We start from the raw sequence: 130,203 nt of genomic DNA, 5'->3' as shown, positions 1-130,203 counted from the left end.
CGCTAACCTTTGGTACCTTGCAATTACACCCCGTGAATAACTGGCCAAGGCCTTGAAAATTAATCCTAAAGCAGAACCTGAATGGATCAGTTTGAAAGCCAAAGATCATATTTCAATTTAATACACACCCAACCTCATAATTCCTATATATGCTTCCCTTCAAAAGAGGTTTGTGTTCATATTAGTCTTGGAAAGTAAGGACATGTTTCGTAGGCAAATAAAACCAGAGATGTCGGCATGCTAAGTTAACAATGGGATAAACTAAGCTACCACTCATCGCTTCTCATATTTCATATTCAACCTAATATCAACTAACATAACCAAGAGATGTTATTCAATCCTTTTTATGTCCATTTCATCTGAGATATGTTAATTCTAAATTAATATATTCTAGGTATTATAAATTATTATTTTCATTTATATTTTTCTTTCTTTCTTTTGCATATTACTTATTTTGTAAAAACAAAAAAATTAAAATTAATTTTGTTGTTAAAAAATAAGAATAGAAAAAATGTATATAATATGTTGTAAAATAATATTAATATATGTATTATTATTTAATACAATATTTAATGTATACAAATTATTTTTATATATTGAATGCTACAATATAAAATTTTTTATTTATAAATTAAAAATTTTAATCGTGAATATTATTAACAAATAAAAAAATTATCTACCTAAATTTTAAAAATTGTAGAATAATTTTCAAATAATATTAATCACACCAAAGATTTCATTTTTTTTTTAATAAAAAGTATTGGAATGTAATAAAAGTTTTATTTTAAATAAATAAAAAACATTGAAATATAAAGTTTTATTTTATTTCATTTTATATCTATATATATATATATATATATATATATATATAATAAACTAGGTAGGATGGAAGAAAAATGAATGGGGAAGGCTAGGATGGGTATAAGAAATTTTCTTACCTGCCCCATTTTCCATTTTCATCTCTACTTCTAAAACAAATAAATGTTATTAATTATTTTAATATATTTTTTTGTTTATATTTTTTGGATGTTTAATTTATTTGAGTATTGTCGACTCTATAGACATTATATCTAATTAAGTACCTTAAATTTAAATTGGTCAATATATAAGGATATGTAAAAGATACAAACCATGAGATCATTGTGACTTGATAATAAGATTTTTTTATGACTTCTTATGAATTTGGGTAGTTTAATAGAGATCATTGTGTATCAGCCTTATCTTGATAATTAGAATTGGTTTTATAACTCCCCCACAAAGGTGATCAAATACCCAAATGAGATATTCCCCCCATCAATGTCATCAATGATCATATCTACATTTGTAAATCATTTTAAGACCATTTGAGCTCTCGTAAAACATAAGCATATGCTTGAGCTAATTCTCAAGTACCTTAAGATTCACTTTAATGTCTCTTAATGTTGCTTTCCTAGACTTGTTCACAATTCTAACTACATGAGCTATATTTAGCCTTATGCATACTTTGACATACATTAAACTCCTTTTAGTTAAGGAGTAAATAATACTTTCCATCTTCTTTTTCTCTTCATCTAAAGTGGGACAATATTTTTTACTATGATTGAAGTGACCATGAAAAAGAGAGCTAACTTGCAAGGCTTCCTAAAAGCTCTATAGTTCCGCCTTATTAGTAATTAACATATACTAAGATGAGTGATATCTAATTAAAGGATGATGCTCTCTTGTAGATCTCTTGATCTAAGGTATTGAACTCTAGTTAGCTGATATATCTCATTTGTAGTTGACTCATCAACTTTCTTTCTCTTAACTCTAGATTGTTATGATGAGGGGAAGTAGGTACTAGCTTAATAGATCACCATTTGTACCTCTAAGCTATTGAACTCTATCAAAATCTTCCAAAGTTTGATTCTCTTGAAAAATCACATTCTTGCTTTTTATGAATCTATTTTTAGTTAGATTCCAAGCTTAAACTTTTCATCACCATGCCCAATGAAAATGTGTGGAATTGCTTATCATCAATCATGGATCTTTGTTCTTTAGAAACATGCACAAAAGCTTTGAGTTTGTTTGATTGTGTAATTTAGAAACAGATTTTTATTTTTAAAAACAAAAAACCTATTTAAAAAAATTTCTAACATTTTTTTGCTATTGTTCTCTAGTAACAATTTTTGAAAACAAAATCAAATAAAGAACAATTTTTAGAGAACAAGTAGGAGTTGCTTTCACCAGTGTTTAAAAACAAAAGAAAAATATAGAATTAAAAAAAACAAATAAAATTAAACATGATATCATTATCTTTCACTCTCTACTTTCTAATACCCATATTGAAAATCTTAAAATATGATATTATTTTAAATTACAAGTAATTTTTTGAATTTCTTTTAACTTCTCTAAAATTTTTCATTAAACAAATAAATTTAAAATCAAATTGTACTTGATACATAAAATTTATTAATTTTTAAAAATAATTTGAAACTCAAAAACTAATTTAATTAATATTAAAAAGTCATGGAACTCAATAACATTGGTAAGTCATAAACCAACATTTATTTAAGTGTCTGAGGTTATTTTTATAAATTTTTTGTATTAGACAAATAAATTTCAAACTAAGCAATACTTAATGCGTTGGATTCATTAACAAGTCTAATAATTTTTAAAAATAATTTAAAACTCAAATAGTGAACCAATTGATCCCATAATTTTTTGGGCAAAAAAAGGTCTAGAATAGCATTATTGTTTTTTTTTTTTTTTTTACATGAAATCATCATTTTTCGATATTTTTCACTAGGCAAATGAATTCTAAATTAAATAAGACTTAATGTGTTGAATTCATTAATGAGTCTAGTAATTTTTTAAAATAACCTAAAACTTAAATAATGATCCAATTAATATAAGAAATTTATGAACAAAAATTAGTTTAAAATGACTCTATTGTTTTTCTTTTACATAGAATCATTATTTTCGATTTTTTTTTAACCTATCAAATGAACTCCAAATAAAACAATACTTAATGTGTTGGGTTCATTAACAAGTTTAGTAATTTTTAAAAATAATTTGAAACTCAAAAAACTAAACTCATAATTAACACAAAAAATTAATTTATAGATAAAAATTGGTTTATAATGACTTCATTTTTTTTTTTTTTTTTACATGTAATTATATTTTTATAAATTTTCTTACTATAAAAATAAACTTCAAATCAAGTGACATTTTTTTATTAAATTTATTAATGAGTTAAATTTTTTTTTAAATAATTTAAAATTTCTAATCATTTAAAATATAATAGATTAAAACTGATATATTATGAGTCATAACTTTACTAGTTCTATATACATACAAATATATATTTTGAATTTAGTTAAATAAATTATAAATAAAAAATAAGTAAGATATAATTAATAATTTAAATTCTTTAATGATTTTTAAAATTTTTAAGAATAATTTTTAATTAAAAAAAATGATCTAATTAATTATAGATTAAATAAAAATATTTTTAAACATTATGTTTGTAATTGAATACTAAACGTGTATATGAAATGAAAACTTGATTTATTTATATATTAAAAAAGTTAAACATTATTCATTATTCATTATTCATTTTAAATAAAATATTGTTAAAATTTATTACTTTAAAGTATTATTATTCATTTTTAACTTAAAAAATTAGGAAGATGTTTATATTCTTATATTTCTAACATATACTAAAATAATATATTTTTTATAAAAAAAAGTATATAATTTATGATTTTAGTTTAAAATTATTATTCATGTTTTACTAAAAAAATTATTTTTATTTTATTTGTAATTACAATTTTTATTTTTAATAAGACTAGCTTGAATTAAATTTAATTGATAATATATAAATTGAATTTGCAATGTTTTTACAAAGCCAAAACAATTATTTTAAAAAACAACTTATCCAAACAAGTATTTTGTTTTTTTTTTTTAAAAAAAAAACTGTTTTTAGAAGCAATTTGCCAAATACTCTTATTTTTATAAAATACCAAAAAACTATATTTTTTTAACTTAAAATAATTTTAAAAAACAAGTTTTAGCAAACAGCCTTTATACTTAAAAACCCTCAAATGAGAATCTTTCTACTCTCCATGATTTCTTTGAAACCTCAAAGTTGAATCAAACCGATGGAGATCTATTTATCAAGTAGTACGTAGTTTGAGCAACTTCACTCCAAGACACTTTGGCAACTTCGCAGTCTTGACCAACATAAATAATGGCAACGACCTGATCATCAGTTTCAACTGGGAAAATTATGCATGACTGTTGGTATGCCACAATAACTTCTTCTCCATTATTTTGACATGGAACTGGTGCGCTATCCAGCCTGCTGCAAAACCTCCCTGCTCGTAGGTGGTCCAAATGAGAACTTAATCAAGCTGTAAGAAAGGTTCGATGACATATATATATGCATGCATGCCATGAAAAGTGATGAGGGAAACAGTTTCAAATACTCATGTTGTTTTCCTTGCAAAACATAAATGTGTGCATGAAAGTGGTGGAGCATGATTTAATTCTCCACCAACTTTCAGAAATGGTTGAAACTTGAAAATACGTTCTCTATGAATAATTTTAAGGAACTCTTTAGGTTTATCAGAACAAGTTAAAACTGCATTCTGATATTTCCCATTGAGCCAATTAACAAAATTAAAGGATTCAGAAGTCGTAGTCCTGTTTGGCCAGATGGAATGCCGAAGCCTGAATCACAACTGATTCATTGACAGATACGAAAGCACGTGCTTTAGCGCTTCAACAGCCTGGTATCATATTTTCTGATATTTTCAATGTTCGTGGCTAACCTTTGGTACCTGGCAATTACACCCCATGGGGGACCCCGTCAGTAACTGGCCAAGGCCTTGAAAATTAATCCTAAAGCAGAACCTGAATGGATCAGTTTGAAATACTCACCTTAAAAGAAGATTTGAGAAGATTGAGATCAAGTTCATTCAAAGAGAGGCAAAAAGAAATAAAATATAAAATGATTCGAGGCAAAGTTGGAAAAGTCCTTTTAATTTAGTTAATTTCATTCACATCTTCTAAGGTTTTGATTAAATGCACCGAAATTTCATCAAATACCTTCATTATTCTTTTTATCTAAATCTTGAAAGGAGGTGGTTGAGATTAACCTTTTTGAATTTTTGAATAGATTAATCCTTGTATGGAAGGATTTGGATTCCCTTCCGATTTGAACTCCTATATATAATATATGGTCATGAGATACTTTCATATTTATTTTTATCTTGTTATTTAATTCCTTACAAGATTTCATAGTCGTTATATTTTTGAAATTTTAGTATGTGAGTTAGGAAACAAAAATGACTTGATATAGAAAATTTTATTTGACTTGGATTTGAAGTTGTGGAATATATTTTTTGGTAAGTCTAATTTACAGTTGAAAAGATTTTCAATAGTTTTAGAAATTGGTGATGGTTAAGAAACAATGGAGAGTTACCAGTTGATGGGATTTTGAATTTTGACAGATGAAATTTCATATGGATAAGAATTTCTTAAAATTCAAGCTTTTTGAAAATAATTATGTTATTATTTTCCTTGTGAGACTAGATTATTGTTAGACTAATTAGTTTCTAATTTCAATTAAAATTTTAAAAGGTTAAAGACCCCAATTTTAATTTTGGAAAATTATTATGCAATTAATTTGCTTATGGAATTAGGATGTACAAGTTAAAAAATCTTTCCACAAATAGTTAAGGCCGGGTTTGAAATCTCTTTGAATTTTGAATTTCCTAAAATTGCTTGAATTCTTAAAAAGGTAAGTGAATAACATATTTTCATAAATGTACTATAGTCTAAGACCATATGAATAAGGTTTCCATAATGGGGTAAATGTATGGATTAAAATTAATTAAAGAAAGACTCTCAATTTGTAAAAATCAAGTCAGAGATGATTTTAACAAATCTACAACCTCCATTAGCATATTTAATTTGAGAATGAGTTGGGTCAAGTCATGGTATCATCGTCATTGATATAATAATGTGATTTAGTGAGAGTGAGTAATCTTACAAACAAAATATTTTAGTTCACTTGGTAATATTAATATTGATGATATTACCTGTTTGTTTAGTAAAGTACTTCCAGAATTTCAATGAAAAAATTAACATTGCAACTTGAACCTCTTTGGAGTAAAACTCACTAGAAAATAATCATCCACTCATCCCAAGCCAATATGAATGATTTAGACCACTAGGAGTTCATTTATAAATTATATATATGTAAAACCTAGAGCATTCTCCTTAAATAAGCAAAATCAATGACTAGAATCAACGGAACCTGAATGATAAATGAGACTCAAGGATATAGTCATAATGACCAACATCAATGGAGCTTGAAACCAATAGATAGAAACTTAAGGTTATGGTCATAATAAGCAAAATCAATGGAATCGTGAAGATAGAAATGGAACTCACAAATACAACCACAATAACTAGAATCAACATTGGAGTCACAGAGATAGAAATAGAACTCAAGAATATGTAGTCGCAATAATTGGAATCAATGGAACCATAAGCATAGAAATGGAACTCAAGGATGTACATTATCATAATAATTGAAATCAATGGAATCAAGGAAATAGAAATAGAACTCAAGAAAGTGGTTGTAATGATCCAAACAAATGGAATTGTGAATAATTGATAAACAAAACTCAATGATGTTGTTGCAATCACCAAAGCCAATAGAATCGTGAACTAATCAATGAAACTTCAAGATGCACATAATAACAGGAATCTACAGAACCATGAATTGATCAACAAAACGCAAGGATGGGGTTACAATGATCAAAATTGATGGGATTGTAATAGAAATGGAACCAAAAAGTTTAGGGTACACTCCACTTACCATTTGGGCAAACTTGCCCTTGTTATATATTGTGTACTAAACTTATATATACTTAAACTCATTATATAAAGAAAATATTAAAATAATATTTTAAAGAGCAAATTAATTATAATTATTTTATAATTAAATGTAAAATTTTCTTTTAATTGATTACCAAAAATATAAAAATTATATAATTTTCTTCATAATGTTTTTAATATCATTAATAATTAATTAAATATTAAAAAATTATATATATATATATATATATATATATATATATATATATAGATATATATAGATATATATCATAATTTATTTTATATTATTTAATATAATTGAATTAAATGAATCATAATTTTAATATTAATATATATTTTAAAATTAGACATATTATAATCAAATATCATAATATTAGATGTAATTTAATAATAAATGTACACTTATAAAATTCATATTTTTATCAATGCATATGATATTATTATCAAATATGATAAATCATGTTATACATATGTCAAAATTTTCAATAAAATAACTTTAAAATATCTATTATACTTCTAATTATATTATTATGAGATTTTCCTTACATTTTCATGAGTTTTTAACAATTTTAAGCCTACCGATATTTTTTTCCAAAATATTCACCGATATATCTGATATATCCATAAAATCGAAGTACCGATATATCCATGATTACCGATATTTTCATCCTTGTTTGTAACTTAGAATTTCATGATATAACTCTCCTTGTAAAGGTGATCAAATACCTCAATGAGATCTAGCCCTATCAATGTCATCAGTCATATCTGCATCTATAAACCATTTTAAGACCATTTAAGCTCTCCTAAAACATAAGCATATGCTTGAGCTAGTTCTCAAGCACCTTAAGATTCACTTTATTGCCTCTTAATGTTGCTTTCCTAGACTAGTCAAGAACTTATTCACAATTCTAACTACATGAGTTATATTTGACCTTGTGCATACTGTTGGGACGTCATTTGTTTGTTTGGCCCTGGGCAGCCGCATGGGCCAGATACCAGAGTGGCCTCCCCAGGATTCGAACCCAAGTCCAAGACTTAAGGACGATAAGGTTGCCCTCCTGGTACCATCTGCGCTAGTAAACCTTATCGTCCTTAAGTCTTGGACTTGGGTTCGAATCCTGGGGAGGCCACTCTGGTATCTGGCCCATGCGGCTGCCCAGGGCCAAACAAACAAATGACGTCCCAACAAAAACGTCGGCCTTTTTTGCTCTGGTGGTGCCGGATCAACAGCGCCCAGCGCAGAGTCTTATGGGGCCATTTGTTAATTTGGCCCTTGGGGGTGACGTCCCCAGGATTCGAACCCAAGTCCAAGACTTAAGGACGATAAGGTTGCCCTCCTGGTACCATCTGCGCTACCAACGCCGTCTGTGGGAAGGTTTTACTTTTTATTTTGATTCAGTCACTAGCAAAGATGGCCACACCTTCCCAAAGTCGATCATCTGGTAGAGAGGAAGAAGATAATCACGAATGGCGTCAAGCCATCGAAAAAAGACAGTTGGCGAGCGAAAAACAGCTAAGAGCTCTCCTCCAGGAGACGGAGAGGTTAAGGGAAGAAAACGCTGTGTTACGCATTCAAGCCTCAACATCAGGACCTCCTCGTCGTCAGCGCTCAAAAGGTCAAGTGGCAAACTCAAGGCCAGAGCCAGAATCAATATATCCTGGGTCAACAGGAGCTGTCCCAGGAACATACAACGCAAGGCCCCATGAGCCACGCACACCCATGCCTCGAGCTCCCCGTGAGGAAAGCTCAGATTCCACTCATTTCTCAGCAAAAAGACAACGTGATAGAAAATCACAGTTGTCAAGTTCTATGCGCGCAAGACTGGGCCCACAGGAGCCTGGGAGATTAAGGCCACCAATAGCCACAACTCGGGCGCCACGCCCCGATCCTATGATTGCTCCCATGGTGCAGAACGTATCTCCGCATCGTGACCCCATGGTCACCCCAGCGATGCGGAACGTTCACTCACACCTAGCGGAACGACCGGCTGGGAGAAACATCCCAAACGGGCCACCCATTGGCTCCATCAGCAAGAGGCTGGATGACATGCTCTCCACGCCTTTCTGCTCTCATATCACCCATTACGAGCCCCCAAGGGGATTCCTCGTACCAAAGTTTTCCACATACGATGGGACCAACGATCCCTTCGATCACATCATGCACTATCGACAGCTTATGACGCTCGATATTGGCAACGATGCATTACTATGCAAAGTATTCCCCGCCAGCCTTCAAGGGCAAGCCCTCTCATGGTTTCATCGCCTACCTCCTAACTCTATTGACAATTTCAGGGACCTCTCTAAAGCTTTCGTAGGACAGTACTTATGCTCTACCCGACACAGGCAGAATATCAGCACTCTCCAGAACATAAAAATGAGAGACAACGAATCCTTGAGGGAATTTGTGAAACGATTTGGCCAAGCCGTACTCCAAATAGAGGCTTGCAGCATGGATGCTGTCCTACAGATCTTCAAGAGAAGCATCTGTCCAGGCACTCCATTCTTCGAATCGCTGGCCAAAAAGCCTCCTACAACGATGGACGATTTATTCAGACGAGCTAACAAATATTCAATGCTCGAAGATGATGTGCGTGCGGCCACTCAGCAAGTTTTGGTTGCCGGACGGCCAGCTAGAAATATTACGGAGGGAAGTAATAGACCTCCGGATCGACCAAAGCCGTCTGACCGAAAGCAGGAAGGGCCAAGTCGCCCGGAAATGCCGCCTCTCACACCTCTATCCATATCGTATGAGAAACTTCTCCCAATGATCCAGGGATTGCCCGACTTCAAATGGCCTAGACCCATTGGAACGGACCCATCCATGAGAGACCGCAGCAAGAAATGCGCCTTCCACAGTGACCATGGTCATACAACAGAGACATGTCGGTCCCTCTAGTATCTGGTTGAAAGGCTCATCAGAGCAGGACATTTAAAACAGTACCTCCGCTCAGATGCTGGAGGAAGGGACGCGTCTCAACATCATAACTCTGGGGCCCCGAGGGCCCCAGTCGCCCCCAAGGCTGTCATAAACTATATCAATGGGGGCCCATCCGACGAAGAATACGATTCCAGGCGGAAAAGGCAGAAATTGCTGCGAGCCGCGTCAATACGCGAGCGCATTAATTCCATCCGGCCGGGTCTTACCGGAGAGAGCCCTCGCCCCATAGATGGGACGATCATTTTCCCACCAGTAGATCCCACCCGGACGCTACAGCCACATCGCGACGCCCTCATCCTCTCCCTAGGAATAGGAGATTTCGATGTAAGACGCGTCTTGGTTGACCCAGGTAGTTCAGCCGATCTGGTGCAAGCATCAGTCATTGGCCATATGGGACATAGTCTCACGGGTCTCGAAAACCCCGGACGAATCTTATCCGGATTCAACGGATCTTCAACCACATCCTTAGGAGACATTATACTACCGGTCCAAGCTGGCCCAGTCACTCTCAACGTGCAATTCTCAGTGGTACAAGAGTTATCACCCTTCAATGTCATCTTGGGACGCACATGGCTTCACTACATGAAAGCCATCCCTTCCACATATCATCAAATGGTGAGTTTCCTCACCAACGAAGGACAAACTGACTTGTATGGCAGCCAGTTAGCCGCTCGCCAGTGCTATCAAATAGCACGTGAAGCAGTCGCTAACCAGGAGGATGCATCTCCCCCTGAACCTAGCGTTGCGCACGACCAATAGCAATTATTGGGTCCGGCGGACAAAGATCCCCCGGTAGCAGATCCCTTACAGACAATCCAAATTTCGGAGGAAAGTGATCACCTCACAAACATCAGTTCCCTCATGACACAAGAAGAAACCCAAGGCATGCAAAAAATTCTCAGACAGAACCATGACATCTTCGCATGGGCACATTCTGACATAAAGGGAATTCATCCCTCCATTGCATCTCACAGGCTTAACGTCTTTTCAACCACCAGACCCGTCCGGCAGAGGATCAGGCGCTTCCACCCGGATAGACAAAGAATCATCCGAAACGAGATTGATAAATTGCTCGAAGCCGGGTTCATCAGAGAAGTTTCTTATCCGGATTGGCTGGCAAACGTAGTCGTAGTACCCAAAAAAGAAGGAAAGTGGCGAGTGTGTGTAGATTACACCAATCTCAACAATGCGTGTCCAAAAGACAGTTTTCCCTTGCCACGAATAGATCAGATTGTGGATTCCACTTCCGGGCAAGGAATGCTCTCTTTCTTGGATGCCTTCTCCGGATATCATCAAATCCCCATGTCCCCGGATGACGAAGAAAAAACAGCATTCATAACACCGCACGGCCTCTATTGCTACAAAGTCATGCCATTCGGACTCAAAAACGCTGGCGCCACATATCAAAGATTAATGACTAAAATCTTCAAACCTCTGATAGGCCACTCGGTCGAGGTATACATTGACGATATCGTGGTTAAAAGCAAAACTCGAGAGCAGCATACCCTCCATTTACAACAAGTTTTTCGTCTCTTGCGAAAGTATGGAATGAAGCTAAATCCTTCCAAATGTGCCTTTGGCGTAAGTGCTGGCAAATTTCTGGGATTTATGGTCAGCCAAAGAGGCATAGAAGTCAGCCTGGATCAAGTCAAAGCAGTCATGGAGACACCTCCCCCCAGGAACAAAAAGGAGTTACAACGCCTCACAGGCAAGCTCGTTGCGTTAGGACGTTTTATAGCCCGCTTCACTGATGAGTTGCGACCCTTCTTCTTAGCGATACGAAAAGCTGGAACCCAGGGATGGACGGACAATTGCCAAAACGCGTTGGAAAGAATTAAACATTGTCTTATGCATCCACCCATCTTGAGCAGCCCCATCCCAAAGGAGAAGCTATATATGTATTTAGCTGTCTCCGAATGGGCAATCAGCGCCGCTCTATTCCGCTGCCCTTCACCAAAGGAGCAGAAACCTGTCTACTATGTCAGCAGGGCATTGGCAGATGTAGAAACCAGGTATTCAAAAATGGAGCTAACAGCCTTAGCTCTTCGAAGTGCTGCCCAAAAGCTCCGCCCCTATTTTCAAGCCCACCCAGTGATTGTACTGACCGATCAACCCCTTCGCAGCATTCTACACAAACCAGATTTAACTGGGCGAATGCTACAATGGGCCATCGAATTGAGCGAATTTGGAATCGAATTCCAACCCAGATTATCCAAAAAAGGCCAAGTAATGGCCGACTTTGTGCTCGAATATTCGCGAAGACCCAACCAGCACCACGAATCAAGTGAACAGGAGTGGTGGACACTACGAGTTGACGGAGCCTCACGCTCATCAGGCTCTGGAGTTGGGCTCGTATTACAGTCCCCAACTGGGGAACATCTGGAGCAAGCCATCCGGCTGGGATTCTCCGCGTCTAACAATGAGGCAGAATACGAGGCCATCCTGTCCGGATTGGACCTCGCCCTTGCGCTATCCGTCTCCAAACTCCGGATCTACAGCGACTCGCAACTAGTGGTAAGGCACGTCCAGAAAGAATATGAGGCTAAGGACTCACGCATGGCGCGTTACTTGGCCAAAGTAAGAAGCACCTTACAGCAATTCACTGAGTGGACAATCGAAAAAATTAAGCGAGCTGACAATAGGCACGCTGATGCTTTGGCCGGCATAGCTGCCTCCCTCCCTATCAAAGAAGCCATTCATTTGCCCATACATGTACAAGCCAATCCCTCTGTCGCAGAAAATTCCATTTGCAACATCGTTGAGACAAACCAAACGGATGGTCAAAAGTGGACGCATGATATTGCAGAATATCTCCGGACAGGAACTTTACCCGAAGATTCTAAACAAGCGCACAAAATCCGGGTGCAGGCTGCCCGTTTCACCCTTATTGGGGGGCACCTGTACAAGCGATCCTTCACAGGGCCTTATCTTCGTTGTCTTGGGCATTCAGAAGCCAGGTATGTGCTAGCTGAATTACATGAAGGAATATGCGGAAATCATGCGGGAGGACGATCCCTAGCACATAGAGCTCATTCACAAGGGTATTATTGGCCAACAATGAAGAAAGACGCAGCAGCATATGTCCAAAAGTGTGATAAATGTCAGAGATACGCTCCCATTCCACATATGCCTTCAGCAGCGTTAAAATCGGTATCAGGCCCATGGCCTTTCGCGCAGTGGGGCATGGATATAGTGGGACCCCTCCCAGCAGCACCTGCCCAGAAGAAATTCCTCCTTATCGCCACTGATTACTTCAGTAAATGGGTAGAAGCTGAAGCATACGCAAGCATCAAAGACAAAGATGTCACCAAATTCGTATGGAAGAACATTGTTTGCCGCTTTGGAATTCCCCAAGTCATCATAGCTGACAATGGTCCACAATTTGACAGCATTGCATTCAGGAATTTCTGTTCGGAATTGAATATCCGGAATTCATACTCCACGCCACGTTATCCTCAAAGCAATGGCCAGGCGGAAGCCACAAACAAAACTGTAATCAATGCCTTAAAGAAAAGGCTGGAGCAAGCCAAAGGAAAGTGGGTGGAGGAACTACCCGGCGTCCTATGGGCCTATCGAACCACACCCGGACGACCAACAGGAAATACTCCTTTTGCCCTCACATATGGAATGGATGCAGTCATTCCCACTGAAATAGGTCTTCCTACTATCCGGACTGATGCAGCAAAGCATAAAGACGCCAACACGGAACTAGGAAGAAATTTGGACTGGGCAGACGAAGTCAGAGAAAGCGCATCCATCCGGATGGCAGATTATCAACAAAGAGCATCAGCGCATTACAATCGAAAAGTCAGGCCCAGAAACTTCAAAAATGGTACGCTAGTACTTAGAAAAGTTTTTGAAAATACTGCTGAAGTAGGCGCAGGAAAATTCCAAGCCAATTGGGAAGGACCCTACATAGTGTCTAAGGCAAATGAAAATGGAGCCTATCATTTACAAAAGCTAGATGGCACTCCGTTACTTAGACCATGGAACGTGTCCAATTTAAAGCAGTACTATCAATAAAAAGTATACACAAATGCAAATGAGAAAGAAGTATATTTTTATTGATGAGAATAAGTGTAATTACAAAAAATCTCCGGACCACAAAAATACAGAAGGAAAAATTACAGCATAAAAATTGCAAAAAGAGATAAAACTATCAGGGAGCGAGCTTCTCGTGGAGCTTCTTTTCATCACCCGGAGGAATTGAAGGAGTATCTCGCTTAATGCCATTCTTCTTCATACAGCAGCGGTACCCAAAGATGAATGTATCATCCACTTGTTTTTGGTATTCTGCTTCAATTTCCTCCCTTTCTACAGCAAACTCCCGTTCTAGCTCCTCCTTTTGTGCAATCAAGCGCAGCTGCAAATCTTCCCTTTGTTTCTTTTCAATAGAAACTTCTGTCCGGAGTTGCCTCACCTCCCCCCTTAGATCGGCCATCTCATTCGCTGCCTCAAGCAGACGGGCATCCATTGATTCCTCCCGGACCTTTGCATCAGCCAAGTCTGCCCGGAGAGCCTCATTCTCCCCCCGAGCGGTGGATAAGCTGGCTTCAGCCTCCGCCAGTCTCAGGCGCAACTGATCTTCAGCATCTTTGCGCCGAGTGGCGAAGGCCTTCATATAATCAGCAGTCCGCAGCAGGTCAGTGAAAAGATCGTATTGAGTGGCCATGCCACGGAGACCACTCACCAGCTGCAAACAAATAGCCAAGTAAGCAAAGCAAAGTTAAATATCACACATCAGAATGACAACCAAAAAGCACAAAAACAGTTTTACCGTTTCCACCATCTCAAACATTTGGGCTGAGGGCTTGGCAAGAGGCAATCCGGGTGGAATCTGTTTTAGCTTCTCTTCCAACTCCGCATAGCTAAAAGGGCTAGCAGAGGTACAAGATGCATCATTAACAGGATCCCCCCCTGATGAGGCAAGAGAAGAGCACTCCTGTTCCGGATTCGGGACCTCAACATCTACGGCCGGATGAACATCCCCGGGTGCAGCATCAGCATCTACGGCCGGATGGGACACCCCGCGTGCAAACTCATCCGAGACTACCACAGGGACGGCTGATATCTTAGTTACCATCTCCACTTCACCCCCCTCCGGATGAGTATCGTGGGCAGATGAGCAACTAACTTCAATCTCTTGCTGCCGCTCTTGAAGTCGCCCATGGAGTCCGGACCTCAGATTGCGCACCGAGCGAGCCTTCTTTGAGGGTGGTCCCGTCACCAGAACAAGAGCCAGCCGGTCCGGATCGTCGGAGGGCTGACTCTGGTTTTCTACTCCCACTTCCTCTGTGGGGGTCGCACAAACAGCCTCAGCTGCATCAGCATCCAAGTTGCGGGAGTCCGGATGGTTGACAGACGCAGCTTCCTCAGCCATATTCGCTAGGCGCGCAACCGCTGTCAAGGAAGTGCTTGAGTGGTTCAGCCCCGCAAGATGTCCGGACCCGCTTGAGATGGAATGAGGAGCAGCATTCACTGGCTCCTCTATCATTACCTCCGCCTCGTGGATAATGGGCGGAGGAGCAAATTCCAAGGGAGGAGTGGGCTCCTTCGTGTCCTTCCCATGTTTTTTCACCAGCTTCCTCCTCTTCACTGGATCTTTCTTTGGGGAAGAGTCGGCGTCACCTTTCTGCCCGGGAGCCTTCCGAAGGGTCCCTTCGTTCTTCTTCTTCTCCCGGCCCTCCAGGAGAAGCCGGCGTTTTTTAGAGTCAGCTTCTTTTAACGCCTCATAGATTGGGAAATCCTTCACAGTATAATGCTCCCCAGGAACAACCTCCTTTGGCATCTTCCTGGGGAGAATGTTGATAACATATTCTCGGGACTCCCGGACGACCGCCGCCAGGTTCCGCGCGGTCAGCAGCGTATTGCATTGCCTCTCCTTGACGTCTATCTCAAACAATTTACTGAGACAGCCAAAAGACGCCTTTTCTACCCAGTCCACAAGGTGGCCCCTCAATTCCGGCCCTGCATTAACAGCAACAAAAGATGAGAATACCATCCGGAAAAGTCTACAAAAAGTCAACGAAGTAACGGCCGGGCAATAGTCACAAAGCAAACCTACCCGGAACTACCAAGGAGTAGTTTGGAGAGAAAGGCCTCGCCGGATGCTCCAAAAGCCCCGCCCATGCACCCCGGACCACCACGTGTCCCGTCGCCCCTCCCTTTGTCGAATCTGGCAGCTCCGTCACCAGTTGGAGGGAGGGCAAGTGTGCAGACATGCTGAAAATGTCATTTTTTACCTTTCTCAAGGAATACACAAAAAACACCTCCAGCAGCGTGATATCGAGGTTGAACAGCATGTTTATGATACTGCACCCCATCAGCACACGGACAATGTTGGGATGAATGAAGACGGGTGGAATCTGGGTGAAGTGGAGAAACTCCTTGAACAACGGCGGCAGAGGGAACCGGAGCCCCGCGTTGAATTGTTCCTTCGAGAAGATCATGGTTCTTTCTTCTGCTTTCTCAAAAGGCACAAGAACCCTCCCATTCAGCAGTTCCACAGCCACGTTATCCGGGATACAGAACCGTTCCCGGAATTCCTTCGCATCCAACTTATCTATCGCTTTTCCACGAACTTCGCTAGCCCGGGAGGATGAAGTAGTCTTTTTTGTAGCCATTTTTTACCACAAACACAAACCCAAACCTACACACAAGGAGCGCAATGGGTAAAACACAAGTAACCCAGAAAATACACAAACCCTAGCCCAAACAAATCAGAAACCAAAACCAAAGAACCAACAAAACGCAACAAAAGGAACAACAATACCAAAGGTACACATACCAAAGAAAGCTCTGAAGCAGGAAAACCACTGTTTCGATACAAGAATACCAGCAGCAAACGAATGTCGCGACACAAGATCACCGGTACAAAAGCGTTTTCAAGTTTCTTTACTCAGAGACGCAAAGAACGCAACAAAAGCAAGAAGAAGAGAAGCTCTCAGGAAAATGCAGTAGAAAAAAAATGGAAAAAGGGGTACAGTACGCTATTTATAAGAAGACAGGCCCTCGGAAAACCAAACGTCCAAAAAAGCTATCATTGAACCAACATGCTGCCTGGGGATACACAGGGTCGGCGGCTCGCCATAAATGCCTTTTTTGGCTTCCGCACCCCCACTCGACACGTGGCCAAATTGGACGAATGGACTTTTTCAATTTTCAAAAACCCAGTTATTTTTAACCCGCCCATTTTTTGGGCAAAATAGGCAGGTTAAAAAGGGGGGCAATGTAGGGACCCCTCCCCTTAGGAAACACGTGGCACGCAGCTCATGGTGACGCGTGGCACGTATTATCAGCCGTCCGGATTCCCCTAAAGATATGCATAATGCGGCTATCCTATCCGGACCGCCTCAAGGAAAGGCAAAGGACGTTTCAACTTCTCCTAACCAAGGAAGAGCGAACGTCGCTGGCAAAGCGCATACATCCGGACAACATTCATAATGCATCCGCTCCACAATGCATCCGGGCAATCAGCATGTGCCACCCAGATATAATCGTCCGGATCATCAATCAAAGTAAAGCAAGTCTTACACGCTATCACGACAGCCAGCTATGGTCCACATCCCATCACCTGCAGGATGAGAAGACAAGAGGAAGTGACAGCAAGTCACTTCCCACGGTCATTCTACATAAACACTCCCCACGATCTCTGACAGCCGCATTACCTACCATGGTTTCTGACAGCCGTTCGTAGGGTGATAATGCTCCTACTAACACCTATTGTCATCATCACAACAGAAAATATCTCCCCACCATTAATGAGAGGAACAGTACCCCTGAAGCTGTATATATATGACTTCACACGAAGAAGAAAGGGATGATCTCCTGGTAACCTCTTGACACCTAGTAAAAGGCCAACTGCCTCATATATCTTATTCTCTTACCATGGCTAACAACATCATCGGAGGGTGCATCCGGACACCCTGTCCGGATGCCTTTTTGCAGGTACAAACACTGAATCAAGAACCCCTTGTGTGTTGAGAATCGCGTGTCCATTCATCTAGCAGCAACGTGGCCCACCTAATACGCGAGGTGACAACACATACTATGACATACATCAAAATCCCTCTAGCTAAGAAGTAAATAATACTTCTATCTTCTTCTTTTTTTCCATCTAAAATGAGACAATATTTCTTACTACGATTGAAGTGACCATGAAAATGAGAGCTAACTTGCTTGGCTTCCTAGAAACTTTATAGCTCATTCTCATCAGTAACTAACATATATGAAAACGAGAGATATCTAGTTGAAGGATGATGCTCTCCCATAGATCTTTTAACCTTAGGTATTAAACTCTCTTGATAAGGTGATTGCCCTTTAGTTCAATAGGCTACTATATAGGCATACCAACTACACTATCAACTCTAGTCAATCTATGTATCCCATTTGTGGTTGACGAGGAAGTAGGTACTAACTCAATACTCACCATTTGTACCTCTAGGCTATTAAACTCTATCAAAATTTTCTAAGGTTTAATCATCTTGAAAAACCGTATCCCTACTTCTCATGAATTAATCTTTTTTTAGCTAGATTCCATGGCCTAAACACCTAAACTTTTCATCATGATGCCCAGTGAAAATGTGTGGGATTGCTTATCATCAAGCATGGATATTTGTTCTTTGGGAACATGCACAAAAGCTTTATACCTAAAGACCCTCAAGTGAGAATAGAAAACATTTTTTCTCTCCATGGTTTCTTTGAAACCTCAAAGTTCAATTAAATTGATGGAGATTTATTTATCAAGTAGTATGTAGTTGAAGCAACTTCACTCCAAAACACTTAGGCAACTTTGTAGTCTTCAACACACACTTAACCCTCCTAACGACGGTACTCAACTCTATTGTCAAATTTTAGACATTTTAACTTCTTCCTAGTCTCTCTTTCAACCATAGCATGGAGCTATTAAAATAATTGAAAAACTTGATTCCTAAACCTCAATAAGTAAACCAATACTTTTCAAGTAGTATCATCAATGAAAGTTATGAAGTACCTATTTCCTCCAAGAGTTTCCACATTTGTGGGACCATAAACATCTTAATATAATCAATATAGCTTTATCTTTTTCAATTTCTTTTAGGTAATATTGAAAGAAACTTTCTGTTATTTCTCAAACAAACAATGATCACTTAGACATTAGGATCCATTTTTAGTCAAAGTCATTGAGGACTTCCTTTCAAAAATTTGCAATCCTTTTTCACTCATATGCATTGGTCTCTTATGTCATAATTCCAATGAAACATCTATTGCAACATACAATTAATCCTTGCACGCTTTCTCCTTAGTCTTGTACAAATGCAATATACAATTCCTTTAACAATGACTAGTGATCATTTATTAAGCTTTGATTTTCCACCACCAAAGTGGCTCTCATATCCCTATATATCTAGTGCAAAACTAGATGTCAAATTAAAGCACAAATATGGTATATACCTTATATCCAATATTAGTATCAAGACACACATATCTCTTATACCTAAAATCTTAGAGTAACTAAAATTTCTCATCTTAACCATGCCAAAAATATTCAGCTCTATAATTAGGAAAGAACTCCGAGTGAGAGGTAGCATAGTAGCAAGTAGCAAGTAGTCATGTTAACAATCCACTCAACTCCTTGATCACCTAAATGTAAATGCTCGTGATACCAAAACTTCATCACTCTTGGATGTTAAGTTTTTTTTTTTTCTCCTAATTTTGACTCTTTTGTTCCATCTTCTAAACATAAAAATTCTTTTTCATATAACCCTCTTTGTCATATTGAAAATATTTAATTTTATCTCTAGATTGAGATCTTCCCTTAATCTTGTCCTGACATTTCTATCTTCTATTTTTATTTTTTCCTCAACATTCTTTAATGAAGGCCTATGCATTTTTTGTGAAAATTTTCCTTTTTATATTTTTTTTGTAAAATTATTTTTCATTGATTTTATAGATAATTCATTATTCAAAATAGAGTTGCTGATAGTTACAATAAAAGTTTCTCAATTGTCTAACAATGAACATAGTGACATCAAAGCTTGAATCTAATCATTCATCACCATTTTCATTATAGCAATTGATTTATTATTATTTAAAGAGCATTCAAGTGATCTGTCACTAGACTCCCTTTTGACTTCATGTTTAGTAATCATTTTGTTCCCAACAATTTTTTATTTAAACGTTGACTCCAACTTCTTCTAGAGAACATGAACGCATGTTTCATTTTCCACATGATAATGTAAGGCTATAGTAACTCATTGCCTAATTTAGGCAATTGTCTTTTTCTTCATCTTCTTCCATTTCACATTGAAGATATTTTTAGGCCTAACTTCTTAACCCTTAAGAACATCTGATAAATGTTTTATGGTAAGAAAGTTTTCCATCATGGATTTCCATGTAGTTCAATTTAAGTGGTTGAGTTTTACCATAGAGGTTAGACATCTTTTTTATTTCCATACCTTCAAAAATAGGTATTCCCACTACAATGGAACTTTGATACCACCTATTGGGAATGGAAGGTGTAATAACAATAGTTGGATATAACACTGTTCTATGGGGGATGGTTAACTCTAGTGGGGGATAGAGAACTCAATAAAGATAACAATTGTAATTCACCTGCATAGCTCAATATTATTTCACAACAATACAATAGGAAAGATAATGAATCCACAAATATATCAACATGATGGCACCATATATAATGTGAAAAAACCCTCCTCAAGGAAGTAAAAAACTCACAATTTTTTTTTTTCCATTTCAATAAAAAAAAATGGGAATACAACTAGTCTTTTCACAATGAAGACTAGTGGAAATACATCAATACTTGATAAGGAAATCCCTTGTCTCAAAAATACAAAGAAAAGAAAGAGAGAGAGTGGAGAGATTATACCATAAAAGCTTTCACAACAGTTGAAGGAAGAACCTCCACATGTAGAGTTGAAGGAATTACCCACAAGAGCTTCACCTTCACACTTTGATGGACACTCTTGAACCGTTGAATAATACCCAAGAATCAGCCCCTGATTTACCCCTTTTTTTTCTCCCTCCACTACTACCCCAATCTGGTTCTTATACACACAAAACCAGCCCAAGTACTGTCTATATTGGGCTTTAAAACATCCGGAAGAACATGTGGCCCAAAATGTGGGCTTAAAAAAAAAAGGATCTTTCATGGGCTGGAACCTATATGGGCCTAGCCCAACAGTTATTGGCATCACTAAGATTCCTGCTTTCCATGATCCATCTATGGCATTTATTTTAGCATGTATGAAAGCATATGGCTTAAAGATGGCAGAGGTGCCAATGGCTTTCTTTCTATTTGAAGCTCGTGGTCACTGAAATAAGCCACCTGACTTCCTTCTTCAAAAGAATGGGGCATATCATGAAATCAGATGGATGCTTATTCCCACCAATTCATATATATATATATTCCATCCATATGAATCTAGGTTGCTACACTAGGAAAATTAAAGGTCCCACATGATTGGGATTGAAAAGCTTCATAATTAGGCTTATATATGAACATATTGTTTAGTGTTTAATCACAGTGCCCATATAGCTGTCACCTTTGCAAACTCTAGAACTGAATGCTTAAAAGAGAAACTGTGATGACTGAAGCATTTGACAATAATTTGAGAGAAAACTATCTAATACGGTCAGCAAAATAAATGGGCTAAATTAAAATATCTAACAAGTAAGCTAGCTTTATATCTGTTACAACTTTGCGTATGCATGGATCTGAAAAGCTAAAACACCATAAACTCCATGCAGTACAGGGGCCTTATCCACTAGTTATAAGACACTCTTGCATGGCTGCTATCAACTGTTACAACTGTTTAAAGGCCAATCATCATCATGGTTCCCTCTTTTTCATCCTCTACAAGCTGAAATGTTGTAGTCTCTCCAATACTTGAGGAAATCGAGAACTGTGTTTTGTTAGTGAAGGTCATCATGAATATCCTTGGAATGCAATGAATTGGTTGACTAGAGCCTGAAGAATGACAAGGTGACAGAAATGTAGTTTTCTAGGAGGGAGGACTCTAGCTTTTGATATCAAACTGAATTGTCACCTAAGGTAAATATTGAATAGCAGTAGCCATGGGAAAAAAAAAAAAAAACTGGTTGTCAGTGCAAATGATTTGTCATCAGCATAGAAGTCACAAGTGTGAGGAGAATTACAGGCACAAGATTTACACGATATCTGTTTCCATCGCCTATGGGAAATTCTGTAGGAAGTGAACACTCTTCCCCATTGAAATACAGCTTTGAAGGAAAGCCATCTCCTTGTACTATCTTGATACCAGGTGTAAGCTTCTTCTTAAAGGAAATCACGGATTGCTGCTTACCAGGTACCTTGGGATCACTTTTCGGATCTGATCCATTCACCTCGCCCATCAAGTAGTTTAAACCCGGTAATCCTTGGAAGAAGAGAGTATTATTGATATCCTTGAGTACTGTTCCATTGAAGGAGTAAATATTTTCATAACCCAGGAAGGCCTTTTTCATTTCGACTGCAACAAACCAATCCTCAAAAATGATTTCTTCCCAATTGAACAGCGTGATCCGGGCTGTCCATCCAGTCTTGTAGTCTGAATTTATGTGCCAATTTATGCTAACCCCACAATTGTCACCGCAAGGCAATGGGCTGGGGACGTTAAGATGCTTTAATTTGGCCCAAGCCTTGGCCTTTGCAGTTCTGTTTTCAAAAGGAACCAAAAGAGCTTCAGAAGGGAGAAGCATTGATGGGATGTTTGGATTGCAAGTTTCTGTGTCATCACAACCACAAGCACATGTATTACAAGGTATCACTGAATCATTATAGTAGGCCGAGTAGGAGACACAGCATCTTGAATTCCTCTTCTTAGGCCTGGTGATGTTGCAGGTCACCTGCCAGCTTGCAATGGCGCTGCTAGTGACCTGCAGCAGCCCGCTCGCGTCTGGAAACTCGGTCGGGTCCACTCTTATTGGCGGCCCACACTTGTAGTCTGGATTGAGCACCCCAACGATTTTCCACTTCTGGGGAGGAAACAGAACTGTTCTATTCATATCTGGTGGAATCTTGTACACCTGCAGTTGAAAGGCTGCCTTTGATTTAGTTTGATCCATTATGGTTGGGAGGAGACTGCCATTTCTACAACAGTGTGGTATAAATCCCACTTTATCATCTTTGGCCTTTTCAGAAGGCAGGTCTCCAATGATGGGGTTCTTTTCGCAGTTCATGACTTGGGAAAAATCAAGGCCTTTGTAGTATTGCCCAGCAGCTCCATAAATGCAGTCAGTGGAGTCTATCTTATGAGTGTAAGCTCCTCTCATTGTGTTTATGAACTCCCCTCTCATCCACTCCCAAGTCAAATTCCAATGATCTAGACGCCCCAAAGGGTGATTGTTTTCTATGGTTACTTGAGCCAGATAATTCCCATCATATGCTTGGATAATATCATAGACAAAGGACAGATCCCCATATTGTCGTGGCAAGAACTTTGTCGATTCGGTTTTGACCTTAAACTTCGGCTTTCTAGTGCAGCATACATGCATTGCGGTCTCTGTGGAACAAAACCCGGAAAATTTAGATCATGAATCAAAAAAAGATTGAAGGCAACGCAGAAATGAATGATCAATGAAGCAGCACTCACTCTTTACAGTCGGTTTCGGGCACTTGTATCCGTCATTTGCAAGACTAATGGTTCTAGGCATTGGAACCCCTGGTGGCTTCACCCCAAACTGAGTCCCGGTGATCGGAATTTGGACCTCTATTTGGGTAAGATCCCCAGCAGTTTCAATGGACGTTTTCAAATCAGTCTGAGGGAAGCCTGAGAGGTAAGTCCCATTCCCAACCGCTGCAGGCATATCATCCCCATTCATTACAACCGCTCCACCTGCTGAAACTAGAATCTCATCGTGCTGAAACCCAATGAATATCTTCCATGCCTTGAGCTCAAAGGTGCCTGCATTGAGCACGGTCGCCATGGCCTTAAAGGCCCAGGCCTGCGCCGATGCATTCTTGACATGGGGGAACTCCTTCTGCCTGGATATGAAGGTGTACGACACGAAAATCCCATCACAGTTTTCTTCTTCCGGGGGCGGAGCGGGCGGAACATAATCTGTGTAATCCTGGGCTCTAATAAATTGATCAGAAGTGAAAGAAATAAAGAACATGTAGACCAGCAGTCTCCACACCATTTTCATGCCTTGCTTATCAGATGAACGCAGAGAATGAGGTGAAATTCAAGGACAAGGCATGGCGAATTTGGCAAAAAAAGCTCGAAAACGTTGAAGAATGTGGGGATTAATGGAAGCGAAATATGGTGGGTGATTGAGAAATGGGTGTAGAGGAAGACCAAGATTGAGATTAGGGATGATAATGTTAAGATTGTTGGAAGACCCAGTCAGCTGAAACCTCCACCGCTAAGTTAGCTACGGAATTGGCGGGGCCAATTATTAACAGTCTTTCAAATATTTGCAATTCCGGTACAAATACTCTAATGAGAATGTTGCATGCACTGACAACCCAAGGAAAATGCTGGTCAAATCAGTTCTATGCCGAGATTTTTTTGTTTTTTGTTTTTTCCATTTACTACCCTAGATTTCATGTAAAATTTTTGAGGTAATAATATTATTTATTATCATTAGATAATATTTTTAGGGTATAATGTAGGAAGTTCAATAAATAAAAAATTGGGTTTATTTATCTTATTAATGAGACTTGCACCATTCTCATTTTTATATATAATTTAATTGATATTGGAGGATCATATTAAGATGGAAAGTAGCTAGCAAATAATCTTTTCTTTTTTGCTTTTCTTTTTTAAAAAAATAATAATAATTTAGGGAGTTTTATGACTTTTAAAAAACTTAAGATAAGTTATAATAATATTGCTTTTTATAAAATTCATCTTTTTAACTTAACCAAAAATCACATCATGTTTTATTAAATTTTTATTATTCTATTTAGAATTATAAAAAGATTGCTAGTGAGTGACACATTCAAGTCAGAAACACTTTGCAGAAAATTTTCTTGAATTAAGACCAGAAACAACTTAAAAACCGAAATTGTGTGTGGGTATGCTTGAGCCCCATCATGTCAATACCCACCAAATTGCATTGCATTTGAATTATCATTGTAATTTGCACCTGTTCAACCTACCCAATCTGTGGTTTTCGGATTGGCATGGATAAGGTTTCAATGGGTTAGGACTTAGGAGGGAACTTGAATTAAAAATATATCAACTTTAATATATTAGATTGGTATTGCTTTAAGGTATGATAGCATGTTGAAACATCAACTCACACATTATTATTTATTTTTAATTAAATTATATATTATTTTATTTAATGTTTTTTTAAATAGAAAGAAAAAAAAAACATAAAAATGATAACAAAGAACTCCTTACCTTTCTTACCTTTTATTTCTGCAGGCATATGAAATTATCATTTTTATATAATTGTTAAAAGTATATTAAGATGTAAATTCATAAATAGTTATTTATATTAAATTAATAACTTATAATTTATTTTATGATTTTAAAATATTTAATTGTTAGCCTCTTATTTAATAATATGACTTATTTTACAAATTCTAAAATAATTATTTTATTTGATAATTTATAAAAACTCACAACAACTTAAATTGCTGAAAGACTTGATATGAGTTAAGAAATTAAGAGTGAATTTCTGACCGATCTCAAGTTAGATTTGACATAAATCAATATATTAACACACAAATTTGACATGGGCAGATTGACGAGGTTAGTTTCAAACCCATCCAACCTAACCCTCTATAAGTTAAAGTCATAGTCTGAGTCATGGCATCATACCATTAGGCGATTTTGACAAAATAATTATTTTTCTAAAAGGGCATTATAAAAATATAACAATTTTGAAATTATTTTTAAATTTATAATATTAATTAAAAATTATCTTTTGATTAGACAACTCAATCAAAAAATAATTTCAAAATTCAATTAATTTTTTTTTAAAATAATAATAACCATCAATTAAATTCTTTTCCTAGATTTGGAAATATGCTTTGAATTTTCATATTTCAAACATTTTTTTTTTAAAATTATTGTATTTTTGTCAAAATCTCCGAGATTGTCCAAGACACCCTAGATTTTTTGGACAACTGGTCAGATAATTATAACTCCTCACGGATCAAGATGACTGACACCCAACAACCCAACGGATAAACATAGATTTTCTATGTGGATTCGTTTATTTACCATCACCTTATCCAATGATTTTATGAGCCCTCTTTGTACTTGCCTTGATGCTTGCAGCAATGATAAAAGCTTTTGGCTGTGATGCATTTGACTTGGACTGCACATTGGCCCCATGGCAGGGCTAGCTAGAAGCCCAGCAGCAAAGGGAGAAAAACATCAGCTTGCTGTGCAGTGAAGCTGCTACACAAACCCAAAACTGCAATATTGAAAATCTTTTCAAGAACCAATATGACTAAACCAGTCTATTTGTTGTTAAGGAGAAAACCAAATAATCCAGCTCTCAGCATGTTTATTCCTTGTAATTAAGTCCAAAAATTCGCATCTTCCTAGTTTTTGTTCTTGGAACACTGTCTTAACATTTTTTGCATGCCTCCACATCTCTATTCCCCAATCTTCTTGTTTTCCCTTTTGTGACTATGTGAATCTCAGAAATACAATAGGCTTTTACTGCTAAATTTACACATCTCCTATGTTTTTTCCTTGATGCCCCTGTGGATTGGACACCCCAACTGCAGAAAGGGGGTCTTTGACGACCTTTGATATGCACAATGGGAGTTTCTTTTGTTCTTTGCAGCAAGTTGTTAAGTGTACACTGGTTCTAGAGTTGCAGGTTTGATGTTGTCTCCAATTCCATGTATGTAGCCTTGGACTTTAACGCCCGGGAGGATCTGGACACAGAGGAAGAGGAAGACTTGGGGGAGGAAGTTGACTTGGTCTTTTTCCGCTTATGCTTCTTGGGAATATTTGGAACATCAGTAGGTGGGCAGTCTTTGAACATCTCGGATACTGGATGTTGTCCCATGGATTGCTCAAAATCTGTCACAACCACAAGAATTGGGTGTGAGAGCTTCGCTCATTAATCCAATGCAGCATATGATACACAACTCGGAATTAAAACATTCAAAATAATGGGTGGCATTTGGAAATATGCATGATCTAGTGGTGGTTGACAACAGAAAACAAGAAGATCAATCAAAGGATGGTTGTCGATTTTCTCTGAAGCTTTTTCCCTTCAGAACTGGATGTTCATTATATAAAAACTCTGAAAGAAGAAGGCAATAAGGCAGTAACCATAAGGCAAAGGGTGTACTACCATGCAAGAAAATAAGGGTAAACCCTTCTTTCCCAGAAAGCTTGAGGATTCCCTTTCTTGCATGAGAATCATACTATGAAAACAGCGTGGAACAAGAGAGTAACTCCAAACACATCGCCTAGGTAAAACTTAATTTCAAAATAGCATATGGATGCAGCTCATGAAGTTGGACCAACCAATCCCACACAGAACAATTTCTTGAAGTCTGAACAATTTTTATAGTACGTTCAGGTTCTGAGGAGTAAAATAGCCAATCTTATTGAAAAAAGGCAGCAAAAAACAACCAAAAAGAAAGGGAGCAAAACTTGAGGGTGAGTCACCTGTGATATATTTTTATGCAATCAAGGATTAGCGCGTGTATTTCAAGGAATTAGTTCTCTGATTTCCTCCATTATCAATCAAATTATAGCATGAGCTCAGCTCAGAATGCCTAAATCACTATGGTAAGGGGGTGGGTACTGTTCAGATCTGAAACCTGACTAGTTTCTGTTGACCAACCACCAGGTGGTGGCGGATCAGTACAGAAACCTGGCATAGTCAAGCCCAAGCCCCTTCAATCAATAGATTTCCCAGGCTGGGCCACAAAAACTGTTCCCTTTTGGGGCCATTAGCCAATAGATTCGCCTTGAAGAGAAGGATTGGCTCGTGACAGAAAAGCCAAGTCTCTCCTGTTAGGGGGCAAAGAATCCAACTTTTTCCTATACAAAATCAGCTCTAAAAAAATTTGTGAAAATGGGCATTCATCCACAGCTGTTGAACCCGTGAAAAGGCTTCATTTGCTCTATTGTTTGATTAGGAATACTGCACATGGCATCACCCAATATAATAAGGAAAAACAAAATTAACGCCGGTCATCTAATGATGATCTCTCTCATTCTATGTAAAGTTGAATTCATTATGATTACTAATATATTCTCTGTTTTTGGTGACCATGTAATAGCATTGCGGTAAAACCACAAGAACAAGAATATGAAAGAAACTAGAGACAGAAAAGAAAGCAGAAACATACCTTGAGAAGACCATGTGGAACGAGCAACAATATTGTTGGTATCTCTTGGCTCAATGAAGCTGCCAAGCGATGAGGATGAGAAATCATGGGTTGATTTGTATTCATTCATCTGCATTTCTCATCCAATAAAGCAGCCATCAATGATAAGATAATCTAAAAGAAATAGCAGAGAGAAACATGTAATATTGCAGAAGCATCATCATCAACTAGGTAGAAGGGAAAATAGGATGTGGACAACATACCCAACTGGGTGCACTTCCGGATGGACCATCCCATCCAATGTGCGCCACATGCTTAACATCTGTTGGATACCCGATTTCCATCTCACGCTCCTTCACAACTGCAATACACCCATTTCCCACCTTAGCCTCAAGGCACCAAAGCCCATCAAAATGACAGAATAAATCTAGGGCCACAGAAAAAAATAAAATAAAATAAATAAGGGCAGTTCAACTTCAGGCATTACCGAAGATTTGGGAGATGTATTTGAAGCCTTTGTAGATCCCTTTCATCTTGGTGGCCATGGTGGAAAACAGAAGCCCAATCCAACAACTCCTTGAGTTAACGGTTAACACAGAGGGGAGGAGAGGGGAGGAAGAACCGAGCAAATGTGGAGAGATGACTCTTTTTCCTGTCAGAAAGTTGATATATTTAGATGGGGTTTGTAATTTTGGAACTTTTTGAAATACGCAAAAACAAAAAGTTATTGAGTATGAGAGAAGGGTGGGTAGATCATTAGATGTACTTTGGGAACTATTACCCTGTCAAAGGAGAATGGTATCTATCCATAGATTATAAAGAAAGATACAAAGCACTGAGACAGACATGTGGGATCTCTAACAAATTCATGAAAAAGAGAAGAGAGGAATACAAAGCATAGAGACAACGATACCTTTAGGGAGTGGTCAAGATGACACATAGAAGTGGGAGGTTCGTCAAAAGAGAGGCACCTTTGCCTCCTCCAATCACCACTTCCGCAAGGTTCTATTCTCCATTTTGGCTCAACATTTGTTGATAAAATGGAAAGACCTACAAAACCCCTCTATAGATGGGGAGGGCTTGGTGGCCTCACAAAAAGAAAAGTAATCCAACTAAGCCAAACCAAGAAATAATGGGAAGAAAGAAAAAGGAAAGGTAACAATGGTCTGAATGAGAAGGAAAATGTGTGGAGTTTCTCTCAGGGTAGGTTAAGAAAGAGAAAGAGAGAGAAAGGGGGAAGAAGAATGAGAGCCAAAGAGGAAGGGAAAACAAGGTGGACAAGCGTGGAAACCTCAGAAATGAAGGGTCAGGGAAGGCTTTGAAGGACAGGACAAGAAGACAGTAGAGTCAAGACACAAAATTTAGAGATTTCTTTGGTTAGAGAGGCAGTATCATATGTTGTGGTGTTGTGTTGTTGAACGAGTAAATCGCGGCCTCGGGTCTTTTTCTGTTCAAAACCCTCTAAAAATAAACCCAAAACCTCTCTTAAAATGCGGGCAAAATTCTGAGACCCAGAGACAGAGCTTCTTTGAGGTGCCTTGACTCTAGTAGCAGCGGTCTCTGAAAATATACCTTGGAACTTGTAATATTAGACTTGTTGTGTTGAATCTGGGTTTGTAATCCCTTATTTTAGTGCAATAACTATCATTAGTTAATGGAAAAATGGTGTGCTAAAGGAGTGAAAAACACCCTTCATAAAGTAGGACAAAGTTTCCCATCAGCCAAGGCCTCAGGTGCACGGTTTACCTACTCTGTGAAAAGCTTGACATGGGTACTCCATTCCTGCAAACCCATTAACATTATCCAGAGGGAATGGATATGGGCAATGGACGAAGAAAATATCTACACCAACAATTGGTTGGTTCTTACAATATGGAAGTGGTTAGTTTTTGGATATACGCATGATCAAATCAAGAACATTATTAAGGTAAGCTACTAAAAATATGATCAAAATACAAAACTTTGATATATATTATCTCTTTGGTATTGTGTAATTTTCCATGAAAATGTTGAAGAAAAAGAAAAGTCAAGATTGATTTTTATGGTTCAATGGATTGATGATAACTCAATAGAGGTCAAAATATGGATGATTATCGATTTTTCACATGACCCAATCAATAAATTTTGCTGTTATACTTATTTACTTGTTTGGCAGGTCTGGGCATTTCAATTTATCTGTTGTTTACTCCCAACATTCTCCATATCAGCCCTGATTCTTGAAAATTCTTTATGTGCCCATTCATTATGAATCGTTGGAATGAAAAGTATACAAAGGAAGTCAAATCCTATAATATCATTGCCAGCAACAAAAATAATTTCTGGGCATTTTTCTTTGATCTTTCGTGCGAGGCACAAGGATAATAAAATCCTTTGGTATATCTGATTTGATGCAACTGGGATTTTTGTATTGTTTCAACTGATCTGATTTTTTTTTTTTATTTTCATATGACATATGCTTCCCTGCTCTCCAAACCCCACCAAATGCTGAGGTGTTTCTGCTGCAACATGTGTTGAAGATTTATTGATGGTTGTAGCCACGTCTGGTGTAGTTGCTGCTTGGAATGAAGCAGAAACTAAGGCTTGAAGACACCATAAATGGAAATATGCCATACAACTTTGAGACAATCTCAGGGCTTAATTGACAAATGGGCCTTTTAATAATTCTGCTAATTAACAAGTCTGATTTTAAGCAGATTTGGATTGTGTAGTTCAATTAATATGACCATTTGAAGGAGGTCAATGCGGGTAAGATGAAATTATGATTAGTTAATGGAGTTCATATGAAGATGCAATCAGAAGAGAGTTGATACCAAATGTCAACCATAACATAGATGACCATTTCCAATGGGAGATCATGTGGCATACTGGCACATGAACAACACAGGATTCAGGTGAATTACCATAACATTAGCTTATTGTAGCATAGAAGGGAAAGGCATATTAACTAAAATGATCACAACCCTTCTGTGTAAGCCACACCAGTGGACTCCAACCAGGTCCCTCCTTGAATCAGCTCAGCTACTGTGAAATTTCTGGCCTCCGCGGGACTGGTAATGACGCGATAGCCTGGCCATTTAACGCGTTTGCTGGTGCCAGCCCCTGGTCCCCTATTCACATACTCACCATAGTACAAAGTCTTCAATGCAAATTCCCCGTCCCACACTGACCACCCTGCTGGATCAATATGATCTCCAATGTATGACTGCAGGACCACAGCCCTAGAGTATTCCTTCCAGGGTCGACCCAGGTATGATTTTATGGTGCCCTTTACAGGCTCAAGATCAGAGCTGGCTATTATGTTGCAGTTTTGGATTGAAGTTCCAGTGTTCTGATATGGGTTGGTTCGGCCTTGGGCTGTGACCATGTTGGCTTGTTTATCCATGGGCTTTCGGGCTACTAGCTTGCAGTTTTGAAACACAACTGCTGCATTACCAAATATGAAATCCACGGTACCAGTGATGTAGCAATCTCTGTAGAATTGTCTGTTGGTGTGTGCATAGAGTGTGTCCTGGTAGGCGTCGATGCGGCATCGGTTTATGACGGCTTGATCAGCCCCAACTCGAAGCGCCACTGCTTGATGCTTCTGAGGTCCTGCTGTGTTTTGGAACCAGATATCTTGTGCTATGAACCCATCACCAACGGCAGCTGCATTGGGAAAATGTTAGTAGCCTCAACTCTCTAGGCTTCCAAGTACTCTGCCCAAGAGTACTAATTGCTTAGGATGGACCTCAGTATCAGATCAAGCCCTTTGGGTACAGAGTAATTTGAAGCAAGGACTAAAAAGTATGCTGCTCTACTCAAATCAACCACATAAACTACTTCCTTGATGGCATACAGATACAACAAATTAATTGTAAAAAAATCACAAAAACATGTTAGATGTAACATCAAATAAAGTATCTGCAAAAGAATAGATGTAGCATCTCATCAGCTCATCAGAACGTGTTGTTTTTTAGTCAAATATTGCTGTGTACTTTGACAATAGTATTGAGTTCTAGGCTAAAGGGTGAGAGCTTTACCAAGAGTTGCTGACTTGAAGGTTGTGGAACCATCGATAACATTTAGGCTTCCTGTGATAACCGTTGAATCCATGCCATCTCCAACGATCATCACATTTTTCTGTTTCGTGACAATTTCAACATTCTCTTTATATGTTCCCTTCTTCACATGGATGACATATCGGGTCTTGCTATTATTTGGGACTGATGCTATGGCTTCTTTCACTGTTTTGTAGTTCCCACTTCCATCCTTTGCCACCACAACATTGGCCTTAATGTCCTTAGACGAACTCTCCAAGATTTTCCTGTCTCTGCTGTCCACCCATGGTGGAAATTCACTGTGAAGTGGCTGGAGAACATCCTCTTTGGCAGGTGAAACTGCAACAAGCATGGCCAGTGAGGTTTCTGCTCTTGAGATCAAGTGTTTGAGGCCACGTTCCATTGAAATTCTGGATGGCCCATTTATCCCATCCGTGCAGGTGATATAATTGGTGAGGACACCACTAAGCCAGGCATGAGCATCTGCGTGGGAATCGACCGTCCCCCTTCCAAGGGCCTCCACAGAGTCCCTTATCCTGCCCATGGACAAGTCCATGAGCTCCACACAGTCAGACAGAGCAGCTTGATCCCTAGGGTCATTCATCCGACGGTTGACATCGACCGTCATCTCCATCACACCTTGCAAGTGTGACATGGATTCCTTTAGGAACCTCTGAAGTTGATCCACATCTTCCATTTCCATCACATGGTTGTGGAGCACACGGGGAGGGCCAGTGGAGATGGTTTTGATAAGAGGGATAGAAAAGAGAGCAATGGGGGTTATGATAGCAGCTAAGAAGATGACCAAATAGAGAGACTTGCAGTGAGAGGCTTTGATTTGGGAAGAGCGTAGCAGAGGTTCAAGGGATGTTGCCATGGCTATTCTGAAAGGAGCTTTGCTTGCCAAGCTTCACTTCTGCTATGGTTATTTATAGATGTTGGAAAGTTAAACTTACATTTAGAAACCTCGTAAATATTAGAATTAGAAAGTTAAATACTGAAAAGTTAGAGTTGGTTTAATTTCTAAATATTTTATTCCAAGTAGCAATTTTAATTTCTATATTTGAATAATCAAGGTTTAGAAAATTTCTATATTTTATTACTAAGAGTTTCTATTTAGTTAAATGTGAGAATCTATACACAAAAGATTATGTGATATATATTTGTAAAAGAGAGAGTGAAAGAAGACAATAAAATTTTAATCCTCCTTAATTTCTATCTTCTTTTGTAATTATTTGTGTTTCTCTTTCAACCTTATTACTCCCGAAACTAACACAACAGGACATCAAGCATCTCTTTTCCAGATTCTCTTGTCAGTGTAGAAAAACAATGTCATGATGCTATCCGGACCCATGATAATAGCTTTTTCTTTTTGAGCTCTCTCCATCAAACGGCTCAATAATTTGGCTGGGTTACTAAACAAACATGGGGTATAACGGTGTTACTGAACCCATGTGTATGTACTGTGTACACTCATCTTCCATTATTTCATTTATGCTTAGTTGCTCCTGTTCATTAGACCTTTGAGTTAAGAAACCTCTGGAGACATGAAAAGTTGAGGAGAGCATCATGATGCTCCCCAGAAAAATGGTATTTACTTTGACATTAGTTTAAAATTGGGTAATCTTTGATCTTTCTCTCATGTGGAGCCACCCTTACAATGGAAAGTTAAAAAATACCACCTACTCTCTTTTCAAGGGTGCGCATGCCTCTGAAGACTTTAGATAATTATGAACACAGAGATAAGGCGCATTAATGTAGACTGATTCAGTGGTAATAATGTGGTAAGGTTAATAAAGGCCGACATATTTATGAAGATAGGGCCGAAAGTATGCTTCTTTTCCCACTCGGTATTATATCATGAATAGAATTTCTCCACGCATAACACATTCGGTATGTATTAGATCTGGTCACAGTGAGACTACTGGTCTAGGAAAAATGATTAATCATTCTCTGGATTTTTATTTTATTTTTGAATGTTCTCTAAAATGTATATAGAGAAGTGAGGACATTCAGGCAATGATACCTGATTGTGTTGTGAGCTTATGCAAAGCAAGGAAAGGGTAAGGCCAATCAGTTTTATTTCCTCAGATGGACTAAAACACAGATGGAACAACGTCACAGCATGAAATGATCTCCAGTTAATGGGCACAAATCAACCATAATTGAGGCGAAAGATGTCGTTCTGCACGAAGAAGCTTCCTTCGGATGATGGAACCAAGTGAAACATCTGCAACATCACAAAGTTCAAGTCAAAATATATACATGTGAAGCCTACCTCCATCATAAGTTGCTGCAAAAAATTGAATTCATAACTAAAAGCATAATAATTTGAGTGCCTTCTATCAATAACTAGGTTCTTGTCCCATACCAGTAAATTTGTTGTAATCTAAGGAATGGGCTAATGAGTTTTTGGTGTATTTTTCTCTCGGCTGTGCCAAGGATAATTAATACCTGGCTAAATCTTAGTTGGTGCTCCTCCCCGGGTAGTTTAAGGCTGCCACTGACAAAGACCATGATGCCACCAGTGAAGGAGGAGGGCTGTGAGTCAATGGTGCTGATCACATGTTGGCATTGATCGAATGGCAACAGATTGAGTTTCTGAGAGATTTCATCAACCCCTTGTACCTTGTGGCCCTCAAATGTCAACATGGAAGTTGAGTGGTAGAGGGAAGGCAAAGAAGATCGATCATTGTCAAAGAGATAGTAGTAATGATCCACAAATGCCCTCCCCAACCCTTCAACCTGCTCCTCCATTTCCTCTCTTCCTCTCCCCCTCTTCCCCCACTCTCCCAGGCCCATGAAAATATAGAGGGAGATCAATTCTCTGTAAAGTACATAGTGCATGGCATAAGGCCCCCGAAAAAGGAAAAGATGAGATTGGCCGGTTTCTTTAGCTATCTCCAAATGACTACCCTATCCTCTGCATTATTAGAACAAACTTTTATCAGACTAGAACGAGCAGAAGTCAGTGTGCTAGAGCTAGAGAGAAGCTTCAAGGGCAGTATTGTAAGTGGTTGATAATAAGGAAAGGAATCGGCTCTGCTGCGTTTGCACGCAAAGGTATAAAGGGTTTCAACCCAAATAGAAAAGAAGATTTGGTGGCTGTTTCAACAAGTTTTACCTTATTTGCAGAAGGGTGTTGAGGCCAACAAACTCTAGATTTCGATGCCCAAATGCAACTTTTGTTCTAGGCCATTGGCTTCTGAGAATGAGCCATGAATCACACCATTATTTTAGTATTATAAGAGGATTGTCATTGTAGAATAAACTACATATGATTTCCTTTGTTGGGACTAAAAAAACCATGGTGAAAATTAATGAAAGAACAACTGGGGATTTGGTGATTCTGTGGATGCCTTTTGGGTGATGCATGGTTAGTGCGTCTTTGCTATTCTGAGCCGAAAGTGTGGATGGAATATATACTTTTCGGACAGTTGTTCTTTCCCAAGAGGAAAGCTGATCTCAGTCACAAGAGAAGCAATTCAGAATTCAGAATTCAGAATTCAGAATCTTTTGCAAAGAGTAGAAGTGTTGTGATCTTTTCCCCTTGATGCTTGCTATTGAGTTTGTTTTCTTTTTCCTATATGTTATGTTTTCTTGACGGGTTGAACTATGCTATTGAATGATGAGTTTTTCTTGATCATATCGAGAAGGTACTGTCAAATAACTAATAAGGTTCTTCACATGTGCACTTCGTTCCGACATTTGTCCTATTGCTTTATAGATAATAAGATTTTACTGTTTTGTATAGTATATGATCTTATTGTTTTATAACACGATACTATTTCTTTTACCTTGATTCTATCTGTTTGCACCATTAATCATCGATCTAGAACAGCTAGCTCCCATTGAAAGTTCAATATGATATTGAATGAGAACCTACATTTTTACTTACTTTAATCCTCTTGGGAACCTATCTCACAATACCCCAAAATCTCAATTATTTTGGTATCCTTCTCTTCACTTTTTGTGGCATACTCATTTCAAATTTCTTCAAAATTGAACTTTGTTCGGTCCATCACATAGTTTCCCAAAATGGGTATATGGTAGATTTGCCATTGATTGGGTCCTCTTGATGTTTTAGAGCACATTGGAGGAGTGAATCATTGAAGTTTCCTCGAAAGGCCTGAAGATCCCAAAGGACATCACCAACCATTCTGCAAATGGTTTCATCAGTTGCTAGTTGCTACAAAACACATACATGGTAATGATTTGGTTAACAATAGAGAGGAGTCGTGAAGGTAAACTTGAAGCATAAATCATCAAGATGAGTCCACCGTACCATATAAAAATATACAAAATATATATTTGGGTTAATGTGGTTGACACCCTGAGCTTTAGTGTACATACACCCCATTGTTATTGATCTCAAATTTCGTTGGTTAACGCCCTGATATATTTATTTCATTTATAAAATTTTTTTTAGAGGATTTTAGATAAGATTATTTAAGAATTCTCTAAAAATTAAATTTTATCTTTTAAAAAATAAAATTAATACATTTTAAAGGTACTAATTAGCCAAATTTAAAACCAAAAGTGGCTTAGTATACTTATATTAAACATTACGGAGTCTTAATGAAATCAACCCTATACATTTTCAATCACTTAAAATTTTTAGATCAAAATGTTAGATTGTGCATTTTATTGCTTACTCATTAGCAATCACAATGATATGATATAACAATTTCAATGGACAATTATTCACACCCACAAAAGTTTATTAGCTTGATTACACTCTCCAAATATATTTTTATGCTTTTAAATTTTTAAGAAGTAGTATTTGAAGGAAAAACATAGTTTTTAAAACAAAATAAGAGTTAAAAAGACTTTGCATTTGCCTTTCCTTAAATGCAACATGGAAAGTAGACTTTTATTTAGTTAAATTTTCAAATTATCTTTCTTTTTGCTAAAAACATTTTTTTTTGTCAAGTTATCTTTAAAAAAAGAAAAACATTTTAAGGGTTCAAATTTAACTACACACTTAAATGACTTAGGTGATGTTTGTTTTTTTACTTAATTCTAAATAAAACCTTAATACTTAATAGTATTAAATATTAGGTTGTTTGTTTTTGTAGTATTTTATTTCTATTAAGTATTAAAAAGTAAAAAAAAACCATTGTGTTATTTTTTCTATTTAGAAAAAGTCACATATTTTGGCTTTTTCTATTTAGTAAAAAGTTTATAATAAGTCATGAAAAAGTAAAAAAACAAACAACCTAAATTCTAAAACTAAATGATTTTCAGCAAAAAGCCAAAAAAATAAATACCACCTTAGATTTTAAATTAGATATTCAAAACCATTACATTTTTTTATTTCTAAAATGGAGGATTCTTTTTGCTCAAATATATTTTAAAAAATAAATATTGAATTAAAATGGATGAAATAATCCTTAAATTGTGAATCTAATATTTCCTATATTTTTATTTGAAAAGTAACTTATATATATAAATGTCATTTCTCATTTCAAATATTTACATGCAAGTTTTAAAAAAAAAATGTTATTTTTATAAGAAAATGATGAGGATATTTTTAACAAAATAAAGAGGGTTAAATTTTAAAAATTGAGTTTTCATAAACTCTTTTAATCAAATAATCCTTAAATTGTGAATATAATATTTCCTATATTTTTATTTGAAAAGTAACTTATATATATAAATGTCATTTTTCATTTCAAATATTTACATGCAAGTTTTAAAAAAAATGTTATTTTTATAAGAAAATGATGAAGATATTTTTTACAAAATGAAGAGGGTTAAATTTCAAAAATTGAGTTTTCATAAACTCTTTTAATCAAATAATCCTTAAATTGTGAATATAATAGTTCCTATATTTTTATTTGAAAAGTAACTTATATATATAAATGTCATTTTTCATTTCAAATATTTACACGCAAGTTTTCAAAAAAAAATGTTATTTTTATAAGAAAATGATGAGGATATTTTTTACAAAATGAAGAGGGTTAAATTTCAAAAATTGAGTTTTCATAAACTCTTTTAATCGAATAATCCTTGAAAAAATTAATTAATTGAATAAAAAAATTAATTTTGAGTAAAAATGGCCCGTTGACCAAACAAATGGTAAGTTATAAAAATATTGTAAAACTATAGTTCAAAGTAAACATTTTTTAATCCCCTTTAAAATGTTTCAAACCTCTTTTCAAAAAAATACAATTTTTATAAAAAGTAAAAGTCATAGGTTTGAAATATGGTTTTTAAATATGTATTAAAACTATAATTTAAAAAATTAAAAGATAAGACGCTTGATAAAAAGAATGGAGCTCATTGTATATCATAATGGCCACTATGAACCCTAGCTAAAAATTTAAAAAATCTCACTTAACTTCTTACATTCAAGCAGATCGTAATTTTGAAGGGATAATAATGCAATTTTGTAATAGCCCCCCTGGGCCCACAATTCATTTCGGGCTCAATACCTTGGGCCATGGTGGGCTTTGGGCTAGCTAACTGGGCCTTGACTCCCTGGTCGAATATCTATAACCGAGTCTTCTCCGTCTTCGCGCAGACCCCAAACCACAGCGATGGCGATCTCTGAGAAACCAATCCTCCTCCTCATCCTCATCTCCCTCGCCGTCGTCTTCTCCGGCGCCGAATCCGATCGGGTCGCTGAGCTTCTCTCTCTCCAATCTCGATCCAAATCGGGCGTGATCCACCTCGACGATCACTCCCTCAGCCGCTTCCTCACCTCCACCACAACCCCCAGGCCCTACTCGATCCTCATCTTCTTCGACGCCACTCAGCTCCATGACAAGCCCGAACTTAACCTCCAAGGCCTTCGCTCCGAGTTCGGCCTCCTCGCCTCCTCCTTCATCTCCAATAACAAGGACTCTCCCTCCGCCTCCAAGCTCTTCTTCTGCGACATCGAGTTCAAAGAGTCCCAATCCAGTTTCGCCCAATTCGGGATCACCTCTCTCCCCCACATCCGACTTGTTGGCCCCGATGTGAAGAGCCTCAAGGATTCGGAGCAGATGGAGCAGGGGGACATTTCTCGCATGGCCGACTCCATGTCCGACTTCGTCGAGTCCAGGACCAAGCTCTCCGTCGGCCCAATCAAGCGGCCTCCGATGTTCTCCAAGAAGCAGTTGGGATTCTTTGTGGCGGCCTTCCTGGTGTGGGCGCCGTTTGTTGTGAAGAAGGTTTTGGCCGGCCAGACATTGCTTCATGATTCGAAGATTTGGCTGGGAAGTGCTGTGTTTGTCTATTTCTTCAGTGTGTCGGGCACTATGCATAATATAATTCGGAAAATGCCCATGTTTTTGGCCGATCGGAACGATCCCAGCAAACTTATATTCTTTTATCAGGGGTCTGGTATGCAGCTTGGGGCTGAGGGTTTTGCGATTGGGTTTTTGTACACGATTGTGGGCTTGTTGCTGGCTTTTGTGACGCATGTGCTTGTTAGGGTGAAGAACGTGACTGTGCAGCGGGTGATTATGCTTTTCGCATTGTTCATTTCCTTCTTGGCAGTGAAAAAGGTTGTGTCTTTGGATAATTGGAAGACTGGTTATGGGATTCATGCATTCTGGCCTTCGAGTTGGAATTGAGATTAGAAGTAATGCATTAGTAGATTTTTGTTACTCAAAGGTGAGAATTTCGGGTCAGTTCGACTTCTTATGAATTATTATCAAACTTTGTTGATTCGATGCATGACGTTGTGGGAATTATCAATTATTTATACAAGAACTTGAGCTTCTTGCTAGGTCAACGATGCCCTGGATTTTTCTTGAATACTTATGTGCTGCGATAGTTTTTAACATTAATCCAAGCAGTTATGATGATCTTTTCTCTGTTTTGTTTGAAGTTTTCACAAATATGAACACTGTTTTGTTTAGGTTCCTAGGTAATCTTTGGTCTTTTGATAGTGGCAGAGAGGATATGTGAGCCATGAGGTTGTGTTGTTTTTCATCTGATTCTTAACTTAGTCCCTAGAAAGAAAACTAGGGAACATAATAGACCATATATGCCTTAATAGCAAAAAGAGAAATTCCATGGTCATGCAGGATGAATGATAGAAGGTCACAACACATGTGTCAAAGTCATGCCCAAAGTGCTTTAACAAGATCTTAGTTGCATTTTAGGCATAATTGATACATGTTTTTACTTGAGTTAAAAAATTATTTCCCAATTAGATCACATAAATCCTTGTAAAGCAGCCTTTCCAGAGACCAGTTTTCCACCATATTCCGGGTCTATTATCCACAAACACCATCATATTTCAGCTCTCTACCACAAACAACTTCTCCTATTTTGAGTATGGTGGGTTATGGTTACTTGAGTATTTTCCTGAGATAAATCAACCAATTTATACAGAAGAAAATACCATAAAGGATCCTTGAGGAATTCTGGTTAAAGTTTATTTGCCTTGCTGAATCCTAACAAGCAAACAAATGTGTAGTGTTTTTTTTTTTTGCCCTTCATAAATTTCTTTTTTATATTCTTTTTGATAGGTAAATGAGTAAATATGTTAAATGTGCCTTAAAAGAAGATGCACCAACATACACACAATATATGCAAAGGAAACCTAAAATAGGCGAGAAGAAGAAAAACAAAAAAACTTTCTCCCTACTAAATGCTCAACCGATCTACAAAATCTATCAAATTCATTGAGTGGTCCTCTATGCACACCCTAGCCCCAATTCACAAAAGAATATAGAAAATTGGATTTGTTTGTTTGGTCCAACTGCTCAACATCGTTAAAAGCCCTTTTGTTCCTTTTTTTCAAATAGGAAATTCATTGAGTGTTCCTTTTTTCAAGGGTGCAGCCCACCATGCTCTTTTAGTATTCTGTGAGACTGTTTTATTCTTTGGCTAAGACTTTATTACATATGGTGACTAATATTGGCTCTAAAAGCCCAAACAGAGAGGGGTTGCTTGTTGTGCTACATGTGGATATTTGTTATTGCAATGGAACCCAGGAAGTCCTTGGGACAGTAGAAATGATAGTATTATTCAACGGCATCTATTATTGCCCATAAAAACCTAAGTTGTTTGATTCTCTTAATAGTATTGTAAGCCAACTCAGATGAAACACAGGCAGTGAACTTATGAAACTGAGCATGTGGATTTGCAGCGGTGAGTGTACCTGGGACGTAGGTTCAAAGACTATGCAATCCTCGGTGACAATATCATCATTGGGGATTGTTTGGTTGCAAGTGAGTACCAAACACTGATGGGGCGTGGTTGGTGTGTCATTGGGTTGGTGGGGGAACCCGTAAGGTGTGATTATCTGAGATGAGGTTGACCTTCTTTCTGCCTTAGAAGAGGTCTAATATTTACTCAGCTGTTCCTCTAGGCTATCAAGCAGGGGTATGTGTAGTACACGAGGCCTTTCATGAGCAAAACCAAACCATAGCCAGCAGAAGTAGTTTAAGCCATGGCTGAGGGAGTAAATAAGGCCCTCAGAGCAAAAACCAAATTAAAGCCAGCAATGGTAGTGTGAACCACGGTTGACTTTGAGTTGGTGGGTGGACTACCTTTTACTGCTTCCTTTCCCACATCCTACCTTTTCTCTGGCTACCTAGGTAGCTTTTAGGGAAAACATGGGGTAAGCAGGTAGTGATTTTATAAGTTATTGCTATTGACAGCCAAGGGAATAGGTTTGTAGCAGCTGCTACTTCCTTCTAATTCCCCCACATCTAGTCAAGGATGATGCCCTTTTTTGTTTTTTGTTTTTGGTTGCGGGGAGCTAGGAAATGAAGGTATATATTTGTCTTTGCAGTGTACGCAAACTTGGATCTCAGTTTTTTGACCAAGTACTTGAGATTCAGGCAAGGAAATTGGAGATCCCCAATTCCTTTCAAGATGTTGTAATCAAATTTTGATTTCTGCAAATTTTATAGAACCCAAAATGTGGATAACAGGAAAGGAGTCTCAAGTTAAAAAGAAGCTTTTGCTCTTTTAAAATGAGCTAATGTTATGGGACTCTGTTTGATATTGTTCTTGTATCCCATCTTGGGATCCAATGAAGTTTTACTTTTACCAACAAGAAGAAGAAGACTGAAAAATAGAGTAAAACCCCAACAACCCTGAGCACAAGTTTTCTGCAAAATAGTAAACTGAAACCACCTGTTATTTATGCCAGCAATCTGAAATCTGTATTTGCTAGGGTAAACAACTAGCACAGGAATCATGAGGCTTTTACTAGTCGCAAGTGCCCTAGTTTTTCTTGGTTGTGGTGAGCTTGGAAACCTGGGAAGGTACACAAGTTCATAGTGGTGCATGAACACAGGGACCTTGGTTTTTTGGTTAAGTAATTCAGGTTCAGTTGGGGAGTTGGAGATGCTACCTTCTTAAGGCAATCACCTCTTATTTCAAAATATAGCTCCATCTCTAAAGCCCTTTGAAAGCATGCCTCTGTGACCTGTTTGCTAGATTCAGATCAAGGATCATAGCCAAATTTGAAGATGAATTCCATAAACAGCAGCTTTTGCAGACTAGATACCATGGGCTAGTTTATATATCCTCATGATATGCTTCTTGATGGGAAAGCCTCCAAATGCTGTGAATTTTTATGAGGAGATGTTTCTGTTGTCTTCTTTTCCCTTCTTTTCAGCTACCACTTTCTATTTCTTTACCCCACTTCAAACGAGGGCAAGTGGTTTTTTCTGTGTGGTAATGGGATACACCTGAAGATTTTAGGACGGAAAGCTTGGTAGCCATGAATCATGCAGATAACACAATCATGCACTGAACCCAGAAACACGGGAGTCCCAGGACATAAACCAATCCACTGCAGTATCAAATGTAAAGATTCAGTCTGAACGGGTTTTTTTTTTTTTTTTTCTTTGCATATGCTAGTTAACTTATTGCCATTTCTAGTGTGATGAGCCTATGGAGTGTTCATGATAAATGGTACTGGGTTCCATGGGGAGCATCTATGCAATTGACAGTGCCTCTGACAGCCACTAAATATCAAAAGCATCTCAGCTGGGTAACCATCATTGTCTGAGGATCCCGTTTCTCCTAGAACAATTTTATAATGAGCTATAGCTCTCTTGTTCTTGATTTTGCTTGCAGGGTTTCATCTTTTCCCTTTCATCATTCCTTAAAAGCCTTGGTGGATCTAGAGCTTCACAACTTTGTGCCTTGTTTGGAGGTGACTTCCACCTTGTTCTCACCAACTCAATTGAAGAATTGAACACATATACAGCAACTGAACATTTTCTAACACACAATTGAAGGATTGTAACACATAGAGCCAGATATCATCCACAGAAATTGCCATGGGATCACTTGAATAAACTTCACCAACAATAAAAAGGAACCCCACATGGGAGAATCAATTAGGAACACCACAACCTCATGCAGGAGCCCTAGAAAGAGAGTTGTTTTGCCTACTGTCTCGCCATTTGAGGAGTCATAGAATGAAGTCACAGATTCCGGCTAAATCTCACCTTTTATGGTGACAAGTTGCTGGTACCAGTCTCTCAATGGGTATCTATTCACCAAGACGTTTGTAACTAAATGGAACTAATTCATCAAAGTGGGAGTTCATCACAATAATTCAGAGATATAAATTAAAATAAAGATAGAGATCTGACTTATCAGATTTGTTGATGATCAACATTCATCTTAGCATAGGTAATTCAAGTTATATATACATCTTCCTGATCTAATTCCTCAAGCAGCTACAGCAGAGCACCCTCTTAAGATACACAGAACAGCATATCATTCACACCGAATCATCCTGGTTTTTTGACAATTTAACACAAAACCAGTATGGCTGAACAGGAGCACGAGACCAGTAATAGCATCAAGCAAAAATAAATATGAACATAGCAAAATGTACATGGTTAGAGAGTGTGCCTACATAGCCTCTGAAAATAGGGTTACAGAGGTTGTTTGCTTCATCTCTCTGAACCCTGTTTTGAATATTTGAACATAATTATAATCAATTGCTTCTAAGAATAAAATGATAAAACAATTATGACAAAAATAATCCAAAGCAAGAAGATCATTCTGCTCAGATCAGAAAAGTCATGTATGAGTGAACAATCGCTCACTTAAATCCAGATATCAGTCGTTTATATGTTGCTCGGTCAGGTTTAAGCCCCATCTTCAGCATTTCATCATGAAACTTCATAGCTTTTCTCAGTTCCCTTTCCCGACAGAGCCCACTCACCATAATTGTAAAACTCGTACTGCTCAACAAATTTTGACTTCTCATGCAATCAAACACTGAGACAGCATCTTCAATCCTCTTTTCCATGAAAAGGCCATTAAGAAGCACATTATAAGTTGCAACATCCAAGCTGCCCTTCACTTTCTTGATCTTTTCATGCAATGCAATAGATGAATCAATCTGTCTACTCCTGCAGTAATGCTCCACCAAAGCAGAACAGCAAAAGGAATCGGGCAAGAGCCCTTTCTCTATAGTTACATTCAGAAGATCATCAGCTTCTGTCCATCGACCATTTTTGCATAAAGAAGTTATAAATTTAGACAGCTTTGACCCACAAGGACTAAATCCTTTCCCAATAATTTCTCCCATTAATTTACTCACTTCTTGTGATGGATCTTCCTCACAAAGAACATTTACAAATGCATGATAACAACCATCCTTCACTGTAACACCACTTTCCAAAATCACAAGGTACACCCCAATAGCTTCTTTTACTCTTCCATCCTTAGCTAATGCCCTTAACATACACCCATAAGTAGCATTGTCTAATTCAATCTTCTCATTGCGAGCTCTCTTAAAGAACATTTGTGCTGCGTGTGTCTTCCCCAAATTGCATATCTTTTGGATAATTGAATCATATTCTGATAACAGAAGCTTTGGAAGCAATCCCTTCTCCACCATAGAACCCATTACAATTTGGATAACCTCATCATTTTCATATTTACAAGCACCATCAAGAATGGAGTTATAAGCACAAAAACCAGGGTCGAATTTTCTATTACACATCTCATTCAAGTAATGAAATGCCGCAGAGAAATTTCCTCTTTCACAGTAACAATCAATAACAAGCTTATAAATCAATGCATTACAAACAATACTCATATCTAATAATCGAACAACTCTCTCCAATTTTCCATTTTTACAAAGAATTAGTGCAATCCTAACGTAATCTGGCAAAACCCCATTACGAATCAAAGCACCGCAAACACACCAAGCCAATTTAATCTCATTCTCTCGCTGCAACGAATCTAGCAATGCATTGCAAGAGCGAACTGAAGGCACATAACCATGAATTGTGATTCTTCTAAATACCTCTAAGGCTTCAATAAATAAACCCTTACTGGAATAACACTCAAGAACAAAACCCAATACAGGAGATTCAGAATCTTTACCTCTACAAGCCTGAATAACTGAATCCACGAGCACGGATACTTTCTGGGTTTCAATTAAAGAATCTAGAATGCCTTTAGCTGGTTGGAAAAGGCCCGATTGGATTGAAATTCGGATGATTTGAGAGTGGGCAGCAAGGTCGGGTTGGAAGCCAAGATTGGTTCGGACCCAGTTGAAGAAAGATAAAGAGCTTTGAGGGTTTTTCTGGGTTTTGAGGAGGATTTGGTGAAAGAGAGATGGGGTTAGCTTGGAAGAGAGGTTGAAGTTGCGGAGAAGCGTGACCCAGTTGTGTCTCTGTAAGAGAATGGAGGAAATTTGGGAGATAAGCTGATTTTGCTTGATTTGGGCTCTCCAGTTGAGAGGAGTTGTAGATTTCGAAAATTGGTTGAAGGAAGTATTGGGTTTGGGAAGAGGCATTTGAGTTCAGTGACTTTGATGGTGCTCTTCTCCAACATCGCTGAACAGAGGAAATAGCTTTCTGCCCTTTGATTTTGGGGAATTGTTGGGCTTGTTGGAGTTCTGGCAGCCATGGGCATTGGGCACCCATTTTTAAAATTTATTAGGCTTCCTTTTTTCATTATTTTGATTTTTCTCTCTTTTTTTTTTAATTAATTAATATGTTTGTCTCTGTTTATTTTATTAGTTTTTCATTTGGTGTTTTATTTTTATTATTTTTTATTTTTATTTTTCTAACTTGACTGACATAAATCCGAGACTAATGTTAAATTTTTTTTAGTAAAAGATCTCAGTTGCTTAGGATGAACAAAGTTCACTAATATTTTTAGGTTCACCCAAATTTAATCCAAAAAGTAATCTAGAAAAAATGAATCACCTATATTATGTAGTAAATAATAAATAATGAAAAAGAGTGTTTCATATTTAGTAAAAATAATAATAATAATAATAATAATAGTGGTGGTGAAAATTAATCGATATAAAGGATTGTTATTTTGTCGGAATTAAAACAGGGCATGGACATCCCTAAATGATTCAATTTAAAATATGCAACAATTCTTATAAATAATTCTTTAAAAATTATTTTTAGAAAAATTGTGTTTAAGAATAAAATTTTATTTGAGAGCTTAAATATGAAAAAATAATTTTTATGCACCTACATAGAAATTATAATGCAAAAATTCTAAAGTATTTCCATAATTTCCATTTTTGTGTCAACATACTCTAAATTTAAAAACATGATAGATACGCTTATTCTAGAAAATTATAAATAAAAAAAAATCTTTGTTAGTCAAAATTTTGTCTAACTTGGTATTTAAACAAAAATATATATTTTTTAAGGACAATTTTGGAACGGAAGTTGAGATTTTTGGATTCAAACCCGGAATCAAGTTGAGATTTGGTATGGGAGATGGGCAGGAAAGGAATGGCAATTGGATGAATTTATCAGTTATAGTCACTCTGCCTCTGCCATGAATTTATCAGGATTACACAACCAGAGATTCGAGTCGGGCTGGTCTTTTGATTTCATCCCATTGAATTTTGACTTATTCATCATTGTCTTTGGTTCATATGGCTAGCAACTTGGAAGAAAAAAACTACCCATTACTTTTACTTTTAATCAAAGCCCATGAACAAGAAATCGAATCCCAATCCCTCCAAATCCATCATATCAACATAAATCTCATTCATCCCTATTTAGTGTCCTCATTTTCTCTTTATTTATTCAACTTCTCAATCATCTAAACTGCCCTTGTACAAATTCTCAGGCATCTACTATCTCCCCTGTCTCTGCTGCAGCAAGAATCAGCTCCGGTTGCATAGTTTCAGCTTCTGTGTAGTTCCCATCAATGGCGTTGGGCTGCCCCAGCGCCCTCAATGCCAAATGTGCAGCCTTCTGCCCCGATATCATCATAGCCCCAAAGGTAGGACCCTGAAAAATCAGCAAAGAAAATTAACCGCAAGGAAGCAATACAATCAGGGTAGTCAAGAGCTCCTCTGTTTGGTGGATGGGAAAACTATGGTGGAATTGGAAAGTTTTTTCAGAAATTACCATCCTTGGAGCCCCATCAATCTCTGCAACTTCCATGCCTGTAACGATCATTCCAGGCACAATCTCCCTGGTGAGCCTCACAATGGCGTCCTCTGCTGTGTTCATGTCAAGGGCCTTCATGCCGGGGACGCTGTCAATCATCCCAATGCTCTTCAGCCTCTTGACTCCTGTGGCTCCGAAGGGCCCGTCGTGGCCGCAAGAGCTCACCACCACCTTCGCCTCCATCACATTGGGGTCCATACAGGACTGTGTGTCGTGGTTCATTGAAACCAAAGCCCAGTTGGTGACTACGCCGGCCACCCTCTCTTCCTTCACAATCAAATCCTCAGCGGCCACGGCGTTGAAGAGCTTCACATTAGGCCTGGCCAAGAGCTTGCTCATGATGGTGGAAGTGAACAGAGCGGCATGCTTGATCACAACGTAGTTGTCCTGCTCATCATACTCGATGCCAAGCTCATCAAGGAAGTGATGAGCAGGCTTCCTCACCACCATGGCTGAGAACAGCTGGCCCCCGAGCCACGCGCCGCCGCCGGGACTGACGGACTGCTCGATTATCGCCACACGGATTGACGGGTTCTTGCTGAGCTCGTACGCGCACGAGAGCCCCGCGGAGCCGGCTCCGACGATGACGACGTCGGTGTCGGCGTAGGTGATCATGTCCATCATGTAACGGCGAGTCATCTCGCGCGCAACGATGGACTCCTTGATGGGTTCGAACTTGAAGCTCTGAAGATCGTATGGAGAGACGGAGGACATGGAAATTGTGGGGCTTTGGTGGGAGACCTTGATGGGAAGGACACGATAGGAGATGGGAGAGCCATGGAAGGAGGACTTGTTGTCGAAGAAAGCTGGTTTTGGGTTGGAAGAAAGAGAAGTGAGAGTGGTAGCCATGGACGCCATTGATGATATGGGCTATGAAGACGGATAAGAGTGATGGGTGTTGAGTGGGCAGAGAGCAGGGTATTTAAGCATGGATTTGGAGGAGAGGGATGGGAAAATATCTGAAATAAAGATCTTCAAAAAGAGTGGAACTTGAAGAGAGATAGAATTTGAACGGTTCACAATGCATGGATTTGTATTTCTATCTACAGTTTCTTACTTTTGTGGGTTGATGAGTTGTTGATATTTGATTTTGAGGTGGAGGCCACAACCCCATCACAGTTGTGATTCAATTCAGCATTTAAGACCATTCCCCTAACCAGTTTCTATCTTTGATTTTATTAATTTACATGCATTTATCTAATGGTACGGACTATGTCTTCCATGGCCATGGGTAGCATGGAATTTCACATCTTTTAAGCATAAAAATTAGGATCAAATCCCTATCATACAACTTAAATTTGAAGATGCATATACAATAATAAAGACAATAATGCCTTCCCGACCCAATCCAACAAATGTTTCCACCCCATTTTATTATCATTCATGTCATCAAAAGTCACATTGATATCTCTTGGAATGCAATTTGGTTTTCATAGAAAGCAACATGTCATGGGCTAAAAATCAAAGGTGAAAGTAACCATTCACGATAAAAGGAAAGGCAGTTACAACTTACAAGATGAGGCATGGCTCAACTCTGATATTTTATGTCATCTACTGAACCACAGCTTTGCCTTCCTAAAATATGTCCTTCACCTTCGCCTCATCCCCTTGATCAGTTTGAAAAATCGTTAGAGTTTTGGTATAATTGGGTACATCATTAGGGCTTTGCCATAATTTGGTACACTTCACTAACTACACTAAATTTCAAAGCCACCTGAGTTTAGTCAAATTTTAAACTTTTTCCAATTGAATTAACATATCGCCATCTTTATTAATATTAAGTAAAGAGGTTATTGGTAAAGAATATTTATTTTTATTTATTATTTTAAGTTATTTTTAAGTGTTTAATAACTTAAATTAAATCATTAAATTATTTCTCCCAATTCATCTATGTTTGTCTCTAGGAAGCCAGAGTTTGCTATAGGCCTCATTGGGCAAAAAAATTAAGGAGAAAAATAAGGACAACCAATGGGATTTGAACCCATGCCCTTTCGAAGCAAAGCCTAAATTTGGCGCATTAGACCAGTGGATCAGACTAATCAAATATTGGGACAAAAAAAAACAAAAAAGGCAAAAACTATAAAGGAATCCAAATTCCCATGGGTCACAAGCGATTAATGACAGCTGTGGGATTTGAACCCACGCCCTTTCGGACCAGAGCCTAAATCTGGCGCCTTAGACCACTCGGCCAAACTGTCAGGATGGACAAAGTTCTACTTACAAATGTTATAAATATAAGTTTAATATGAAAGTACGTAGACTGAGATTGAAGATCCAGCATGGCATTCCCATGTACCACCGACACCTTTAGCACGTGACCGACGCCTTCACTACATGTGAGTCTGTGACCTCATCATATCATAATACAAAACAGTCTCTCGAGTTTTGACTTTTATTTTCTTTGAATACCACCCCCCACCCCACTTGCCTCCTCCATGACCTAAAATACCATTAGATTTGATCACATAAGCCTTGGATTAAGATAACGTGAAATCCAATCTTTAAAGAGGTGGTCTTTTTGAAAATCTTTAAAAATAGGATGGTTTTGTCTAGGAATTCATTTTTTAAATAAATACATTTTATTTAAAGAATAATTTTAATCTTTAAGATTTTAAAATACGTTAATCCGATTAAAAGAAATTAAAAGAAATTTGTCGCGAATGTGTGTATATATATATAACATATCACAATTACTCATTTGAATCATCAACACAATCAAGGAAAGGGAAGGTAAATAACCCACCTTACACAAAATATCTTTTTGTTTCTTAATCAAGGGAAAGGGAAGGTAAAAGTTTTTCACAGCTACCATTCAAGAAAATTGCTCAGGAAAAAAAACGTATATGCCTTTCTGTATTACTGTACTTGATACCAGGTCTCTGCCAGTGCCATCACAATCAGTCGATGAATGAGAACTCCCCACTTATTCAATTGGGTGGACGGTGGACCACTATCAGCTCTCTCCTCCATCACTCTCTTCACCGATCACCACCACCCACACGGCATGTGCAGCCTTCAAGCCAATGTTTGCTGGGTCATTGGCAGCGAGGCTCAACCAACCACACTCTTTTCTTTAATCCTTTTCATTCTCTTGGACACTGATTTAGCATATTGGTCATGGCTATTACCAAGAAAGCTCGCTTTCTGTGCTTCCACTAGGAGTTAATCTTTGTTTAATGCCACTGATTATGCGTTTGTCACACAAAAGCAAAACAAACAAGTAGAGAAGATCAAAAGTGGTAAAGAAAACAAGTATCAGGAACCCATTAACAGTTCTTTTTTTTTTTCCTAATGCATATATGCAGTCAATTCTCAATTATTTTGAGCTTGTCTTTTCTGGAAGTTCACAATAACCCAACCCGAGACCCGACCCGCAAATACAGTTGTCAAGGCCAAGAACTTTCGATTATTCTATAACCAATCAAATCACACTCATGTTCTTGTGTGCCAACATGTGACCCCACTTCCATTTTTATTTCTTTTGTTGTGAGGCTCATTACAGGCCATGGCAGCCTGGATTTTTCAGTGTTTGCCTTCTGGGTTCTCTAGTTTTTGGATGGTTTAGGTGGGTAAGATTGTACATAGAGCAGATCAAAGCTTCTTTTGAAAAGGAGTGATTATCTTCTTCTCAAAGATCCACCATTGGCAACCCAAAATGGAGTTGCAGGCTTCTCCAGTGCCTATTCTTCTCTGCATTGCAGCTCTCATGGCTGCCTCTTGCCCTCCATCCCAAGCAGAAGGTCAGTCAAAGAGCTCGTTTGAAGATAGTTTTGATATAATGTGGTCCGAGGACCATTTCAAAACGTCTGAAGATGGGCAGATCTGGTACCTCTCCTTGGACAAAGAAACAGGTATGCAATGCATGCTTTTCCCTCTTGATTTCTCCCATTCCTTTCCATTTATTTGCAAGGTTTTCCAACTTCTTCCATCAGGTTGTGGGTTTCAGACAAAACAAAGATACAGATTCGGGTGGTTCAGCATGAAGCTCAAGCTGGTCGGCGGTGACTCTGCCGGCGTGGTCACAGCTTATTATGTAAGCCCCCTGACCTCTCTTTTTGAAGCTTTTTCTGAAATATATATATATATATATATATATATATCAAGAGTATCATATGAGTAAGGTGCTGAAAGGGAAAAATAATGGGCAGATGTGCTCAGAAAATGGAGCAGGGCCAGAGAGGGATGAGCTAGACATAGAGTTTTTGGGGAACAGAAGTGGAGAACCTTATCTCATTCAGACAAATGTATATAAGAATGGCACTGGAGGCCGTGAGATGAGGCACATGCTTTGGTTCGACCCCACTGAGGAGTTTCATTCATACTCCATCCTTTGGAATAACGAGCAGATTTTGTAAGTTCCACTCTTTATTCTTAACTCTTTTTTCAAGCAATATCGTTTCCTCCTAATGTTGTGTTAATAATATGTACCTACTCATTAGTCATATTTTGCTCTAATGTGTAATGTGTAATGTGTTGTTACAACTTAGAAATTAGAATACACCAACCATACATCTTCTTTCGGCTGAAAATCAATTGATTGTCCATAAACAAGTCATTACTATTTTCTTTTATTTCTGAGGAAAAATATTGTTACAATCCTTCATCCAATAACCATTGATTAAACCTAATCATGTCATCAAAAAATATATTCATCATTAGATGGACATGCCTATACTCTTTAGGCAAGCACAACATCAAATCCCAGGCTAACAAAATCCTCCACTTAGTCCTTGAGTTTTCAAGTAATGGTCGAAGCTTCTTTCCCACAAACTTGAAACCTAATCACTTCATTTGAAAATCTATTCACCGTTAGTCAAATGACTATGCCCCTTTGAGATCACACCAAATCCCAAGGCAAATACAACATAAAATCCTAGGGCTAACAGGCAACCTCTGACTCGTTTGTTTTTTTCTTTCAAGTAATAGTTGGGTTTTGCAGCTACAATATTATTAACTGATTGTATGTAGTAAGTTCCACTTAAATGAATGGGGATCATTCAATTCTAAATCTAAGGGCATCTAAAAACAATGATGTAAAATAGAGTATAATTAAGAAGAATATGGGATGATGATGATTCTTGGGTACTAACACTGAGACATTAATTTAACAGGTTCGTTGTGGATAGAGTTCCAATCAGGGTATACAAAAACAATGGGAAAGCAAACAACTTCTTCCCCAATGAGAAGCCCATGTACCTGTTCTCCAGTATATGGAATGCAGATGACTGGGCCACAAGAGGTGGGATGGAGAAGACAGATTGGAAGAAGGCCCCATTCGTATCCTCTTACAAGGACTTCAGTGTTGATGGGTGCCAGTGGGAGGATCCATACCCTGCATGTGTCTCCACCACGACTCAAAACTGGTGGGATCAGTATGAAGCTTGGCACCTCTCTGATTCCCAGAAGATGGATTTCGCTTGGGTGGAGAGGAACCTTGTCATTTATGACTATTGCAAGGACACAGAAAGATACCCTCAAATGCTAGAGGAGTGTTCATTGAGTCCATGGGATTAATGAACTATAAACGGACACATATTCCAACAACCCCCTTCTTTTTTTTATGTGGATTAGATATAAAATGGTGTATTTTTTATTTTATGTTATTAATGTATTGGGATATTGGGAATTTAATTCTATTTATTTAATTATTGAATTCTAAAGTATGGAGCTCTGCGGCAGTGGGTGGGAGAAGAGATTTTTGGTTTTAAAAAGAAGGTATTAATCATTTAACTGAGATGAGTGATTGGTGATTCAATCCAAATGGAAACCCTGGCTAACTAGGAGCTTAAAGTTTTGTTATTTTTAAATAAAATTGGAAATTGGATGTTTTTATCATTTCTATAAGCATGGGAAAAAGAACTTAAGGGATTTGAAGAAAATAGATGTGGAGTTGGACCGTCAATCTTTATTTTTATTTAATACAATAGATGATATTGGTTCCTATAAAGGAATTAAAGAACATGATTTATATTATATTTCAAATTCTAATAATATAAACTTATTTAAAAAAAAAAAATCGGAATTTTGTTTAATCCTGATATACATGAGCAAGTTTTACTAATCGGATGCGTATGTATGTAATATAATTCTATTCATTAAGGAATCATAGGATTTAGTAGGTGGGCCGAGTTTCTATATCCAACTCCAATTCTAACCGTATTGGGCTCTCGAACCCTACTTAGGGCTCTGCAACTGAAAAAGGGGAAATCCAGAAGACGAAGAATGGTGTGCGACAAGTGTAAGCTTCTAAATTCTCCTCGATCCTTCGTTTTCTATGTTTCAATTCCCTTGAAGGTCAAAGCTTTGATTTTGGGTCATGGGTTTCAGGTGAGAAGAAGCTTTCGAAGGTGATAGTGCCGGACAAGTGGAAGGAAGGAGCCAGCAACACTACCGAAGGCGGTGGTCGCAAAATCAACGAGAACAAGCTCCTCTCCAAGAAGAACCGGTAATTTTTCAATTGCCCGTATTTTCTTTGCCCTCAATTTTGTTGCTTGATTCATCTATGGGTTGTTCTACGGTTTTTCGACCAACATAGTTTTAGGGTTGTGCAGTGAAACATTCGTGGTAATAATGATAATAATCAAATATGATATTGCTACTAGTCTAGAATAGTAGAATTTGAGGATATGCATTGGTAATGTCTTCGGTGTGCTGCAGGAATTATTAAGGTGGTTTGAATTGCATGGGGGGCTCTTTCAATCTTTTTCTATTTGATTTTTGTTGAGGGCTTGATACTTACTCTTTAGTTGATTGATAATCTAGGCACGAGGGTCATGTTATGTTTGATTATTGATAATTATTGGGGTCATTGATTCTAGACAAGGTTATGATTGCCCATGTTTGCTTATCTCTATGTTCCTTTCACTGGATGGATGGATGGATGGATGGAAGGGAAGTGAGATTGATAGGGGTCTAATGGGGATGGAGAAAGCAAGGGCATGGAACTAGAGGAATGTGATTTAATGGGCTAAGATCATGCCTAGGACATCTTTGCTATTTGGTGTTTGAACTCTGAAGATAGGAGGGTTAGATAAGTGTAACACATAAGATCCCGGAATTGCATGGGAAGGGGGGTGGATTGGTGAAAAATGGTGGTAGATTGATGGAATGACTGATTGGAAATAACACTTCCTGTGCACTATGGTGTGCCACCTTTTGATTGGCACTGTCAATAATATTTCTGGAACTGAACAAATGAAAAAAAGATGGAGGAAAATAGAAAAGGGCTAGACTCATAGCTTTGTCTCCAGGCAGCAATTAGCATGAAACTCATTAAGAAAAGATGTTGAAATAGGCTTTATTGACCTGCTAAGAAGAGCATAAACTTGATAGAGAGGCCACTTCTTTTTTGAGAATTAGAACTACTTGCTTATAATTTGATGGAATGCTGGAATTATCAGAAGGTATTTCTAAAATACATGCCTCCATCTAAACGAATTATCTTTCATGTTTTCTTGTCCCTCTCTAAATCTCATGTTCATTGTATTGGTTGGTTCAGGTGGTACTTGAATATTGCTCCCCCCTTCCCTCTCCCCTGTCTCTCACTCTCTCTCTATCTCTCACTTTTGCTGCAAAATCTTTAGGATTCAAAGTGAATGTATCAAATTTTATCAACTATCAGAAGTCAGAAACTTGTAATGAGTTTTTGCCAAACATAAGAACTAATTATTTTTGAAGGTTTGAATGCATGCCAAAAAGATTATGATCTTGATGAGTAGGGATCTTGATGCTGCTATTTAATTTTTTTTCTTTTTTATATTTTCGGGAGTAAATCCTAGACGTATCCAAACACTCTAGGAGCAAATCCTGGACGTGGTCAAACACTGTCCAACTTAAAAAGCCACTGGGTTAGATTTGTTGGTTGCTAGAGTCTCACAAATGTTATTTAACGGCAGTTGTTAACAGGAAAATTGTTTGTTCAAACTTCATTGATTGGTTGGATTCATTTTGAGGAGGGGAGTAGTTTTTTGTTCTCCCTTTCCTTTTACAGGCACCTTTTGACAACCATTGCATATATCATGTGTAATTTGGTGCACCCCTTTTTGGTGCTTTTTAATACTATTTTTATTTACTTACCAAAAAAAAAAAGAAATTGTTGTTCTACAATGGCTGATAGCTTGAGTTCAAAGACCTTGACATTAGTTTTCCTCTGTCACCAACTGAACTGATTGGCCCAGTCTGATTCAGTAACAGTATAATACCATAACAAATACATCATCAGTGGGACTTTTTGGAGAAATGTTTCTTATACAGAAACTAGAGATGTATGTTGTGCCTGACAAAAAGGATGCACAACCTAAGTGCATAAGCACAAAAGGATCATCAAAGGAAGGAAAACAACAAAGGCAAAAGGCCCCCATACCAATCTAACCCTCACATAAGCTATTGATGAAACCTAAGGAGAGTCGTTATCAAATCCTATAAAACCCTGTGACCTAGTAAACAAAGATCTAATAAAGAAATTTCTGATCTCTAAATCCAAATGCTGTCACCTTGATGATTTGAAAAAAGAGTAATGTTAGGACACCTATTTCTTAGAAAGGATGAAGGGCATTGCATTAGGCTGCAGCCAGCATAGAACTTGCCAAGCACTCATGCCCTTTTAAACATGAATCTAGAAAAACTTAGCTGTAGATTAAGCAAATGGGAAAAGAGATTCATGTTGCTGGCTGTAATAGATGGAGAAGGATTTGACAAAGTAAGAATTATATTTTGAAATACATGTGAGTTTTTGGGCCATAGCATGTTGACTTACAGAGGAATAAAAACTGCATGCGAATAGTATCCTTGTTGACTAAGACATCGAGATTGTAAACAAAGTCAAAAATATTATTCTTCACTGCTGGCCATGTTTGTTTACTTTATTGTTGATGTCAAAACTCTACAGTACACCACAGTAGAGTAGAGTAATAAAACTTAAAACCACCTTATCATATTTGAGCAGTAATTGTTTTGTTGCTTGGTAGGTTCCATTACTGCTGCCATAAATATAGGTATTGATGATATTAACTCATATTATCAGGAATATGTCTAATAACATTAATTTTTAAAATAAATTATTTCATTTGTTTTCCATTCCTTAGTGGATCATAGGATTAATAAAAATATGAGAATATACGGTGGGAGGCAAGCTATCTAAGCTATGGTTATGTTTGATCATATTCCTGGATCGACTTGGCCATTTTAACCATTCCCTTGACTGATGTTTTCCAAGTTGCCTGGTTATAGTTTGCAATCTTTGTTACACATTTATCCAGAAGTTGATTTTCTTTTTTGGCAGATGGACTCCTTATGGGACAACCAAATGCATCATTTGCAAGCAGCAAGTACACCAGGATGCCAAGTACTGTCACACCTGTGCCTACACAAAAGGTAACATTATTTCGATGGCTATATACCATGCTTGCTAGTTCTATTTTAATTTTAACAGCATGTTCTTGAAGCACTGTTGTTGTGCAGGAGTGTGTGCAATGTGTGGGAAGCAAGTGCTGGACACCAAGTTGTATAAACAAAGCAATGTATAATACGAAGCAGATACTAGTTGGTGTTCTATGCTCAACATTGGCCTTTTTCTCAAGCTTTGGTCTCTATCATTAAGTTAGAGCTTACCTAATTTGTAATTGAGGCTTCAAAAGGTCACAAACAATCACTAATTTGCATTTTTCCCATTATAATCATGGTAGTGTCATGAAATTCTACTCGTGTAATCTAATATTGCAAGTTGCAACTTGTCAGTCTATGTGGCCTATAGTCTTCATCTGGCTCCTTTTTCATTAGCCTCTTCAGCAATTCCATTGGTTTTAGAATGCCTTGTCGACTGAAACTCATTCTGTTATCCAGACTAGCACCTGGTTGGTTTCTATGGATCAGAATTCAAGGTTGTGTTTGAAAAGTTTTATTGAAAAAATAAATAAATTTGACAAACAGTTTTGAAAATAAGTTTTGCAGGTTTTCAGTCTTTTTATTTAGTGTTCTTAACAATAATTGAAAATGTGAAACATTTTAAAACCTTTTGTATTATATATATATATATATAATCCACCCCCCTTCCCTTTTTAAGTTTTAAGGTGGACAGATCCTACAAAGAGAGAGTTGAATGTTTGGTCTGTTTGTTGGGGCATGGGTCCGCCCACATTCACTTGTTCTCCTGCCTTACTTTATCGTAATCAGCAGTGTAAGGATAAGATTCGGTTACTGAATTATTGCTTGATGAGAATTTTAAATTAAGTGGAGCTAAATACCATGTTTCTTTTATCCGATTGAAGCTGCTCCAGAGGTCTGACTTTGTCCCAAATCCCCATCTTTGCTTTTCTAAATTCGAAGTCTGGAACTCCAGGTTTCGCACTTGAGAGTACTATTATCAAACGCATGATCCAAGTCATTGATTACATGGATGTGGTTGGTTGAGAGTATATTTGATATTTCAAGCGCCTAGGATTAGTTGGGTCTCCAAATATAGTTTTTAGGAATCATTCTTTTTAAATTATTTTCAATAATAAAGTTTCAAATATAATTTTTCTTTTTCCAGAAAGATATAAAATTTCTTGAAGCTTTCTTTATATTTTCGATCATTGTTAAGAACATTTTATCAAAATATTTCTAAATACATCTGAAAAACAAGTTATTTTCATAACAATTTTTTTGTAAAATAACTTTTGTCTAATATATTTTTTAGACTTAGAAAATTATTCTGTTCTATTCCAAAATATTTTACCACGTACAGTCCCTTTCACCAGCATCACTTTCAAACTTAAGAGAGGATAAAATAAAAGCAGGTTCCCTATTCTTTGTTTGTTTCTGTGGAAAAAAAAAAGGCTTCTGCTGAAAATGCCATGAGCTATAGCGACAGCATCTGCTCCGATCCAACTTTCTTTGCAAGCTGGAGAGACAAAAAAAAAACTCCCCAATAGAGTTGAAAAGCTGGAGATTTGAAGAATATTGCCATTAAAAAAGTCTAGGCTAATCAATCACATGGTGTCAAAGGATCAGCATGTTGATGTGTGATGCAACAGAAAAACAAATTCAAAGCTGGAGCCATTTCCATGGAAACAAACAGAAAGTAGAGGAAAAATTTTATACACTCGAGCTTGATTAACCATTTTTTTTCACCCACATGGAATCATGATGTTAGGTAAACAAACAGTGAAACTTGAAATATCAAACAGAGTAATAACATGAAGAGCAAATCTTCTCTCCTAAGAGGGATTGAAGAAAAAGTCGAGATCTTTCAAATTCCCAACCATCTGTAATCTTCCTCCAACTCTCCAATAAACCCTTGCTTTTGTAGAGAAAACCACCAAATTTTTTTTCCCAATATTCACTCACTGGTTGAGTATCTTGAATTCCAGTACTTCTCAATGTCCTCTGCTGTTCTCCCAGGGATCCTCCCAGCAATTAGAGCCCACCTGATCACGGTGATTTCAAACATAGACTTATTAGAAGACTGAAGACCCATTAGAAAAATAGGGGGGAAAGAAAAAAGAAGGAAAACAAAAAAAAGGGGCCCACCTCTCTCCAACCAGATTAAACATCCTAATGATCAGTGTTTCCTCGTCTTCAGAGAATTCAAGCTTAGCTTCTTGGCTGCTTTGCTCTGAAACAAACAGAAAATATCAGTAAAGAAACAAAGAGATGAAATTTTGAGCTTGAGAACATGCAGAATTAATAACTTATATATGCCTCTATCCACTGAAACAAACATTACAAGTATGTAGCAGAGAAACCCATGCAAAAACTCCACATAACAAACAAGCAAAACCTAAAGGGCATGAAATCCCATGGGGGTGAGGAAAGAGTAGAGAAATAGAGAGTAATATCAACTGTGTACCTTGAGAATCAACACAAGAAGTGTCATTAGAAGTAGAGTATTCTGAGTCAGCCATAAGAACTGAAGAGAACAAAGAGACCGCAGATTTAATTTCAAACTCACCTACCACGAGGGGAATTTAATGAAGAGAGCCTATCAGACTAAGAAGCTTGCTGTTGGGGCAATAGAGGGGCACTTTAAGTGTTAATATATTAGTTAGAAGGAGAGGAGACTGCAGAAAAGTGGTGCTCTAGAGAAGAATGGATGGTGGGTGAGAAAGTGAAGAATGGTAGTTGAGAAAAGTGAGCCATGTATTTTCTTTTTCTCCCTTCTTTTCACTGCTTTGATAGGTGGTTGAATCGGTTGGTCTGCAAATGACAAAATTATGCGGCCTAATACTCTTTCCATTATTGGATTGCTGCTTTCACTTCCCCTTCTTTTGTCATATTTGAGGAGTTAAAAGACATAAAAACTGATCAGAAAATTAAACAAAGGGCTTGGCCATAGAATTCTCAACCAAGTTGTTTAGTAGAGACAGTGAAACGAAGCGAAGGGATGTGGTCCAAGTTTATGGCTCCCCACAAGAATAAGAGGAAGACCCAACACTTTTCAGTTGTTATATAATAATAAGAAAAAGCCATGGCTGTCAATGATTCACCTAGAGATACTGCATTTTATGAACATTTTCGAAAAGTACAAGGAATTTGATGGTTTTGGGATGGAGGGGGGAAAAGGATTTTCAGTAACTTCTGCCTTTTCATGCTCCAGTATCCTATAGGGCCGGACAAAATTTTCAGTGAGCGCAGGATCATGCAACTTGTGAGAACTCCCGAGCCCTGCAAAAAATTTCTCAAAATGTGTATGCGGCTAGATGAATAATGCATACAAAAAATGACAAACAGGTGCGCATGTGTCAAATGATCTTTCACATAAATCAGAAGAAGGTTTAGAATAATATTATTAGCGCGGAATCTACCTAAACATGATGTGTCCAAACTGAAAGAGACCCGTTAGAGAATACTCAGAGGTCATCTTGTACACAGTTCCCTTTTTTTTTTTCCTTTCTTCTGTAAGTGGTAGATATACTTGTAGGCTATCATGGGCCAGAGTGAGAAGAAAAATTAGTGTAATATTCTAAGTTTGAGTGTGTTTGATGTTTGGAAATTGTCAAGTTACCCGTGAATACACACGCGCGATAACGACATCCATATAAACGATAAAACATCTAAATCGTCGGATTATATAATTGAATGAATTCAAAATATAAATAAATGAGATTATAATACAAATAATAAGTCATATTAAATTATAAATAAACTTCTATTATATAAGAGATGGTTAAACAAAATAGTGGAATAAGGTTTTTTATTTTTTATTTTCTGTTTGTGTTTTTAGTTTTTGAAAGACAATTAAATCAACATAAAAGAAAAAGAAATTAAAGCACATGGGACAGGGTTTTGAGAAAAAGAGGAAATTAAAGTCCATGGGATTAGGATTTTGGGGAATGAATGAAAACCAAAAGAAGAGTATAGAAGACAAAAAAATGAACAATAGTGTCATTTTCAGCTCATTATAAGTAAGAGCAAATCATTAATGTTAAACTTTTTTATTAAGAGACTCCTCAACATAATTTCGAAATATAGATGAATATGAACTACACTTTTCATATACTACAAATAAAAGGGGTTAATTGTAAAAAAATATAAGATCTTCATGGTGAAAAAGTTCTTCCGAGTACAAAATTATTATTCTTTTAAGTGATTGTGTGAAAAGACTTATTAGTGTATTATTATAAGTTTGAGTGTGGTTCAATGTTTGGAGTCATAAATCAACTCGTGATAAATGAGAGATGACCGAACAATACATACAAATTTGACAGATACCCATGCAAATTGTAATGTAACCAAATCTAATATCCATAGATATATTTGGTGAAAGATTGATATCTTGGATATTTGGCTCATTGGCTGTGATTGGGCGCGCACAGAACCCAAAAACACAAGGATGATGGGAGCCAAAACTAGTCTCTGATTTTTGGGGATTGAGACTTGGGTGGGGCACTAGTACTACCACCAGATCTGGGATTCTCTTATAAGAAATTTGCCCACTTCTACTTTGTTCCATTTGACAAATATGAAGCAACTGGATGCAGTTCAGTAGTAGTAGTAATAGTTGGAGAGGCATGGATGATGAGCCTTTGAAGATTCTGGAAAGGCAGGTGCAATGTCTCAATCAGATCATGGGTCATGGGTTCACTGATCTCAATCATATCCTTATAATCAATATCTTTCAAATCACCGTATGTTGGCCATCACCCCGAGAAAACAGAAAGGTGGGGGTGGGGGAAAGGGGGATTATGCAATCATTCACCGATTTAAACAAAAAACAATTTAAGTGTAAAACGGAGAAAAAAATTATCCATCCATACACTTTAATAATGTTTTTAAATTTATTCCAAAATTACCTGTAAAGGTCGTACGTCAACCCCTTCTGTCCCTCTCTTTCTCCCTTTTTTTTTTTTTTTTTTAATTGGTGGAATGAGGAAGAGTATGGTGAGGGGATGTCACCAATCGACAATGGCAACATTGGCAATGACTAGTGGCTAACAATAATTGGCGTGATGGCAACGACAATGGGTCTACCGTGGAAGTGAGGGATGGAAGCTCCTTCTTCGTTTCTCCCATTTTCTATCTTTTTTTTTCCATTTGGTGGCGGAATGAGGAACAATAAGGAGAGTGTCGCAGATCGACTATGGCGACGACGTCGACGGCGACTGGTGATCGACAATGACTAGCACGACGGTGGCAACAGCGGGTTTGCCCTTGACGTGAGGGATGGTGGTGATGGGGCGTTGACGCCGGATGTGATGAAGATGGCAACATGGGTTTGCGTGTGGGGGAGAAGAAGGGAAAAGGGGGAAAGAGAGGAGCAGAAGGGGTTGTAGTGGAACTTTTGAGGGTAAATTTGGAATACATGAATGGATAGTGCACTTAAATTGCATAATTCTCACAAATAAAAATGTTGTATCATCAACCATATATGGCTTGTGAAAATGGTTAAGAGATACCAAAGTTTACATTTCAACACAAAACCAACATGAGGGTACTCTTCATTAGTTTTAACCCAAACAAGGTAATTGTGACAACTTCTATATTAATATTTGAGTCTTAATTTTATTCATAAAGTGGTATTTTATACATATTTTACAATCTCATTTATTTGTCATCATATACATATTTTTGACAATTCAAATCTATTGTCGGAGAGGTAGAGAGCCACATCCACTATGGGTGGTGTACCGTGTACCATGAGGTCAGTAAAACAATAATGGAGGTGGTTTTGCCGGTGATTCCAGGGATCTGATGTTGGAGATTCACATTCTAATGCAATTATTAGACAAACATGGGGCTTGGGCCCATGACTATTACAGGGAGAATGGAGCCACACCCTGTATGGTTGGTGGGGGCACACTGACAAACATGAAAATCTAACCTTCTTCCTAGAAGATATTTGTGCTACAGAAAGACTTTTGAATGAGCCGGTCTAAATTCTAATAGAGTTGGTTTTGGCCACAGGGACAGGGACAATCCGTGTGGTTCCAGAAATGTGCGTTTAGAAAACGGTTATATGAATCTATTATTTCTCAATTGTTCTGTTATTAACTTTTAATGTTTTCCATTTTTTTTTTTCAATTTGAAACAATCCATTATTAACTAACTTGTATAAACATATGTAAAAATCGCATTGATGGACAATTATTAATATCACGCATACATTACATAAAACTAAATAAAGTAATCACCACCAAGATTGAGGTTTGAGTAGGTGATCCACGTTTGGAACAAATAAATTTATCATGTCAAATTGACTTTTTCTGTATTTTACCATTTGATTGTTTTCTCATTCAAATCTTTCAACTAAATCCCTCTCAAGAACCTTCAATTTTAGCTATTGGCATAGTCTCTCATTCTTACATTTGCATATGAACATGTATGGTAGAGTGAAGGAACCTACTTCCCATTGGTAAATGATTCAACCTCCATCCTAATGTCTGCAATTGCCTTCTTGTTTCTCTCCAATTGCCTTAATAACTCTTCCACTACAAGGAGACTCTCATGCACTAGAAGTTTAGGAATGACTCATGTTTGATACTAATTAATAACTTTTTTTATTAAAAAAATAAATTTAAATGATTAGAAAATAAACACCTAGTGAATTTGAATTTCTTCCATGTGATCTTGTCAATTCTAATTTCCAACGTGGCTACATTCATATTCTACCACACATTACAAAATAAAACAAAAAGGTCATTCAAAGAAGATACGATGTTGGGCCGTAGCCCATTAAACAGCCTTGAGCCTGAATGATCCATGTGCATTCCGCACATAACCCTTTCCTTTAGGTGGAAAAACAATGAGAGGACATCAGAGAATGTAAAAACACAGTGATCTTCATTCTTCACAAGCATTTGGTCGAAAATTTGTTGTACTCAACTGAGATAAACAAAATTCAAACTTATTTGTAACTCTTGGGGTACAACAACACTGCGCTTAAGAGTTAAGGCAATGACATAAAAGGGTTGCATACCCTCACTTGGTTTCCAGATGAGATGAGATAGTCAAATCCAAAAATTGATTTATATCCAAGCCAAGGCCTACAGCAATCAGCAATTGGTTTCCGATGAGATGGTCCAATAGTAACACATTCAAACTCATGTACGGAACCGATTCCATGTTTGGTTATCTAACACATGAAAACATCCTAACGTTTGAGGCATGCAATGGGTAATCTTCTTATTCTCAGAAAGGGTATTGGAAGACGCTTTAATAGGTTTCTCTACCTTTTAGTAATGCATAAGCTACTGCAGTTAGGATAGATTGAATATAATATGCTGAAGAGAATTCTTTTTAAAAAAATTTGTATGTGGAGAGCTTACCAGCTGATCACAAGTACGACAAACTTGTTGAAAGATGTCTGGTTTGATATGTTGGGAATGGAAGGAGAACAAAACAGAAGCATGTTTCCCATCAAACAGTTGGATCATGGAAGATGTAACCAGAACTCCAACTGACAACACCCCTAGTCTAACATACATTCAGTACATGGCTGGACATAAACACTCAACAACAAATCAGTACCCATGCAGTGCGAGAAAGTTGCAGAAAGTGCTTCTAGATCTCATGGAATAAGGCAGAATTTAGAGTAACTCTTTCCGTTTCTTGGTTCCATTGAAATAAGAATTTAGGAGATGAAATCCTGATCACACTACCGCAGGCCAAAACTGGATTTGGAAGAGCAAGGCTTTGAAGTAATATACAAACAAGAGCAAAAAATTTTGCTATAGAATATTAAAAATTTCTTCCTACCAAACATACAGGAATAAAATAAGACCATGGATCTCAAATCAGACAGCAAACAGTTAATAATCCTCACATCTCAAATGGGATTGAAGATGGAGTATTATTATGGACTCCTCTGAATCAGAACTTGAATAAAGAATATGATCTCCTAACATACGAAATGGGGGCTCGCCAAAGGGAAGGAAAAGTCATACATCATATAACAGGTATCTTCTTTATGATCCACCTCCCTTTTGCATCTTCTGCTACTTCCTCCCTCTGCCTCAAGAGTTGGCTAAGGCATTGCTGGTTTTGCATGTGTACTGCATCAAGATCCAGCTTAAGACCTTTTTTTGCAAGGGCAAAGGAAGAGATGATTGACAAACTTCTATTCCTCATGCCAACCAAAAGCTTCTGCCAGTCGGGGTCCATCTGTAGAGTAAGGAGTTGAAGCTTTGCTGAGTTCATGGATTTGGGTACAAGATGGGATAACTGCAGGGGATTGCAAACAAGCTCCTCGGAACTTTCAGAAGCCAAATTGTTCGTACTAACACAAGATTGAGGCTTTGGCGAACTCATGACTTTGGGCATAAAATTGGATAACAGCAGGGTATTGCAAACACGATCCTTCGAATTTTCAGAAGCCAGGAATGGGTCTTTCAAGAGCTCCTCTGCAGACAATCTCAAAGATGCTGGAACCAGGCACTTCTCAATAAACTGCTTAACCTGAGGATCACCCACTCTGCTAAGAGCAGCGGGCTTCACACCAGAGGTGACCTTCTTAAATATTTGCGCCGGGTTTGTGCACTCACTATATGGATATTCACCAGTAACCATCTCCAAAACACACATGCCAAATGAGTATATGTCAACAAGCTCATTATACTCCTCGTCGTAAAGCTCGGGAGCCATGAATTCCGGCGTCCCGATGCAACTCCGGGCAAAAGGCTGCTGCATAACGATAGCTAATCCCAAATCCCCAATTTTAACTTGCCCATTAAACCCGTTAACAAAGATGTTATCACACTTCAAATCTCTATGAATAATCGGCGGATTGTGAGTGTGAAGATAGTGCAAACCCCTCAGGATTTGCCTGGACCAGTTCTTGATGGCCTTCAAATCAACATTCTTGTGCTTTTTCCGATACTGCCTCAAACTCCCAGAAGTGAACAACTCAGTTATGATGTTTATCGTCTTCTTCTCGTCATTAACCCACGAATTATAACACTTAATTATGTTTTCATGCTTCAAAGACTTGATCAAATTTACCTCCGAATACAAGGATCGCTGAACCTCCTCGGGCGACTGCAACACGTCGTCGATGTCAACCTGGCACCACGCAACCTCCGTTCCATCGTCCTCGTCAAAACCCTTATACACAGTCTTGAATGCCCCCTTTCCCAAGAACTCGTTATAGCGAACGTATCGACCAGACGGATCTTTCTCCACGAAATCCTCAGCGGACTCCATATCGGGAAGGAAGAAAACAAATGTTAGAGAAACAAGTGATCGGAAAAGCCCTCACGAGCAAGAGAGTAGGAATCGGAGGGAAAATTCTGGATCAGGTACTGGGAAAACCACATGTTGGAATAGGAGATTGAACAAGGAAAGAAGTAAAACCCAGAATCATATAATTGGGACTTATAGTAGTAGAACAAGAACAGAAATAGAATCAGTTAGGATTCTCGAAATTTGGCTTCGGATTCACCGCCTTTTTAGGAAGCTAGAACCGCACGCAAGTTGCAAGTTTGCAACTTCCATGCCCTAACCTCTTGCCTCCAACCGTGTATTGGGCTGGGCTCCAATCACTTCGAAATTAAAATTGTCCAATGCATCGGCCCATGTGCAGGAGCTTTTATTTTGGCTTTTTAATTATATGTTTCAATCCAATAATTGATATTAAATCCAGCTATAAATATAATGATTTAATAAAGAATAAAACACAAAGACTAAATGTAAAGCCCTCGTATAACAAAATCATCACATACAATGTTAATTTTCTTAAAAATTATTTATTCTTATATTGCTAATTACATAGTAAAAACTTTATATAAATTATAACTAAAATCACAAAATTTATTAAAAAAAAATTTAGTGAAACTTACAACTTGGGTCCAAAATTATAATTTAATTATTTACCAGAATAAAAAATAAGTTTATAAATATTATTTGACTGGTTGAATATTAATGATATTAAAAAAAAAAAAAAAAAGTTATTTTCCTTTCACCCAATCACAACCAAGAAATTTCAGTTGGGTGCCACTATGACTCAAGAAATGCAGTTGCCAGTTGTATTCAAACAAAAGTTCTTTTCCTCCAAACATAAACCCACACGAGAAAAGAAAATCCCAGAAACACTTGAAGAATAGCAGCAGTAGACTTATACCATTAATCATGGACAAGTGAAAACTCAAAACTATAGCTATATGGTAGCCTCAAATTGTTCTAACGACTTGTAACCCTAACCAAGAAACCAAGAAATGGTGAAGAAACGTTCAGGATCCACCTGTAACGCAGCCATTGAAGATCTCCACAGTATCACCTTGCCCAACATGATGCCACCGAAACGAGCGGTCGTCGTCCATCACATTCTGCTTGTATATAAAGAAATACCCTTCCGGCGGCAGATGAAACTGAAACCGCTGATCCAACTTCTCTAGCTCCTTTCTCAGCTCTCCCACATTGTCCAAAGGGTTCACTTCCACCGGAACCTTCTTCGTCCCGCACTTGGACATCACCATCAGCTTCAGCCTCTTCGACCCCGAACCAGACGCCGCAGGTAATGGCTTGATGCCGACGTCGATCTCCGACCGATCAGAAAGCTCGCAGTCACGTAAAGAACGACTGTCCTGGAGCTCACGCCCTCTCCAATAAAGCACCATCCGGTTAACAGGGATGCCCTCCATTTCATGAATCTTCTCCTTCAACCTCCCGACGGTGTGAGCAAGATCCATCTCGATGGAGAGATGAATCTTGGAGGTGGGGATTCTGAGGAGTATTTGAATTTTGGTGGAGGGAGGTGGAGGTGGAAGTGGAGGCGGAGGCGGAGGAGATGGGTCTTCTTGAAGGTTGTTGGGGGGCGGAGAATCTTCGATGTTGATGAGCGGCGGCGGCATCTCGGAGGGTGGGTCTGGAGAGATAATCATCTGAATGCGGCAGTTGTAGAACATCTGCATGGAGGGGATGTCACGATTGTCTTGGAGAAGGTGGCCATTGAAGAAGAGGGTCTGTCTGGAAGCGGGTATGCCATGGTATTTCTGAACCTTCTCTTTGATCTCAAGAACAGTATCGAAGAAACCCAGTTCAAGGCTGAACGGTTCCCCTCCCTGAGGTTCAAAGATGACATCCATGGCAGAGAAAACGAAAAAACAGAAATGGTGGGGGAATTGGAAGACTGGTACTGCTTCAAAACTAGTGTCAGTATAACAAATATGAAATATCCTCCTCAACTGTCACCCGATTTGCATGCCTAAGTATGATTTTTCAGTTGCCCTTTTTGCCACGTGTCTTGCTCTTTTGTTCTGCTTTCATCTGCTTTTCAACCATTCTAATTTATATAAAAAAAAAACCACCTGAAATAAGGAAAACAGGGAGGAGAGAGGATAATTGAAAGTTGTTTGGTCACATTCTGTTTTGTGAATAATTTTTAATTTTTTTAGGAATAAAATTATGTAGAAAAGTCAAATATATGGGAACAAATTCCTGTACATTTGTGTATAATATTAGACTCTTAAAACATTTTTTTCCTATTCTAAAAAAATTACCTAAAAACCATTTTAAAAACAACTTCCAAATGTGTTTATCCAGCTATTACTTTTTTTTTCCTCTTGAAAATAAAAACGGATAAACTATTATTAGCACGTCCAAAAAAATAAAAAATGTAAAGTAAATCAATTTATAGTATTTGAATTCGTATTAAAGAGGAATGCTACTTATTATTATTTTTATTAAAAAAGAGGGAAGACAAAAAAAACCATTGTTTAGGTTCAATAAGAATTCATGGCCTCCCAGCAATGTAGATTGATATTGGTTGATAAAATGATATTATTTTTATCATTTAGAAACAATTTTCTAAAATCTTATGGCGTTAATAATTTAAGCAAGTCGGAATTAGGCCCGGACAGCCCTAGAAACAGAGTTCTATGCACGTGATATTTTCTTTTCTCTTCTTTTCCTCCAAACACAATCCTAAAAAGACAAAATCCCACATTGTAGAGAACGTGAAACAAGAGCTCATAATCAAAGATGGTTAAGTTCACAGGCCTAGTGATGAGAATCAACAAGCATTCAAGGATGTATTGCATGTGGGATTTTGAATTGATTCTAAAGCAAGATCCGAAAAGATCAAAGAAGCACTTAATGGACTAATTCAAGATATTTGAATTGATTCTAAAGTAGGACATTCCAAGCTTGAAAGATGAAGGTATAATAAATTTAATCCAAACTATTAAGAGCTAATCTAGCTTGATTGGGTGTGGTTTATGATATGGATTAATGATCAATTGACTTTCCAACTCCATATCAGTTAATAAACATTTTTCCTATTCAAGAGCTTCTAATTTTAGGCCAAATCTATCTTAATTTTAGCTATTTTACTATTTTGGATCTATTAATTTCAGACCAAATCAACTTTTATTTAGGGTTTTAATATTTAGTAAGTTTTTTTCATGACATATAAATAGCATGCACTCATTGTAATAGGGGATAATTGAATTAAATAAAAAATCAGAAAATGTGAGGCTTTGCTCTTCTTTTGATTCTTCAAGAACGGTGAACTTATCAAGGATTCTTCCTTGTGGCGTTCAAACTTTATACCTTCGGTTTGTGATTCCATTGTAATCATTGGGTCAAGGTCTGTTACTTATACTTTTGGTTCGCGTTTCACTTATAAACGTTGGGTCAGGGTTCTATAAAAAATCTGTATTTTAGCTTTTTTGAACAATTATTCTAATACTGTTTGTTGAGTCTCAAAGCGTGTCGATTGAGGTTTGCATCACCTAGCAACCGGGCCATGGGCATAATAGAACTAGAAGATGAATTCAACTTCATTCCACTGTCGCTGATTCTAGATGAAGATGCAAATCAAATTATACGATAAGAACAAGGTTAGGAATCTGGGGAACTGTACAGCTGAACGTGTCTTGGCCAAACTTGACCACAAACATCCTTCTTGTAGTATCGCCTGTCCCAAGACCAGGGAACATCTGCACAGTAAAATAAAACAAGTTAGATGAAACCAGGAGATGAATGCACGGCCACAGCTGGGGTTACAATGTAGGAGGACCTTCAGAGGAGTACTGCTTTGGAGGGAGTTCGTATGGCACAGGCAATGGAATTACTTCAGAAGATGAATCTGAACTTCTGTTTCCTTCCCAGGTCAGAGTCACCAGTTTTGTTCTCTGCGATTTTGTGTTTTCTGACAAGCCACATTTATTCTGAAACAGAGAATAAGGACCAAGCAAGCAGTCTCAATGTGATAATCCTAAAAACTATTTTCCTGATAAGTACTAGGAGTGGGATGTGGCCCTTACCTTTGATGGACTACCATTGTCTGTACAAGAGAATCCCTGACCACGGTTGATGGGAGATGGTAAAAATAGTACTCCCAGCTGAGATGAGGCACAGATATATTGTACAAGGGATTCATCATATACGCATCAAAAAATCTTATTATGAAAAATGAAGAGGAACAGGGATAGCTTGGAAACTTCAAGGAAGACAGGCTACTCAACTTCAAAGTGAAAAAATTGTGTATAAATTAGCCTTCTCTGGTCTTAATTCTCACAGATATTTCTGAGACTACAAAGTATTTGAGACTCTTTTTACCACTCATAATAAAGTTTGAAAGACTTTCTTATGTATGAATAGGACAATATCCTATGCAAAGCTAGGTAAATGAATGCATAATGACTAATAGATGAGTGTAGCCTGTGATGCGTACATGGACCTCCACCATACCTGAGTATCAGCACCTTAAATTATTGTTCTTAAGGGTAAGACTATGAACTGCAAAGAAAAATATTTTAGCAACTATTTTTGCACTTGAGGACGATGAAGACTGGGGCCACAAGGTAAGAGGTCAAATGCAGACAGCTCATAAAACAAAGTAGCACATATTCAGAACACCAGGAGACTAGGACAGAGAGGAAAGAGCTCTTCTCAGAAACAGTGCCAATTGTATCTACATAACCATTTCATACCAACAGTACAGAGCTCAAGCTGCAAGGAAGGCTGCATTTTGAGATCAGCAAAGCAGGTACTTGGTCTAGTCTTCTTGGGGAGTGATTGCATCCCCTAGGATGCCATATAAAAGGGATTAGGAAAATGGGTCCTTGGCAAGGTAGCATAATTAGAGAATACAATGTCTAAAAAGAACGCTGACGGCACTTCTTGATTCAGTTATAAGGCACCATTTGTTATCGTAGAATTACAGCCTTTTTTGTTTTTTAGTGGTTATAACAACTAGATGACCAAACTACTATTAGTCCATAAATACAATATGTGGTCCAGATAACACAATTCCAGTACAAATACCTCATAGGAACGGATCATCAATTGGGAATTGTTCTTCTGGAGTGCTCCCCAGGCTGCTTTGCTGAGATTTGCTGAAGTTAACAAGAACCAACTGTTGGGAAAGGCAAAGCATAACAGTTTCAGTTAAAACTAGCCACCTCTTGGCACAGGAATATACTGAGAAGTCCAAACATTGAAGCTTCTAAAATCATGATTGGAAGGTCTGACATGAACTCTTACGCAAGGTTTTGACCATTATAACGGGTGTACGTCTTTATATGAGGCATTGCACGACTGAAACATTGAAAAACATAATAATAAGTAACATCCAACAAGTATGAAAAAGGGTTGATGATAATACAAACCAGGGTTATGAAACAACCTCATATTTTGCACCAAATGAAAAGAAAGATAAAAAATGAAGTCCTGGAAGTTATTTTGTGATGGAAGCCAAAGCTCTCTTACGTATCAAACTCAAATTATTATAAGATTTCAAAAACTTATAAAGTAGAAATTTTTTAAATAATTAAATGTATAAACACAAGGATGGCCTAGTGAAACAACCAACTCAGCCACTCAACCCAGTCTTCTGAAACTACATTGTCTGTTTCTACAACCAAACCTAGTCAATGAGATGGGTCTAGACTAAGTTTACAACTCCTCAACTCATTGAAGCATTTATCAACCAAATGAGCCATACCATATATTACTCTAAGATGCCAAATATAAGGTTACTCCAATTTCTTCAGTTAACATTTCACTATATAGGGTATGCATGCAATTGTATGGAGACGATAATGTGGATCTGCAATTACATTGCTAGTGACAAAAATCAATTGCTAAAGATCAATACCAGCGACCAGTGTGGGTTGCCTTCCATTTTGCCCAATACTTCTTCAAGAATTCTTTCTCCACATTTTTTTGTGGACTTGGAATTGCATTTCCAGCTGCATAACCCTGAACAATGTAGTATGATTGATGCAAAGCAAACTTACACATATAGAAGCCAAGAAGATATCCAGGAATCCAACATGTAATATGCGCCTAGATATTTTAGTTGTAGACTATAATAAAACCACTAATAATTATTGTCAAATCAAGACCACCAAAAAAAGCAGAGAAAATAGCAAAAATAAAAGTGATCTTAAAAAGATCTAATATTTACAATAAAGCTTCATTTTATAAACAATGGTAAATTACAAAGTCTATGGACAGAGTTTAAAGAGGAAATACACATTTAATAAAGTGCAATCTTCAAATGGTTTATTAGGAATTTGGCCTTCTTCCCAAGCAAATACATAAGCTGCTTTTGGCCATGGTAAGTAAAGTGACACTTAAAAGCATAAGAGCAAAATAGGGAGAAAAGGCCATAAAGGACTTCAGCTATGATACATAATAATGATCTTTTATCACTTTCCAGAGAAAAACAGGCCATACTAATGTCACCACGCCATTCATTTTGTGCATCAACACCATGTTTTCTTTATTGTGTATCATCTCATATTTTGAATCATAAGGGACACTAGAATTTTTCATGAGCAAAACCAAAGCATCAAAGCCATTCATTCGATCAAATTCAGCATAAAAATTTGAGTTAAAAAATATGTATATTACCAACAAAAAAAAAAAAAAAAACATAATATTTTCCCTCTGATTGTCAGAAAAGAAAATGGAAGTTTGAAATGTACAATTACATATTTTCCCAAATATAGAAAATAAATATGAGTAATGCTTTATCATGTCATTTACATAAAATTTTACCATCAACAACAGGTTTTCTTTTTATGTACAAGTAGGGAAAATAGAATAAAATTTAGAATGTGACTGCATGATATAAGGGGAAAAAAGGCATTTATTATTATCACTTTAATTGGAAAAAATAATAATAACAAACAAGAATTTCTATGTCTTTCCTTTAATTGATACCAAAGTGGCTTTAAACCAAAACTCTTAACAAACTAAAATATTATTCAGTGAGTAATCTACTTGATATTACCTCCAAAGAGCATCTGACATCTTCCACGGTAGGCCATATTATGAGGGGTTTGCCTAAACCAAGAGGTGTTTTATCATCACAGGAACCTGATGACATTGAGGATGCTAGTTCAGTCATCCACTTCTCGTCCAAAGAACCAAGGGAAGAGAACTGCAATAAGACAAGGGTTTAGAAGGATTTGAAGTAATTCTTTCAGCAAATTCACATACACAGAACCTGTTCATGTGTTTATAATGCACTAAAATAAGCACAAGGTTAAATGAAAGGACCAAGCCTGAAACTTCATATGACGAAGAGATATCAATTTGAGAAAAAAAAAACCATCAAATCAAATGCTATACCATCAAACTTCTTCACCTGATCTAACAAAGGAATTAGTACTCAATATTCTCAATTACAGGGCTATCATTATCCATGGGGGTTGACATCCTCGATACAAATCGGATAATATCATTACATTATCTAGAGGACAAGTGCCATTAATGTCAAAGAATAGAAAACAAGGAGTAACATCCTTTCACAGTTAATAATGCAACAAGAAAAAAAGGATTGAATGTTAAGAAAAAGAAACCAGGTTCCTTGTATATATATATATATATATATTTGAGATAGGTAACAAGTTCCCTATAATTTTATCACCCCTTTACTTCACACCATAGTCCATCGAGACATTTTTCCTTATTTTTATGGAGATTAAGAGTCCCAGAGATGGGTGGTCCCACATCCTACATCTTGGGTGTCCCAAATAGTTATTCTCATCTTGCCCTATATATATATATATATATATTTATAAGTAAAAATAATTGTATTACGAAGTTTGATGTACACCTTAAAGTATACACGATGTATACAAGGTAACAAGGCCAAAAAGAAAAGGAATAGCAAAAAAAATCATCCCCCTACTTACAACCCAACCAATCAATGAAATCGAAAATGAACCATGATATACAATCTACATGCACCCTAACCCAATTTGAAAACGTGTACAAAAAAAACCGTAAAATAGTTTGATCCACTAATTCAGTATCTTCAAAGATTCTTCTATTTCTCTCCTTCCATAAAGTCCAAAATAAACATAAAGGAGTTGCATTCTACACCTTTTTTCTTTTCTTTCCAACAAAGGAGCCATTCCAACTAAGAATGGTTTCCTAGATAGAATTGGGCATAACCCACTAAACACCAAAAAGAGAAAAAACAAAATGCCAAATCATAGCTACCTTGGGACAATGAATAAGCACATGATTTGCTTATTCTTCATCTGCTTTACACAAATAGCACCTGCTTGGTAAAATCCAACCCCTCCTTTTTAGTTGATCCCAATGATTGAAATGTCAGTTTTTTTCGCCGAAATATCAAATATTGGTGGGGCTCGAAGTGAGGCACCGATTATCATTCAACAGGAATTTCAGGGAAATTTCGGCAAAATTAGCAAAATATTGGTTCAAAGGCGATATATCAGCGAAAAAATTGAAATCGAGCGTGGGACGACATGCGGTGGCAACGGAAGAGAGCACAAAAAATCGCTTTTTGAATTTTTTTTTTTGAATTTATCCATTTTTAAATTATTATTTTTTAATATATCTTTTATTTTAAATTTATATTATCATTTTATTTTATATTATCCTTTTATTTTTAACTACTTTTTATATTTATCTCATTAATCCTATTTTAAAAAATTACTATCACTTCACTCTTAATTTTTTTATTTATCCTTTTAATTTTATTTTATTTTAAATGTTTTTATTTTAAAATATTAAAAATATAATTTTACTCAAAATTTGCTACAATATAAAAAAATTAATGAAGCCCTAATATTTAATAAATTAAAATTAATTTGATAAGATAAATTATTAATAATTTAATTATTTAAATAAATTAATATTAATAGAAAAAATTGTCACAAAATATTTGTAATAAAATTTTAGAAATTAAATCTCAAATAAAACATTTTATATAAATCAATTTAATTTTTTTATTTAAAATGTAATAACACATGTTTTAATAAAAGTATTTTTAAAATTTTTAAAATAAATGAATATAAATATATTAAAAGAATTTAAACTATTTTTTTTATAAAAAATTGATAAATATTATCTTTAATTGTACTTATATCAATTATACTTACAAAATAACTTTAACATTATATTTTTGCTTATTTTATCATTTTTTTTTTTTTGAGTTTTTTCAAGCATTCCCATGAATTCTCAATAATTTTCGCTTCATTGATATTTTTGTTAAAATATCCACCGATATTTTTCTCCTATATTTCCGATATATCTGTAAAATCCAAGTACCAATATATCTATGTTTACCGATATTTCAAACCTTGATTGATCCATAGTTAGAATTCTTCCCCAAATAGCCTCCCAAGCAAAAATGTTGACTCTCTACTGATGCAAGGAACTAGGGATGAGTAGAAAGACTTAACTGTAAAGACATCGTGTCATGTTCCTATCCCTAAATTTTTATGCTTAAGACAGAATTTCAGCAGGATGCTGAATGGAATTGAAGAAATAAACAAGAGACTAGAAGCATGAATACACTGTCATACTGTTCTGAAAGAGGTTCAGCCATACCTGATAAGCAAGGGGAGATTTCTGAAACTCTTTGTCAAAAATACACTCCTGTAGAACACTGCAGAGCTTCATATGTCCCCACTTTTTCAGATTGGAACCCGTGTGATAACCAGGGACAGATGCAATTAGTCTGACCTAGGATTAACAGACAACACATGCAATTAGTCTGATCTGATATTAACACAAGGTTCTGAATCATGAAATGACAGGACTAGAGCAAAAAATCCACTCATAATTGCAATACTTTAAATCAGTAGGAGAAACAATTTCATGCAGAGACTACTCTAAGAAAAGGCCTAATGATCAGAATCAAGGGCTTTGCTGCTTCCTTGAATCTGGGATTAAAAGTTCTTCTCACGCAATTTTTGGGAAATATGGAAAACATGAAATATATGAGCACAGTAGCAAAGAGCACAATGCCAATAGTATCATGATGCAGATTTTGCAAGCATGGTTGTCAGCATTCATCTTCACATGCAGGATACCATGCAATGCCTTGCAAATCCCCCACAATCTTGTGCTTAAACGCCATCTAGTCTCACTGTAATAACATGGCAACAGAGACAGACCAACACAATTGAAAACATAATATATGATGAGCTTTTCATCATATTATATGAGATAAAGAGCATGTTTTAACAATTTTTTCAATTTAATGTATACTTCTAACTTTTCTTCAAGAACTCTTGTACAAGTTACCACATATCAAACAGGAATTCTATTTTCTCTCATAGGTGTCACACAAGAAAGAACTAGGTTTAAACCATTCTACCAATTTACTTCCAGCCTTTCTCTGCCCAGAAAAGGAAAAAAATGAAGAACTTGTTTATTTGCTCCCTACTTTGAATTCACAAGTAACAAAAGAAAGGAAGTTTAATGCATTGAATATTTAAAAAAAAATATAAGCTCATACAACAGTTTTCTCCTATAATAATAAAAATGAAAGCAGGAAAAATTCAATGGTATCTAAAAAATAGAACATTACAAAAATACAGCACAAAAAATGAATACTGAAGGGAAATGGAAGAATACCACTGCATTGCTGTAATCGAATTTCTTGAAAAAGGATGAATTGATATTGAAGCTGCCAAGAGCTGGTAAATTAGCGGTGAATTCTGGCCACTGCAAAAATTTTAGGGGGAGGGGAGAAAGAAAAGGATTTTAAATTATTCTACTGAATATAGATGGCTTGGTCAATGAAGAAAGAGAAATTTTTTCAAGCAACAAAATTGATGTCAAGGCTCTTTGTTCACAAAATTGACATGTGAAATTGTATTTTGAATATACCCTGCAGCTAAGACGAGCACAGAAACATTAACAGGATAGGCTTCCAAGTTTTACAGAGGAGAATTTATGTAGCTTCATTGTCATAGTTCATTGTTGAGTAATTTTCAATTCATAGACAGGAAGAAAAGCAAAAACAAAAGGAAGAGAAGGGGTTGGAAAGTATTTTTTTTTTCCAGGATAGCACATTCAGGCTATGTTCAGTTCCCAAAAAGTACCAAGGAAAGAAAAAAAACGTTAAAGGAAATGATTTTCTCATGTTTGGTTTCACTATGGAAAATACAAAATAAAATCAAATATAATTAAAATTAGTTGAAAATTTATACTTTTTAAAGTTATTTAATCTTTATATAACCAAAGAAAATAAGATGAAATAAATTTGAAGAAGCATATAAAAATAATTTATTGATTTAAAATTTTTTTTTTTCCTTCATTTTTTCTTTCCTTCTACTTTTCTTCTCTATTTTCTTTCCCTCACATTTTCGCTCAAATTTTCCGGGAACCAAATATACCCTAAAGGAATAAAGAAAGTGAAAGGCATTCATTACTATCATTTCTAGTTCATCATCCCCACATACAACTAAAGAAATACCACAAAGATACACCAAAAAGAAAGAAATACTAAAAGAAAAAAACATTTTAAAAATGAAAATAAAAATAGCATATTCCCTTTTAGAGTTAAGCAAACAAATAAGATTTTACATGTATTAATACCTTCAATACACTCAGATAATCAATCAGATCATTTTCAAATGCACATCCTTTACTCAGTTCTTTTTGGACCTTCCAAGGGAAATCTTGCATCCATAAACCTTGGCTTTTGTTGTTCCAGTCAACATATATTAAATTTGCTGTATGTACAATAACTCTCACTCCTCGAGGATAGACAAGAAGCATGGCCTTCGAATGGTGCGTTCCAAATGAAATTGGTAGTGGCGGTTTGTGCAGAATCCAATTCGGAGGTTTGTTCTTCTATAAAATGATCAGAGCTAACAAATTTTAGTAATGCGCTTGCTAGAAAGCTTCAAATGAACAAACATGAATACACAAATGAGCAGAACTAACAAATTTTAGTAATGTGCTTGCTAGAAAGCTTGAAATGAATAAACGTAGATATAATTAGAGCCATATCAGACCTTCATGTGATCCAACGTACCATCACCCTCTCCATGAATAACCAACACATGAGGGATTTTAGCAAGTGTTGGACAAGCTACAGAGATAGAAGAAATTTAATAAAAATAAAAAATAAAAAATAAAACAAGATATGCAAACAATAAAAATAATAAAACCAAACAACCAAAGAACACTCATTATCACAAGTGAAAGGGAATGGATTGATGAAAAATACAGACATAAATGATCAATTAAGACATGCATTATGCATGACCATGGGAACTACACTCTTTAACTAGTTATATATACTTCAAACTAATGCATATCATATCAGTGGAAAATACAATATTACAAAGATAGCATGAGAGAAGAAAATTAATTTTTTATGTTGATCTTCAGTTATCTCCAAATAGGTAGCTTTATTAAGAATAGAAGCAATAATATTCATAAAGGTAAGTTTCTTAAGACTCTATAGTTGTAGTGAATTAAACTCACAAGATAACAACCAATCGATGTCCACCATGTAGTTTGAAAGAACAGCAATGAGCACATCCCCCTACCAAAAACAAATAATCAATCAGAAACCATTTTAAATGATTTACGACTTCACCCACATTTTACAAGGTTTATGGTCCAGTATATCAACACCACTCTGCAGACCCACATCAACAAAACCAGCAAGGTAGCAGAGGATAAACTTTGATCATTGCTCCTCTGACCTCCTGATGCAAACTTCAATTATGTCTCTGCTAATATTTGTACAGATGAGGCAATGTTTAAGTTCAGCTAAAAATGTAAGGCTAAGAAATAAATCATTCATCAACAAAAATATCAAGTTTGTAGCTTTCTTTCAAAAGTTTCTAAGAAGCAATATTCCAATGCATCACTATGCAATTAGAATGGATTTACTATTGAAAAATAGAAATAACTTATTTCACCTGAATTACATCCCTTATAGAAACAGAAGATGTATTTGCCCATGCAGGCAGATCTTTCACTCGCAAAAGCCGATAGGTTAAAGGTAAATTATCTTTAGGAATACTAAAATGACGAATGGCCTCTGAGTTCATGTGGGAAGATGGAATACTTGCTGTACTAGCCTGCGAGTAGCCAGACTTTCCGGTCACCAAAGACCTCTCCTGTACAAGGACATCATTTTCCATCTCAGCCTGCACAATGTAAAGGAAAACAGTCATTCCAAAATAATAAATATTCAATCCAAACATTATCACAGACAGTACAAAACAGTGATAAATCTGCCATTGAAACCCATCAACCCACCTAGATTGTGAAGAACCAGCTATTATGATACAATAAGAACACCCAATTGGCTATCACCATTCCAAACAGAAATCAAGCATATACAGTCAAATAACTCCTAAATACAAATAGAAGCTTGAAAAAAATAAAGTGGACATAACATGAGTATAAAGAATCACCTGTAATTTCCTTGCAAAAGCCTCGTCCTCAGATACTTGTCGCATTCGCTTCCGACTTAGACTGACTTCATTTGATTCCATATTCTGTGCATCCATGGAATTCCCTTTTTTCTCACATTTCTCACCAGCCACTGTTACATACTTAAAGAAGTAATGTCCAGGGATCAACTCTATAATATCATCATTGGTAATTACCGCTTTCTCCCCAGTTCGCAGCTTCTTCCTTTGATTCCCAGATGCCACAACAACTGGGTTCGTCCCCTCCTACAATTCCCTTCAAAACATGAAACCAAAGATAATGATCAATTTTCATAAGCCGGAGAAAGGGAAGAATCAAATACCACGACGGCATCGACGGAACCATTTCCGGAGGCGATTAAGGTGAGATGCTTGCGGCTCAGCCTCTTGTCGGAGACGGAGATGCTATTCCGGCCGATGACATTGGCGCCAGTGGGAATGGGTAATTTTGGGGTTGAAGTGTCTTCTTCTAGATTGCGATTGAGTGGAACCAAGAATCCAATCTAAACACATAAACCCTAGACTTAGAAACCCAGAATCAACAAATCATATATATTACATAGCAAAGGCAAAAAAAAGAAAAAAGAACAGACCTGAGATAGAGACATTGATGAACTGCGATTGCATGAGACTGGGAACGGAAATGGAGAGGAAACGAATGAGCGAAGCAAGAGGCAAAAGAGAGAAACGGAGTTGAATAATTTCGGAAACCCTAACAGATGATGCAATTCTGGATTTTGGGTAATATTGAGGCAGCTTTGGACTTTGGACTAGCAGAAGGTCCTAAAACATTTCATATGGTTCTTTCCATTTAGTTATGACATTTCATATGATTTTTTTTGTCATATATTTATGGAAAATCTTATATTACATTCAATTTATGAAAAATCTATAGAATTGATTCAATACCATATTAAACTTTCACTGCAAGTCATTTAAGTATCTTATGAAATGGGATACAGATGAAAACAAAGATGATGGGAAGAGACTATAACTAACTATACATATGCCATCCCTTGATAAGGTACAATTTGGTGGTATAACCAAACCACTAGATTTAATAAATTTAAACTTTAAAAGATATGTACGTTTTATTGGCCCTACTAACACTTCAAGGAAATATGGTTAATTAGAAGTTTAATTCCGCATCCGGAGTCTCATATATAAGCTCAAAAAGAAAAATGAGGATGCAAGAGGCCCTATCTATTCTTCCTTTTTGTACTAATGAACTGCAGGAAGATGATGTCCATGAGATCAACAACATCTGTATGATTCTCGGCAGTTATGGTTGCAAATATTTGACTGAATTGGAGATACAAATGATGTATCAGCAAAGTTCACAATATTGAAATCTAGTCATAAATGTATAGAAGAGCAAATGAAGGGTGGTCAGGAAGCTAACATATAGGATTACAGACCATGTTAACTTATTAGCCACTGGCTCTTATCACACCCATGTTATAAATGTTCACACATTTGTAACTATCATGGAAGGTTGAACAAAATTCCTTCTCTATCTTTTCATATCATCAAAGGCATATGATTATGTGTTTACAATTAGGCCATCACTGGCTTGTATCACTGGACTTCTAAACCCCAAAAAAATTTGTGTTCAGATTTAAAGAGCAATGGATAGCAAGGCAATGAAACAAAATCTGCTATCTTCTGCGCTTTGAATCTTTTCGCAGCTCTGCCAGGTATTTCTCTAGGTTGGATTTTTCCCATAAACGTCTCTGAAGAAGATCTTCCTTTGTCGATTCATCTGATAAACATACACAAAGCAGAAGTTCAGGGACCAAATTAAGAGAAACTCTAAATCATTCAAGTACATGAGAAGTATGTATTTGGATCCAAAACTTAAGTCTCAAAAATTCTGTCATGATAGCATTTCACTGATGTAAGCAGCTATCACAAATTGTATGGACAAAATCTTATCTGAACTAGTGTAAGATGATGATGATGGATGATATGAAGGTTTAAAATATTTGTCCAAGTAACTTAAACAAGATGGTTCTTTGAAGTTGAGGGGTTGGTCCTGCACAGTATTTAGAGCTAAAGAGCAGGAAGCAATTCCATTGATTCAAGGAAAAAATTAAATAAATAATAACCATGACATCAATGTTCCCTAAAATATATCCACATCTATATGTATAATTGATGAAATATTCAAATAGGCTTATGTTAGCTTTTCCAGAAATAGATTTGTGGGAATTTAGTAACAGTTACCAATATTTCTCCATGCATCAAAAGGCACTCTTAGGGATTTCCGTGTCAGGTAAGAAGCATCTTCCCAAGAATATGGAGCTTGTTTTACCTTGTATCTCCAGAACCAAAATCCATGCCATAATAGTACCTGGATGAACATAAAATTGATAAGTAATCCTCGTATCATATGACCTAAGATGTTTAAGTTACAATGCATCTTGCAGGTAATGAAATGGGTATTCTAACCTTGCCAATGGTATAAGGTAGGAGTACAAAACGGACACCAATAAGTTCCCATATGGAGGGTTTTTCAGCCCCCTTTATCTGCAGTTCAAGTTCTTTGCTGAGCTCTTCCTCCATTTTCCTGCCAAAAAACATTGATCACCCTGTTTTAACTACAGGTTGAGAGCTATCAATGAATTGCCCAAACTTAAGGTCAAACCAAAAACCACAAAAAAAAGGGCAATGCAAGAAGTTCAAGAGGGTGATATTTTCATAGAGCTCGGTAAACATATGAAAAATAATACTGATAATAATAATAATAAAATTACATCATATACATATAATCTCATTGTTATCATGTTATCATACAAGGTAAAAATAAGTTCATACTTGTCCATCTGTTTGTGACTCTTCTTTTTGTTTGTAGCACCTCCAGTGCGCTCAAGCTCTAATGCCCACAATCTATTTTTGTAAGCTGGTGTCTTCTTTACCATGTCTACAGCCTGCAGCAAGCAAAAATTATCCAAAAAAGGAATATCTAGAACACCTTTCTGTATGAAAAATCAGTATGCAATAAAAATTATATACTGAAAACCCTACTGATTATATTCATGTTCAGTCTGGCAACTTAGTTTCAGCAGAGGACAGTACATTGTCACTACACAATAATAGCTATTGATTGGATCTCTAGATATGGGAGTAAAATTCAAGTTGCTTCAACTTTTCAGACCCATTTAGCATGTTAATATTGAGCCTTTTCATCCAATATTATTGTGTTTACCACCGTTAAACGACACAAGTAAAATTCATAAGTAATGTATCCCAGTACCTGTGTATACCTTGTCCACTGATTTAGATATTGAAATGCAGAGAGAACTAAAAGAAGACCCACAAGGACAGCACGGGGATCCTAGCAAGTACAAACATGAAATGTTAAAAAAGCAAATAAAAGGAATGTAGTCTTTATGCACATCTAATACCAGTGATGTAAATTTTCTCACCGTTTTATGACCATAATATGCATGATAGTAGCGAGCAGCATTGTAAAAGACCTACATGAGAACAAAATCGACAGTTTTAACAATGTTGATACTTGGCAATGAACTGAACTGGGTATTCAGAAGAACTGGTATGGACTAAAAAAAACAACATAATTACTTTCCAATGAATACATATTGCTAACATTTTATTTTAACATCACAAACATCCCATACTGCATACCTCCTCTGGATGAGCAATTGCATAATCATACTGCTCACGCGTGGCCTCGTCTTTCAGAATCTGCAATCAGAAAGTCAGTTCCCTTCTCACCATGCGTAAAAACAAATAAAGAAACCAAACTATTAAGCATTAAAACAATATCAACAAAAACAAGGGAAAGTTCCTTGATCAAAGTATAATAACAAGATCAGCACCACCCCTTAAAAAGCATGCAACTCAGAATTAGAATGATAAAGGCAACGGTGAAGCGAATAATCACTTTTCATCCATAAGTGATTATAACTCCTAAAACAGTATTTGCATACAAATGACAACTGGGTCAAAATCAGAAGTCAATGTACAGCCAATTCATCTAATTTCTCAGGCATTTATTGAACAATAAGCCACATAGATTCAAAATCAGAAAACAAATCAATTCAGCAGCAGCACAGATAAGATCCGAAGTACCTCATAAGCATTTGCAATTTTCACAAACAGCTTTCTGGATTCCGGATCTGGGTTTTTATCTGGGTGACTGAACATAAACAATGAAGTGGAAATGAAATATTAGAAATCTGAATTAAAAATAAAAAAGCATACAGAATCAAACCTACTATTTCAATGACAGCTTGTAGTAAGCTTTCTTGATTTCTGAAGCATTGGCGCTTTGAGAAACACTGGAAAAGGAGAGCAAGATAAATGATTAAGTCAGAATAAAGAAGAGAAAGAGAGATTGAATTGAGAACCAAGGAGAGAAATGGAGGGAAGCAGACCCCAGAAGATCGTAGCAATCGTCTTCATCACAGTAAATGGCCATGGAGGGAGAGATCATCAGAAGGAAGATGAGACCCCACCAGAGGGTGCCCGCTGGCGCCATGCTATAGGGTCTTCTGTTCTTCTTCCCGGCTCCAATGGAAAACGTGTTCTCATAGCCAGAACACCATGTGTTTGGTGAAATTACATATGTATCTGACTTTAGATCTGGCCCATCTGGGCCTAGTGAAATTACATATGTGTTCGGTGAGATTGCATATGTACCTGACTTTAGATCTGGGCCTAGTGAAAGTGGAGGAACAAGACTATGTTGACTTTTTTGGCCCAGTCTCAGCCCAAAAAGTATGGCCCGATTTGGGCCCTGAGGCCCAGACCAAGCAGGAGCTTGAGTGGCATCTAGATTACCCTCGCTGGGTTTCCTTTTCTCAACAGACTTGGCTGCCCGGTCCATGTTGGGCTTTCGAGTGCAGACCAATAATGATTCAGCAGCCGAACTCAGAAGGGTTTCTTTCACGCGATCCGCGAACACAACTAGAATAAAACGCTAACTTAACGGCCTTGGACCGAATGTAATCGTGTTGATGTCATAATTGTGTGAACCCAACTAACTTTTTGAATAAAAGAGATTAATTTCTTGATTAATCATTGTTGATACACTGATTTTTCATCTATTTTCTTCTAGAATTTTTCTCAGTTTTTATACATTTCCTTGAATATATGTGTCATCTTCTCAATAGTCTAAATCAAAACAATTTACAATAAAAAATATTCTTGGAATCCTTGTAATTAAATTCACGTCGAGATAAATTTGTTCTTATGAACACAAACTATAGTTTGTGTTTTTATGAGCACGGATATTGAATCATATACTTATAAGTGCAAATTGAATGTTTGTGAATTTAATATAACATTTGTCAAATTATAAAAAATATTTATTAAAAATTTAAAAAGCCATTTATAATATTTTTTGGAAAACTAGTTGATGTATGATTCATTAAACCAATTTTAAGATTCCATTTAGAAATAAAGAATGTGTTTAGTAATAATTATAAAAAAAATATTTCTAGTTTTTCTAACACTTGAATGATAAAAATTTTGAAGTGTTAAAAATGTTATAAACGCTTCTTAAAATCATTGTCAAATGGATTCAAAGCGTTAGTTCCCAAAATTACTTCTAATGAAAAAAGTGTTATTGCTATATAATAAAAAAATTGTTAGAAAATATGATAATTTATCGGATTATGGGAACTTATGGATGATCATCTATATTGATGTATATCTTTTTGTGACTCCCTATAAAAGGAGGATACATCTAATGAAAATCTATTTTATTATCTTCTTATATTCTAATTTCTCTTTCTTGTTTTCTTATCCTTTCACTTTATAATTTTATAACACGTTATCAACACGACTAGTCTTTACAAAAGAAATAGAAAGATTTTTCTCTATTTAGATAAATAGAAAGACGTTCTCATTTTTAGAAAAATAGAAAAACTCTTCTCTTTTATTTCTCACAAAAAGGTATGTGATAAACTTATATCATGATTTTCTATTTTATTACCCTTTGATCCTATTTTCATTTATTTTATTTGAATACATAAATATGTATAATCCCTATAACCAGAAGTTATGAGGTAAATTTATAATCAGAAGTTATGAAAAATATGTGTAATTCTTATAACCAGAAGTTATGGGGAAAAATTACATAATTACATATATATGATCAAAAGTTATGTATATGATCCCTAATTATTTATTTTTAATTATACGGTATAACTGGATGTTATACCAAACAATATTATATAGCCAGAAGCTATAAAATAAATAAATGTTCATAACCTGAAGTTATATACAAATTTACATAATGAAAGTTCACAGCCTGAAGTTATGCACAAATTTACATAAAATAATTCATAACTTGAAGTTATATATTACTTTGCGCATTTTTGTTATGATAAAATAATCATAGCCCAAAGCTATGAAAAAGAAAAGAAATATATATATATATATATATATATTAAATTTTAATTCTTATTTCATATTTATACATTTTTACCACATTTATAATTGATAAATTTTAGGTCATTATATTTTTAGATATTGTTTACTTGAAATATTGTTAAAGCATTTTATTAATAGTTTATTATAATAATTGAAATATTTCTCTGCTTAATATTATATATAGCTTTCAGATAATGTCAAACATTGCAAAGCTTGAATTTGTTGCCCTCGATATTTTGGGCAATAACTACTTATCTTGGGTTCTGGATGCTGAAATTCATCTAGATGCGATGAATATTGGAAATACCATTAAAGAAGGAAATGACGCATCCTTGCAGGATCGCACCAGAGCTTTGATATTCATTCGTCATCACATTGATGAAGGATTAAAAGGTGAATACCTTACGGTTAAAGATCCTTTCATCATTTGGAATAATATAAGGGAACGATATGACCACCAAAAGACCGTAATCCTTCCAAAGGCACACTATGATTGGATGCACTTGAGATTACAAGATTTCAAATCTATTAGTGACTACAACTCGGTTCTAATCAAAATTAGCTCACAATTAAAATTGTGTGGAGAAAAGGTCACTGAAGAAGATATGCTTGAAAAAACATTTACGACTTTTCATGCCTCGAATGTGCTCATGCGGCAACAATATCGAGAGCGTTGTTTCACTAAATATTCAGAATTGATCTCATGTCTTCTTGTGGCTGAATAAAATAATGAGCTATTATTGAAAAACCATCAATCTTGTCCTACTGGGTCTATGTCATTGCCTAAAGTCAATGCCATATCTGTTCAAACCCTTGGACATGGACAAATACGTGGATATGGACGAGGTCAAGGACGTGGTCACGATTGAGGTCGTGGTAAACACAATTCTTCTCATCGTAGTGGTTCTCAAAGTAAAAAGAACAACTTGAACCACCAGAAGTGGAATAATTCAGGGACACAACCTGAAAAGGGGATAGAACCACAAAGTAAACATGCTCATGAGAATAAGTGTCATAGATTTTGCATGAAAAGACATTGGTCACGTACTTGTCGTACTCCAAAACATTTTGTTGACCTTTATCAAGCCTTAATAAAAGCAAAAGGAAAAGAAGTTAAAATGAACTTCATTGATAGTGATGGCCCAGTAGATCTAACCCATTTAGATGTTTCAGATTTCTTTGAGAATCCTAATGGGAAAATTAACCATCTAATTGGTGATGGAAATGTTTGTTATGATTAAATGTTATGTTCTTATTTAGTTCTTTGCAAATATGTTTATTTTGTTATCATCTTTAAATACATTGTCTATTATTCATCTTTTATAGTTTATTTCATATTTTATTATTTCTTATTTAAATTCTTCTCTTTATTTATACTTGAAGATACATGAATCTTTCTCATACCTTGGTACATCATACGACATCCAATGTAGATGCATGTCTTGCAGATTGTGCCACAACACACACAATCCTTTGTGATAAAAAATACTTTTCCAACGTATCATTGGTTAAGTCTACTGTTAATACAATATAAGGTCCTGTAGACTTGATTCAAGGTTCAGGAAGAACAACTATTATTTTACCTAGAGGAACTAAAATCCACATTAATGATGCATTTTATTATGCTAAATCCAAGCGAAATCTTCTTAGTTTCAAGGATATTCGCCGAAATGGATATCACATTGAAACTATGAATGATGATAGTAATGAATACCTTCTCATTACTTCAATTATTTATGGGGAGAAACACATCTTGGAAAAGCTTCCTTCTTATTCTTGTGGATATATCAAACAATCATTAGACCCATTGAGTCATATGTTATTATAAACCAGAAGTTCTATAACTTAAAAACTTTTCAAACATTTCTTGATTATTGTATGTCGGTTGGTATTGATGTTGAATATCTTGTTGCTCATACCCATACTCAGAATGGATTAACTAAATCTCTAATTAAGCGTTTGCAATTGATTGCAAGACCATTACTCTTGAGAACAAAATTGCCTTTGTCTTCACGCTGCCACTTTAATTCGAATTCGCCCTACAACTAATCATGATTGTTCACCTTTACAACTTGTTTTAGGCTCCCAACCAAATGTTTCACATTTTCGTATTTTTGGTTGTGTTGTCTATGTTCCCATAGCTCTACCTTAATGTTCCAAGTTAGGACTTCAACGTTGACTTGGTATATATGTTGGTTTTAATTCTCCCTCCATTATCAGTTATCTTGAACTAGTCACATGTGATGTTTTTACTGCCCGCTTTGTAGATTGTCATTTTGATGAAAATGTTTTCTCGCCATTAGGGGGAGACAAGTCAAAAAAATGGTGAGACATTACATGGTATGTACTCTTCTTGTCTCATCTTGATCCTTGCACAAGACAATGTGAGTTAAAAGGTCAAAGGATTGTTCATTTGCAAGGACTTGCAAATCAATTACCTGATATTTTCACAGATATAAAGAAAGTAACAAAATCACACGTGCCAGCTATGAATGGCCCAACACATATTGATGTCCCTGAAGGACAATTGGAGAATGTCGTAGCAAATGAATCTAAGACACACCTAAAGCGTGGTAGACCTATTAACTCAAAGGATTTAATTCCTAGAAAAATAAAATGAACAACATAGTAAAAACTTGGTACTCCTGAAGAGTTCACAAATATGAAAGGGCCAAATGGCAAAACCCAACTTGACAAACAGTTAGCTCTTGAAGAGGTACAAATTGATCAAATACCGGTATCTAGAACTAAAGAGATCTTAATGAGTCACATGGGAGAAACAAAGGACCGTAGCGACATTATCATAGATAGTATATTCGCATTCCAAGTGGCTATGGACATCATAAGAAATGATGAATATCAAAAACCACAAACTATGAACAAATGTTGAAAAATGAATGATTGGTCAAAATGGAAAGAAGCAATCCAAATAGAGTTAAACTCATTAACAAAACGAGAGGTATTTGGTCCTGTAGTTCAAACACCTAGAAACATAAAGCCTGTTGGATATAAATGGGTCTTTGTGGAAAAACGAAATGAGAATGATGAAATCATAAGATATAAAGCACAACTTGTTACTCAAGGTTTCTCTCAAATACCTAGTATAGACTATGACGAAATTTATTCCCCTATAATGGATGCAATCACACTTCGATACTTGATAAGTTTAACAGTTTCTGAAGGATTAGATATGTGTCTTATGGATGTTGTTACAACCTATCTATATGGGTCTATAGATATTGACATATATATGAAATCCCTCAAGGATTTAAATTGCTTGAAACAACTAATCCAAAACCTCGAAACATGTACTCAATCAAACTACAAAGATATTTGTACGGATTAAAACAATCTGGACGTATATGGTATAATCATTTGAGTGAGTATTTGTTAAAAGAAGGATATGTGAATAATTCAATTTGCCCATGTGTTTTTATCAAGAAATCAAAATTTGGGTTTACAATAATTGCAGTGTATGTGAATGATTTAAACCTTATAGGAACTCTTAAAGAGCTCACAAAAGCAGCCAATTATTTAAAGAAGGAATTTGAAATGTAATACTTAGGGAAAACAAGATATTGCCTCGGCCTACAAATTGAGCATTGTTCAAATGATATATTAGTCCATCAATCGACATATATAGAGAAAGTATTAAAACGATTTTATATGGACAAATCACATCCAGTCAATTCCCCTATGGTTGTTTGTTCACTTGAAGTGAACAAAGACACATTTCGTCCTAAAGAAGAAAATGAAGAATTTCTTGGTCCGGAAGTACCATATCTTAGTGCAATCGATGCACTAATATATCTTGCAAATTGTACTATACCAGACATAGCATCCTCTGTCAACTTACTAGCAAGATATAGTTCCGCCCCAACTAAAAGACATTGGAATGGGATTAAACATATACTGTGATACCTTCATGGAACAAGTGACATGAGTTTATATTATTCAAAATAATCAAAATCACAATTGATTGGGTATGCAGATGCAGGATATCTTTCAGATCCTTATAAAGCTCGATCTCAAATAGGATATGTCTTTAGTTATGGTGGAACGACAATATCTTGGGGATCAGTCAAACAAACAATGGTAACCACATCTTCAAATCATTTAGAAATTCTTGCAATTCATGAAGCAAGTCGTGAATGTGTATGACTAAGGTCAATGATCCAACATATACAAGAAATATGTGGACTACCTTCCATCAGAGACAATGCAATTGTGTTACATGAAGATAATACTACTTGAATTGCACAAATTAAAGGAAGATTCATAAAAGGTGATAGAACTAAGCATATCTCCCATAAATTCTTCTATACTCGTGAGCTCCAAAAGAAAGATGAGATTAATGTTCAACAAATTCGATCATACAATAATCTAGCAGATCTATTCACAAAGGTGTTACTTTTGACCACATTGGAAAAGTTAAGGTATGACATTGGAATACGAAGATTGAGAGATCTACCATTTGAAATGTTAAAGAAATTGTAATCATATTTACACGAGGGGGAGAATGTTAATATAGATATATTGCATTCTTTTTTTCCTTTGTCTCACTGAGTTTTACTAACAAGGTTTTTAATGAGGCAGTTACCATATCCTTATGATCATCCAAGGGGGAATATTAGAAAATATGATAATTTATTGGATTATGAGAATTTGTGGATGATCATCCATATTGATGTATATTTCTTTATAACTCCCTATAAAAGGGAGATACCTATAATAAAAATCTATTTTATTCTCTTTCTACATTCTAATTTTTCTTTCTTGTTTTCTTCTTTTTTCATTTTATAATTTTACAACAAAAATAAATTTTTTAAAAATATTTTTATTAAAAATGCTTTTGCTAAACATATTCTAAAACTTGTTTTGACAATTTTTTGGAAATCAAAATAGAGAATCACTTGCGGGGCACTCACTTGATACGAGATTCTTTGACAAATTAATTTTCCGTTATACAGTATAATATCCAAGTACACTGAAAGTGTTTTTTAAAATTTATGTCCCAGAAGTGATTCTCTTTCAAACTAAAACCTATCGACGAAAATCACTCCAAAAAGGGTCATGGCGCACTTGTTTGCCCTTGCTCAGCCATGTAAATTCATAATCCATGGACCCACCAAATTTTGTATGATCTTATCTTGGATGGTACTTGGATATTTTTTTTTGAGTGTTGACGCTGCCATTTCTAATGTTTGTGCCCCAGTTACTATTTTCTTTCTTTAGAGGTGTTCACATTTGGATTCATCACTATCACATTAAAGCTCTTATTCTTGATATTTTCTTCAATTATTTGTCCATATTGCCTTCACCAATTATTCCTCATGATTGTGGAATCATGGATGTCACTCATTTTCTTTTTTCTTTTTCAATTTTTAGTAAGTACAAGTTTTATTCAAACCACAAACAAAACGTCGGCACTAACACATTAAAGGCATCTTCCACTTGTGTACTAAAATTTTTTTATTTTGTTTTAAATTTCTTTGACATTAAATAAAAGAAATATTAGTTATTTGATCTTAATATATCATTTAAAATGATAAGATTCCAAGGTAAAACATTATTGTAGAAGACTTTGAACTTTTAGTTGTAGATATCTAGTGTGATTTATTTGATTAAAATTTTAAAACTATCAAAAAGATTTCAAATATAAAATTTAAGCCCATGTCAATGCGACTACGCGTGATTCATATTTTTCTTAAATATTAACAATAGTAACAGTATGTTTATTACTAGTAAAATTACATTGACATCCTTGAGATATCTAACAATTACACTTTAATCCCTTAAATTTATGAAATTATATTGATATATCCTATCACAAATGATCCCTCGATGAATGTCGAAAACTTTTACAACAACTTATTTTTATAACTCTTTAACTTTTCCGATTTGATGAAGTCATTGAATCAACATGCTACCATGATTACAAATGTTTGATCCTCCTGTGTTCCTCAAATTCCACTTGTACAACCGAATCCAAATTCTCTACAACAATACTAATCAATTTAAAATTATCTTCCGACCGAGGAGTTGTCGCATTTCTTAATTCTTACACATCCTTGAGCGGCCTTGATTCCGAAGACAGATTTAACCCAAACTGTTGGCATTTTCTAATTATTGAGGATCCAATCAAAATAAGTGAATCCAATGTCTTTTCGAGAAAAGGGCACCCTAAATACAAAGGACCATTAATGATTGTAGAGACCAGCCAGAGTCCAGCAGACCACATGGCATTAGGAGGTGGGCATGGGGGGGACTACTTCTCTACGTGTCATCATGTTAATGTCATAAATATCATTTACTAATATTCAAATTAAAAGGCCCAACCTTTGGGGTTCATAATGATTGACCGCCGCTGAGGAAATGCTTTAGGAGGACATGACCCCCACCCACTTTGACTCACTAGTCGTCTTGATAATTAACCCTATTGAAAGTGACATATCTATGCATATCTTACACTACACTCTTTGTAAAATCAATCAAATTGGGTCTACATCTCCTATGCAAACATTTTTAATTACTTTAGAGAGATTTGACCATGGTATCGTCTATCCAAAAAGTTATCATTACCAAAGGAATGTAATATATTTGAATCCCATATATATTGAAAAACTTGAAAGCCGAAATATCCGGATTCCTCAAAGCCCAAATCTCAGATGTGTCACATGTACATTAGTTTGTATTTACTTTATAATTTCAACAATGCTTTAATGTCATTATTTTATACTTTATACATATTTTTATTATTTTATAATTTTGATTTATTTATTTGTACCCTACTTTCATTTATTTTTATTTTTATTTAATGAATGATTAAAGTTATGTTTGATTTTTGAAAAGTATTAAAAAAAAACATTATATAAAATAAAAATTAGTTAAAAAATTATATTTTTTAAAATTATTTAATTATTATATAGATGAGTTAAAATAAATGAAATGAATTTAAAATAATTTATTAACTTTAAATTCTTTTTTTTTTTCTCAGATTTTTCAACACCAAATATATCCTAAACGTCGTACATGAAATCCATACCATATATTTTTCCTACTTTTAAGGCATTCATGGGATTGTATAAGATCTAAGTGGGATATGTAAGGTACGTTAGTTTTGGACAGCTCAACCTTTGGTCCATTACAACTAAAAGTGCTGCTTCTGTGGAGATCCGTCACATGCGTCTTCAATATTTTTATTTGGGACCATGTTCTAGATAAGCTACTCGCTCATCAATCAACCAAGAGACAGTAAGATTTTGGTAATACTACATTTTCTATAAACCAAACAATGCTTTGCTTTAATTTAATAATCTATGGAAAACACTAGAATGTTGGGTCAAGGCCCGACCCATTTCATTTAAAAATTAATCAGTCCTCCTAAAGGGTGTCGTGTTTGAGGTCACGTTACCTACCTGCCTTGGGACTTGACTATACAATGGCTTTTACTATCTTAATACTATCTGGAATGAGATCTAACCATTTTAGGATCCACTTACATAGATAAATCGCAGATTTCATTTCAAATTAGTCCAAGTTTGGAGCCATGCCCAAGAAAGAAAAGTAATGGTGCATTGTTGTATATTTGGAGGAGATATTTTGGTTCTAACTCATGGCCCTTTTCGAGATGAGCAAGCACATGCAAGGCCAATTCATTATGATTTTAATCATAAGCCAATTGTGTGAAAAAACAGAGAAAAAAAAAATTGAAGAGACTGAGCATGTGAGCAGTGAACCCTGGATCTTCACTGGTAGGATGGTGCCACGTATGTGCCGACATGGACTCAGAGTCCACGAGTCTTCATCAGACATGGGTCCACTCTCAATCATGTGCATTTACTTCTGAGGAGATTTCAGAGAGAAACTTGACAGAAAAGGAAGAAAAAGAGAGAAAGAGGTGTACATTGATCCAAGTCGATCTCCATAACAGCAATTTCATTTCATTTGGTTCTCGTTTCTCCAAGTCTCTCCTTCCCTTATCTCTCTCTCTCACTCATGTCTACACTATTCATCAGTACTGTGTAAATATCTTTCAGCAAGTACCGAGAGACGTGTTCTTCTCTCAAGCATATACTCTCAATCCCCACCTTTCAATCATTGATGCCTTTCCTTCAGTATAAATATCACACCCCTCATCCAACCTTCCTGCTGGAGCACAGCTCTCCTCTTTCTCTCAACCCAACTCCATTCAGCTCAGGCTTCTCAGCTCATAGCCTTTCTTTCCGGCATTTCACTTACAGATATTTTCATATTCTTTTTCCCACTAAACTAAGTGTAGAACCATTAGCGCAACATTTACAGGTGGTGGTGCATTGGTGTTTGAAGGAAGAGATGGTGGAGAGTGATACTAAGGTCAGTTGCAATATTTTTCCATTCTAGTGCTCTTTCCTATGATGGAATTGTTGTTTATGGGCATGCCCATCTCATTCTAGTAAGCATATTCTAGCTAGTTCTATACGGCATATCTTTATGGTATTCAAGAATAAAATTATGTCTCCACCTGATTTTCTATCTGAGGTCCCAAGAAAACCAGCAGTAGCTCTCAGAGATAATAAAAAATATTATTGCCTTCAGATTTTAATACATTGAATGGTGATGTCATGCCCACGAAAGTTGATATACCTTCCACGAAAAAGAGACCGAAATGTCACCGTCTATCGGATAATTAATGTATAGAAAGGGTTTTACCAGAATAACTTCCAAACAGGCATTAGAGCCATATAATGATATATATATATATACCAGATCCATTAATTAAGCTTACAGTCACACAAAATAATACCATCCACGTGCATGATGTGTGGCTTTTGACTGGGTTGGATTTTGGAGCAGTACAAAGCGGCTGGTGGGTCGCTCAGACTGATCAGTGTGAAAGATGTGTTGAGATGACCTTACTAGTGAATTTTTCAAGTGCTTTTGAAAAGCAAAAACAAAAAACCAAAAAGCAAAGGGAGGGCTTTCATACAAGGTCCAAATGGGGCACACGTTGGTGATGAAATTTGAGAAACGTGGGGATCCAGAATAAAGGACAATATATAGCTTACTTTTCAAGGTTTCTGTTTGTACGAATTACTTGAGTTCCATCCCATGGAAAACATTTGAGGTCTTGGGGTAATCCTTATAGTCGTGGTTGTGGGTGTGGACATGTCACATTTGGCTTAGCTGAGAGCCTGAGACCACTCCTCTAGATTTTTGACTAATGGTGTGTGGTTTTCATCTTCACATGGCCGACATGTTAAAAGGGCCACTCCCTAATCAGCTTGTGGCGTTTTTAGGTATGGGCCTCCTGAAATAAATTTATAATTTTTTAATTCTTTGATACATGTCTAGTTTTGTATTTTTTTTTTTTTTTTTAGAAAAAAAAAAAACCCATGGACTATCCTCTTCTCCTTTCAAAATAAAAATAAATCATGTGGATAGGTATGGAATCCACGTAAAAGGGTTCAACACAAACATCTTTAAAAATTGCTTTTGATCTTCAAACAACACTTGCAAACACATATCAAGGTAAAAATCGTTTCACTCTATATATTTATTGGAAGTTTTCAATATTTATTGTGTCCTATAGTGAGGAGGTTCAACTTTCAATATCCTATCAATGTGGTTATAATCTTGTTGTGTGAGAATCTTGAAGATGATTGGAGATCAAGGGATATATATGAGATGAAAAGTCAGTGGTACGTTCCAAAGAGTAGTACTTCACAAGAGGGTTAGATTGTGGCCCTAATTTTTCTGCACTCCTTTCGTACAATCAGAGCATGCAAAACAAAAATACATGGATGGGATGTGGGGTGCAACAACCTCATCCCCAAAAATCCAAAATCCAAAATCCAAAAAGCTTTTTTTTTAAAAAAAAAAAGAGGGGAAATATGCTTCTATGCAACAAGACATGCAAGCACCTGCATCTCCAAAGAACAATGGAGCTGAAATATCAAATATGGCTCTGACGTTTTCATCGAAGACAGAAACAAATAAGAAAACAAGACGTTGCTTCTTTGCCTACTGCTTATTCAAAATAAACCACATCATCTTCTTCTTCTTTTCTTTTCTTTCATCAGCTGCCTTTCAGCATGGACTCGGACCCACCATTTGAAGAAACCTACAAGACCCTCTTCGAGAACTCCATCGAAGAGTCTAAAATCAACAGGGCCAACCAGATTCTCATCACCTGTGAGGAATGCGAGCTCCCACTCATCGATATCGGGCGGCTGAGTATGGGGGAATTGGAGAGGGAGGAGTGCAAGAAAGAGATAGCTCGAGCTTCACAGGAGTGGGGTTTCTTTCAGGTGATTAATCATGGAGTTTCATCGGAAATTTTGGAGGATATGAGGAGTAAGCAAATGCAAGTCTTCAAACAGCCCTTTCGCTTGAAGACCAACCACCAGTACTTGAATCTCTCGGCCGGTTGCTACCGATGGGGGACCCCCACAGCCACATGCCTCAGCCAGTTATCGTGGTCCGAAGCCTTCCATATTCCCCTCATGGATATCTCCTCTTCCGGTGGCCTCCCCACCACCCTCAGGTACTTACTACCTGAAAAGTATATACCAACTCAATTTGCTTCTTTTGTTAAATTCTGTGAGATATGATATGAAGATGCTATACATTGCATTAGTTACTCTTACTATTATGACTTTTTCTTAATGATTTTTTTTTTCCATAAAAAATAAATCTAGATCGATTTTTCTTGGAAAGTAGTCCGAAAACAACATTTTTCACCTCATATTAAAAGATGATTATAGATTTAGAATGAAAATGAAATATAAATATTATTTTTTTTCTGTTATTTCCTATCCATTGAAACAAGTTGGAGGGGGAAAGATATTTTGGTGGGCCAAGAAAAGAAATGGTGAGAATAGGGCTAAGTATCAATGGCGTTTTAAACATATTATTGGATGCTATAATGTCCACGTAACTTTAACTATTCTCATAGTTTTAATTTTATCCACGATGGGTGACAGATAAGACCCAGATGAGACCCTTGTGATGTAGGAAGGAGGCTAATCTCTCCTCTCAGGGCCTTTAAAGTTGGTGGCACTTCTAATTTTCTTGGTTTATTTTGTAAAAGTTTTTTCCAGCTAAGGCCCCATTTCTAATGGGTGATGGAGCTTGAAATTAAATCCAGCCCTAGGTTATTTTGTAAGTAACCTTCTTTTTGCCCCACTGCTATAAATTTTTTGTTCCACCCTTGTTTCTAATTTCAGTCCGTGGAGATATGAATGTTCAATATACAAGGAAAGCCCATATGAGATTGAAAAAGAACGTTCAAAAAGCAACAGCATCAATTATTCAATTCCATTAGCCTGCCTTCAAAATTTCTCCTTTTCACACTTGTCTCCTAGGAAAGTAGCTAGTTTCCCATTAGTTCAGACTGTTGTGGGTTGGTTGATTCCTTTGTCCAAAGTTGAAGACAATTATTCACCACATACTTGAGGGGTGAGCTATTGGTAAGTTCACATGTTCAAGCAGTATAGCTGCAAGTCTCAGCACAATTGTACTGAAGACTGTCTTAAAAGAAAAAGGCTTTCTTTTTGTAGTGTGTCCAAGTTTCTGGTACACTGACCAGAACTTCTCAAATCAAATCATGTACGTGCACATGCTTGCATGCATGGTTAGTCCTACTCTCAGTCCATCCTCTCTCTCTCTCTCTCTCTGTGGTAATGAGCTGGAATCTACCGAAAAAGTCTGACTGATTACTCGGACTTGACGTGCCCTCATCCTGAAATGGGTCCCTTCTAGGAAGAAGGTGATCATGATGATTTGATGCCAATTCGGCAGATGATGAAGTCCGCCCACCTCCCAATAGATGGGAGACCTTTTGTGATCTCTTCACAAGTGGGGCTCGGTATTAACTAGTTTACCCATTATCGTTGGTGTAGTTAAGATAAGTTAGTCTTGTTCTACTAGTGGAGGAAGGCTGATGATGACTCTGATTTATGATCTCTCTAGAGTTTGATGTTTTTTGCTTTTTTTCCTTTTTTCCATTGTTCATGCACTTTCATTTAGCCGCCCAAAGAACATGGTCATCGGTCAACATCTTCTCATCATGATTGGGTTCATTTTGAAAATCTAGCTATAGGTTCAAGTTGATTTCTTTTGCTATCAACTAGGCTGGCCTTAATTTATGGCCCTATGGGCTGCTGTTGAGTTCATTCATCCATTTGCTTGCAAAGTGTGATTTCTTTTGTTGCATGGGACCAGCTCCACAATGGGACAATTTGCTGCAACAGTTTCAGATCTGGCCCAAAGATTAGTTGAAATTTTAGCAGAGGAAATGGGCCATAAATCAACATTCTTCAAAGAAAAATGTCTCCCAAGCACATGCTACATTCGAATGAACCGATACCCACCATGCCCAACCTCTCAGATCTTTGGGTTGATGCCACACACTGACAGTGACTTCCTCACAATACTGCACCAAGACCAGGTTGGAGGATTGCAGTTAGTCAAAGATGGGAGGTGGATCGCAGTTAAACCCAACCCAGAAGCTCTCATCATCAACATTGGCGACTTGTTTCAGGTAATTTCAAATGTCAATCCCACAATCTCAACCTGGGCTTTCTCTCATGCTTGGTGCTGAGCATTTCCATGTGTGCAGGCTTGGAGCAATGGTGTTTATAAGAGTGTTCAACACAGGGTTGTGACTAACCAGAAAGTGGAAAGGTTCTCTACTGCTTACTTCTTATGTCCTTCATATGATGCTGTGATAGAGAGCTGTGTGGAGCCTTTGCTGTATCGAAAATTTAGCTTTAGAGAATTCAGACAGCAGGTTCAAGAGGATGTTCAGAAACTGGGTTACAAAGTTGGTCTCCCAAGGTTTCTTGTATAAAGCTCCATTCCCACAAAATCTCAGTACCACTGCCGATGTCTATACTTCAATTAGGTTTTGTTTTGAATGCCAAAGCAACTAAGGGTATAGTTTAAGTATAATTGAAAATTTTAGAAAGATGATAAATAGAAGATTTAGGAGGTTTGGAAGTAGGCTAAGCTCTCTTTTGCTCGACTACAGTTGTGAAATATATCTATATTTTGGTTGTTTGGAGATTACTACTATATCCATCAGAAGATATTCACAAATCCTCCCAGAGTGGAATTGTATTAATCTCCATATTTTGTCATTCTATTATCAAGAGGGGAGCAAGAAAAAATGTTTTGATTCTTAGTACTTCCTTAGGTGCAATTGATCGAAAAACAATAATTCAAAAAATAAATAAATCATTATTTTTAAATTAGTAACCCGGTTTTAATAGCATTAAGAGTACGTTTGCCTCTTCCATGTCGTTTTAATGGAAGTGTTTTTTCTAAACTTGTCTTTAAAAGAATTTCCTCTCATGTGTTTCTCTAAAAAACCAAAAAAAAAAAATTATAAATGAATTTTTATTTTTTTAAATGTTTTCTAAATTTCGTGACATCTTTAATTTTTCTTCAAAAATACTTTCAAAGTCTTAAAATGCCTTTAAAAAAACGCTTCAAACAAATTCTAATTTCAATATACCAAAGTGGTTATAATATACTATATTTAGTTTTGGAAAATTTTAGGGAAATATAATAATTTTAAAAGTAATTTAAGATATATCGGTGAATTGGCAAAAAAAAAAAAAAAAAAATCAAATAGAATAAATTTTTATCATATTTAGATTAAAAATAGTTAGAAAATTTTATATTACTTAATAATATAATTTTTATATATAAAATAAATAAAACAAAATAAAAAATATAGGTAAAAATAATTTATTAATTCCTAAACGTTGGAATTAAAGCATTGGCAAAAAAAAGAATCTATTTAGAAAATGTTTTTTTTAAATGATTCTAAAAGACAAATTTTTAGAAGAGTTTGGGAAAAATGTTGTATAATGTTAAGACAATTTTTTTTTTGTGCTTATTTTAAATGTTTTTAACCTATTTTTTATATATTTAAAATAACTTTTATATGTATTACTTTATTTTTAATCATTTTATATTTATATAGTTTTTTTTTAATATTTCTTAAAAAAATGAAAATAATTAAAAAATATTATTTGAAAAAATATTTTTTTTCATTTTTAAAAATAAAATACTATTTTCTATCTTGTGATTGTCAATTATGTTTTTTTTTTTTTTGTTTTTTTGTTCTAGTAATAGAGAACTGTAAGGGAAAACATTTACCATAAAAGACCTAGACTTTTTTTCCCTGCAAACAAACAAAATTTTCCTGGAAACATGGAAAGTGAAAAAGGATTTTTTTTTTTTTAAAAAAAATCTTTTACTAAGCAAAACAGTCATTAGCAAGTCAAATAACTAGGAAATAGTCAAAGTAACCCTCCTTTTAATTTTGTTGAGAAATGATCCTCTTAGAACACTTAACCCTTTATTTTTCCTATTTGCATTCAAAAATGTCATATTTCCTTTTATTTTATTCATTCTATAACACATTTATTTCTTGTATTTACATTTTTTTTTCTCATTCATAATTATTTTGTATCTCTCAAACAACTCTTTAAACGGAGATTAAATTCTCAATCATAATAGTAGATTAAGTTCTCAGTCATCATAATAGTAATGTGAGTCGTTTACCAATAATTTAATTATGGTTAAGTTTTCATAGATATAAACTCTATTATTGTTAAGTTCAATGTTAAGTTTTATATTTTAGATCATATTCATATTTTAGAAATTTAAATAAAATTATAAATAAATAAAAAACAAAAAGCAAGAAACAAAATCCCAACACCAAAATCTTAACATAAATCATATGCAAAACAATTTTAAAAAAAATGCAAAAAGCCTCAACAAGAAATACTAGTAAAATTACAAATCGTTTTTCACTTTTTTATTTTCTGAAATACCCTTATCAATATTAATAATCAACTTAAATGATAATTTAATCTTTTCAAAATAATTTAATCTTTTCATTTTATTACCGTTTTAATTATTTGACATAACGCATATCATTATTAAAATTATCATCACAAAACTAAAAGTTAATTCAAAATTTAATACTTTTCATACTCATAATCAACTTAAATGAGAATTTAATCTTTTCATTTTCTTAGGGTTAGTATAAGTCATTCCTAAAATTGACATCACAAGCCTAAAAGATAATGAAAATTTTAATATTTTCATTTGCCTCAATTTTTATTTCATTAACTATTTTAATAGGAAAGTAATTTAAAGTTTTAATTACTTGAACAACAGAAATTTGTATGTTCATAACTTTATTTTGATTTTATATTCAAATTCAATGCTTTATTTTAATTTTATATTCAAATTCAATCTTGAAAACTGCTCTCAAGAAACTATAAAAGAAAAGGTTAATGTTTGTGGGAAACCTCTTAAACTAGACATTCATCTTCAACGCTTCCTCCAACATAACTACTTCATCTTTCATCCTATTTGACAAAGCGTCATATGATCCACTAATACGATGTTTATTAATTTCAACCATTGATTTTAGTTTATTTATAATATGTATGTAAAAAAGTTTGGTTATAGTAGGAGATCATCGTAGAGTGTTTTTCGATTTTGAATTTAGAATTAAGATGAAAAACAGTTAAGATTTGTTTGAAACTCTCCCATAAATCAAGTTTTCTTTTTCTTAATAAAAAATTTATTGTATTTTAAATCTAAGAAAATAAATGCTAATCTTAAATGAGAAAAACACCCAAGAGAAGGGTGAATTGGGTTTTTCAATTTTTTTTTCAACACAACAAATTCAAGCATAATGGAAGCAAATATAAAAAGATAAGAGTTAGAGAAATCAAACTCAGATTTTATAGTGATTCGACACTTCCTTGCCTACGTCCACTCTCCTCAAGCTCCTAATCGAGTGAGGGTTCCACTAACTTGAAGCTTCATTCAAGCTTCTAATCTCCTTTACACTTGGATTTGATCAGCTCCAATGAGTTCTTACACAATCTCTTCAAAATTCAACTCACTTGAAGACTTTAATACTCAATTTTACAATAATGAATCCCTCAACTTAGCTCAATGATAGCTCAAATACAAATCAAAGATAGGATGAATCACAAAGGTGCACTAAAGGATATGCAAATGAAGATTTAATGCACCAAGAAAGAAATAAGAGCTTTTAAGGCAAAAACAAGTGGGTAAACAAATAAATGCAAGTATTCTCTATATCATGAATGAAGTGGAGCTCTCAATTTATAGGTTTCTAATCTCGAGAATCAAAAAAAACAAAAAAACAGCCTCAACTAGTCGAGCTGGGGGTCAACCAGATCACTACCCGTTAGAGCATTTAATGATTTGGCAGGTTACCATTGCTTCAACCGGGCCTCAACCGGAGGTCGATCGGGAAGGAGGATACCTCGACTGGGAAGGGAAGACTATTGGAAGAGAGAGAATGTCTTTTAAGGCAAAAGGAACCGATCGATCGGTACCTTGACCGGTTGAGCCGGTTGGCCTAGTGCCTCAATCGATTCAATATTTTGGCCCCGAAAACCTATATTTTTCTATTCTTTTTTCTTTTAACACTTAGGCAAGGTCTTTAGTTAATTTAATATGCCAATTTTGAAACATTTTGCCTAAGGTATATTTGATAAAATTGGGGTTTTAATAAAACTTTAACTTTAAGGAATAAATCGAATTTTCCAAATATGCATGAAATGATATGTAAAACCTAAGTGCACCCATACATTCATATTACATTTGTTTCATATGATTAAAGATCTTCCAAACATCTTGATCTTGTATCCATTAGGTCATTTAATGAATTTCCAAATTAATACCTAAAATTCTTTACAATTCAAACCAATTAATAACTTAACCATGGTTTGTTATAATCAAAACTTGATTAGGAGAACTCTTGGGCTAACAAAATCATATTGGAGTGTCTTGAGAAAATAAATAAAATGTATTTAATACTTATATTAGGATTAATTTTTCTTCTTATCCTAACCTATCTTTCATTTTTTCAATGAAATAAATTAATTTTTTTTTAAAAATCTTACATAAAACTTTTTACTTTTTATAACATGATTTCCATTCATTTTGAGATATTTAAATCTTTTAAACTTTTATATTGAATTAAATAATAGTGAATTAATAACAACACTTATTATATTTTAAATAATTATTAAATAAAAAGTTTCATCACTCGTTTACATTGTTTATTTAAATAAATTTAAATTTATTAAGAAAATTACTATATTATTTTAAAAATATTAAGATTTTGATATAAAATTTATCAAAATGATGAAATTTTTTTTATTGAGATTTTAATTCTTTTGACTTTTTTTTTTTTTAAAAAAAAATTTTAGAACAAAACTTATTTTTCCTTTATATATTTTTTGTTTGATTGAATAATTTGATATATTATATATTTTTCTTTGATATAAAATTATTTAATTTAATTTGGATTCTATTTTTTGAAATGAAATTATTTAATTTAGTCTAGTTTTATTTTCTATCTTTACAAACAAAAAATAATAATAAGTTTTATAAAGTATATAATGGTTATTAAAAACGAATTAAAAATATAATTTTTAATAACATAATATAAGTCAATGATTTTTTCATAAGAATTTTTAAATTTAACATAATTTTTTTATTTTATTTTCTTTAGAAAGAAAGTGTATGAAAAACCAATCATTAAATTTTTATTTACTTTTCACCTTTTTCATTAAAAAAAATGTCTTAAAAGTTATAAATCTCATTCTCTTTAAAACCATACTATTAATATAATCAATGTTATAAAAATTTATCAAAACTTTTCAAATTTGTTGTGACTATTTTATTTTTCATCTTTAAAGTTTGAAATTTTTTAGCTTTGTTTGTCATTTTCTGTTCTTTTCAAGTTTTTATCTTTAACTCTCTTTGGTATGCTGACAGTTTTTTTTTTTTTTTAATCCACAAATTTCTTACTCAAATTAAGTCATTTTTGTTCTTATTTTTATTAAAAAACTTTGATATAAAAGAAAAAAAAATTTAAACTATATATAAAATAATTAACTCAAAAAATTTACAAATTTAGTATAAAAGAAATAAATGATGTGTTTAAATTAAGATTAATAAATGGTATGGTCAAGGACCAAGGTGATATTTATTTTTTTAATACGAGAAAATTGGTTAAAAAATAATTTTATTAACATAAAAGTTGGTGCCTAGAAGTATGATATTATTTATATCTAATCCTATTTATTTTTATTTTTTAATTTAATTATTTGATTTTAAATCTCTACTTAATTTCTATATAAGTTTTGAAATAATAAATTCATATTATAATTTTTTTATTGACTTTTTTTTATATATCAAAGCACATGTACACTTACTAGTAACTAAAAAAATCCCCCAAAAAAAAACCAGTATAAAAACAATGCAAAACTCTTAACCAAAAAAAAAAAAAAGAAATAAAAAAACAAAAGAGGGATCTTGGGAGAAAAAAAAGAAAGAAAGAAAGAAAGAGTTAGAACCTTTTTGTTATGAGTTTGAAATTTGCCCAAAAATTCACTCGAGACAGAAAGAGAGCGAGGGGAGAAATAAGTAGCAGGAATTAGAGAGAAATTCCTAGAGAATGAGAGGGAGATACCGTTTTTGAGGAAATAAAGTAGGATAGTGATATCCAAAATAGTTTTTGTTTTCTAATTTCAGAAATATTTGTATTCTTTTAACTAAATATCTCAAGAAACATGTGGGAGGAAAATGAATTCTCAATTCAGCCAGCATTCAATTTCCCAAATTTATTTTATAATTAAGAAAAAAATGATGGCGTCTACCGCCGTCAGCTTTTCCAGTCACCGTCCCACAGCTGCCTCAACCACGAATTACCCTAAACCCAACCCCACAAACCCCATCTCTCTCCCCAATTCACAAGCCAATCGAGCCCCCTCCGACTCCGACCCTCCGAAATTCAAGGGCAGCCCCCAGCTGAATCGATGGTCCAGGGCCCGAGCCATACGTTCAGGCCGGAAATTAGAGCGACAGGGTCAGCGTTCGCAGGTGGTGGAGATGAACTCTCGTGTTCAGCCTAAGGAGAGCGTGTCGTCTCCCCCGACTTCGGCGTCTGGGGCTCCCGGCAACGATGACGGAGAGGTGAGGACAGGGAAGTCGATATACATGGTGTCTGACGGCACTGGATGGACGGTGGAGCATGCCGTTAACGCCGCGTTGGGGCAGTTCGAACACTGCTTGGTCGATCGTGGCTGTCCCGTAAATACGCATCTGTTCTCCGGGGTGAATATGTCTTTTCATTATCTTACTTAGTTATTTTAGCTTATAATTTTATGTAGTTGTAGAAATTTCTGAATGTCCATCTTACATCACGTTTGGAGAGGTGCCTTTTAAAGCATTTTTTTTAGAACCCTTTCACAGCAAAAAACTTGTCAAATAATTATTTTAAGTAATTTCTTAGATTTTTAAAAATAATTTTCAAAAAATAAGAAAATGTCTTCCAACATTTGTCTACTTTCAAACTTAGAATCAAAATCACTCTCATAAGCATTCTTAATTGGTAATGAAATTGGAATGATTTAAACAATTACTCGCATACTCGAAATTGTATGTCAAAAAGGCAACTTTTAAGTACGGTAACAAAATGCCATTATTTAAAACATCTTATTTCACTAAACTTTTGCCCCATTTCTTATTGTTTTCTATGTGGATGTCATGTCATGTATTTGCATCATCAACCATTGAAATTTCACCACACATTTTCAATGGTCCAGATCACATGTTTGATATGGTATCATTTCAGCATCATGACATTTTAATATTTTATATATATTAGTATAAGTATTAGTATTATGTTGGTAATAAGAATACGAAAAATATGATCATGCTACCTACAAATTGCTTTCAACTGAAACTTTTGATTCAATCAGTGTGTTCCTTTAGAAGCTCTTTCAATGCCCTGCTAAACAATGTACTTAAAACAGTTAAAACAGAGCCTTCTATCATTAGTTTCATCTTCTTTGTTTTTTAATCTATGTTTTCATCACTTTTTACATGTCAAAGAGAAAGTTTGATATATGGGGCTTTCGAAAAATATTGGAAAAAAAAAAGGGAGATTCTGGATTGGATTCTGTTGTATAGAGCTGCCGGAGTTTTGGTCTTAGAACTCTTGCATTAAAATGGATGATTTGAGTATATTTGATGGTCATCTATGCTTGTTAGATTGATGATGCAGAGCCGTTGGTGGAGATAGTAAAGCAAGCAGCTAAAGAAGGTGCAATGCTTGTTTACACTTTAGCTGACCCTTCAATGGCTGAATCTGCCAGACAAGCCTGCAAGCTTTGGGGCATACCATCCACTGATGTACTTGGCCCAATCACTGAGGCTGTTGCTTCCCATCTAGGTGTATCACCATCTGGCCTTCCTCGTGGGGCGCCAGGCAGGAAGTTCCCCTTGAGTGAAGAGTACTTCAAGCGAATTGAAGCGATTGAATTTACCATCAAGCAAGATGATGGAGCCCTACCCCAGAACCTGCACAAGGCTGAAATTGTTCTTGCTGGAGTCTCTCGTACAGGGAAGACACCATTATCAATTTATCTGGCACAGAAAGGATACAAAGTGGCAAATGTGCCTATTGTGATTGGTGTAGAATTGCCCAACACTCTGTTTGAGGTAGAGCCAGAGAAGGTTTTTGGTTTGACTATAAATCCTGTTGTCTTACATACAATCAGAAAAGCGAGGGCAAAGAGTCTGGGCTTCTGTGAAGAAATAAGGAGTAACTACTCGGAGATGGACCATGTGAGAGCAGAGTTGGAATTTGCTGGCAAGATTTTTGCACAAAATCCCGCCTGGCCTGTAATCGGTGAGAGATTAGCATGTCATGTTTTTCTTATTTGCATTTGGTTTCTACCTCATCTTCTCAACTTCGATTTCCAAACTTGAAGCTTAAAACAGTTAAGAAAAAGAAGAGGATGCTGAAAAATGATGAACAGCATTGTAAATTGTTGCCTGGTTTAATATCGTCATATTGTTACATGCTGTGATTGCAGAAGTGACAGGAAAAGCAATTGAAGAAACTGCAGCAGTTGTATTGAGACTTTACCATGACCGGAAGCATAAGTGCTCAATGCCAAGAATCTCGAAACGGTACTAGAGATGGCTAATGGTGGTTCTTGTGCGTACTGAATAAAATGCTGGCAGAATGGTTGAAAGCCTATTTCAAGTCAAATCACAGGTTGTAACATATGAGAAGTATAGTTTCCAAAGAAGATGATCCTGCTAAATCATTACAATCACTTGAGAGGTGAAATCTGATCAATAAGTGTATCTCATTTTAACTGTTACATTAATATACTTGTCTTCTTTTGTTCTTCCCCCTTCTTGATGGCCATACTATATATCAATAGAATAAAACCATTTGGTTGGTTCTGCTGAAACGAAGGCTTTTGTTTGTACAACTGAGTGATATATGCATTTACTTGATCATACAAAATGTACTTAGGAAGATCACTATATATCACTTCTCATGTTGGCTGTTCAAAAGCTTCATTTTCATCTTCTTGCTAGCCTCGCATTCTAATTTTTTTGGGAAAGCCATCTAATGTTTGCTTTCTGAGGTTAGGGTCAGATGTTGAATATTTTCTTGGGGTCAATTATTTCTCCCTGGCACAAAACCATGGGTGATGATAAACTCTGCTAGAACTAGTAAAGAAATTGACAAGAAATTTCTTATTCTGAGGCAAAGATGGTGGTTTTTTTGGACTTCTTTTCAGTCAAATGCCTTTAAGAAGGTTGTGATCTAGAAATCCCAAGTCTTTGATTCCAATTAATTTTGTTAACATTATTATGCTCTTCTCTTGCAACTGTAATTACGTAATAGTATCTCTGTTCCCCTGTAGTGGAGCATCTACCATGTTGATGAATGTAATCATCTCATGTGATGCTTAGAAGGCCAAGCCACTCTTAATAGGCCATGAAACCTTCATTATACAATGATCATGGCCTGGAATGGATGCAAAATGTAAACCCAGCTTTGGACACGAAACCATCCAACTTTGGACAGGAAACCATCCAACTTTGGACAGGAAACCATCTTAACACAGATTATTTTGGGGTCTACAATATTGATGAATGTAGTAGTTTAGGAAGAATTGAAACTGTGAATGATACTTCTCATAAATCATTCATGTGATTCTCAAAAGAGGGATGCGGAACATTCATTATTTAGTATAGCAGCCTGGAAGAAGAAAACCCAAATCTAGACCCAAACCCACCTTTAACATTAATCATTTTCGGATTGTTTTGATCTCTAGCGCAGGATTTGTTTTTTCCTCTTTATCTTTCTTTTTTGAGTTTCATTATGAGGTGAATTTGGTTATGAGTTTCTTATTGTGAGAATGGAAACTTCACCTTGACAATTTACTGATTTGTTCTTATCTATGTACTTTGGAGCTGATTCGTAGGCATTTGGTTAACCCAATGTCAGAAGCAACAATGTTCAAAGAAGGAAAGGGCTCTGCAATTAACCCACTGAGCCTTCAATTAAATCAATTTCCCCTTCTTTGGAAGTGCATAGTTAGGAAAGATCTCTTGAATTAGAGATTTACTCTTGTTGAAATGGTGCTTGCTTTGAATGAATAATACAGAAGTCACATATAGTTAGTTTTGGGAATTTTGAAAGTACTACTATAGGCAAATCTCCAATGTCTTGGCTAATAATCTTGTTTCTCGTTTGTCTATTGCTTAACCCAGATTTGGAACTTGCTTGCTGACTGCTCTTTCATGCTCATAACAGTGCAGATGAAGCAATCTATGTAAAATTTCTTACTACTTCCGCAACAAAGTCACAAAGGCAACGCTTGGATTATTGGGAATGTTATGAAGTTGACAAGACCACAGATTGTTTCACACAAAAGGTAAGAAGGTCGAAAGTATTCAGAGGCAAATACTTTAATTGCTTACAACTCTCATGGTTGTGCTCCTTCCTTGCCTAATCACATGAAACCCACATACAACAAAAAGAGACAATTGATGTTGGATTGCCAAAAGAGCCAACAGAATAGACAGCATCAGACATGAAGGAAAAAGGGCCGCAGACCGCAGAAACCCATTATCACAGTGAAACAAAAGGGGAAACACAATATCATGTGTTTCGGTCTCTCCCGGTTTCCATCCATACACGGGATTTCGAAAAAAAAAAAAAATACTGAAGATTCTCTGTCACACTGCAGTTGTCCGTCATTCTCTGTCACACTGAAAAAAGTGAGCTGCTGAGTCTGAAATCCATGTTAATGGAGGTTTGGTTACCTCCTTTTTGTCTCTTTTCCATCCCCCTTTACCCTCTTGCTTCTTGTTCACCGTCTTGCAGCAAAACTCCTCAAAAGAAAGCGAATTCGCTCACAGTCAAACTAGTTATACATCCATGTCTGTATCTGTTCTACATTCTACTCCTAACTATGGGATATCATCAAATTATTTTGTTCTTCTAAGGAGGTGGTGTGGCTTGTCACTGCTGCCAATCGAGCTCAGTATCATCCCCACCAAGCCTTTTGATTGAAAGGGTGAAGTATATCAGCAATATTGTCCCCATGCTTGACCTGAAAATAAGTAACATTACACCCAAAAAATCAGAGTTATATCCCTTGAGTGGCTGCTGACTTGTCATAAAAAGTATTTGTGAACAACATTATGATTCAATGTGGGGCAGATATGATAAAGAGCTGCAGTTATGGAAGTTGGTTTTGAACTTACAAGGTGGCAAAGAAGAAAAGGATCCTCCTGGGATCAATGAGCCAGGAAGGAGAAGCCCGCCTGAAACTGTATCTCCTACTGATGAACCTGCTTTCAGTAATGGTGCTGATGTTGCCTGCCGTGATGGCTATGTGATGATGCACTTGTGACCCCACCGGGTGATGATCTATGGTCCCTCCTGCTGCTGCTGCTGCCACCACCACTGCGACTGGCTTTTCCAGCGTGCTGCCCCCAGCTAAAGCAGCTTCAGCTCCAAATTTTAACATCAATTTAACAACCCCATTAATCATAAGAGTTACGAATACTAAAAAACAAGGCAATAAATCTCTTGTTGGGGTCTTCTATATTATCATTGACATACTTGGAATCAGTAATTTTTATATCTTATAATGATCCAAATCAGTCATGACGCTAACTAGTAAACTAATCTATGATTGACAATCCAGCTAAAAACACTCGGGCCCTCACCCACCTCGATTTGAGGCCAGGGTACAGGTACAGGTTGGTGAGGCAAATTTTTAAATTTTGGTTCACAGTAGGATATGGCCAACTCTTGATTTGTTTAATTCGCTCTGCTACCGTCTTTGCTTTTGCATCAGAGTCTCACATCACGATCAACGGACCTCAGGGGTTAAACCCGTTCCTGACCATGTGATTTGGAGACTTTTTGTTTTTCAGCCAGAGACGTCCTCCTGAATAATAATGTAGATGAAATATAAAAAAAAGTCTTGATTTGTTAAACGTACCTCTTGGTGACGAAGTGGCCAGAACTGCATCTGCGTCGATGGAAGCGACAGAGTTGGGCTTCTTCTCGCCGCCGCGCTGCGACCCTTTTCGTGAGAGGCTTCTCTGCAACTTTTCCATCAAAGCCAAACAACACCCATTAGGCCATTATTGGAATTTCAATAAATATATATGATATTTTATGATTAACCGTTTTTTCTTTATTTAAGAAAATGATAAATATTGGAGAAATTTATGGGCGATGATAATGAGACTACTGGACATTCCATGTTAATGGCCACAAAATCCAAGAGAAAGTACCTCAGAAATGTTCTTTTCTTTTCCTCTGTTTTTTTTTTCAAGGATGAAATTATTAATTCGGAGACTAAAATAATCGTAAATGGCCTTTTTTTTGGACGGGAATTGAAGAGATTGATTGATGAGAAAGTTGAACAGAAAGCGAGAGGAAAACTCACTGTGATTCTTGAATTTGCGGTTGTATCTTTATTGACGCCATTAGGGAAGCCTTCCATATCGACAACAAAGCTATCGGATTTTTCCGTTTTGTACTGAAATCCATTGACTTGATCGGAAACCAGTATCTTCTGGGTCTCCTTCTCTTTCATCCCACAATCCTCCGAGGAAGAGTTGGAAGTAGATAACCCTGAATTCTGAAACCGAAATCAAGCACCCCAACACAGAGAAGAGGAGAAAGAGCGGTTATTCAGTTGAAACGGATGGCAGATGAACGAGAACGAGAAAAGACCCATGACCCAGTGAAACAGTTGCAGAAAAGAAAAAATTTACTAGTAGTAAAACGGAACCAAACCCACAAAGAACGCGCTCACCAACTTTGGATTCTCCGCCATTTTCATCAATTTTCACGACACCCAAACAGGAGAAACAAAGAAGAAGAAGAAAAGAACGCCGAGGAGAGTTGTTCTTCTGGTTTCCACCTTCTACAAAACAAAACGTCACCGTTTGCGTACGGAATCGGGCATTCAAGTTTCAACATCCACCACCTGATCCAAATAAAGCAATCAAGCAAACAGCTCCCAACCCAACTGGTCAACATTTTTAAGATTTTCAATGAATAAAGAAACCGAAAGAAACCAATCAAACCTCGTGAATTCATGGTAAAGCAATAAAACTCTAAAAGACCCCTCTTTCCCTTCTTCCACGCCTACAATTCATTGGCTTAGAGAAGATTTACAGACCTTAATGGAACCAAACAAAGTCTTCTTCTTCTTCAACAGCTGGTGACCATCTTCCAAAAAAGGACCCGTTTGGTTGTAAAATTCAACTACCCCTGTTAACCACGTTCAGAGCCCTCCACCGCATGAAAGAGACCTCAGAAAAAACAGACCTGTAACCTACTCCCCACAGAAAACTGTTTTTTTCCCAGAAAATGAAGGAAAACGGCTGTTTAGGAAGGAAAATTGAGATTTTTGTATACCGAGAACTTGAATGGGTTGGTTTTTGAAACATCATTGTAACGCTTTTTAATCCAGTATGCTCCAGTCCATGCTAAGTAGTCTTTTTGTTTTTTTCCCTTGATTGTGGGTTTATTGGGTTTGATGTACGGTGTATGATTGATTAAGATGTGTGTGTGAATTTTCTTTCGGCTTGTGATTAACTTAAGACTTGGATAAGATAACGCAGGTTTGTGAAGTCAGAGAGGTTTAGTATTTGGCGGCTACATTTACCTAAAAACAAAAAATAAATAGGGGTGGGTCAGCTTTGAAAGCATGGCTGAAGATTCTCGTCACTTGGTTTGGTGGTGGAGGGCCTTGGAGGGAGTGGGAATTTTTAAAATTATTTCTTTTAAGATATGTTGTGATTTGGGCATTTATTATAAAACCTATAAAATTTAAACGAGATATGGTAAGTGAAACTTAATTAAAATGTAATTTGAAAAAATATATCTAAAAATAATTTTCTAGAAATAGCATATTTAGAAAAATTATCTATATTCACTAAAAATTAACCTTTGATATTTTTACCATATATATCTATTTATCTGTATTTATATTAAAAAGAGTGCTTGTTTGATGAGAAAAATGAATTAATGGTATTTATTTATTTATTTTAGTGTTTTAAAAGATGAAGATTACTTTTCAAATATATGATTATTTTACTCTTTTTAGTCTTATAACCTATTATATTATAATTAATTTCATTCACCCAACTAGATTTTAATTAAATATATATAATTTCAATTGATTTAAAATTTTATTAAATATCAATTTTATCTTTTTTATTTATTATTTTTGCTCATCTTTTCTTTTATTAAAAATAAAATAAGTATTTAATGAAAGTTTAAACCAATAAAAATCAGCCAAATCTTGGGGGACGTCCAATGAAATTAAGTGGGGCTTGTCCGGAGCTGTCCACTTGGTTTTATATTTAAGGTTACATTAGTTTATATTGCTATTTATAAGAGGAATCATTTTTTTTTTCATATTAGTTTTTGATGTATTTATATCATTATTCAATGACTCAAGTATGATTTAGAGTACATTTGAAAGTGATTTTAAAAATTATTTATAATATTTTTAATATTTAAATGATAATTTTTTTTTAAATATTAAAATATATTAAAAATACTTTATAAAATTACTATTAAACGGGCTCTTAGAGTGGATTTGATAGTGATTATAAAAAGTATTTATAATATTTATAATATTTAAAAGAAAAAAAATTTCAATCTAAAGGTTAGAAATACTTCCTAAAAGCATTACCAAATACATTCTTAGAGCTCTTTTGATAGTAATTCTAGGAAGCGCTTTTAATATTTCTAATGTTGGAAAATTTTTATGTTTCAAGTGTTAAAAATATTAAAAACTATTTCTAAAATAACTCCCAAACTCACTCTTAATTACTAGGATCAAAAGTTTAATATGTAATAAATTCTTCTATAAAAAGGATAGATGAAACATTTTTTTTTCTACCTGAAAAATATATTTAATTGAACAAATGTAGAAAAAAAAAATGAATTTCTTAACTTATGTATAAATTACCGTTACCGTGACCTTTAATCCATGGAAGAGACAAATCAAAGTGCTTTGAAGAGGGATTTTAGGAATAAATTTTATTTTTTATTTTTTTCTTTTAATTTTGTGTGTTTTTGAGATTTTATAAGATAATTAGTATACCATAAAGTGGTGAACAAAATTAAATCCAAAATTGTAATTATTACGAGTCTCCGCATTAGGGTATTAATATTACCTAAAAAATTGTGTTTTTTCTATACTTGAGTTATGTTTGATTCTTAGATAATTTGAGGGAAAATGTATGAGAAAGAAAATAGGGAGTAAAAGTAAAAGGAAAGAAAAAATAAAAATAAAAAAAATAAAAAATAGAGTTAAAATTGATGAATTATTCTTATTTGTTACTTTAAATTCATTTTATTTATTTTAACTCATCAATATAAAAATTAATAAATAATTTAAAAATACATAAGTTTTTAACTAATTTTAATTATATTTATTTATTTTTAAAATTTTCTATAGGACAACTATATATATAAAAATCATTTTACTTAGCATTTTTTTTTTCCTTAGTACTTTCCGAAAACCAAACATAACTTTGATATTCTTTATCCTAAGTTTATGTCTAAATCTAGAATTAAAATTCAATATATATATATATATATATATATATATATATATATATATATATATATATATATATATATATATAATTGCTTAAATATAAATTTAAAAAGTGTTTTGACAATATTTTGAGGAATCACTTAAAGTAGTTTTTTTTTTTTTAAATTAAATTAATTTTTTTTTAAAACACCTAATTTTTTTAATTAGAGACATAAGTTTTATAAAAACACCAAACATTTTTAGCCTCTCTCAAGTAGTGTAAATTGAAAAGCTTGTTCTTAAAATATATTAGGTTTAATAATCCCTACCAGAAAAGGGTTTAAAAAACCATTACAACCGTCGCCAATTAAAACCCTTGAATGGACAACAAATTAACGAGGAGGTAGACAGCCAAAGGATCAATAAATGAAGAGAGAATATATAACAATCGAATCAATAATAGTAAGAAAATGATAGGTGTGATGATGGGTGAAGAGGAGGAAGACAGCCAAAGGATCAATAAATGAAGAGAATCGAATCAATAATAGTAAGAGAATGATAGGTGTGATGATGGGTGAAGAGCAGGTGCGGCCTCTTCCTCGGAGCTTCCTTTATCATCAGCCATATATATATTATCTGGAGATCGTGCTTCCTCATGTCTTTTCTCTTGCCTCATAAATGTATACGGTAGTGTAGATAAAGTGGTGGCATTCTTTTCCTTATATAATGTATTTGTGCATGGCACATGATTAACAAGTCCCAAAACATCAATTATTCTTCTTTCAATCAGTGGGAGTTAGTAGATGTTGTTCAGACCTACAGCACCTGCCACTTATGAATATGATTTATCAACAAAGAGAGATAGATACCCATAAGTGAAGAATGGAGATTTTTTTTTTCTTCCCCCTGAAGGATGAGCTTAAAATTCTCGTAGATTGAAAGACACAAGTCGATGAATTCTATGGATTTGTAGCAACTTGCAAAGAGATGGAATGGACAAGCAAAAATTCATTAGTCTCTAAAGAGACGAACAATGACAGGTTGAGATAAAACAAAGGAAAAGACAATTCGATATTTCTATATTGTCTCATTCCAGCTCATGGACTTGTAGTGAACGAAGAATATATATATGTGAAATGGACATTTCACATACAAAGTAAGGGGACCATCCATGAAAATTGATAACATCTCTTCAATTCTTGCTCTTGGGTCTCCTCGTTGTTTCACTCTTCATTGCTGGCTGTGTCTGTTATCCGGGCACATGCTTCATGTCATGTGCAGGGACAAAGGAAAAAACTGGAACAGCTTCAAGCATGATTTTAGGAAATCTTTTGCCACAAGCTTTATCCAATGACATATATGTGGTGAGTTTCTCTTAAGATCCACTTTAAAATCGTGAGGAGATTTTAGGCGTAGATAGTACATCCCTGATCCTTGTGTGAAACTCTTAAGTGAGTGTATTCTGAGTGCCCCCAAGAGACCCACTCATCACCTCCCATGTAATGCCCCAAACCCATAAGGATAAAATCATAATTTAAAAATTATTAATGAATTAAAGTAACTTAATAAGGGTAAAACTATCTTTTTATATTTAAAACCCCTAGATATAAATTATATTTTTCCTATATTTTCTATTCAGAAAACTCTTTTACACAAATAAAAAGATCAGAGAGTATAGGGCTGAAGATTTGGAGGTTTAGGGTTTGAAGATCAATTTTTAAGGTAAAATTTTTAATTTTTAAATTAATATTTTATAATTGTTAATTAGTTTCGAATATTTTAGATATTCTTTGGAACATCTCAATTTTGATTAAAGTTCGTTTAATTAATTTATAGGTCAAAAAGATTAAAAATTTATTAACATAGTTTGATTTATTAATGGAGATCGACAGATTTTGATTACTGATCAAATGAATAAATCTAGAAAAAATAATAAATAAATAAAATAAGAGTAGCGTGATTTTCTAGAATAGTGAAGAGAAAAAAAATAATAATAATGTGGATGTTTGTCGTGTAACAAAGGGTTTAAAAAAAAAAAAAAAACAAGGATACGTGTTGGCGTCTAGGAAGGAAGAAACAAATGAAGAAAAAAACAAGTATTATTATTATTATTATTATTATTATTATTAATGGGTGTAGTTGGTGGCTCGGAGTAATGGTGTTGCAGGGTCTTTATATATATATATATAACGGGGTGTGGGGGTGTAATTGTGGTTAAATGATAGTTGGATTATGGGAACAATAATAATAATAATAATAATAATAGTTTCTTGTATAGGTTTTAATTTAATTTAAGTATATAAAGAAATAAATAATGAGGGTAAGATTATGAAAGAAAATGAATTTTATAATAATTTGGAAACTCAGTAAATTAATTTATTATCATTTAGTAAGTTGAAAATAATATTGGGTAGTAATAATATTAGCATGAGAAATTAATTAGGATCCCTAATACTAAACAAAATATTTTTAGGATTATCAAATTTTTACCTTTATATAATTGTGTATGATATTATGTTAGGTAAGGAGTAAATTCGTCAAGCTAAATACTTCAAGTTTTTGAGCATTTTTTCAAGGTAAGGGAAACTAATACAGATTTTTATAAAAGAAAATAATTTTCTTTTTATATTGTATTTTGAAATGTGTAAAAATATTATTTTTATCTTTATGCATGAATCAAATATGTGTTTTGTATGGAAAGTATATTTGAACATTTTCTTTGTTTATGAAAAATGAAAAATTGAGGAGATATGGTGTTTTGTTTTGTAAGTTTGAATTAATGAAATTAAGTGTTTAACTCTAGATTATATGACCCTAGCCAATGGGTTATAATTGTTGACATTTTCGGCTCTAATCAACGGGTTATAATAGTTGACATTATATGGTCTTAGTCAACGGGTTCTAATAGTTAACCTTATGGCCCTAATCAACGGGTTATAATAGTTGACCTTATGACCCCTGGTCAACGGGTTATAATTGTTGACTTTTGGTTTTATTCACCTTAAATGGAACAAATTTGAAACTAGTCACTTATTTGTGAAGTCTCATCAAATTGAATACCATTTGTTATTTGATAACCATAGTAAATATATATTTGAATGTATTTGATTTGGTTTTGATAAGAAATTGTTTTGAAATGAATATAAGAAAGTTTTGTTGAAAAGTTTTGAATATATTAGTATGTTTAACTCAAAAAGTTTTTATGAAAATGAATATATGTTATATCTCCTATTTGTAATTATAATTAAAATGTTTGACTCATGAAATTGTATTGATGTTCCTTATTGAGCTTTAAACTCATGCCTTTTCGTTGATAATTTTTTTTCAAGTACTCTTAGTTCAGGCGATGAGTGATGGCTAGACTGAGGAATTTTTCTTTGTTAGGATTTTGGTTCAAACTTTATTTTAGACATTGTTTAAATGTTAAATTTTAATTCCCATTTGAATTATTTGAGTTTGGAGTTATTTGGACAATAACACTTTGGTTAATGTGTTAGTTTTTAAAGTTAATAATGGGGATCATAGAATTTATTTATTTGGTTACTTTGAATAGGAATTTGGTAATTGGTAATTGGTAATTTCCAGTTACAATACGAATGTTTGTGTCGTTTCCACTTTGAGCCTTTAGGCTTGAGGTGTGAAATGATTGTCATGCCCTTGGAGTGGGTTTTGGGGCGTGACTGAGTGGTATTAGAGCACTAGGTTATGATATTGTTGGGAACTTGTTTTAGTTTACTTTGGGGATAGATGAGTGACACATTAGTTTAAGTTTAAGTTTCATTTTGTATAAATTCCTATTCTTTCTTATGAATTTGAATTGTCTAATTGGTTTCTTAGTGATTAATTTAGTTATACCTAATTCTTTATAGGACAACATGCCACCAAGAAGACCAGCATCTTCCCAAAATAGTCAGGCTAATAATGATGTACCTCCTCTACTTGAGGGTTTGCCTCCCATGAATGTAGAAGGGCTTTATAGGTATCTTGAGACTTTAGTTGGTTTGGTTGAGCGTCAGGCTAGAGCTATTGAGACTTAAGCTCTTAGAGAACCCTCATATTCTAAGGGTAGCTCATTTGATGACTTTAAGAAGTTAGGTCCTCCTTACTTTTTTGGTACTTTAGACCCAACAAAAGCAGAAACTTGGATTCTTAAGATAGAGAAATTCTTTGATGTTATAGATTGTTCTAAAGATAAAAAAACTTCTTATGCAGTATTTATGTTAGATAAAGAAGCAGATAATTGGTGGCGTATGACCAAAAGGCTTTTAGAGGATGAGGGACCTATAGTTTAGAGACAGTTTAATGAGACATTTTACAAAAAGTACTTCCCCGACATTGTTAGATGACAAAAAGTAGGAAAGTTTGTTCAGTTGGAACATGGGGATATGATGGTAATATGAGGCTAAATTTATAGAGTTGTCATGTTTTGCTCCACAATTGATTGCTATAGAGGAGGAAAAGGCATTAAAGTTTCAGGATGGATTGAAGCCCTATTTAAAGAACAAAATATCTATTTTGAAGCTTAGTATCTATTCAGAGGTTGTAGATAGAGCCCTTATAGCGGAAAAAGATAATAAGAAGCTTCAACAGTATAGAGAACAACAAAGGAAGAGGAGTAAGAGTGATGGTATCCATGATAACCAAGAACCAAAAATGTTTGTTTCAATTGAGAGTCAGATTAAAAAGGAAGTAGAACAAAATTTAGATGTGACTTGCTCTATTTGTGGTAAGAAACATTAAGGTAAACCTTACTATAAAGAGTCTGAAACTTGCTTTGGTTGTGGGAAGCATGAGCATATGATTTGAGATTGTCCAGAGAATAAGAAGTTTATAATTGGGAAGCCTAAAGAGGAGAATAAGGAGGATAAATAGAAACCTACAGTCTAAGGGCGTATGTTTGCTATGACTCATCAAGATGCTTAAGCCACTTCTGATGTGGTAACAGGTACTATTTGAATTTACACTTTACTACTAGAGTCTTGATTGACCTAAACTTAACACACTCTTTGTTTCAATATCTTTTGTTGATTTGTTGGGTATGCTTGTTGGTAGCCTAAACTTTGATTTGATTGTTGCTATTCCTATGGGATATTATATTGTGGATTATATAATGTTTAGAGGTTGTCTTATGATGACTAGTTATATGGAAATGTTAGTTGACTTAATACTTCTTGACCTTTAGGATTTTGATGTGATTTTGGAGATGGATTGGTTAGTTTCCTTCTATGTCTCTTTTAATTATTTTGGTAAAAGGGTGATTTCCATATTCCTGACCAATATAAGTTTAGTTTTAAGGGAAAACATGTGGTTAGACCGTTGTGTATGATCTTGGCTTTATGGGCTAGTTCCTTGCTTAGGAAAGGTTGTTAAGGGTTTTATGCCTGTGTGGTGCGAGAGGAAAAAATACTATGTTCTATTATTGTTCAATTGATAAAGGTCTAGTGAAACAATTTTAGTATTCGAGAAGTCACTTAGGAATTAGATGAAGAGATAAGAGAAAAACATTTTCATTTATTTCAAGACTCATGTATGTCAAGTTTAGAGGATTAAACTTCTATTAAGGATGAGAGACTGTAATGCCCCAAACCCAATTTAGGGGTAAAATCATAATTTAGAAATTATTAATTAATTAAAGTAACTTAATAAAGGTAAAGAAGTCTTTTCGTATTTAAAACCCCTAGATATAAATTATATTTTTCTTACCTTCTCTATTCAGAAAACCCTGTTACATAGAAATCAGAAAGATCAAAGAGTGGAGGTTTAGGATTTGAAGATCAATTTTTTAGGTAAGATTTTTAATCCTTAAATTAATATTTTATATTCGTTAATTAGTTTTGAACACTTTATATATTCTTTGGAATATCTTAATTTTGATTAGAGTTCGTTTAATTAATTTATAGGTAAAAAAGATTAAAAATTTATGAATATAGTTTGATTTATCAATGGAGATCAACATATTTTGATCACTCAAATGAATCAATCTAGAAAAAAATAATAAATAAATAAAATAAGAGTAGCGTGATTTTATGGAACAGTGAAGAGAAAAAAAAAATAATATAGATGTTTGTCGTGTAATAGAGGGTTTAAAAGAAAAAAAAAAAACAAGGATACGTGTGGATGGCTAGGAAGGAAGAAACAAAAGAAGAAAAAAACAAGTGTTATTATTATTATAATAATAATAATAATAATAATAATAATAATAATAATAGTTGGTGGCTAAGAGTAATGGTGTGTAGGGTCTTTGAAAGTAATAATATATATATTTATATAATGGGGTGTGGGGGCGGAATTGTGGTTAAGTGACAGTTGGATTATGGGAACAACAACAATAATAATAATAATAATAATAATAATAATAATAATAATAATAATAATAATAATAATAATAATAGTTTCTTGTATAGGTTTTAATTTAATTTAAGTATATAAAGAAATAAATAGTGAGGGTAAGATTAGGAAAGAAAATGAATTTTACAATAATTTGGAAACTCAGTAAATTAATTTATTATTGTTTAGTAAGTTGAAAATAATATTGGGTAGTAATAATATTAGTATGAGAAATTAATTAGGATCCCTAATACTAAATAAAATATTTTTAGGATTGTCATATTTTTACCTTTACATAATTGTGTATGATATTATGTTAGGTAAAGAGTAAATTCGTCAAGCTAAATACTTCAAGTTTTTGAGCGTTTTTTCAAGGTAAGGGAAATTAAAGCAGATTTTTATAAAAGAAAATAATTTTCTTTTTATATTGTATTTTGAAATGTGTAAAAATATTATTTTTATCTTTACACATGGATCAAATATGTGTTTTGTATGGAAAGTATATTTGAACATTTTCTTTGTTTATGAAAAATGAAAAATTAAGGAGATATAGTGTTTTGTTTGTAAGTTTAAATCAATGAAATAAAGTGTTTTATGGCTCTAGTCAACATGTTATAATTGTTGACATTTTCGGTACTAATCAACGGGTTATAATAGTTGATATTATATGGTCCTAGTCAACGGATTATAATTGTTGACTTTTGGTTTTGTTCACCTTAAATGGAACAAATTTGAAACTAGTCACTCATTTGTGAAGTCCCACCTAATTGAACACCGTTTGTTATTTGATAACCAAAGTAAAGATATTTTGAATGTATTTGATTTGGTTTTGATAATAAATTGTTTTGAAATGAATATAAGAAAGTTTTGTTGAAAAGTTTTGATTATATTAGTATGTTTAACTCAAAAAGTTTTTATGCAAATGAATACATGTTATATACCCAGTTTGTAATTATAATTAAAAATGTTTGACCCATGAAACTGTATTGATGTATCTTATTGAGCTTTAAACTCATGCCCTTTCGTTGATAATTTTTTTTTTCAGGTACTCTCAATTCGGGTAAGAAGTGATGGCTAGGCTGGAGAATTTTTATTTGTTAGGATTTTGGTTCAAACGTTATTTTGGAAATTGTTTAAATGTTAAATTTTAATTCCTATTTGAATTATTTGAGTTTAGAGTTATTTGGACAATAACACATTGGTTAATGTGTTGGTTTTTAAAGTTAAGAATTGGAGATTATAGAATTTATTTATTTTACTACTCTGAGTATAAATTTAGTAATTGGTAATTTTCAATTATAATAAGAATGTTTGTGTCGTTTCTACTTTGAGCCTTTGGGCTTAAGGTGTGAAATGACCGTCATATCCTTAGAGTGTATTTTGGGGCGTGACATCCCACGTACTTTATTATATGGCACCCAAAGGAGCTAGAAAGAGGGTTAATTCTTTTGGCTTTATACCACGAGCTGATCTGTTTGTAACAACTGTTGAGTGCATGTGTTGGTGGGATTTTTCTCAAGACTAACAGCCAAAATTTCCCAACTTTGATTCCAAGAACCTTTCGAAGAATCTTTATGATTGATTAGCTTTGAGGACTAAACTTTATGAGCTAGAAGCCCAAATTACTACCTGTAATTTTTTAGATGTACTTTGCATACTTACACCAGCTTCCAATTAAATCAAACAAGGTGGTTCATTGTGGGGTGGCTCATGATCTCCAAGCCACGACCCCACATTTTCCAGCCTTGTGTTAAGAGTTCCCCATCACAGCAAGCATCACATAATCACTCAAAACTTTCCCGTCAATCATGACAATTGGTACCAAGTGCTGCCCAATAACATCTACACATCTGGGTCATGACCTCATCCTCAGGTGATGCAAAGCTCAATTATGATTTAAGATAGGGTTAATCCTCCAAAATGGAAACCCATATTGAAAGTTCATGTCCATCCACTGCTACTCATCTGCTAATGTATTACACTCACTCTTGACATATATATATATAATTGTATTACTGTTACTAGGACTGCTGACCTAAATAGTATATACATAAACCCCACCATTATGCTTCTTTGTGGTGGTTTTCTAACCTCATTTTCGAGAGGGCTAGTGGGGTTTCTCCGTTTCTACATCATTGCTACAATTGATTTCTTTCTTTTGGAATTGAAATTTCTTCCCAGTTACGTGTCCAAACATAGGATATCATCATCGCCTCCACTTAATCCAGACCGTAATCATCAAGGCCTAGAAAATATGTCGTGAATTATACAGAGTGTTTACGCGTCCATGGTGGCTATATAGAGACACATCTGATTTATTTTCAAATGCGGTTGGTGATTAGACAATTGGTTGGTTTTGTAGGCTACCTTCGTAATCAAGAAGTGATTATGCGATTGTGGGGTTACGAAGTCAACATTGAAATCATATATAAGAGACAACTGGGAACTAATTAAAACAATATTTTTTTTTGATCTGTCAAAGATTATAGGGCACGTCATGAATCTGTGGAAGAAAATGGTTTTTTTATTTTTATTTTTATAATCTCAAAAGTCTTAGTAACAAAGTGAAAACCAATAAAATAAAAGGGTATGCAATTACGTGTGAGTACTCTCATTTTTCCATGTTGAATTGGTGTATTTTTTTATTTTTTATTTATTTTATCATCTGTGATGTTTTCTATGATATAATAAAAGGATTTTATCTTGTTTATGAATATAAATATGGTTGGTTGAACAACAGTGAAATCTTATATACCTTTGAGTATAAATTGATTTTATTTTTTATGTTCTTGACTAATTAATATGTTAACTTTAAAACATTCATCACAGAGCTGGAGTCAACTTGTTTTCGGATGAAATGAATAATGCTTCCATGTATAACACTTTGTATCTTGACAATGATCTCAATTTAATTTTCTGAACCTAGGTTTGATAATTTTTTTTTGCGTGTTCTTTTCACCTCTTAGCCCTAAAGTCCCATTTTTTTTTTTTTTTTTTATAAATTTTATTTATAACCTTTGTTCACATATTTACATTTAATCACACATGACAAGGATGATATAGATTAAAATTTGATTACGGTACCAAAGAGGCGCTTTACAATGTTCCAAATAATAATAATAATAATAAAATGGAAAAACAGAAAAAAGATTGGTTTGAGGTCAAACTCATGCATGTGCTTGGATGGTCTATATATATCCACTATTTCATATGCTTTATTTTCCACGTTTGGATTGAGGAACAGCGGGACTAAGCCCATTAAATCCCCAAATCTTTCGGCGAGTCTCCATCTAGTTTGGGAAAGAAGAAAGGGAGAGCATTGAAAAACCAATGGCGGCTTTTGCTTTAAGGGAAACCAACAAAGCGCTTTATCTGCAAGCGTGATCCTTGAAAAGGGACTCCAAGTGATAGTGTGTGGCCCGGCGTTGCCCTGGCTGAGAAGGAACCGAAATATTAATGGTTGACTCTCCAACTTTGTGAAGAGTATGGAGAGTGTACAATATATATGGCTTGAGAACAGTGTGTGAAGTTGCAGACACTGATTTTCAAAGCATGAATCCACCATATATCTGGCTACTTGCCCACCCTAAAATTAAAGATAAAAGTATTGAGTGTGGATGAGTGGATGGTATTCTTTTCAATATGCTTCTCTAACATATAAATATTAACATAATGTGATGAAACTTTATACAAAACTAACAAAAAGTATTAGAGGGTTGTGTCTATTGGCAAGTGATCCAAGAGGGTAGGGTAACATAAAGAAAGAGACTGTTGTTTTTTTCCATTTTTTTTCCTCAATAATTGCTTCTTCGGTAAATTGGACGGCCAGTTGTATCACTTTGCTTCTATTTTTCTAGCTATGTAAGTCAAAATGAGAAAAGGGGATTTGTATTACAAATAATTTTTTCCAACATAATGATAAATAATACATAATTTTACGTAAAAGAAATGGCAAGTGGTATCATTCGGTGGGCTGTCTGTATGGGCTCAAAGCCACTGCTCTTGCGGAGAACTCGATGGCTTTGAATTTGGATACATCTGGTGGACCTCACCTTCTCGCATGGACCTGGGCCTCCCATCCCATGTCTTTGTACGTAATTCGCACCAGAACACTGCAAAGGTGAGCCCAAATATTATTATGTATCTTTAATTTAACCCAAATCATACCCATGCTCAAATCATCATTTTCCTGGTCAAAACACCTACAAATCTCAAAAGTTTAAATATAGGGCCCACATGGAAGTGATTATAGTAAAATCATTTTTGTTTTTAACATATAGTTGTTTCTCAAATAACATTTCTACCATAAATAGTACTTAGTACTTATGGAGACTTAAGTATATATAAACGGGGAATTAGTTAGCAACAGAAAAGTATTGCAACAAGGTCTTCGTTAATTTCTATAACCTTGTTGGTTTAAGGGTATGGAAACAAAGGCCTAGCCCAAAAAACACAAACAAAAAGCAAAATGAATTGTAAGAAAAACTTATTGGCTGAGGTGTGACAAACATTGTCTTTGAAATATATTCACCCTCCTTGAAGACGAACTTGGTGCACTAGGGTACTGGTGGTCTACCTTCAGGATTCAATAGCCAAGTTTCGCCTTGGGTGGACTCTGTAAGCGAGACGTGTACAGCTCGGGTTTTGAAAAAAAAAAATTCATCCAAATAGATGTATGAAAAACTCTCTGAAAAATTGGTATTCATATTTTGAGAGTGAAATGTGACATGCTTTTATAGACCACTAACATATTCCCAACGAGACTCTACTTGTAATCAGAACATGACTTAAAGAGGAACAAGATTCTACTTATAAGTGGAATGGGACTCCACTAGCACAATCCCAATATAACTCTTCCAAAAAATATAAGATTAATAAAATAAAATAAAAATAAAAATAAAAATAAAAATTATTTTGAATTTTTGTAAAAATTAACGAAATTGTTAAAATACTTTTTTTTTTTTTTTTTTCCAGATTTACACTCTTTCTACAATCCCCTATAGAGTGTAGATATGAAAAGAAAAAAAAAATGGAGGAAAAAAGAATCTAATGCATCAATACTGATGCCTAAAGGCTATGAACCAGTCTTAGGACAAATAAGTATTGAATCACAAAACATGGTGAAAATAAATTTCTATGAACCAGTGTTTCTTGATGTAACTCAAGACACTTTTATCCACATTGGTTTTCTCAACTTCACTACGAGCTGTACAAAATGGGTTGGCACAAATAGGCCATGCGCCCTGCCTGGATATTCATGAGAGCTCTAGAGAATCTGCCTAGGTTCTCATAGGAAACGACCCCACCTCAACTCTCATATAGGTGAATCCATCAAGTATGTTCTGCATTTAAACATACCATCCATAAGGAATATGATATTCATTAAGAGTAAACACTCAACCTTATTCAATGTAGAATACGCTCTATCTACACTATAGGGATAAACTTTCATACAATTAGAGTTGATAGAGCACTTTAAGTCAACAAGTGATTTGTTATTACCCATATGAACCTACTTCATGGAATTTCTATTCTAATAGGTTGGTGGGTTACCACCACTCTCGACTTTTGCAATAGACATAAGCCTCATCTTCCTCGATGTTTCTTCCACTAGTTTCTTATTTAGTGGTTTGGTCAAAGGATCGACCAAATTCAACTTCGACCTCACAAATTCTAGGGATATAACCCCTGTTTCAAGCAGTTGCCGCTCAATATTGTGCCTTAGGCATATATGCCAATTCTTCCCATTAAATATTTTACTTTTAGCCTTAGTAATTGCAACTTGGCTATCACAATGCATAGACACAGATGGAGCTGGTCTCGTCCATAAAGGGATATCTGCTAAGAGGTTTCTAAGCCACTCAGCCTTAGAACTTGCATTTTCTAAGGCAATAAACTTAGCCTCCATAGTAGACCAAGTAATGCAAGTTTGCTTGGCAGACTTCCGAGAAACTGCACTTCCACCAAGGATGAAAACATATCTATTAGTGGATTTCATCTCATCTAAATCCGAGATCCAATTTGCATCACTAAATATTTCAAGGACACTTGGAAATCCATTACAGCACAAACCATAGTTAATGGTGCCTCTCAAATACTTAAGGACTCTACGAACAACAGTCCAATAGTCCTGATTAGGACTTTGGGTGTACCGACTCAATCTGCCTACTGCATAAACAATGTCAGGTTTGGTACAGTTCATTAAGTACATTAGACTCCCTATGATCTGAGCATATTCTATTTGAGCAACACTATGTTCTCTATTTTTCTTCAGTTGTGAACTGGGATCATAAGGAGTTGACATTGGTTTACAATCAAAATGTTCAAACTTCCTTAGGATCTTTTCAACATAGTGCTTTTGACAAAGTTTAAGGCCATTAGGTGTTCTAGTTATTTTAATTCCTAAAATCACCTTTGCCTCTCCTAGGTCTTTCATATCAAACATAGAACCTAGGAATTTCTTGGTCTCACACACAACCTCTAGGCTAGTTCCAAAGATCAACATGTCATCAACATAAAGGTAGATGACCACACATGTGTTATCCTCATACTTGCTGTAGATACATTTATCAACATCATTAATGGAATATCCATTAGTTACTAACACATGATCAAACTTATTGTGCCACTGTTTGAGAGCTTGTTTTAACCCATATAGTGATTTAACCAACTTACACACTTTTTTCTCATTCCTTGGAACTACACAACCCTTAGGTTAATCCATATAAATTTCCTCTTCCAAATCCTCATTCAAGAATGCAGTCTTAACATCCATTTGGTGTATCACCAAATTATGAATGGAAGCTAGAGCGATCAATACTCCAATTGATGCTATTCTAGTCACAGGGGAAAATGTGTCAAAGTAATCTACATCATTTCTTTGTCTAAAGCCTTTGGTAACTAAACAAGCTTTATACTTCTCTATGGACCCATCTTGTTTTAACTTTCTTTTAAAGATCCACTTACAACCAATAGTCTTTGCACCATGTGGTAAATCTACTGACTTCCATGTATGGTTATACATGATTGATTCGATTTCACTGTTAATGGTCTCCTTCCAGAATGGTGCATCAGGAGAAGTTATAGCTTTTTTGTAGGATCTAGGGTCTTCATTTATTAGGAAGGTGTAGAAACCATCTCCAAGGTTTGTTTCTTTCCTATCTCTTTTACTTCTTCTAGGTTCAAATTCAGAAGGTTCAATAGACTTGTCTCTACTTGTTTTCTAAACTTGTTGTTCACAAATTAGTTTCATAGGAAAGATGTTTCAAAGAAATCTGCATTCTTTGTTTCTATTATAGTATTGACATCTACAAGATTCTTTTCTGACTTAGTAACAAGAAACCTATATGCTACACTATTCTCAACATAGCTAATGAACATTGCATCAAAGGTTTTAGGACATAGTTTTCGTTTTTTAGGTTCAGGGAAAAAAGCTTTAGCTAAACACCCTACACTTTCAGGTATGCTATATTAGGTGCATAACCTTTCCACAACTCATAAGGAGTTTTACTAGTTTTCTTGTAAGGTATTCTATTTTGAATATGGCATGCAGATATGATAGCTTTCCCTCACAAGTTCAAGGGTGCACTTGAACTTACCTACATTGCATTCATCATTTTTTTAAGGTCTTATTTTTCCTTTCTGCTACTCCATTAGACTAAGGGGAATAAAGAGAAGTAGTTTCGTGAATGATCCCATGATCTTCACAATAATAATTAAAGGGGTTGGACTCATACTCTCCTCCCCTATTAGTTTTAAGCCTTTTAATTTTCTTACTTAGTTGATTTTCCACTTCATTTTTGTACTTGATGAAAACATCTCTTGCTTCATCTTTGTTTCTCAAAAGATATACCCTTGCATACGTTGAGCAGTCATCTATGAAAGTTATGTAGAATTGTTTACCACCTTTAGTCATTGTATTTTTTAGGTCTCCTAAGTCACTGTATATTAAACTTAGTAGATTTGATTCTGTTTCAATTGATTTGCAAGATTTCTTTGTGGTTTCAGATTCTACACAAGATTCACATTTTCCATGGTTTTCGAAGGACAGTTTAGGGATTAAACTCAATTCAATCATTTTCTTCATATATGAAAAGTTCACATGTCCTAGTCTACCATGCCAAATATCATAAGAATCAACTATGTAAGCAAAAGAAGAAGATGCATTATTAATGATAATATAAAAAACATTCAACATAAATAAACCATGATTACAATAGCCCTTCCCCACAAATGCATCATTCTTGGTTAAAACTATTTTATTAGAGTCAAACAAGATCCTTACTCTTGCTTTTCCAAGAAGAGATACTGACACCAAGTTCCAAAGAATATTTGACACATGAAGAACATCACTGAGGGCAAGCACTTTTCAAGAGGTTAGCTTGAGGAGAACTTTCTCTTTGCAAATCATTGGAGTAGATCTAGAATCACCCATGAATACTTGTTCCTCTCTTTTCTTTAGAGTGGTATAGGAAGTAAATGCACTTTTGTTTCCACAGATGTGCTTGGTAGTCCCAGAGTCTACTACCCAGTCCTTCATATTGGTGACCATGCTCACCTCAGAGAAGGTTACTACTGTGATCACCTCTGCCTCTGCCAGATTTGCCATTGAATTGGACTTCTTAGTTCTCTTCCTGTGGTGACATTGAGCTGCATGGTGTCCAGACTTACCACAAACAAAACAATTACCCTATTTTTTAATAGTTAGGTTCTGGACCTTGTTTGATGCATTGGGCTTAGTCCTAGAGTTTTGCTTTCTGGACCTATTGTTTTTGGGTTTGAGTTTTTCTTCTACTACATTAGCCATAGAAGATAATTCCTTAGCTTTCTCAACATTGTCCTTATTTTGGTTTTGTTCCTCAATCCTAATATGGATTATGACATTCTCTAGGGACATTTGTTTCCTTTTATGTTTCATGTTATTTTTGTAGTCTTTCCAAGACTCTAGAAGAGTCTCTACTAAATAACTAACCACAAAAGGTTCGGGTAATTTAATGTCTTCAATAGCTAAGTCATTAATCAACAAGTGGTAGTCATGGATTTGAGATGATGCATCTCTATCCTCGGTCATTTGGAAATTTCTAAAATTCCCTATGGCATATTTCTGAGTTCCTGCATCTTCCAAAATATATTTTTTATTCATTGCATCCCAAATTTCTTTTGCAACTTTAAATTGAAACTAAATATCAAAAAGTTCATTAGAAAGGGTACTTAGAATAACATGCCTAACTTGTTTATTTCCAGTTTCTTAGTTGGTAACAAATGAGAACCATCTTCTGATTTTGGGTTAGTAAAAATGTGTCCCAAGTTCACTACATCAATTGTAGAGAAAGCCATTTCTTGCCATCTCTTAAAGAATGTCCCATATTGAAGGGATCAATTTTAGAGGTGTCAGAGTGGGTGTGAACTAGGGAAGCTTTCATTTGGATCTATTTCAAGATTGTTGGTTTAAGGGTATGGAAACAAAAGACTAGCCCAAAAGACACAAACAAAGAATAGAATGAATAGTAAGAAAAACTTATCGGTTGAGGCGTGACAAGCGCTGTCCTTGAAATAGATCCACCCTCCTCGAAGACGAACTCGGTGTACTAGGGTACCAGTGGTCTACCTCCATGATTCAATAGCCAGGTCTCACCTTTGGTGCACTTTGTAAGTAAGACGTGTATAACTCGGGTTCTAAAAATAAAAAATAAAAAATCCTCTAGATAGATGTATGAAAGACTCTGAAAAACTCTCTAAAAATTTGGTATTCATATTTTGAGAGTGAAAAGTGACCTGCTTTTATAGACCAGTAACACAGTCCCAATGGGACTCTACTTGTAATAAGAACATAACTCAAAAGAGGAATGAAATTCTACTTATAAGTGGAACAGGACTCCATTAGCACAATCCCAATAAGACTCTTTCCAAAAATATAAAACAAATAAAATAAAAATTAAAATTAATAAAATAAA

At 35.4% G+C, this 130,203-nt stretch overlaps 18 protein-coding genes and 1 non-coding gene across 32 annotated transcripts; 5 read left to right on the top strand and 14 right to left on the bottom strand.

Moving 5' to 3' along the window:
- Positions 1-13,851: 13,851 nt before the first annotated feature.
- Positions 13,852-17,793, bottom strand: LOC104880451 (uncharacterized). Of its 2 annotated transcripts, XM_010657054.3 has the most exons (4): positions 16,596-17,793; positions 15,873-16,457; positions 14,586-15,775; positions 13,852-14,501 (listed from the first exon to the last, which is right to left on the bottom strand). In XM_010657054.3, exons 2-4 carry the CDS (start codon positions 16,429-16,431, stop codon positions 13,968-13,970), a joined length of 2,283 nt encoding a protein of 760 aa, XP_010655356.1. In that variant the 5' UTR covers positions 16,432-16,457; positions 16,596-17,793; the 3' UTR covers positions 13,852-13,967. The 2 variants fall into 2 exon arrangements, with proteins under 2 accessions (XP_010655356.1, XP_059596204.1); XM_059740221.1 differs by having other exon boundaries at positions 15,873-17,793.
- Positions 17,794-21,910: 4,117 nt separating this feature from the next.
- On the bottom strand, positions 21,911-23,998 carry LOC100267591 (COBRA-like protein 10). The gene is made up of 2 exons (XM_002264884.4): positions 23,419-23,998; positions 21,911-23,328 (listed from the first exon to the last, which is right to left on the bottom strand). The coding sequence occupies exons 1-2, from the start codon at positions 23,969-23,971 to the stop codon at positions 21,911-21,913; spliced, it is 1,971 nt and encodes a 656-aa protein (XP_002264920.2). The 5' UTR covers positions 23,972-23,998.
- Positions 23,999-26,249: 2,251 nt separating this feature from the next.
- On the bottom strand, positions 26,250-29,691 carry LOC100258839 (CRIB domain-containing protein RIC10). Of its 2 annotated transcripts, XM_002266897.4 has the most exons (5): positions 28,999-29,691; positions 28,573-28,737; positions 28,349-28,446; positions 28,107-28,215; positions 26,250-26,820 (listed from the first exon to the last, which is right to left on the bottom strand). In XM_002266897.4, the coding sequence occupies exons 2-5, from the start codon at positions 28,628-28,630 to the stop codon at positions 26,603-26,605; spliced, it is 483 nt and encodes a 160-aa protein (XP_002266933.1). In that variant the 5' UTR covers positions 28,631-28,737; positions 28,999-29,691; the 3' UTR covers positions 26,250-26,602. The 2 variants fall into 2 exon arrangements, with proteins under 2 accessions (XP_002266933.1, XP_019078135.1); XM_019222590.2 differs by lacking the exon at positions 28,999-29,691 and having other exon boundaries at positions 28,573-28,958.
- Positions 29,692-30,888: 1,197 nt separating this feature from the next.
- Positions 30,889-33,222, bottom strand: LOC100253692 (pectinesterase). The gene is made up of 2 exons (XM_002266944.5): positions 32,105-33,222; positions 30,889-31,730 (listed from the first exon to the last, which is right to left on the bottom strand). The coding sequence occupies exons 1-2, from the start codon at positions 32,997-32,999 to the stop codon at positions 31,039-31,041; spliced, it is 1,587 nt and encodes a 528-aa protein (XP_002266980.1). The 5' UTR covers positions 33,000-33,222; the 3' UTR covers positions 30,889-31,038.
- A 957-nt stretch (positions 33,223-34,179) lies between these two features.
- LOC100248590 (nuclear transport factor 2B) lies at positions 34,180-35,893 on the bottom strand. 2 transcript variants are annotated; one of them, XM_059740220.1, is made up of 3 exons: positions 35,247-35,893; positions 34,577-35,045; positions 34,180-34,352 (listed from the first exon to the last, which is right to left on the bottom strand). In XM_059740220.1, exons 2-3 carry the CDS (start codon positions 34,967-34,969, stop codon positions 34,278-34,280), a joined length of 468 nt encoding a protein of 155 aa, XP_059596203.1. In that variant the 5' UTR covers positions 34,970-35,045; positions 35,247-35,893; the 3' UTR covers positions 34,180-34,277. The 2 variants fall into 2 exon arrangements, with proteins under 2 accessions (XP_059596203.1, XP_002267081.4); XM_002267045.4 differs by having other exon boundaries at positions 34,577-35,334.
- A 2,700-nt stretch (positions 35,894-38,593) lies between these two features.
- On the top strand, positions 38,594-39,845 carry LOC100243455 (uncharacterized). Its single transcript, XM_002267090.5, has one exon. It carries the CDS (start codon positions 38,665-38,667, stop codon positions 39,682-39,684), a length of 1,020 nt encoding a protein of 339 aa, XP_002267126.1. The 5' UTR covers positions 38,594-38,664; the 3' UTR covers positions 39,685-39,845.
- Positions 39,846-43,887: 4,042 nt separating this feature from the next.
- Positions 43,888-46,873, bottom strand: LOC100262439 (pentatricopeptide repeat-containing protein At4g21170). The gene has a single exon (XM_019222587.2). The coding sequence runs from the start codon at positions 45,846-45,848 to the stop codon at positions 44,139-44,141; it is 1,710 nt and encodes a 569-aa protein (XP_019078132.1). The 5' UTR covers positions 45,849-46,873; the 3' UTR covers positions 43,888-44,138.
- A 97-nt stretch (positions 46,874-46,970) lies between these two features.
- THI1-2 (thiamine thiazole synthase 2, chloroplastic) lies at positions 46,971-48,374 on the bottom strand. The gene is made up of 2 exons (NM_001397831.1): positions 47,440-48,374; positions 46,971-47,319 (listed from the first exon to the last, which is right to left on the bottom strand). Exons 1-2 carry the CDS (start codon positions 48,337-48,339, stop codon positions 47,152-47,154), a joined length of 1,068 nt encoding a protein of 355 aa, NP_001384760.1. The 5' UTR covers positions 48,340-48,374; the 3' UTR covers positions 46,971-47,151.
- A 1,225-nt stretch (positions 48,375-49,599) lies between these two features.
- On the bottom strand, positions 49,600-49,679 carry TRNAL-UAG (transfer RNA leucine (anticodon UAG)). The gene has a single exon. It is a non-coding gene; the product is annotated as a tRNA-Leu (tRNA).
- A 1,244-nt stretch (positions 49,680-50,923) lies between these two features.
- Positions 50,924-53,144, top strand: LOC100257324 (probable xyloglucan endotransglucosylase/hydrolase protein 8). The gene is made up of 4 exons (XM_002264959.5): positions 50,924-51,332; positions 51,414-51,514; positions 51,630-51,832; positions 52,593-53,144. Exons 1-4 carry the CDS (start codon positions 51,137-51,139, stop codon positions 52,993-52,995), a joined length of 903 nt encoding a protein of 300 aa, XP_002264995.1. The 5' UTR covers positions 50,924-51,136; the 3' UTR covers positions 52,996-53,144.
- Positions 53,145-53,175: 31 nt separating this feature from the next.
- Positions 53,176-57,218, top strand: LOC100260561 (uncharacterized). The gene is made up of 4 exons (XM_002267503.4): positions 53,176-53,719; positions 53,809-53,926; positions 56,762-56,853; positions 56,941-57,218. The coding sequence occupies exons 1-4, from the start codon at positions 53,704-53,706 to the stop codon at positions 57,003-57,005; spliced, it is 291 nt and encodes a 96-aa protein (XP_002267539.1). The 5' UTR covers positions 53,176-53,703; the 3' UTR covers positions 57,006-57,218.
- A 1,306-nt stretch (positions 57,219-58,524) lies between these two features.
- LOC100255488 (MYB-like transcription factor ETC1) lies at positions 58,525-59,585 on the bottom strand. Its single transcript, XM_002267633.4, has 3 exons — positions 59,309-59,585; positions 58,990-59,074; positions 58,525-58,886 (listed from the first exon to the last, which is right to left on the bottom strand). The coding sequence occupies exons 1-3, from the start codon at positions 59,361-59,363 to the stop codon at positions 58,799-58,801; spliced, it is 228 nt and encodes a 75-aa protein (XP_002267669.1). The 5' UTR covers positions 59,364-59,585; the 3' UTR covers positions 58,525-58,798.
- A 5,011-nt stretch (positions 59,586-64,596) lies between these two features.
- Positions 64,597-66,468, bottom strand: LOC100250308 (probable serine/threonine-protein kinase WNK4-like). Its single transcript, XM_002267779.4, has one exon. The coding sequence runs from the start codon at positions 66,094-66,096 to the stop codon at positions 64,843-64,845; it is 1,254 nt and encodes a 417-aa protein (XP_002267815.1). The 5' UTR covers positions 66,097-66,468; the 3' UTR covers positions 64,597-64,842.
- Positions 66,469-66,961: 493 nt separating this feature from the next.
- Positions 66,962-68,836, bottom strand: LOC100252194 (ubiquitin-NEDD8-like protein RUB2). Its single transcript, XM_002264996.4, has one exon. The coding sequence runs from the start codon at positions 67,974-67,976 to the stop codon at positions 67,122-67,124; it is 855 nt and encodes a 284-aa protein (XP_002265032.1). The 5' UTR covers positions 67,977-68,836; the 3' UTR covers positions 66,962-67,121.
- An 808-nt stretch (positions 68,837-69,644) lies between these two features.
- Positions 69,645-80,494, bottom strand: LOC100247070 (tyrosyl-DNA phosphodiesterase 1). 2 transcript variants are annotated; one of them, XM_010657050.3, is made up of 16 exons: positions 80,162-80,494; positions 79,892-80,071; positions 79,551-79,814; positions 79,050-79,280; positions 78,607-78,667; positions 78,132-78,208; positions 77,710-77,967; positions 76,744-76,833; positions 75,712-75,846; positions 73,136-73,285; positions 71,993-72,096; positions 71,380-71,433; positions 71,161-71,251; positions 70,158-70,235; positions 69,911-70,061; positions 69,645-69,830 (listed from the first exon to the last, which is right to left on the bottom strand). In XM_010657050.3, the coding sequence occupies exons 1-16, from the start codon at positions 80,174-80,176 to the stop codon at positions 69,733-69,735; spliced, it is 2,037 nt and encodes a 678-aa protein (XP_010655352.1). In that variant the 5' UTR covers positions 80,177-80,494; the 3' UTR covers positions 69,645-69,732. The 2 variants fall into 2 exon arrangements, with proteins under 2 accessions (XP_010655352.1, XP_019078223.1); XM_019222678.2 differs by lacking the exon at positions 80,162-80,494 and having other exon boundaries at positions 79,551-79,824; positions 79,892-79,990.
- A 358-nt stretch (positions 80,495-80,852) lies between these two features.
- On the bottom strand, positions 80,853-84,196 carry LOC100241937 (dnaJ protein ERDJ7). Its single transcript, XM_002265079.5, has 10 exons — positions 83,969-84,196; positions 83,810-83,872; positions 83,664-83,730; positions 83,217-83,276; positions 82,997-83,047; positions 82,825-82,905; positions 82,386-82,498; positions 82,020-82,137; positions 81,795-81,921; positions 80,853-81,330 (listed from the first exon to the last, which is right to left on the bottom strand). Exons 1-10 carry the CDS (start codon positions 84,070-84,072, stop codon positions 81,227-81,229), a joined length of 888 nt encoding a protein of 295 aa, XP_002265115.2. The 5' UTR covers positions 84,073-84,196; the 3' UTR covers positions 80,853-81,226.
- Positions 84,197-93,932: 9,736 nt separating this feature from the next.
- Positions 93,933-99,091, top strand: LOC100245189 (gibberellin 2-beta-dioxygenase 8). The gene is made up of 4 exons (XM_002268137.4): positions 93,933-94,325; positions 96,032-96,495; positions 98,175-98,493; positions 98,572-99,091. Exons 1-4 carry the CDS (start codon positions 94,074-94,076, stop codon positions 98,800-98,802), a joined length of 1,266 nt encoding a protein of 421 aa, XP_002268173.2. The 5' UTR covers positions 93,933-94,073; the 3' UTR covers positions 98,803-99,091.
- Positions 99,092-104,380: 5,289 nt separating this feature from the next.
- Positions 104,381-109,540, top strand: LOC100267490 (pyruvate, phosphate dikinase regulatory protein 2). Of its 3 annotated transcripts, none has more exons than XR_786694.3 (4): positions 104,381-105,140; positions 106,080-106,719; positions 106,907-107,160; positions 108,652-109,540. XR_786694.3 is itself a non-coding variant. In XM_002268212.5 (3 exons), exons 1-3 carry the CDS (start codon positions 104,610-104,612, stop codon positions 107,008-107,010), a joined length of 1,275 nt encoding a protein of 424 aa, XP_002268248.1. In that variant the 5' UTR covers positions 104,381-104,609; the 3' UTR covers positions 107,011-107,293. The 3 variants fall into 3 exon arrangements, 1 of the variants encoding a protein (XP_002268248.1); XR_786695.3 differs by having other exon boundaries at positions 108,657-109,082; XM_002268212.5 differs by lacking the exon at positions 108,652-109,540 and having other exon boundaries at positions 106,907-107,293.
- On the bottom strand, positions 108,878-111,867 carry LOC104880450 (uncharacterized). Of its 8 annotated transcripts, none has more exons than XM_010657048.3 (6): positions 111,453-111,867; positions 111,179-111,352; positions 110,807-111,001; positions 110,354-110,462; positions 109,608-109,851; positions 108,878-109,453 (listed from the first exon to the last, which is right to left on the bottom strand). In XM_010657048.3, exons 2-6 carry the CDS (start codon positions 111,203-111,205, stop codon positions 109,363-109,365), a joined length of 666 nt encoding a protein of 221 aa, XP_010655350.1. In that variant the 5' UTR covers positions 111,206-111,352; positions 111,453-111,867; the 3' UTR covers positions 108,878-109,362. The 8 variants fall into 8 exon arrangements, with proteins under 8 accessions (XP_010655350.1, XP_010655349.1, XP_059595926.1 ...); XM_010657047.3 differs by having other exon boundaries at positions 111,164-111,352; positions 111,548-111,865; XM_059739943.1 differs by having other exon boundaries at positions 111,548-111,854.
- Positions 111,868-130,203: the final 18,336 nt, after the last annotated feature.

This window comes from Vitis vinifera, chromosome 10 (assembly GCF_030704535.1).
Source record: "Vitis vinifera cultivar Pinot Noir 40024 chromosome 10, ASM3070453v1".
NCBI lineage: Eukaryota > Viridiplantae > Streptophyta > Magnoliopsida > Vitales > Vitaceae > Vitis > Vitis vinifera.
This window is presented reverse-complemented; position numbering and strand designations above follow the sequence as displayed.

What these genes read in the sequence shown, in the direction of transcription:
- LOC100260561 (XM_002267503.4), top strand. An exon ending in CTCCTCTCCAAGAAGAACCG is followed by an intron (nt 53,927 to 56,761) that starts GTAATTTTTCAA and finishes CTTTTTTGGCAG; the next exon opens with ATGGACTCCTTATGGGACAA. An exon ending in CACCTGTGCCTACACAAAAG is followed by an intron (nt 56,854 to 56,940) that starts GTAACATTATTT and finishes GTTGTTGTGCAG; the next exon opens with GAGTGTGTGCAATGTGTGGG.
- LOC100247070 (XM_010657050.3), bottom strand. An exon ending in ATGTCAGATGCTCTTTGGAG is followed by an intron (nt 72,097 to 73,135) that starts GTAATATCAAGT and finishes TACATTGTTCAG; the next exon opens with GGTTATGCAGCTGGAAATGC. An exon ending in ACAATGGTAGTCCATCAAAG is followed by an intron (nt 70,062 to 70,157) that starts GTAAGGGCCACA and finishes TCTCTGTTTCAG; the next exon opens with AATAAATGTGGCTTGTCAGA.
- LOC100258839 (XM_002266897.4), bottom strand. Translation starts at nt 28,630, where the DNA reads ATGGCCACCAAGATGAAAGGGATCTACAAAGGCTTCAAATACATCTCC. An exon ending in CCGGAAGTGCACCCAGTTGG is followed by an intron (nt 28,216 to 28,348) that starts GTATGTTGTCCA and finishes TGAGAAATGCAG; the next exon opens with ATGAATGAATACAAATCAAC. An exon ending in TTCCACATGGTCTTCTCAAG is followed by an intron (nt 26,821 to 28,106) that starts GTATGTTTCTGC and finishes TGGTTGTGACAG; the next exon opens with ATTTTGAGCAATCCATGGGA.
- LOC100250308 (XM_002267779.4), bottom strand. Translation starts at nt 66,096, where the DNA reads ATGGAGTCCGCTGAGGATTTCGTGGAGAAAGATCCGTCTGGTCGATAC.
- LOC100253692 (XM_002266944.5), bottom strand. Translation starts at nt 32,999, where the DNA reads ATGGCAACATCCCTTGAACCTCTGCTACGCTCTTCCCAAATCAAAGCC. An exon ending in CTTCAAGTCAGCAACTCTTG is followed by an intron (nt 31,731 to 32,104) that starts GTAAAGCTCTCA and finishes TTCCCAATGCAG; the next exon opens with CTGCCGTTGGTGATGGGTTC.
- LOC100262439 (XM_019222587.2), bottom strand. Translation starts at nt 45,848, where the DNA reads ATGCCTCTTCCCAAACCCAATACTTCCTTCAACCAATTTTCGAAATCT.
- LOC100257324 (XM_002264959.5), top strand. Translation starts at nt 51,137, where the DNA reads ATGGAGTTGCAGGCTTCTCCAGTGCCTATTCTTCTCTGCATTGCAGCT. An exon ending in CTCCTTGGACAAAGAAACAG is followed by an intron (nt 51,333 to 51,413) that starts GTATGCAATGCA and finishes TTCTTCCATCAG; the next exon opens with GTTGTGGGTTTCAGACAAAA. An exon ending in GCGTGGTCACAGCTTATTAT is followed by an intron (nt 51,515 to 51,629) that starts GTAAGCCCCCTG and finishes AATAATGGGCAG; the next exon opens with ATGTGCTCAGAAAATGGAGC.
- LOC100252194 (XM_002264996.4), bottom strand. Translation starts at nt 67,976, where the DNA reads ATGGATGTCATCTTTGAACCTCAGGGAGGGGAACCGTTCAGCCTTGAA.
- LOC100267591 (XM_002264884.4), bottom strand. Translation starts at nt 23,971, where the DNA reads ATGAAAATGGTGTGGAGACTGCTGGTCTACATGTTCTTTATTTCTTTC. An exon ending in CCCGAAACCGACTGTAAAGA is followed by an intron (nt 23,329 to 23,418) that starts GTGAGTGCTGCT and finishes TTTGTTCCACAG; the next exon opens with AGACCGCAATGCATGTATGC.
- THI1-2 (NM_001397831.1), bottom strand. Translation starts at nt 48,339, where the DNA reads ATGGCGTCCATGGCTACCACTCTCACTTCTCTTTCTTCCAACCCAAAA. An exon ending in TTGATGGGGCTCCAAGGATG is followed by an intron (nt 47,320 to 47,439) that starts GTAATTTCTGAA and finishes CTGATTTTTCAG; the next exon opens with GGTCCTACCTTTGGGGCTAT.
- LOC100243455 (XM_002267090.5), top strand. Translation starts at nt 38,665, where the DNA reads ATGGCGATCTCTGAGAAACCAATCCTCCTCCTCATCCTCATCTCCCTC.
- LOC100255488 (XM_002267633.4), bottom strand. Translation starts at nt 59,363, where the DNA reads ATGGCTGACTCAGAATACTCTACTTCTAATGACACTTCTTGTGTTGAT. An exon ending in TTCTTGTGTTGATTCTCAAG is followed by an intron (nt 59,075 to 59,308) that starts GTACACAGTTGA and finishes TGTTTGTTTCAG; the next exon opens with AGCAAAGCAGCCAAGAAGCT. An exon ending in TTTAATCTGGTTGGAGAGAG is followed by an intron (nt 58,887 to 58,989) that starts GTGGGCCCCTTT and finishes CACCGTGATCAG; the next exon opens with GTGGGCTCTAATTGCTGGGA.
- LOC100245189 (XM_002268137.4), top strand. Translation starts at nt 94,074, where the DNA reads ATGCCTTTCCTTCAGTATAAATATCACACCCCTCATCCAACCTTCCTG. An exon ending in TGGTGGAGAGTGATACTAAG is followed by an intron (nt 94,326 to 96,031) that starts GTCAGTTGCAAT and finishes TTCTTTCATCAG; the next exon opens with CTGCCTTTCAGCATGGACTC. An exon ending in GGCCTCCCCACCACCCTCAG is followed by an intron (nt 96,496 to 98,174) that starts GTACTTACTACC and finishes GCATGGGACCAG; the next exon opens with CTCCACAATGGGACAATTTG.
- LOC104880451 (XM_059740221.1), bottom strand. Translation starts at nt 16,431, where the DNA reads ATGGCTACAAAAAAGACTACTTCATCCTCCCGGGCTAGCGAAGTTCGT. An exon ending in CTACTCCTTGGTAGTTCCGG is followed by an intron (nt 15,776 to 15,872) that starts GTAGGTTTGCTT and finishes CTGTTAATGCAG; the next exon opens with GGCCGGAATTGAGGGGCCAC. An exon ending in TGTTTGAGATGGTGGAAACG is followed by an intron (nt 14,502 to 14,585) that starts GTAAAACTGTTT and finishes ATTTGTTTGCAG; the next exon opens with CTGGTGAGTGGTCTCCGTGG.
- LOC100248590 (XM_059740220.1), bottom strand. Translation starts at nt 34,969, where the DNA reads ATGCACTATGTACTTTACAGAGAATTGATCTCCCTCTATATTTTCATG. An exon ending in ACCAACTAAGATTTAGCCAG is followed by an intron (nt 34,353 to 34,576) that starts GTATTAATTATC and finishes GTGATGTTGCAG; the next exon opens with ATGTTTCACTTGGTTCCATC.
- LOC100267490 (XM_002268212.5), top strand. Translation starts at nt 104,610, where the DNA reads ATGAATTCTCAATTCAGCCAGCATTCAATTTCCCAAATTTATTTTATA. An exon ending in ATACGCATCTGTTCTCCGGG is followed by an intron (nt 105,141 to 106,079) that starts GTGAATATGTCT and finishes TATGCTTGTTAG; the next exon opens with ATTGATGATGCAGAGCCGTT. An exon ending in TCCCGCCTGGCCTGTAATCG is followed by an intron (nt 106,720 to 106,906) that starts GTGAGAGATTAG and finishes CTGTGATTGCAG; the next exon opens with AAGTGACAGGAAAAGCAATT.
- LOC104880450 (XM_010657047.3), bottom strand. Translation starts at nt 111,205, where the DNA reads ATGAAAATGGCGGAGAATCCAAAGTTGGTGAGCGCGTTCTTT. An exon ending in CCGCAAATTCAAGAATCACA is followed by an intron (nt 110,463 to 110,806) that starts GTGAGTTTTCCT and finishes TTGATGGAAAAG; the next exon opens with TTGCAGAGAAGCCTCTCACG. An exon ending in CTTTTCTTCTTTGCCACCTT is followed by an intron (nt 109,454 to 109,607) that starts GTAAGTTCAAAA and finishes ACTTATTTTCAG; the next exon opens with GTCAAGCATGGGGACAATAT.
- LOC100241937 (XM_002265079.5), bottom strand. Translation starts at nt 84,072, where the DNA reads ATGGCGCCAGCGGGCACCCTCTGGTGGGGTCTCATCTTCCTTCTGATG. An exon ending in CAATTGCTCATCCAGAGGAG is followed by an intron (nt 83,048 to 83,216) that starts GTATGCAGTATG and finishes GTTCTCATGTAG; the next exon opens with GTCTTTTACAATGCTGCTCG. An exon ending in AGTCACAAACAGATGGACAA is followed by an intron (nt 82,138 to 82,385) that starts GTATGAACTTAT and finishes GTTTTTTGGCAG; the next exon opens with GAAAATGGAGGAAGAGCTCA.